Source organism: Monodelphis domestica, chromosome 2, assembly GCF_027887165.1.
Source record: "Monodelphis domestica isolate mMonDom1 chromosome 2, mMonDom1.pri, whole genome shotgun sequence".
In the NCBI taxonomy this organism is placed as follows: Eukaryota; Metazoa; Chordata; class Mammalia; order Didelphimorphia; family Didelphidae; genus Monodelphis; species Monodelphis domestica.
The window spans coordinates 381,747,044-381,891,222 of NC_077228.1; positions in this window are offsets into that span (position 1 = coordinate 381,747,044).

Genomic DNA, 144,179 nt, shown 5'->3' on the forward strand with positions numbered 1-144,179 from the left:
GTTTTGCTTGGGATCATAGTCTTTAGGAAAACAGATTCAAATTACACAATTCCCCTGATATCCTTTGGAAGACTAGTCTCCCCAATGGATCTTATAAACATAACCAACTTATACATTACAATAATTTGGGGATAAAAGAGAAAGAGAACGAAACCAATGATTACTTGGCACATTGACACAAAAAACAATTAGGGGGTAGTTTCCTTTGAGATAAGAGTATACATACAAAATTAATGTGTTATCATCCCCCACAGTTCAATTTCACTAAAACCCAAAGTTCATCCTGGATCTTGGTGCAGTGTGAGGTTTCTGTAGGCATCTCCATGGCACCTTCTCTAAGCAGTTCACTTCCCGGATTCTGGGAGGTAGAAAAATTTTTAACTTTTATAAAACTAGAATTATATGACAATTATACAATCTCCCCTGAGGACAGTATTGACAAACACATGGGTCAACTCAGGATACATTATTTTTCACTAATAAAATAGTTTCATAAAAACAGTCATATAGCAGCTAATTCAAGAAAACTTTTTGGGTCTAAAATGTCACCAAGAATCTAGATCACTCTGGTGGAGATAGATTAACCTGAAGAGTTAAAAATCATCCAGAAGCTACTTAGGCTTCATGGAAAATGCTCCCTCTTAGGAGCCATGCAGAGGTACCATGCCCTAGGAAAATCTTCCCAGCTCCTCTGGTATGAGACTGCAACAGCTCTAAAAGGCATGTCTTTATATGTCTCATCCATTACAGTTTTACAAATGCTGAGGTGGGGATTAAGTGTTATAACACTTCACTTCAGCTACTAAATGGACCCTTACCTCTTGTTACAAACAACTCAAAGGTACTTTTATAATGGTATCTTCTCCAGTCCAGTCATATGGGGAGATACAAATAAAGACAATATAACAGTACAGATAACTAATTGTCAAAACACAGTAACTTAAAGTGACATAGTGTAACAGAACTTAACAAACAAAATAAAATCTTGAAACAAGTAATTAACAAATACAATATGTGACAGGATACAGGCACTGAATTCAAAATCTTTCTTTTCCAATTCTGATACAGAGATTTTTCATAAAACAATGGAGAAAACAACAAACTGGGAGAACATTTTTTATAATTAAACTCTATGACAAAGTTTTAATTTCCCAAATATATAAGGAACTAAGTAAAATTTACAAAAAAGAAGTCATTCCTCGATCAACAAATGGTCAAGAGACATGAATAGGCAGTTCCCACAGGATGAAATCAAAAGTATCAATAAGCACATGAAAAATTGTTCTAAATTGCTCTTGATTAGAGAAATGTAAATTAAAACAATTCTGAGGTACCACCTTATACCTAGCAGACTGGCCGATAGGGCAGCAAAAGAAAGTGATAAATGTTGGAAGGGGTATGGCAAAATTGGAACACTAATACATTGCTGGTGGAGTTGTGAATTGGTTCAACCATTCTGGAGGTGTGAATTTTAAATTTACTCCACCTTGCTTAGTCTTTAGAATTCTAGTAACCAGGAATGTATATATCACCACTTAAAGATTAACTGTAGGGGAGGATGGTCTATGACCTGCTTGTGCTAGCAAGTGACAAATAAGAAACAACTGATTGATCCCCTGGGCTGTCCTAAGCCAAGTTTAAGCCACCACTGGTACATGTGAAACACAGGAAGTGATGTAAAGAACTGCCTTTATATTTTGCGTCACTTCCTGTGAGGAGGACTTTTAAGGTGTTTGCAGCTTTTGTGGATTTCGTTGATGGAATTTGACTTGAAGGAGCTCTGAAGCATGGTCTAGGTGAGATGGCTTCCCTGAACAGCCACATGGTGAGTGATAAGGCTTACTCCCCTTTCCCTGGACCTTTATGAAAATTCCAGATTCCAAGGAGGTCCCTCATCTTGAAGGAGGCCTCCTAGATGGAAGCTGAGTTAGATTTAATCTTCTGGGAAGGTCCCTTGGCTAAGGCCTCTGAATTGGCCTGAACAGATTTTCTACCCATTACCCTCTTCCTCCTTCTTCTTAATTTCTTCCTTCTATTGTAAATAAACCATCATAAAATCCCATTCTAACTTGAGTATTTAATTGGGATTTAGAATTTAAATCCTTGGCAACCACTTAATAATATATTCAGGCTTAATCCTACTTTTACCCTTAACAAAGAGCAATTTGGAACTATGCCCAAAGCACTTTAGAAGAATTTCTACACTTTTATGCAGCCATATCACTGCTGAGTTTGTATCCCAATGAGATAGTAAGGAAAAAAATACTTGTACAAAAATATTTATAACTATACTCTTTGTGGTAGCAAAAAATTTGAAAACGAGGAGGTATCCATTGATTGGGGAATGGTTGAATAAACTGTCATATCTGTTGGTGATGGAACACTATTGTGCTAAAAGGAATAATGAACTAGAGGAATTCCATGTGAACTCGAATGACCTCTAAGAATTGATGCAGAGTGAAAGGAGCAGAATCAGGAGAAAATTGTACAGAGAGACTGATACATTATGGCACAATTGAATGTAACACACTGTATACTAGCAGCAATGTAATAACCCGGGATAATTAAGAGGAACTTGTGAGAAAGAATGCTGTACACAACCAGAGAAAGAACTGTGGAAAGGGAAAATCATTAGAAAAATATATGATTGATCACATAATGTGATAGGGATATGATTGGGATTTTGATGTTAAAGGATCACACAAATAACACGTGTGAATTGCAAAACTATTCCACCCTAATCAGACCATTCTTTAGAAGATGTGATTTAGCTATTTCCTGATCAGTAACAATGGAGATACTTGGAATAACAGAATGAGGTCTTGGAAACTCTATATTCTCCACCCTACTCAGTTTAACAAGATTTTTAAGATCTGCATCAAACTCAAGATTTAATGATCTGAGGAGATGGCCTTCAACAACCATGTGGGAAAAAAAAAAAGGACAGACCTCTGGGCTGTCCTAAGTCAAGCTAACTCCTCATTGGTACAGATGAGATGCCAAAAAGTGATGTAAAAATATCCATATAAGGCATGTCACTTCCTGCCTCTTTCTCTTTCCCTGGAGAGACGACTCTGGCTGGCAGTGTGCTAAGCATTCTGACATCTTGGAGTGTTGAGTGGTGAGTTTTGCCCTGGAGCTGATTTCAGGTTCAGGCATCTTAGCTGAGCTCCTTTGGAGGTCAGGCTGATTTCTTCCTCCTTCATACTCTAAACCCTTACTCCCTCATCTTCTGATCTCCCAGCCTGATACTAATCAGGCAGGGGAGAGGGAGAGAAAAAACCTACTCCTTCTTTTTATTCCTTCTTCTTAATCTTCTCCACTATCAATTAAATCACCATAAAATTTGGCAGCTGAATTGGATATTTTATTATTTGGGATTTCCCTTGGCGACCACTTAAATTTAGATTTTTTCAGACTCAACCATAATTTCACCCTTTACACATGGAAATAGGTTTTAAGCAATGATACATGTATAACCTAGTGGAAGTGCTTGTTGGATTCAAAAGGGGGGAGGAATTAGTTGAGGACAGAGGTCATGAGTCATGTAACTATGGAAAATATTCTAAATTAAAATAATTTTTAAAATATATTTTATTTTACCACTTGCATGAAATAACAAATTTCCAAATAAGTTTTCAGAAGTTGTATGATCCAAATTATCTCCCTCTTTCCCTTCCCTTCCCTTCCCACTTCTAGAGCTGGCAAACAATTTGATTAGGGTTATTCATGTATTATCATGCAAAACATTTCTAAACTGATCATTTTTGTAAGATAATAAACCAAAACCCCAAAACAAAACTCCAAATAAACCAATGTGAAAAATTGCAAGCTTTGATCTGCATTCTGACTCTAGAAATGGATAGCATTTTTTTGTCATAAGACCCTCAATTGTACTGCATCATTGTATTACTGAGAGTAGCTGAGTTTTTTACAATTGATGATTCCATAATATTGCTATTAGAATATGCAGGGTTCTTATGGTTCTGGTAGTTCATGTAGGTCTTTCCAGCTCTTTCTGAAATAATTTTATTCATTATTTCTTTCAACATAATTATTGTCCATTACCATTATATACCACTATTTGTTCATACATTTTCCAATTGAGAGACATCCCGTCATTTTCCAATTCTTTGCTACCACAAAATAGCAGCTATGAATATTTTTGGATAAGAATATCCTTTCTCATTCTGAAAAATAATCTCTTTGGGATACAGACGACTTAGTAGTCATATTATTGGATCAAAGGGTATACATTGTTTTATAGCCCGTTATGCATAGTTTCAAGTTGCCCTCCAGAATGGTTGGCTCAGTTCACAACTCCACCATTCTTTTACCAATTTTGCCACATCCCCTCCAACACTTATCACTTTCCTTTACTCTTATATTGGCCAATTTGATAGGTGTGAGATGGTGCATCAGAGCTGTTTTAATTTGCATTTCTCTAATCAAGAAGAATGTAGAACATTTTTCATATGATTATTGATAGCTTTGATTTATTCATCTGGAAACTGCTTACTCATATTCTCTAGCCATTTGTCCATTGGGGTAAGCCTTGTAGTCTTTTATATTTGACTTAGTTCTCTATAGCTTTGAGAAATGAGAGCTTTATCAGAGAAATACATTTTTTATAATGTTTTCTCTCAGTTTGTTGTTTCCCTTCTAACCTTGGTTACATAGGTTTTCTTTGTACATAACCTTTTTAATTTAATATAGTCAAATGTATCCCTTTTATATCTTATAATTTTCTCTTTCTCTTCTTTGGTCATACATTCTTCCCTTTTTTATAGATATGACAGGTAAACTATTGTATGTAAGCTATTCTCTATGTCACCCTTTATTTCTAAACCTTTTATTTATTTTGACCACATATTATTATAGGATATGAGATACTAGTTTATATCTAATTTTTGCCATATTCTTTTCCAGTTTTCCCAGCAGTTTTTTTTTGTTAAATAGTGAGTTTTTCTCCAAAAAGCTGGGATCTCTGAGTTTATCAAATACTAGATTGCTAAGGTCATTTACCCCTAATATATATTCTGTTGATCTACCATTCTATTTCTTAGCCACTAATAAATTGTTTTGATGGTTATTGCTTTTTAGTTCATTTTAGGAGCTAGTAATTTTAAGTCACTGTATAAATGGAGATTTTGAGTCTTTGGACTCCATCCCCCAGAAGTCCCTTAATATTTCCCCAAATTCCCTTTTTCTGGATCCCATGTTTTGTGTGATTGTATTTAAGTGGCTGTAACTCCTCCTTTCCTCTCTTGGACCTGTGACCTGGATGAATCCAGGCAGTTCTTTTGTTTTAGTAATTATAAATAAAACTTTATAAAATGTAATATTTATTTATTGATTATTAATTTTAAAACCCACACCACCAACCTTTACTTAATTTTTATTAATTGATATTCTTGATTTTTTGTTCTTCCAAAGGAAATTTTTATTATTATTATTATTTTAGTTTTTGGAAGTTTGGTTGGTTTGGCATGGAATAAGTAAATTGATTTAGATAAGGTTGTCATTTTTATTGTATTACCTTGTTCTACCCATGTGAAATTATTGATTTTCCAATTGTTTAGATCTGATTTAGTGTGAAAAGTGTTTTGCAATTGTGTTCATGTAATTCTTGTGTTTGTCTTTGCAAATAGATTCCCAAGTACTTTATATTGTATCAAGTGATTTTAAATAACATTTCTCTCTTTTAAAAAATTAATTATTTATTTAGAACATTTTCCCATGGTTATATGATTTATGTTCTTTCCCTCTCCTCTTCTTTCCCCCTTCCTGAGCTGACAAGCAATTCCACTGGTTTATACATATATCATTGTTAAAAACCTATTTCCATATTATTCATATTTGCAATAGAGTGGTATTTTAACGCCAAAATCTTTAATCATATACCCACCAAACCATTTGATCAATCTTAGGTTTTTCTTCTGTGTTTCTATTCCCACAGTTCTTTCTCTGGATGTGGATAGCATTCTTTCTCATAAGTTCTTCAGGATTGTCCTGAATCATTACATTGCTACTAGTAGAAGAGTCCGTTACATTTGATTATGCCACATCATATCAATCTCTGTGTATAATGTTGTCCTGGTTCTGCTCCTCTCACTCTGCATCAATTCCTGGAGTTCTATCCAATTCACATAAAAATCTTCCAGCTCATCATTCCTTTTGGCACAATAGTATTCCATCACCCACATTTGTTCATCCATTCCCCAATCGATGGAGACCACCTCATTTTCCAATTCTTTGCCACTACAAAGAGCACAGCTATAAATATTTTTGTACACACTTTTTCCTTATTTCTTGGTGTACAAACCCAGTAGTGGTATTGATGAATCAAAAGGCAGTCAAACTTTTAAAGCCGTTTGGGTATAGTTGCAAATTGCCCTCCAGAATGGTTGGATCAATTCACAATTCCATCAGCAGTGTATGTCTCCCAATTTTCCCACAACCCCTCCAACATTTATTATTTTCCTTTACTATCATATTGGCCAATCTGCTCAGTGTGAGGTGGTATCTCAAAGTTGTTTTTATTTGGATTTCTCTAATTACAAGAGACTTAAGACACTATTTTCATGTGTTGGTTGATAATTTTGATTTCTTTACCTGAAAACTTCCTTTTCATGTCCCTTGACCATTTATTAATTGGGGAATGACTTGATATTTGGACAATTGAATTAGCTCTTTATACATTTGAGAAATTAGTCCTTTGTTAGAGGTTTTCATTATAAAGATTTTTTCCCAATTTTTTGCTTTCCTCCTAATTTTGTTTGCAATGGTATTGTTTGTACAAAACCTCTTTAATTTAATGTAATCAAAATTCTTCATTTTATATTTTGCAATATTCTCTATGTCTTGTTAAATTATTTCCTTTCACATAGATATGACTAGTAGACTATTCTAAGTTCACCTAATTTACTGATAATTTCCCTCTTTATATTTAAGTCATTAACCCATTCTGAATTTATCTTGTTATAGGGTATGAGATGCTAATCTAAGCCTAATCTCTCCCATACTGTTTTCCAATTTTCCCTGCAGTTTTTTGTCAAATAGTGGGTTATTGTCCCAAAGTCTAGGATCTTTGGGTTTATTGTACACTATCTTTCTGAGGTCATTTACCCCAAGTCTATTCTATTGATCCACCTTTCTGAATCTTAGATTGTACCATATTGTTTTGGTCATAGTGAATAATACTTTCTTTGATAATATTTTATTTAATATTTTTGAACCAATGTTCATTTAGGAAATTTGATCTATAATTTTCTTTTGGTTTGTTCTTCCTAGCTTAGGTATAAGTACCACATTTGTGTCATAAAAATAATTTGGTAGGACTCCTTCTTTGCTTATTTTGTCAACTACTTTTTATAGTATTTGGATGTACTTGTGAATCCAACTGGCCTTGGGGAATTTTTCTTGGGGAGTTAATTGATGATATTCAATTTCCTTTTCTGAGATGGGATTATTTAGGTATTCTATTTATTCTTTTATTAATCTAGTCAATTTATATTTTTGTACATATTCATCCATTTAAACTAGATGATCAGATTTATTATATTGTAATTGGGCAAAATTAATCCTAATAAATGCTTCAATTTCTTCTTTGTTAATGGTAAAATCACCCTTTTCATTTTTGATACTGCAATTTGATTCTCTTTTTTTAAAAATCAAATTAACCACAGCATTTATCTCTTGTTGCTGTTTTTTTGTTTAGAGCCAGCTTTTAGTTTTATTTATTAGTTCAATAATTCTTTTACTTTCAAATTTATTGATTTATCCTTTGATTCATATGATTTTTAATTTAGTCTTTGATTGAGGTTTTTTGATTTGCTCTTTTTCTAATTTTTTGTGTTTGAATGCCCAATTCATTGATCTACTTTTCCCCTATTTTAATTGATATAAGGATTCAGAGATATAAATTTACCACTGAGTAATGCTTTGGCTGTATCCAATAAATTTTGATATGTTATCTCTTCATTGTCATTCTTTTCAATGAAATCAGTGATTATTTCTATGATTTGTTCAACACATCCATTTTGAAGAACTAGATTATTTGGTTTTCAATTATTTTATTTTTATTTTTATGGACTCTTTTAATGATATTTTTATTGTATTATGATCTAAAAAGTTGCATTTATTATTTCTGCTTTTCTGTATTTGGCTGTAAAGTTTTTGTCTTTGTAAATGGTCAGTTTTTGTGTATGTACCATGTGCTACTGATCAGAAGTTATATTCATTGTTATACCTATTCAATTTTTCTTCAGATATCTACTAAATCTAACTTTTCTAAAATTTCATTCACTACCCTTATTTCTTTATTTTTTTTTGGTTCAATTTATCTAGTTCTGACAGGAGTAGGTTGAATTCCCCCAGTATTATAGTTTTATTTTCTATTTTCTCTTTAAACTCCTTAGTTTCTCATTTAAAAGTACTGATATTACTTTCTTGTCTATTCTACCTTTTATAAAGATATAATTACCTTCCTTATCTCTTTTAATCAGATCTATTTTTGTTTTAGCTTTGTCTGAGATCATGATTTCTACTTCTACTTTTTTTGTCTGTTAAAATTCAATAAATTCTGCTCCAGCCTCTTACCTTTATATCTACCTGCCTCAAATGTGTTTCTTGTAAACAATATGTGGTAGGATCCTGATTTTTAATCCACTATGTTATCTCCTTCCATTTTATAGGTGAGTCCATCCATTTACATTCATAGTTATGATTGCCACCTTTGTATTTCCCTCCACCTTGATTTCCTCTTTTAATCCTGCCCTTTCTCCTTTCATTATTTCCCTCCACACCAGTGTTTTGCTTTTACTCATTCTTCCTATATTCTCCCTCATATATTACTCCCCTTCCTGCTGCCACCCTCCTTATTTCTTTTCTAATTACCTATAGGCTCTTTTAATAACTCTTCTATAACTTCTCCCTTTCAATATTACTCCTCTCTTCACCATCCCCTTCTTTATTCCCCTTCTACTTCTCTATAGGGTATGATAGGATTCTATACTCCAATGAATCTGGATGTCCTTCTCTCCCTGAGCCAATTTCAATGAGAATAAAGTTCCCATATTACCAATTACCACTCTGATACTCCACTTCACTGTAATAGTTTTTCCTCATGAGCCTCCATATGAGAAATAACTTTCTCATTTTGCTTCTCTCATCCCATTTCTCTTAGTACAATCCCCTTTCACCCCTACATTTTTTTACACATCATCCTTGATAGCCAAGTACCACACCCTCTGTCTATGTATACTTCTAATAAATATGATGATGATAACAATTAAGTATCAGAGATATCATAGATATGATCTTTCTACATAGTAATGTAAACAATTTCACCTTATTTAAGCCCTTAATTTTTTTTTCTCTTTCTTATTTACCTTTTTATGCTTTTCTTGAATTTTGTTTTTGCATATTGAATTTTCTGTTTCTCTTGTCTTTCCTTCAGGAATTCTTGGAAATATTTTTTATTAAATGATCATACATTTCATTGAAAGAATATAGTCATTTTTGATGGGTAAATGATTCTTGGTTGTGAATCCAATTCCCTTGCCTTGTAGAATATCTTATCCCGAGTCTACTGGTCCTTTAGTGTGAAAGCTGCCAAATCCTACATATATTTTATTGGAGCTCCATGATATTTGAATTGTTTCCCTCTAGCTGTTTGTAGTATTTTCTCCTTTGCCTTACAGCTCTTGAACTGGGATATAATATTCCTGGGAATTGTCATTTGGACATTTATTGTAGGAGGCATTTTATGGTTTCTTTCAATTTCTATTTTGCCCTTTTGAATATCAAGGTAGTTTTATTGGATGGTTTATTATCATATGATGTCTAGGTTTTTTTTTTCTTTTTTGGTCAGGACTTTTAGGTAGTCCAATAATTCTTAAATTGTCTCTTCTTGAACTTTTTTTTTCTAGATTGGTTGCTTTTTTAATGAAATATTTCATTTTTTTCTATTTTTTAAATTCTTCTGATTTTGTTTTATTGTTTGTTGATTTCTCATAAAGTCATCAGTGTAGAGTTACTTAGGACAAACCATACCCACTGAAAAAAGCAGCTATGTTTGCCTGACATTGCTGGCAGGGTCCCATTATCTCACCCAAAGGCACTGTTGCTCTTGGCTAAAGGTCATCATTAAACCCTGAATCCCCCCTCACTCTGAAGAGCAAAGAAGTCATTGTAATATCATGACTGAAAGTATTAACCCTTATTTCCTCTAAATTATGTATAATAGATTAGCTCAATTTGCTTATATCTGTAATACAAACACTTATAACATACTTTTACGAAGTCATCTTTACAAACATTATCCTATGGGAAAGTGACACCTTCCAAGAATATTGTAATGCTTAGTATTCTACTTTATATAAAATATTTCATTTTGTCTCAATAAATGAAGATCATAGCCTTTAGTCTTGGTGCTGTGGTTAATCTGTTCCATCCTTCTCAGACATGCTGGCCCTCACCTTTCCTTCATTCTTCTCATATCACTTTATCTTTAGCTTCTAGTCTCACTTGAAGGCTAACTCTCACTCTCCACTGATACAAGGGTCCTTAGCCTTAGTCATTCATTACCAGGCATTAGCTTCTATTTACCCAATTCTTATGTTTAAATACTGAATTTCTTCCATGACCTTTTCGATTTGATCCATTCTGCTTTTTCATGGAAGTCTTTTCTTCATTGGATTTTTGTGCCTCTTTCCCCAGTTGACCAATTTTTCTTTTAAAGATGTTGTTTTACTTTTATATTACTTTCATTTCTTTTTCTCATTTTTCTTTGACCTGTGTCATTTGATTTTTGAATTCCTTTTTCAGTTCTTCCATCCTTGAGACCTATTTCCATTTTTCTTTAGGTTTTGTTTGCTCTTGCTTGGATTTCATGTTCTCTTTTCAGTTTCTCTTTTTGTCTCCATAGAAATTTTCTAAGGGTAAGTGTTTTGTTTAGTGGTTACTCATTTCCGTAGCCTTTTTTATTTTAGCCTATGGACTTGGAATTCTGAAAGGTACTAGTTTTGTGTCCTCTGCTGCTGACTTGTAGGGCTTGTCACTATGAGCTACTTTGCCCTGAGGCTAGGTCTTCACCACAGAGCAGGTTTCAAAAGGCCAAGTACTCTGGACTTCCACGATTCATGTCATGCTAGTGCCATGGCCTGGGACTTCAAGGGTTTGGGTCTGAGGTGTAGAGTCCTATGTTTTTCATCAAACCAGCATCCCAGAATCCCAAAGTTAGCCTATGCCCAGTCTTAGAACCTGAACTAGTATGGGCGAGGTTGGTTGGCCAACATTCCTCTGTGTGCATTTTTGCTTATAGTTCCCCCATATCCAGTAAAAATCACCTCTCTCTGCATAACTTTCAAGTTTTATTCAGTGGAAGAGGCCTTTAACTCTGTTGTGCTACTGGTTTTTGATTCATGTCATTTGGAGACACTTTTTAAAGATTGGTATGAAAGGAATTTCAGAGTGGTTTCAGCTTTAGTTACTACTCCTCCCCTCAAAATCCTACTTTTTAAAGATGTTTTCTTCAGTGGATTTTTATGCTTCTTTTCTTTTTATTACTACTTGGCCTATGCTTATTTTTTTTTAATTTTATAGTATTTTATTTGATCATTTCCATGCATTATTCATTAAAGACAAAGATCATTTTCTTTAAATCCCTCCCACCCCCCGTAGCCGACGCATGATTCCACTGGGTATCACATGTGTTCTTGATTCAAACCCATTGCCATGTTGTTAATATTTGCATTAGAGTGTTCTTTTAGAATCTCTCCTCTGTCATGTCCCCTCAGCCACTGTAGTCAGGCAGTTGCTTTTCCTCGGTGTTTCTACTCCCACAGTTTGTCCTCTGCTTATGGATAGTGTTTTTTCTCATAGATCTCTGCAGATTGTTCAGGGACATTACACTGCCACTAATGGAGAAGTCCATTACGTTCGATTATAAGACAGTGTGTTTGTCTCTGTGTACAATGTTCTCCTGGTTCTGCTCCTCTCGCTCTGCATCACTTCCTGGAGATCGTTCCAGTCTCCATGGAATTCCTCCACTTTATTATTCCTTTTTGCACAATAATAGTCCATCACCAACATATACAACAATTTGTTCAGCCATTCCCCAATTGATGGACATCCCCTCGTTTTCCAATTTTTGGCCACCCAAAGAGCAGAGCTATGAATATTTTTGTACAAGTCTTTTTGTCCATTATCTCTTTGGGGTACAGACCCAGCAGTGCTATGGCTGGATCAAAGGGTAGACATTCTTTTATCGCCCTTTGTGCATAGTTCCAAATTGCCCTCCAGAATGGTTAGATCAATTCACAACTCCACCAGCAATGAATTAATGTTCCTACTTTGCCACATCCCCTCCAGCATTCATTACTTTCTGTTGCTGTCATGTTAGCCAATCTGCTAGGTGTGAGGTGATACCTCAGAGTTGTTTTGATTTGCATCTCTCTGCTTATAAGAGATTTAGAACACTTCTTCATGTGCTTATTAATAGTTTTGATTTCTTTATCTGAAAACTGCCTATCTATGTGCCTTGCCCACTTATCAATTGGAGAATGGCTTGATTTTTTGTACAATTGATTTAGCTCTTTATAAATTTGAGTAATTAAACCTTTGTCAGAGGTTTCTATGAAGATTTTTTCCCAATTTGTTGTTTCCCTTCTGATTTTAGTTAAATTGGTTTTGTTTGCACGAAAGCCTTTTAATTTGATGTAGTCGAAATTATTTATTTTACATTTTGTGATTCTTTCTATGTCTTGCTTGGTTTTAAAGCCTTTCCCCTCCCAAAGGTCTGACATGTATACTATTCTGTGTTTACCCAATTTACTTATGGTTTCCTTCTTTATGTTTAAGTCTTTCACCCATTTTGAATTTATCTTGGTGTAGGGTGTCAGGCGTTGATCAATTCCTAATCTCTCCCACACTGTCTTCCAATTTTCCCAGCAGTTTTTATCGATTAGTGGATTTTTGTCCCAAAACCTGGGATCTTTGGGTTTATCATATACTGTCTGGCTAAGGTCACTTGCCCCCAATCTATTCCACTGATCATCCTTTCTGTCTCTTAGCCAGTACCAAACTGTTTTGATGACTGCTGCTTTGTAATATAGTTTGAGGTCTGGGACTGCAAGGCCCCCCTCATTTGTGTTTTTTTTTTCATTATTTCCCTGGATATTCTTGATCTTTTCTTATTCCAAATGAACTTTGTTATGGTTTTTTCCAAATCAGTAAAGAAATATTTTGGGAGTTCCATGGGTATGGCACTAAATAGATAAATAAGTTTGGGTAGGATGGTCATTTTTATTATATTGGCTCATCCTACCCATGAGCAGTTAATGTTTTTCCAATTGCTCAAGTCTAGTTTTAGTTGTATGGAGAGTGTTTTGTAGTTATGTTCATATAGTTCCTGTGTTTGTCTCGGGAGATAGATTCCTAGGTATTTTATTTTGTCTAAGGTGATTTTGAATGGGATTTCTCTTTCTAGTTTTTGCTGCTGAGCTGTGTTGGAGATATATAGAAATGCTGATGACTTATGTGGGTTTATTTTGTATCCTGCAACTTTGCTAAAGTTGTTGATTATTTCAATTAGCTTTTTGGTTGAATCTCTAGAATTCTTTAAGTAGACCATCATGTCATCTGCAAAGAGTGATAACTTGGTCTCCCCCTTGCCTATTTTGATGCCTTCAATTTCTTTTTCTTCTCTAATTGCTACTGCTAGTGTTTCTAGTACAATGTCAAATAGTAGAGGTGATAATGGGCATCCTTGTTTCACTCCTGATCTTATTGGGAATGCATCTAGTTTATCCCCATTGCAGATGATATTAGCTGATGGTTTTAGATATATACTGTTTATTATTTTTAGGAATGACCCTTCTATTCCTATTCTTTCTAGTGTTTTTAATAGGAATGGGTGTTGTATTTTATCAAAGGCTTTTTTTGCATCTATTGAGATAATCATGTGGTTCTTGTTGGTTTGCTTGTTGATGTGATCAATTATGTGGATGGTTTTCCTAATATTGAACCAGCCCTGCATCCCTGGTATAAATCCTACTTGATCATGGTGGATGGCCCTTCTGATCACTTGCTGGAGTCTTTTTGCAAGCATCCTATTTAAGATTTTTGCATCTATATTCATTAGGGATATTGGTCTATAGTTTTCTTTCTCTGTTTTTGACCTGCCTGGTTTTGGAATCAGTAACCTTGTTTGTGTCATAAAAGAAGTTTGGTAGAACTCCTTCTTTGCTTATTATGTCAAATAGTTTGTATAGTATTGGGATTAACTGTTCTCTGAATGTTTGATAGAATTCACTGGTGAATCCATCAGGCCCTGGGGAGTTTTTCTTAGGAAATTCTTTGATGCCCTGTTGGATTTCATTTTCTCATCTGGGATTATTTAAGAATTCTATTTCTTCTTCTGTTAGTCTAAGCAGTTTGTATTTTTGTATATATTCACCCATATCACTTAAATTGGTATATTTATTGCCATATAATTGAGCAAAGTAATTTTTAATGATTGCCTTAATTTCCTCTTCATCAGAGGTGATGTCCCCCTTTTCATCTTTGATGCTGTTAATTTGCTTTTCTTCCTTCCTTTTTTAAATTAGATTGACCAGTACTTTGTCTATTTTGTTTGTTTTTTCAAAGTACCAGCTTCTTGTCTTATTTATTAAATCAAAAGTTCTATCACTTTTGATTTTATTAATTTCTCCCTTACTTTTTATGATATTTAGTTTGGTTTTCTGCTGGGGGGTTTTAATTTGATCACTTTCGAGTTTTTTTATTTGCATTTCCAATTGATTGATCTCTGCTCTCCCTAGTTTGTTAATATATGCACTCAGGGATATGAATTTACCTCTGATTACCGCTTTGGCTGCATCCCAAAAGGTTTGAAAGGATGTCTCGCCATTGTCATTTTCCTCGATGAAATTATTAATTGTTTCTATGATTTCTTCTCTAACTAAATGATTTTGGAGTATCATATTGTTCAGTTTCCAATTAGTTTTTGATTTGGTTTTCCATGTACCATTACTAATCATTATTTTTATTGCCTTGTGATCTGAGAAGGCTGCATTCATTATTTCTGCTTTTCTGCATTTGTGTGCTATGTTTCTGTGACCTAATGTATGGTCAATCTTTGTGAATGTTCCATGTGGTGCTGAGAAGAAGGTGTATTCCTTTTTATCCCTATTTATTTTTCTCCATATGTCTATTAATTCTAATTTTTCTAAGATTTCATTCACTTCTTTTACCTCTTTCTTATTTATTTTTTGATTTGATTTATCTAAATTTGATAATGTTGGTTCAAGTCTCCCACTAATATGGTTTTACCCTATGCTTATTTTTAAGGTATTAATTTCTTCTCCTTTTTGTGCTTCCTTTACTAATCTATTGACTCCCCATGATTTTTTTCTGTATCATTCCAATTTCCCCATTTTTCCCTTCTACCTCTTTTACTTGATTTAAAAAATCCCCTTTATTAACTCTATTTGGTCTTGAGGCCAATTTATATTTTTCTTGTAGACTTTGGAGGCAGAAGTTTTGCCTTTATCATGTTCTTTTCCATCTATTGTTTGGTCTTCCCTGTCACCAAAATAACTTTCTATGTTGAGTTTCTTTATTGTTTGCTAATTTTCTAGGTGTTTCCTTTTCTTTTAACTAAAAAAGACTCTCAAAATTGGAATGTATTCCTGTTGTAGAGAGAGAACTGTTCTAAGCTTCATGTTCTCTATGTAGCTGCTTTCAGAGGTAGGTTTGGGGAGTCTACAAGTTTTCAATTCTTTCAATGTGGTTTGATCTAAGAAGGACTGTGCTTAACATACTTCTGTCCTGTGCTCCTATATGTGAGTAACTACATGCACTTTTTTATGCCTTGGAACCAAGTAGAATCCCCTGTGGTTGCAAGAGCATGTGTGTGATAGTGCTTCTCCTCTCCTTGACACTGAACCCCTGGAATATGACCTAGATCTCTATAGGAACAATGCAACAAGATTCTTACATCCATTACTAGAAAAGGGCCTCCTTCAATCTCCTCACTTCATCCACTCCCCTTCCTGTGGTTGAGAACTAAAGAAGTCTTTGCTATTGATTCAGTCACCCTCAAGGATTGTTCCCACCCTAAGGGTGGGAACCTGCCTTGGCATGCTGCTTTGTACTCCACTTCCGTTCCTAAGCCATAAATCTTTTGTGCTAGCCATCTAAGTTATTTGGGTCTGAAAAATTATTTCATCCCTTATTTTTGTGGGTTATACTGCCCCAGAATTCATTTTGAGCTGTTACATCATAGTTGTTTGGATGGTAATTTGGTAGAGATCAAGTAATCGGTATACCTTCTCCATCTTGGCTTCATCCCTTACTGTATGTATATTTTAAAAGTGCTTGTTGGAAAGAAAGATGTCACTATGTCACATGTCACTATGTTCAAAGTAGTACAATTTTTTTAAGCAAAGGACTAGAAACAAATTAGATGGTCATTCAGTGAGAAATAGCTAAAATAAGTTGTGATTTATGAGTGTAATAGAATATTTTTATGCCATAAGAAATAACTATGATTTGAAGCATATGAACTCATGCAGTATAAAGAATAAAGAACAAAGAAAAAAATATACAATGATTACAACATTGTAAATAGAAAAAAGAAACAAAATAAAAATATACTTCCTTATGGTATACCTATAATGACTAAGCTTTGTTTTAGGAAATAAGCAAATATAAGCCCTTCATTTCTGTGAAGAGATGGAGAATCGTGGCAAAAAAAATAATGCTTCTGCTATAGATCAATCGATTTCTTTTTGTTAATTGTTTAATAACCTATGAGAGTCTTATTTAACTTCATTATCAATTATGAAGTACCAGGAAATTAGCCTGAGCTAGCTCCAAGCCAAACACTATCAGTAGTTTATGGATTGATAGATTTTTATCAAACTGCTTAAAACTATTTATAGAATAATAGATTGTAGTTACACATATCTTGAAAGTCATTGAATCTATGTGGAAACTGAGGATCACAGAAGTTAAGCAATTTACACAAGGTCGCAAAGTATCTGAAGCAGAATTTGAATTTGTTCCTTTTTAAATTCCAGGTTTATGACTATCTTCTATAGTAAATGGTGTGAAACTTAAGTAAAAATGGAGATCACTAAAAAGATATACGATATATTGCCTAGAAAAAACATGTTATTTTCTAAGTTCTATTATGTATCATTCATTTTGTTAAATATTTCTTAATGATATTTTAGTCTAGTTTGGGGGGGTGTCTTCATATTTAACACATCTTTATTACATCATGCTTTCTCCAGTTTTTATACATTTTTGTCATGAATATCTTGCTAAAGAAAAGAACATATCCATAAATTTAATTTGTATAAAAATAGATATTAATAAGAAATTTAAAAGCTATCTGTTCTTTCTTTTGACTCATTTTGCATTACAGAGTGTGCTTAAAGTTCTGTAGACCCACTTATGAGACTAGGAGCAGACACGGGCCCTGACAAATACATAATCTTATATATACTTTTGGTCTGAGGCTGGTAGAAGGCAAAACCATCACACCAGGTTATAAATATGATCATTTCTGATGTGATTATATAATTCGTAACCACATGAAAATGAATTTCCATTACTCTCATTTATATTAAGACTTATTTTTACCATTACCAATGTGTGACTTCCAAGGACAATCTTAAAATGAGGTTGTTATGAGGAATGGCCACATCAATCCTGGGCAGATTCTGTTATTAGAGCTTGCCTACTGCTCACATAATGTGAGCTGAATATCTTAACTAAAAAAGTATTCACTCCATGTTCTCCATTCCCCTCCCTATTTTACTATTCTACCAAAAGTCAATATTTTGGGAAAATTCTCTTTAGTTTAGGAAGATTTAAGTTATTCCATCTACATATAACTATTAGCTTCTAAGTTCAATGTGAATGATTTTTTTCTTCCCTCAAATATGAACAGTGGGATCGTGGAGCCACCTACCAGAACAATGGAAAGAAAGAATGATGTGCAAAATTGCTGTGCATGGATTATGCAGAAGGTCAGGGGCAACAGACATATTTGAGTTCTTCACGCAAAAAGGCACTGGCGGGGTTAGATAGCAAGGATGATGGACAGTGGATAGATTCTCCAGCTAATAGACTGGTACCTTAGAGAGGATAAAGGACTGATGGGGAAGCTCCGAACTCAAAGGGAGAAGCCAAGTGATCTGTTTGGACAAAATTGGAAATAGTGAGGGTGGAATAATTGATTATATAATTCAAAGGATCTGTACCTACATTGATATGCAATGATGGAATAGAATATGTATGAATACATATGAAAAATGTAACCAAGATTAAGATATAGTAACACTTCACTTATCTGGCATGATTAGGGAATGAGATATTTCATACAAGTAATTTTTCAGATAACTGAAGTTATAAGAGCTGGAGCTTAAAATAACCACCATTTTGATTAAAATATTTCTAAACTATGTTAAATACTTCTTAGCTTTTAAAAACTATGTCCATACTAAAATAACAGCTATTTATTGATGTCTGGAGTACTGCACTATGAAAATTGATTGTCTTACTCTGTTTTAAAATGTCAGCAGGGTCTATTGATGTGTTTTGAGTTATTCATAAGTAACTGCTATGCTTTTAGTGTGCTTACCTGCTTTTTGTAGATTTTTTGTATTTGTTATATATATATATATATATATGCATATATATGTATGTGTGTGTATGTCTGTGCTTCCTTTCAGCTGTCAGAGATTCTACTTCTCTATATTTCAAATCTTTTAACTTATTTTATATAAAATCATTCGGGTGACTCTCTACATTATGAAACAATGTGCATGAAATTTGTGACAGCTATTTCCTCCCTAATCAGAAATTTTTCTTTCATATTTCTTCTATGTGACAGATATTTAACTTGTTAGGGGTCTTGTCTCTCATGAAGTCATATGCTACTTCATTCATTCATCCATTTAACACAAGTTGATTCAGAATTCTGGGATGAAAGGAGTTGTGAAAAGTGATTTAATTGGCAATTCTAACCTTACCCTTGCTGGACAGAATGAAAATTAAACTACCCTAGGCAGATGAGGTTTTAAAAAGAAATTAGACCCCCAGAAGGGACCTACTTATACAAAAATATTTATAGCATCTCTTTTTGTATTGGCAAAAAATTGGAAACTGAGGAGATATGCATTAACTGGGGAATGACTAAACACATTGTGGTATATGATGATGATGGAATATTATTTTGTTATAGGAAATTATATGCAGGATGATTTCAGAAAAAGCTGGAAATAGCTACATGAACTGCTACAGAGCAAAATAAGCAGAACCAAGAAAACATTGTATACCATAAAAGCAATGTTGTGCCATTATCAACTGTGAATGACTTAGCTACTCTCTGCAATAAAATGTTTTGGGGCAATTCTGAAGGACTTGGGACAAAGAATGCTTTCCACCTCCAGAGAAAGAACTGTTGGAGTCAGATGCAAATCAAAAGAGACTATATTTCATATTGCTTTATTTACAATTTTGTTTGGGGATTTTGGATTTATGTGAGTACTCTTTAAACAATTATAAATACAGAAATATGTTTTGCATGATAATAAATGTGTAATCCAGGTCAAATTACTTACCATCTCTGAAAGGGGAAGTGAAAGGTGGGGGGAAGGAGACAATTTGGATTTTATTATTTTGGAATACATGTTGAAAATTGTTATTACATGTAATTGGGAAAATAAAATACATCTTAATAACAATCACCTCCTTCTCATTGAAGGGGATCCTATAGTTTGGTATCTCACTTTTGAATTTCAACAAATTTGTATCAGGAAACTTTCTCTTGAACCAAAGGTTTCCTATTTCCATTTAGCTTATAAAACCAGTCTCCATTTATATTAAATTGATAACTATAGTTGCAGAAAGTTATTTTGGAAATGGAGACAATTAGTTTGGAAGTTACTTTTATGAAAATTTCTCCAAAGAAAATAATTCATGATGGTGTATATCTCTATATGTGAGGGAGAAACAGAGACAGAGAGACACAGAGATATAGACAGACACAGAAAGATATAGAGACAGAGAATTTGTGCTAAATCAGACACCCTTTCTCAACTGTGACATTATTGCACATTTTCTGTAAGGATAGGGATATCATTTCTTGCTATGAAATCATTGTAGAAAAGGCAAAAAATTAAAAACAATACTAGTGATTTATTAAGACTTAACAAGACCATAGATCTTGCCCTACTTCTTCCAGTTTGAGATGTCAACGAGTTAAGCATTTAGTAAACATTGTGCTATTTAACATGTCTGAAACTAATATTTTTCATTTGTAAAACAAGAATAATAAAAGCTATTTCACAGGGGTGCTCTTTTATTATGAAATTTTGATCTCTTCAGACATGGACATATGAGTACAAGAAAAGGTAACCTGCTGTTAATTATACACATTTATGTATAAATTTCAGATCTTTTCTTAAGGAGAGTTTTGATAAAGAGTGGAGGGGACTGATTAAAAGAGCAAGGCAGCATGCTATATCCCTTGAGAGGGTGAAAGTTCCAAAGACAAATCACCTTTTTCATAATTTTGCTAAGGGTTGATCTTAAGTGCCATTCTTCCTCCTTTTATGAAAACCACAGCAAGTTTCCTAATTTGTTACAAAAATGTTCTTATTGCAAGGCAATCCTTGTTAAGTATAAGGGTAAGTAAATTGAAAGCAATCTGAAAGTATTACTCTAAAGGTTTATTATCTAGGTACCAAAAGACATGACAATCTTCTTGTTTCAAGCTGTATTCTTTTAAAAATATCGTCAATCTAGAGAATAGCAACTAAATTAATATAAGGATTTATCAGATTCTTTTTCATGGGAGGTCCTGTTACAGTCTTGAGTATAAGTTGATATGGAGGATGTGTTCTGAATAATTTGGATAGAAAATCACCACTATGCTTTTATAGTAGAGAAAGAATAAGTGGAGGGCAAGAGAATTTGAGGGATAAGTTCTAAAGAAAAAAAGGAATTGGTTTCTTTTAATTTTCCCCAGATCTGGTGGTATTGTCAAAGGATTTTAAGTATAGTGTAGTGGAAATAATTGATTATAGTCATAAGACTTTGGTTCAAATACTCATTTTTCTATTTACTACTAATATTACCCTGGATAAATCATTTAATATCTCTGGGCTTCTATTTCCTCCTCAGTAAAATGAGAAGGTGGGCCAAAGTAAGTCCTAATATTCCTTGTATGTTCTATCTGGGCACTGCTACTACATATGTTGAAGTGATAACATTAGGTGTGGTCTTGAATGAAGCCTGATTTCATATATGACATGTATACAAAAATTTCCCTCTTGAACTTAGAGACTTTTATAATTTAAGAGTTGAGAAGCATTATAATAAAAGTATTCACTCTGCAGACAAATCTAAAATAAATGTTATGATAAGCAAAACAAACAAGGAAATCAGGTCATTTTTGTCTCATTTGTTTTTAGGTGCAAGTTATTTTCACCCCAAATAATTTTACCTGTTTGTTAAGTCCTATTTAACTATTCATCCAGTGTCTCTGCATTTCTCAATTTCCCCCTGATCAGTACTCTTTTTGCTTTAGTATTTATCATATTTGCCTGCTGTATATGCAAAAGGAAACTTGAGGAGGGTGAGAGGTAATTCTAGTACAGTATTTCTCTCTCAGTACGTGGTATATGTTTTGATCTTCCATTCACATTTGAGCTTATAGTTATAATAAGGTAAGCTATCAGTCTTATAGAATACTAAGTGTTTTTGGTGAGAGAAGTAAATGAGGGTCAATGAAGCCCCAAATTCCAATGGAGTACTAAACAACAAGTAATTTGCATATTCACTAGACAGAACTTGAACTTGCTATCCAGTCATGTTCAACTATTCATCAACTGTCTCTTCGTTTCCAATGCACTCATTTTCTCCTGTTCAGCACGTCATCACTTCACATTAATCGTGATTGCTGGCTATCAACTAAATGGGAAACTTTGGAGAGTCTCTGGTACATATTTTAAGGACTTGAAGCAACTGCTTAAGTGGAAACAGAGCATATTGGTAGTCAGAAGACTTAAGTCTAGTTCAACCACTTCCATTAATTAGAAATGCGACCTTGGATACATCACTTTGTCTTCTGTACTTAATTTTCCTCAGCTTCAAAATGAGAGAATTAAACTATGTAATTTTTGAGCTAGTTTGCGAAAGTAAGATAGTTAGATAAGGTTTCATTAGGTGAAATTTACAGGTGAGAAAATCAACACTCAATGACTGGGGCAGGTCACAAAGTAACTGGCGCAGCTATACATCAAATTCAGGTCCTTGAGAGTCAAAACCTATGGTGCTCTCCATAATCATAATGCCTCAAAATCCCTTCTAGCTCTAAGTTTATATCCTATATTGTATGAGGATGCAAGTCCTTTATGGAATTGCTTTATTCTCTTTCTCTTCTCTTCCTCCCCCCTTCCCCAAATCCATAAACTAATAGTTCCTACTTCCATTTCTCATATCAATATTATTTTAATATGATTCTTTCCTCTTAATTTAGAATTATATTTTTTATTTCCCAATCTATTTAATGTCTTCAAACTCTATCACAAGATCTAAAAACTATTAAAGTTCCTGCTGAATTGTTATCCCTTATTTCCTTCCTGTATCTCTCATACAAGCAAATGTTGGCATTTAGTTTGGAAAGGGTAAAGGGAAGAGAGATCATGCAACACTGAAGCTACACATGCAAATACACCTTTATGTTCTTATTGATGTCACCTTGTGACTGTTTATTAGAAAGGCTAATTTTTTTTCTCTCCTCCACCACTTAATTTCACTTCAACCTAAGAAGGCATTATATCTTGCTAACTTTACAGATTCTTTTGGATTCACTGATTGCCATGAAATAGATGCTTAAGGCAGTTTCAGAACTTTTTCTCCTTCCTCATACTCAACAACAAAAAAGCTGAATATAACTTTTTGGACATTTAAGTGTGTGTAGAATACCAACATATGGATGACTATCTAATGAAAAATTTGTTTTCAAACTGAGTATGGATTTTTCAATGGAATTAAGAGGAAATGTAATAATAAAAAGCTACAAAGCAATGGCAATATAATCAATCCCCATTCCTTGCTTTCTGTAGGCTTTAAAAATGATATAGAAAACATATTAGATGTTATAATCCCAGTTAAAAATGGAATTCAAATTCAGAAAGGTAATGTTAACATCTTAGAAAAGAAGCAAATCATGTGATTTCTTTTTTAATCCATAATTGTAAATATTGTTCATGTACAAAGGTTACTGATATTTGGAAAATGCAAGATTCATTGGGTTTACTCTTTCCTGACACTGTGATTTATTTAGAATCTCATTTTTGGACTTTAGGTCATAGGTGGGCAAATTATATCGATGTTATATAAAAGAGGGCCCTAGGAAAGGACTTTGCAGTAGTGAATTTATGAGAAATACTTATATGACTATTCTTTTTTAATATAAGAGTTTGTTAGAAGCCAAGAGATGCTGGAAATCTCTAGGTTCCTTCTGTATCATTATTCACTGTACTCAACATGGTCTGTACTCTTCTGCTTCTATGTTATTATTTATATTGTCCCCTAATTCTGGAAAGCTCTGCCTCTCTCTTTTCATATGTTCAATTCTATCATTCCTCTGCTCAAGAACTTTGAGAGACCCTTTATTGTATTTAGGAAAAATCATAATTTTATGCATCATTTGTATGGCTTTTAAAGCTATTCACAATTTTATTTCCACCTATCTTTCTAATTTATTTTAACAACGTACCCTTTTATGCATTATGTGTTCCAGATAAACTGGTCTATTAACAATTTGCAATATGTATCATTTTTTCATTTTCATGCTCTCCCCTTCCTCCCACCATTTGCACTTTAGAATTCTTTACTTACAATTCCTAGCTCCATTCAGGGTCAGGCTAAAATTTCACCTCTTGTAAGAAGCCTTTCCTGATCCCTCTAGTAGTTTATGCATCTACCAAAAATTACTTCGAATTTACTTAGTAAACATTTTGAATTTGCTCATCTCAGTAGATTGTAAGCTTCTTGAAGGCAGGGATTGTTCTGATTTTTTTCTTTGTATTCTTAGTGCTCTGGTACTTGGAAGGTAGTTAATAAATACTTGGTTGATTCACTGATATAAAAGAATTTTTAAATGGTCCTTATTCATTAAACTTACAGTATATATTTGGGGAGAAAATAGGACACAAGAGGCAAAGTGAATAAGTGCTGAACTACATCACACTGACTCCAAGTATAGTAGGAGCTCAGAGAAAAAAAGCAAAATTCATTGTATGCTAGAAGGCTAAATATAGAAGATGAGAATTTACTAGAAACTCAACAAAGATAGAGGATAATGGTAGATGGCAGAAAGGAGAACATTCTCTTCTTTGAGGTGAGGGCAATGCTATGAGCAAAAAGCCCAGAGGTAGAACTGAGCATATTAGGAATAAAGACATTAAAGAAGAGAACTATGTGAATATGCAGAGATCACATCTTTGTGTCTCATTTATTGTTTGATGGTTCTGTAATATCATCAATGTGGATTCTCCCTTGAATAATGCAGATTTAATCACTCTGCCCCTTTTCATCCTGTGTGATTCTTGTCTATGTCCTCCAGTAAATTCTCCATGAAGGACCTACCCACAGAGCTGTAAGATTTCTTCTAGCTAATTCAGTTACTGAAACAATAAACATTTATTAAGTGCCTACTGTGTACCAAGAGGTGGGCTAAATGTTGGGAATACAAAAAGAGGCAAAAATAGTCCCTGCCCTCAAGGAACTTTCAATTGAATGGAGACAACATGCAAATGACACACAGAGAGAAAGGAAGCTATAGATAGGATATATAGGAAATAATTAATGAAAGGAAGACACTATCATCAAGAAGGGATTTTCATTGGAACTTAAATGAAGCTGGGATAATCATTAGTCTGAGTAGCGGAATGCAATATCCTAGGCATGGGGGACAGGCAGAGAAAAATGTAGCTGAGAGAGCAGAAAATGGAATTGTTCATGAAACATCCAGGAAGTCACTAGGTTGATGAGAACATATTTGGGACTGAGGTGTAAGGAGAATGGAAAGGTAGGAAGTAGTTAGTTTATAATAGGTTTTGAATACCAAACAGAACTGTTTTTAACAATACATGGGAAGATGAAAATAAAAGGCCCTTTAAGACAATAGTTATAGGGTCATTTTTGATAGTAATAACAGATTGTAAATAAATAATTTCAATGGTAGAATGGTTAAATAAATTGTGGTATCAGCATATAATGAAATATTACTTTGCTCTAAGATAAATTGAATATAAAGAATACAGATAACTATTGAAAGACTTATAGGAACTGACATAAAGTAAGCAAAAATATGAAAACACTATATGGAATTACTGCAAAAATGTAAATTAGCCAAACAACAAATCAAAGTAAATGCTAAGTAATTATAATGAGTAAGCTTGGTTACAGGAAAGAAATGTCATGATAGTCCTTCCTTTCTTTAACGGGGGACTAGGGTGTAGAACATTGCAAAGACTGTCAGACTTGGCTGATATGTTTGATTTGCATTACTTATTTAAAAGGAATAGTACATCCTTAATAAATCCTTGTTGACTATAGACTAGGTAGAGAAGGTAGAAGGAATATGTTTACAAACTAATTTAAAAATGAAATATATCAATATCAATATAATATATATCAAATATATCAATATCAAAATGAAATATATCAATAAAAATATACAGTAATTATTTTTGTCTTTGATATTTGGTACATGACCAACCCATCTTCCTTTTCATCTATTTCCTTGATTTTTTGGGTTTTTTTTTATAGACTAGTAATTTTTATAGGTATTTGAAACTTGCTGTGAATTAACCTAATCTACAAATGGAACTTAGTGAATGTTCTGAAGCTTAATTACTTGTCCAGGTTCTTATAGAAGGCATTATATATCAGAAGCAGATCTTTCTAACTCTGAGGTCAGAAAGTTTCTCTACTGTGTAATATTGCTTCTCATTTTCTAGATTATATATTTCATACTACTTCTTACTTGTAAGACATAACTTAATATGGTCGAATCTTTTTTCTTTTCATGTGTGCCTCAAAATGCATTTTCTTTTGCTATATGCTGACAATCCAATACAAGTATAATTGAGCAATCTGTTCCTATTCTGTTCCTGTTCCTATTCCTGTTCCTCAGGATATCCCATTCCTGTCCTCAAGGATCTTACATTTCACTGTGGTGAGATAACACATAAAGGAGAACAAGAAACTGAAAGGTTTCTTGTGATGGGGAAGGCTGGCAATCATAGGAAAATAAGGGGAGTTGAGAGTTAGTGTGGAGCTTTTCCAGGTCACCTTCTCATATAGGGGTCTAGACAAGTAATCACCAAGTAGGAGATCCTTTGGGAGTATGTACCAAGTCAGTTGAGTTGGTTGAAATATTGATCATCGGTGACTGGAAAGATGGTGCCAGCATTGTCTGACTGATGATTTTTATTACTATTTCTCTCTGTCTTCATTCTTTGCAGATATGGACATGTATGTTATAATAACCTTCAAGGGAATAATTTTACTTATGCTCATAGTGAGCCCTGAAAGTCAAGATGACTGAGCAACTGATGACATTATGTTTCACATTGCCTTTGGATATACAATGAAACCAAGTTCCAACTCCTTCATTATGTTCTCTGAAGAAAATCTATGAGTTGCTTTTCAGTTTGATTTCATTTCGTCATGTCTTCTCATTTAATCTAGAGAGACTGCCAAAATAATTAGCTTTAGTTCTTCCTGAAATATATCATATCATATCATTCAGTATTGGACAATGGACATACGTACTACTACTTATTAAATTAATATCTGTAGATGGTCTATAAACTGTATGATTTCATATATATGTATGTATGCATATATGTATATTTATCCTCTCCATTACTATCAGTAGGAAAATAAAGGAATCTCTATAGGGTTGAAGTATATATTGTACTTTTTTGTTTATTTTAATGGGTTGATGTGATTCAATAATTCATTATCTAATAGCCAAACTACTTCTAATAACTTAAATACACTGGACCTCAGACAACCTAAATAGTCTATCATTAAGACCATACTTGAAGCCTTTCCAATTTTGTTGATCCTGCTAGTACTTGTGCTTTATTTATAAAGTCTTCAAGAACTCAGTCATCTCCATTTCATGATGAGGCATAAATGTAGGGTTTTTGTGGATGTTTTATGGAATTCTAGTAGAAAATAAGACTTAACCAATTGACTATATTTCTGATTTTGATTGGGTGCAAGAAGAATTGAATTATTTTACATTTCACTTGGGGCTTGTAGGAAGAAGAGAACCTTTTTGAATTCCTTTTCCTTATTAATATTTTCTTCTTTCTAACTTGTCTTTGTTCTCTCTTTTAACTCTCCATCTCCTAGATTTCTGGTAGATTTAGGAATTAGTTATTTTTAGGACTGAAGACTGTGTCAAGCACAATTAAGTTATAGCTAAAACTATTTTTGTAAGAACATACTCTATGGCAAGCATGGGACTAGGTACCACTAATGCAAATATAACAAAGCTATAATTCAGTCAGAATTTGAACTGGAAAAGGAGTTTCATTATATGTAGTCAACATATTTTTCTTTCCTTCCTGAATCAACTACCGCTATTTTACTTGAAAATACACAGAAGGAATTGACACTTTGGACAAGCTAAAACAGTTCTGAGGACATGTATCAGATGTGATGTTTATTGGTAATAAATTATATGAACTGATTTTGCATGGGCTATTGTCCCTGTGGCTGATGTATCCAATCTAGGCAAAGAGCATGCTATATAAAACAATAAATTCCATGAAACCACAAATACTTAGGACAAAGTGAAATAAAGGAAAACTAGTCATTAACAGAATATTGGGAGCAACATGGGAAAAACTGTGACAGAAGGATAATGGGAAAACTAATGGAATGATGAAATAAACAAAAAAAGGGAGAAAGACAGATCCTGAAAGGAACCTCAGATATTCAGGTAACTAATCATAAGTGTTTATGAAACACTTTGTATTGTGAACTGAGGAAATCAGAATTCCTCATTCTGCACAAAATGGAAATGCTTCAAGATGTAGTGGGGTAATAAGAATATTCTCCCAAACATAACAAATGTAAGTGGCTCAAATACCATACCTCTCCACTGTGAAGATTAAATTAGCTCTCCCCTGATTGTGAAAATGAAATTAATTCTTCCCTGATCATGAAGTTTAAATTAACTCTCCCCTGCCCATTTTTAGATTTAATCACCAAAACCATATACAACCTACTTACTTGAGTGCCGGAGGTCTGTGAACCACAGGTGCAATAGTGGATGATGAATCAGAATCAACTGATTGCTCCCTCGATAGTCCTAAACTAAGCTTTAGTTGTAATTGGTGCATGTGTAGTGGAGGAAGGCACAGAAAGTGACTCAAGAGAAGGGTCTTTAAAAAGGAGTTACAACTTCCTATAAGAGGTCTTCTGGAGTTAGGAGTTCGAGTTGGAGGCTGGTGAAGAATCTGCTTACTGGACCTGAGACCTTGGACTTGGTGTGACTGTTTTTAAATCTCCTCTTTTGGACTGACACATGGTCAGTGAAAGATTGACTCTCATTCTGCACAAAATGGAAATGTTTCAAGATGTAATGGGGTAATAAGAATATTCTCCTAAACAAAACAAATGTAAATAGTACAAACACCATACCTCTCCATCAAAGATGACTCAAATCACAACATAATTCCTGATAACAAAACCTAAATTATAAAAGTAGCAAACTACTGTATAGAACATTCTCTTTTGTTAGTACAATATTGTGAAAACTACCTTGTATTTGGAATCAAAGAATCTATATTCAAATGTTGCTTTTGTTCCTTATAGTGCCTATGAGACTATGGGTAAGTTACTCAACTCTTCTGGGTTTCAGTTTTCTCATTGTTAAAATGTTGGGAATGAATAACTGTTCTCTTTCAATTCTTTTTTTTTTCAGCCCTTACTTTCCACCTTAGAATCAATAGTAGTATTGGTTCTGAAGCAAAAAAAAAGTTACAAAGGCTAGGCAACGGAAATTAAGTGACTTGCCCCGGGTCACACAATTTGGAAGTGTTTGAGGTGAGAGTTGAAACCAGGGCCTCTGGTCTTTAGGCTTGGCTCCTTTATTTACTAAGTTATCTAGTTGCCTCCCTCTTTCAATTCTTGATCTAAGATCCTATGATTTTGCCTTATATTATTTTTGTATATGGTATCTAAGAATGATTGCTTTAGATTTTACCATGAAAAGATAGCATAGTTCCTAGCATATAATAAATGTTTAATTAATATTCTAGTCTCTCTCTGTCTCTATTTCTCTTTCTATCTATTCATGAATCTGTCTTCAATTTATCATCAATTTCATCTGTCTCTCTGTCTTCATGTATCTATCTGTCCTCAATTTATCATCTATCTACTTATCTGTGAGTAGAGAATATTTACAATGTATTATAATTTCAACAATATTTATACTTCATATACTTCATATGCATGCTCATGTTTCATTTTGAGGAAAAATAACAAAGCTGAAACTATCTTCATTCACTGTGAATGTCATTCCAATGAAGAAATGGGGAAAAGGGCTTTCATTTCTGTCCTTCTGGTCTAAATGGAACAGATCATCAAGCAGTAAATTTTTACTCACAATAAAAAGAAGCCCCCAGAATTCTGAGTTCCTTCAATAAATCAATTACATCCCTTGGCAAAAATATTTCAATCAATCTCTGGAGCAATTTTCCATTTGAGTAAGAAATAGAAAATGGATATGCTTTGAAATAAAAACTAAACTGCAATGATAAATAAAATGAGTCAGATAAATTAGTTGGGCAAATTGTGGAATTCCTATGAAGAAAAGAGCCTGATCTAAGCTCACCTGATCATTTGCTTTTTACTTATGTTTTAATGCTATTTCATATGATTGGTATTTTTATTTTTTTCTTCCTGATTCCAAATTCTCTGCATTTTGTCTTTTCTTTTCAGATTTGGGAATCATAGATTTTTATAGCACTAAAGGGACCTTCTAAGTTATCTTACCCAACCCATTCTTTTCTTAAGTGAAGAAACTGAGGACAATGGAGCTTAAGTGATTCATCCAAAGACACACTGATAATGAGTAGAGCCAGAATGTGTGCTTAACTAACTCTAGGTCCTCTGAATTTCAATATTTACTTTTGTTATCATATATTTTATTTTTAATATATGATATAGCATAACATAAATAACCTAACCTAGAATGTCATGACATTGATATAATATGACATGACATATAAAATATAATATAATGCATTATAATATATAACATAATCTATATGATTTGTTATAAGAATATAATGAATATACTTATCCAAGAGAAACAGATTCTCACATGCTATGTCCAAAAATTTCTATATCTTTTTTCCCTTCTTCCCCCTATCCCAGGAATGCAGGTAATATGATATAGATTGTATATGTATATATATATATATATACATACATATTATATAATACATATTTCCCATTTGTTATGTTGTCAAACAAGATACATATTGGTCACACTAGTGAAAAATTCATGGAGGAAATAAAGAATGGTATGTTTCAATTTGCATTCAGACGGTTCCTTCTTCTATGGTGGTAGATACCTTTTTTGTCCCTTGTAGTTGTCTTGGATTCTTGTTGATCTTATTGATGAGTTGTCATACATAGTTGATTATTATACATTACTGTTTTTACTGGGTACAATAATTTCCTACTTCTGCTCCTGGTTCACTTTGCATCACATTGTATGTCTTTCCAGGTTTTTTGGTGGTCATCTTGTTTGTCATTTCTTATTGCACAATAGTATCCCATTAAAAAAAAAACACATACTTGTTCAGTCATTCCTCAATTGAGACACTTCCCTTAATAGCATTCTAAGGTGAACTGTCATACTCATAATCAATAGAAATATGTATACATTCAGAATACGTACTCTCCATGTAGACTTCATTCTTTTAATGTGGACTGTGGTTCAGGGATCCTGGGTCACAAATTTACATCTATTTCAACAAGTCAACAAGAGTTATGAAGTGCTTACTATGTTCCAGGTATTGTATTAAGTTTTTAGAATACCAATACAAGCAGAAATAAAGAGAATCCCTGATTTTGAGGAGCTGGCATTCTAATAGAAGAAAAAAAACATAAAAAGGAGCTAGAAATGGTCAAGGAAGGTATTCTGATGAAAATATGACTTGCCCAGGGTAACCCAGCTAGGAAGTGTCTGAGGGGAAAATTTGAACCTAGAACCTCCCCTCTATAGGCCTGCCTCTCAATACATTAGGCCACCCAGCTGCCCCATATAAATCTTAATGTGTTACACAAATATGTTATTATTATTACACAAATGTGTTATTATTATTATCATCCATCTATTGTTTCCATTGTGAAGATATGACCAAAAGGTAGCTCAAAGTATATGATAAATTGAAATACTAAAATATCTCCTGTAATTTATAAAATTATTTTATATGTCAAAAAGAAAGCAATGATACCAGAGTGGCATTTTCTATGTGTCATAAAGAGAATTAATCAATCAGAATTTACTGCCTGTAAGAATCATCTTGCCAAAATTTGATTAGTGTTTGTCAGAGATATCTATATCAAAATTAGAAATAAGAAAAAATCATTAAAAATAACACTTTCCTAGAAATGTAATGATATGTACAATCATCATGGGTTGCTGGAAAATATTCAGGCTTCACAGATGGGGAAAAATAAGACCTCAATAAAACAGAAGTTGGAATATATAATCAATAAGTGATATAAAAGAATAGCACAGGCCTATAAGAAAGTAAAGGATTGATAAGATCTAGGATTAGCTAAAACTTGTGAAAAAGATCAAGGACAAAAAAAGTAATGCTATTATTACTATTGTCATTTCCTCCTATACAAAGTGGCCCCCTTTACTCTAGGCTCACACTGGTGGTTGTATTGGGTTCAATCCTGAGGAAGCAGATCTTCAGCTAATGAGAGGTAGAGGAGCTAGCTTTCTCCTACTTTGGCTAATTATACCCTCATACCTGTATCCTGTCATGGGCTCATCAAACTCTTACCTAGTGTTCGGTATAGCTTAGATTATATTCAGTGGTCTGGAATTTCCCCAAAAGAGAGAATTTGAAAGGTATTCAATGTACAATGCTAATAATGTATGGAAAATAAATTTGTTTTTCTATACACAAGAAATGCTAAATTCAAGACTGTCTAGTATTAAAACTTAAACCAAACTACCAAATTGTCCAATGTCACACAGCCAGTATGTGTTAAGCCAATTCTCTCTCTATACTACACTAGGCTACCTCTAGCTTGATATGCTATTGTTTTGACACCCGTACCAAGGAATGTTCATTAATGAAGCCATGTCTACCCAGTAGAAGATCTATAGTTCAATATAGACAGGCTCAGCCCTTGGACCTTCAACAATTTTTTCAATGACTTGAATGAAAATACAGATGGCATACTTATCAAATATGTGAATAACACAAAGAAGGAAGGGATAGATAATATTTTGCATGACAATCAGCATTCACAAGAGCTTTAACTTGCTGGATCAATGGATAAATATAGCAAAATTAAATTTAATAGAGATGTGCAAAGTCATATGCTTATGTTAAATATATACACACAACATACAGGACAGAGAAAATCAGACCCCAACAGTTCTAAGGAAAAAAAAAAACTTTTAAAGGTTTTAGGGGACTATAAGCTCAATATGAATCAACACTGATATTTTGTAGACAAAAATGAATTAAATCTTCAAGTCCTTGAGAAAAGAATCCATTTGATTCTCACAACAACCCTAAGAAGTAACAGCTTTTACTATCCACATTTTGCATTTGAAGAAACTGGGGCAAACTGGTTAAATGACTTATTCAAAGTCACACAACTAGTAAATGTCTGAGGCTGAGATTGAAATCAAGTGTTTCTGACTCCAGGAATTCTATACACTGTTTCATCTAACAGCCTAAATATTTTTAGTGTGCAGAATACAGATATAATAATACCATTGTGCCCAGAAATAGTCAGGTCATATACGGAGTGCTGTTTAGTTTTTTGGTACCTCATTGTCAGAGGACAATTATAAACTACATCAAATCCACTGGGATGTTATAAGGTTATCATGTAAATATTCTAGAAGGAACTAGAAATGTTTGTTCTGGAAAAGAAAAAATAGGAATTTGTTGAGGAGGAACAAAATTGTTATCTTTATGTATTTTAAGGGCTCTCCTTTGGAAAAGGTATTGGAGCTTATCCCCTGCAAGAGGAAATAGGACCAATAGGTAGAAGTTGGAAGAGAGGCAGTTTTCAGTTCACAACAAACAAAAAATTCCAGGTATTAGAACTGTCTCAAAATGTAATAAACTACTTTTTAGGTGGTAGATTTCCCAGGGACAATGCAGTAGGTGTTTCTGTACTGGTGTAGAAAGTTCATCTGGACAATTTAAACCATGTAAACTCTTAAGGACAAAGTTTCCTTATCTTAAAATGAAGAAGTTGGATTAAATCACTCCTCAGGTCCCATCTAGTTTTAATGATTATGAATGAGGAAATGAATGAAAAAGCATTTATTAAGTATTTTATAACATGCTAAGTACCAAGAATATACCTTAAAAAAAACTGAGATAGACCCTGCTCTCAAAGAACTCATTTTTTAATCAAAGGAAACAGTGTATAAAAGAGTTCAGCTCAAAGGGAAGACCAAAGGCCCAGGAGTTCACAGAATCTTAAATGCATAGAGATTGGGCAGATGTTTAGGCCTAATATACTTTGGGAGATAGTGGCAGATCAGATGGTAAGGACTGGTGGTCTTTGTTCTTATGGAAATCTTGAAACCTTTCTCATCCTAGTTGTGTGAGCAAACATTTTACTCTTTTCTACTGTTCACATTGATGAGGTCATGACAGTCAAATAGTTGCTTAAAAGTCAAAAGAGGACAGTCACAGTTTTTCTTGCCATCTCTGCTTAGGATGAAGTCCTCTGATATACAAGGACCATTTAAATAAAAAATTAATGATTTTAACAAATGTATGTCCTATGACAGTGATGGGGAACCTTTTAAAGAAGGAGTGCCATGTCCTGCCCCCACCCCAGACCAAGTGCCATGCCCCTCCTCCCATCCAGTGTTAAGCACACCCCACCCCACCTTTACCCCACACAGGAGAAGGAGAAAGACCCATTAGGATGCTGAGCAGAGTGAGGACAAAGTGAGGAATGTCCTCAGTGAGTGTAGAGTGGCCTGAGCACTCCATTCCCCTCCAGCTCTGCCACCTCTGAGCCACCCACTTTATCTCTTGTGCACTCTCATTTGGTTGCTAGGTAGAGGGATGGATGATGTGAAAAAATTTAGTCAGATATGGTGGAGAGGGGGAAGGGAGCAGCTGTGCCAGAGTCCCTCTGCCTTTCTAGTAAGGATCTCTGAGGAAGGGGTGGAGGGGTTGTCCCAGCCATAAGCCCATGGAAAGGGCTTTGCCTGCCATCTTTGGCACCTGTGCCATAGGTTTGCTATCACTTCCCTATGACATGAGCTCAAGTAAGAGGTCCCTTTTTTTCCCATACTGGGGCAGGTCTTTTAAGTTAATTCTCAATTCCAAAAGATAGGAATAAATTAAAGGGAATTTAAAAAGTCAAAACACAAAGAATAAAGGACAGAGGAAGACATACAAAATTGAATGCTAAAAAAAAGACATAGGAAGAACAATTTAGACAAGAACCTATATTAACTTGATCAGATAATGACCTTGGGAAGAGTATCATTGTCTTGGCAATGTGTCTGATTAAAATCTAAAATCATCCTCCACATCCTGTGTAGAAACATTGCTCTCAAAACCCAACCACTCTAACTTAGATTCTCATCACCTCTTTTTGGAATTATTGTAATAATTTCCCCACTGTTGTCTCTCCTCTTCAGGTCATTCTTTACAAACATAGTTACAAAAATAGTCTTTGTAAACTCTCAGGCTATTCCCATCAGTTCCCTGTTCAAACACCTTGAGTAGCACCTTATTGTATAAAGAATAAAATGTAAACTTAGCTTGGCATTGAAGTTTCTTAGCAATAAAGCACCAACCTCCCTTCATCTATTATTTCTCAGGCTCTATCTTACTATCTCATGTGCATTTATTTATTCAGGCTATTATAAATCCTACCCCTAGCCAGATTCACCCCACCACACACATACCACTGCCTTGCCTGAAAAATACTTTCTCTTCAACCCTACTGGTTAGAATCCTGAATTGACTTAAAGCCTAAGCTTTAAGTATAACTTCTTCCATGAAATTTTCTGTAACAATTCTCTTAAAATATTGTTTTTCTTGGATTTCTTTTTAGTATTTTACATATATACCTCTCCTTTAGTTATTCCTAATATACTTATATTTTGCACATTTACAACATATACTCCCAGCAAATTTTAAGTTATTTGAGTAAAAGGACTCTGGCTCCATCTTTCTTGGTCTCTTTATCTCTTGCTCTCTGTTTCTCTGACTCCTTTTTTTTTCAATTCGGTGTCCTCAAAACCTAGTAAATTACATTGTATATAACAATTAATAAGTTCAATTCAAGCAGCATTTATTAAGTACTTATTGTATTAAAGCACCCTGAAGTATTAGAGATATAAAAAACAAAACAGAAAATAGTCCTTGCCCTATAGGAGTTTACATTCTATTAAGAAGACATTTAATATTTGTTCAGAAAAATCTCGAGTCAGAGCTTTTACCAACCATCCTCCACACAACTGTCAAAGCAATATCCCTAAAGGACAGCTTTGGGCACATCAAGGACCTACTAAAAAACTAATAGTGGTTATTGCCAAGAGAATAAATACAAACTCTTTTGTTTGGCATTTAAAACATTTCGTGATATGGCCCTTGCCCCTACATTTCCAGTTTTCTATATATTACTGTATACCATGCACTACTATATAGTCAAACCACATTCAAAAATCTATCCTTATTTCTTTGATTTTGCACAAGCTGTCTTCATGCCTGGGAGACCCTTCCTCCTCAAAAATTCCTGGCTAGCTTTAAAGCTCAGTTTAAGCATGACAAACGAAATGAAATCTTTTTTCCTGATCCTTCCACATATTTTATATATGTTTCATATATACATGTGTTTATTTACTCATCCATTTAATTATACATTCTATCTATCCATCCTTCTCTCTCTATCTATCTCTGAATTTATTTTTTCTTCACATAGACTATAAATTCCTAGAAGGGAAGGTTGGGTCCATTTTTTTTTCTCGCAGGCCCAGTTCAATTCCTGACACTTGGAAGATGCTTGATGAATTATTTGTGATTGATAAGCAAATGAATTCCATTATGAAGTGTGTGGGAGCAATAACAGACAAGAATATTAGGAAAATATCTTGCTAAATAGATACTTGGAAAAAAAGGTCAGCAGTTGATGTTGAATTGAAGTATATGGAAGTAATAGTCTGTTTCTAGTAATAAAAATGCACTGTGCTATCCAGAAGATAATATCAAAACAAATCCAGCAAATCACTTTAGCTATTGTTATTTTTCAGTCAACTGTAAAAATCTGACTCTTCTTGACTCCATTTAGGGTTTTTCTTAACAAAAATATTGTAGTGGATTTCCATTTTCCTCTACAGCTCATTTCACAAATGAGGAACTGAGGAAAACATAGCTAAGTGACTTACTTGTCCAAGGTGACACATCAACTAAGTGTGAAATGTCAAATTTGAACTCAGGATTCCTGACCAGCCCAGCTTTTGATCCATTATGGCTCCTACCTGCCCCCAATGACTTCAGTATAATGTGCCAAATCATCCCACATCTTAAGTCATTAGAGACAGTATATGGCAGAGGAAAGAACACTGATTTGTGAGGTAGAGGAGCTAAGTTCCTACTTCTATCACTTTCTAAAAAAGTAAAGTCACTTAAACTCTATAGGCCTCAGATTCCTTGTCTGTAAAATGAGCATTCATTTTGGTCCAGGAATTGCCTTTAAGATACATTCCAGTTCTAAATCTATGTTCCTATGGTCCTATGACTTCCTTTTCTGTTTGAAATAGTTATTTTCACTTAAGTGAAAATATTTGATATACTCACATATCACAAATGTAGACACATGCATTGACAATGGTAGTACACATTTTTCAGTCTTATAAAACATAGATTATTGCCTTAAATCAGTAGGGTCAGGTTTTACTCATTACTGACCTGAGCCTGCATATGTTAGTTCCAAAGGTTTGCCTTGAACCAGAAGGAAAATATTTGGGGACAATAAATATGATAATAGCTTCTAATCAATCAATGTGAATTCTTCCATGACGTGATGAATCAACACTATGTCGCAGTGATGAGTAATGTGGTAAAAACAATTACGGCTGCCAACTTATCATTTCATTATCAAGTGGAGAATGAAAAATGGACCCTGTATTCCCAGCTGGTTTCTATATGAGCAGAATAACAAGTTAAACAGGGCCATGATTCTTCCGTAAAATGAGAGACAGTCCAAGATAAGGATAAATAAAGGTGTCTTTTCAGGCATTTAATAGTATTGCATGAGAGCAGCTGCCTTCAGCACCCATTATACCTCAAGATGAGCTCCTGACCAGAACATTGATATTTTCCTTGAAAAAAAAATGTGATCACTGTATATTTCCCTCCATGAGCTTCAAGCATTAGAGCCAAGGTTATATTCTAAAGTTATTTTGGAAATTAAAATATTTATCTATGAAATGAGTCTGATTTCTATTGAATTCAGGCTAAATCAAGCTAAAAAATGTGTGCTAGAATTCCTAGGGAGTGATTTCACAGAACCAAGTGTGGGTAGCCCTATTTACTCATCTCTCACTTTCTTTCTCCTAGGAATGTGACCAATGTGGTCTGTGTAACTGTGTGACATTTGTATAGTTGGACAGGTAGCCTGAAGGAGGAAAGAAAAGGAAGAAAGAAAAGGTTGGAATGAACAAGCACCCTCCTAAAATGATAGGTACTCTTATTCACTTCATGTGCTTCTTGAGGGTGTTAGCAGGGAACACACACTTTAAGTGATTACAGCTGCTTTCTGTCTATAGAGAATTATATGAGTAAGCTTGGTTGAACTGATGGTCCTGTGATTCCATGGTACAATAGACTCAGAGAATACAAGTGACATCCCAAATGCATTTCTTCTATATAGTAAGCAATATGTCCCCAGGGAAGTGCGGCTGACTCTTTCCCCCAAAAAAGCCTTTCATTTGGTAGTGGACCTAAATTCTTCTTGAGTCTACTACTTAAGATGTGTGTACCATTTTTCAAGACATTGGCTCTCTGAGTCACAGTTTCCTTATCTGTAAAATGGGAGGTAATAACATTTATGGTAGTAATATGTTACTTTGGTAAGAACATTATTTATGACCATTAGTATTACCAACCACTTTAGAGTGTATTTCAACACTTTGACATAAGGGAATAGAAGGAAGGCTTTGGAGTCAGGAAGATTTGGGTTCATTTCCTGGCTTTAACACATGCCACTTGCATGCCTATTGCCAGCAAAGACTTGGTGCTGAGGACTGAGAAGGCTGTAACCTATGTGTCAAAGACCCTGTGAACTGTCCAGGGAATACAGATCCCAATTGAATGCAAGAATTTCTGTTCAAGAGTCTCAGAAAATTGCCTCTCCTTTCCAAGGAAATAAATAGAGAGTAATGAACTAATAGTTTGATTTATGCTTCTTATATTTATTCTTTAAATATTTTGCATCTTGTACATTTTTATGTTATTTCCTGTACCTGAGCTACCCATTATGCATTACATTTTCTAGGGGGTGTCCCTTTACTCACATGTTGGGGACACCTAAGTTGTTATTTTATAGATTTTCCTAGATTTTCTGTGGGGTCAGAGTATAACCAGAAAGTGATCCATCCTCACCACCATTTTGAACAACCTCATGGCCTTCCCTCTCTGGATACATCAGCATCTGTGTGAACTGCAAGTGTCTTCCCTTCAGGGAATCCTCCTGGTCACTGGTATATTCAAGGGCTATGACTACTTCACTTTTGTCTATGTACAATCAGCACTTATTTATAACAATGTATAGCACATAGTAGGTGTTTAATATTTTAAAAGCTTGTCAATTGGTTGGCAATTAGCAATTTTAAAGTGCCATCTGTCAACTCTTTGAATTATAAATTCCATATGGTTTGAAGAGCTGCATTAGTGGAGGGCATTTTCCATAATGGAAGTCTAAATGGTAAGGGAATTCCAGATGTAGACTAAGCCTTCCCACTTCCCCTGCTCCATGGGTGAAAAAGAAATATTCCTCATAGCACTATTTTGAGAATCAAATGAGATAAAGTATGTAAAAAACCTTGTAAACTGTGAGCTCTAAGTCATCAAGGAAAGTTCCCCAGAGTTACTTCAGACTCAAGTTCTGACAAACTTTGGTAATTGGTATCTCTCTCAAGGAGAGATTTTATTTCAGGTTTTTTTTTTTTTTCAGCTGTATTCAGTACAGATGCACCAAGTGTCACTACCAGAAAATTGGTCTTGCTGGTATTTGCCATCTGATCCCCATTACTTATTCTACCACTCCTGGAAATCTGATGCAGTTTTCTGATTTGCATCAGGCTCTTATCATTGTCATGATTCACCATGCTAGTCTAGTTTAGAGCTCCCCTTTTTCCATCATAAACTTTGACCAAGACCTCCATTAATCATATATTCTCAGCACAAAAATTAAAATACAATAAAATAAAATAAATTTTGTCCTTTGCCTGACATTTCATCAAAGAATACTAGTAAATAGCAAATTTTCTTAAATAGACAGGAAAAAGGTTTTATGCTTTTATGTATAATACATATGTAGTTTTATATGTAGTATATATAGTTTATATGTAGTTATATATATATATATATATGTATATAGTAATATAATTATACTCTCTTCTTTGCAAAGGAGTATGTATGTGTATGGGAGAAATTGTACAAAGGATCAAGCATTATAGGAGGACCATATGATGGAGGTAAAGTAGAAAGTTGGTAACACAGGGCAGCTAGGTGGCTTAGTGGAAAGAATGCCAGTCCTGGAGTCCAGAGAACTTGGATTCAAATCAGTCTTCAGAAACTTCTTAACTATGTGACCTTGCAGAAGTCACTTAAATCCCATTTGACTAAAAAAAGAAAATAAAAAGAATTTAGCTAACAGGTCAAAATGGTAATAGTTTTTTAGCTTGCAAACAGTTTTACTGTCTCTTATCCACCTTCATTTAGCTTGATCTTGACCTTGCTTAATCTTGAGTTTATTTTAATTGTCTTGCCCTGAATTTTACTGTCCTGCACTGCTAGTTCAATGTATTTATTTTATATATCTTAATTTAAAGATTCAGGAAATTAAGACTTATTTATTTATTTATTTATTAAGTTGAGGAAGTTCTTTCTAGTTCTTGTATCAGTGTTGTTTATCTAAGCATTGGTTCCATGAACTTGACCCTAAACCCCATCTCTTTACCTCCCTCTTAGGAATCTGTTCCTTATTTTTATTTTTATTTTTATTTTTATTTTTATTTCTATTTCTATTTATTTTATTAAACAAATTTCCACATAAGTTTTCCAAAGTTATATGATCCAAATTGTCTCCCTCTAATTCAATCTGGATTATATGTACATTATCAAGCAAACCATATTTCCATATTAATCCATTTTTGTAAGTTAATAACCTTACAAAACCCAAACCAAAACATATACCCTACAAACAAGTGATAAATCATATGCTTTCATCTTCATTCATATTCCAGTATTTTTTTCTCTGGAGATGGATAGCATTCTTTGTCATACACCCCTCAGAATTATTCTGGATCATTGTACTGCTTTTAGTAGGTAATTCTATCACATTTGATAGCCTCATGGTATTGCTGTTACTATGTACAGTGTTTTCCTGTTTTGTTTGGTTTTTTATTTCACTGCATCAGTTTATGTAGGTCGTTCCAGCTCTTTATGATATCATCTATTCATCATTTTTTATATACAGCCCTGGGGCTTGTTTAAACAAAATTTTCTGATTTTTTTTGTTTTTAGTTTTAAAAATTTAGTGCATTAGATTGCTGAATGTCTATAGTCCTTCTTACTATAATTAGATGATTTTATTGATTGTAATACTCAAAAGCATAAGACTATACAAGGATATCAACATATTCTTCTTATGTTCCATTTCTTCTCTAAAAATAAAGCACAGACATTTTACTATAATTTGGGAGTGTACTGAACTGAGACTCAGGAAACATAATTTTAGGTCCATATTCTGCTACTGTATGACCTTGAGCAAATCATTTTACTTTTCATCTATAAAATTAGTTTTCTCATCTCTCAACTTTGACCAGAAAATCTCCAAGGCTGTACCACTTATAAAATTCTTTGTCACTCTCTTCTCAGTCAATACTTAAAAAGGGATATAAATGGCTCTAAAGATTAAGGACTTTCTTGGTGTTTTGAAGTTGAAGAGTCTAAGTTTGGCACCTAATTAGTGTTGTACTTACAGTTAGAAAGACAAGTTTAAATTCACCTGACAAATCATGTAATTTTTAAGCCTCAGTTTCCGTAATTGAAAAATGGGGATAAAATAGTATCTGTCTCTCAGAGTTGTTATGAGGATCAAATGAAATATTACATAGAAACAACCTTGCAAATCTTAAAATGATATGTTAGTTATTAATTTTTATCATCATTTTTATTATGATTTCTTTTAATTATTTAGAAGAACTGTGGGGGCCAGTAGGTAAGTCTGTGGATTAAGAGCAAGGCCTAGAGAGTGGAGGTCCTAGGTTCAGATCTGGCCTCAGACACTTTCTAGTGTGTGACTCTGGATAAGTCATTTAATCTTTATGGCCTGGCTCTTACCACTCTTTTGATTTGAAACCAATATATGGTATTGTCTTGGATAAGGGTTAAAAAAAAAGAATTCCTTATTCTCCCTGTGAACATTTCATAATCAAATAAATAGAGTTATCTGTTAGTGATATTTTAATCATGAAAACATTGGTAATTAATTTTTAAATGACTAATTAGAGCACTTTGAGAGAAAAAGAACATTACAAATATATTCTTTTCATTTAAGATGGGTAAAAAAGTAGAAAGAATACCGATTTCAGAAACAAATTATTTGAACTTGAACTCTATTCCTGATCTTTAGAACCTCTGTGATATAGTGAAAATCATTTCAACCAACTGGGCTTCATTTTCTTCATATTTAGTTTAGTTGGACTCTGGTCCTTTTTGTATATTAACATATCATCCCATGATAATAATAATACATGGTCTTTTTTGTCAAATTCTTACTTTACATTTTATAATAAATTCTGTTTATCAGTTCCAAAGAAGAAGAGCAGTAAGGGCTAGGCAATGGGAGTTAAGTGAGTTGCCAATAGTCCAACAGTGAGGAAGTATGTGAGGTCAAATTTGACCCAAGGACCTGCCATCTCTAAGTCTGGCTTTCAATCCACTAAGCCACCTAGCTGCTCCCTACATGGTCTCCCCTAGCCCCCCAATCCTTTACCTTTCATCTTAGAATCAACACCGTGTATTGGTTCCAAAACAGAAGAATAGTAAGGGGAAGGCACTAGCGGTTAAGTTATTTGCCCAGGATCACACAGCCAGGAAATGTCTGAGGCCAGATTTGAACCTTGGACCTCTCATCCTTAGGCATGAATCTCAATCCTGATTCACCCAGCTGACCCTTACATGCTCTTGATTATATCAAAACATCAAATATTACATGACTACTTGATACTAGGTCCATGAAATAAATTTGGAGAGGATGGTGAAGGGGATAGAAAACTGAAATGCAATTAGAAACACCTTGCTTCAAATGCCATGTGAGACAACTATTATTACTATGACCCTGGGCAAGTATATTCTTCTTTGTATTTCAGTTTCCTCATTTGTGAAAAAGGGATCTGGGACTAGATGATCTTTAATGATGTTCCCAACTCTAAATTTTTAATCTTATAAAAGGAAATTGAGAGCATGCCCTTCAATTGGGGAATGGCTAAACAAGATTTGGTTAAGGTTGTGACTATGGAACAATATAGTTCCATTAGAAATGATGAAAAAGGGGGCAGCTGGGTGGTTAATTGAATTGAGAGTCAGACCTAGAGATGGGAGGTCCTAGGTTCAAATCTGACCTCAGACACTTCCCAGCTTTGTGACCCTGGGCAAGTCACTTAACCCCCATTACCTAGCCCTTACCACTCTTCTGCCTTAGAGCCAATACACAGTATTGATTCCAAGATGGAAGGTAAGGGTTTAAAAAAAAGGAATGATGAGAAAGTTAATTTAAAAGATGGGAAGACCTACATGAAATTTTGAAGAGTGAAATGAACAAAACCAAAATAACATTATATACAGTGACAGAAATATTGTATGAAGAATCACTTGTACATATCCATTTCTATTGAAAGAACTGATAAATGGAAACAAATGAGGCATAATTTTATATATAAATATGTCTTTTTTCTCAAATGATTCCTTCTGTAGTTCAGGGAGGGAAGGGAGAATGGGAGAGAGATACCTGGGAATTTAAATGTAATAAAGAAACAAATAAATAAATTATAGAAAAAAATAGCATTTCTCCTGCCTTGCGTTCTAAAGTTGTGTGGGCTTGTGCCTGGTGATAGAAGCCAGTGATGTTCATTCAATGGATGTTTAGAGTCAACTTGCAGTTGTTCCCACATTTTTGAAGTAATGGAATGCATAGACAGCATTCATGGGCTAAGAATCATTGAAAGTGATATGAATTGTGGGGATCGTATTGCTCTGTTGTGAGAACACTGAGTGCCAATCAGACTCCAGAGCAGAAAATTATTTGGAAGCTAAGGAGAAACTTAATTCCTAGAGCTTTTGTGCTCCCTAACCCCAAACTGGGGCACCATGCAATTATGTTAATGAAATGAATTCTCCTACAGCAGACACTTATAATGCCTGGAAACTTCAGGCCTACCTAAGCTAGAGTTGCTGAAACTGAGGACTGAAGGCAATAGGAAAATCAATGAAAGCCTAAACAGACACATATCTTGGCTCGAATACCACATGCCAGATCTAATTGTGAACCAGTTACCCTGTGAAGGAATAATGTGACTGGCATCTGCACAAAGTAGGAGTTCAATTAACTGATTTTCCCCAATACACTGTGTGCTTTGGTGTCTGTCACTGTTTAATTGAGTTTGCACCACAGCAAGGGAATCTTGGGCTGCTTTTCCCATGCCTTGGCATTATTAGAGGCAAAGTCATTTAACAATGAAAGGAGACAAAGAGCTCTCTTCAACTGCCTTTGAAGTGTGGAAAAATGTCTTTTCTCCATGCTGAACCCCCCAACCCCCCAGCACCTTCGAATATCAGATTCATAGTAAATTTTCTGAAAACAAAGTCATCCAGACCACACTGGGTCCTTTTTTGTGAAACCCAATCAATTGAACACATGAAAAATTGTCCCTCAAGTAGGTTTTCACAGAGTTAGGCTAATGCAATTGTAGAGGGGATCACTGAGAAAACAATATATTATGACTTGTAAAAAATTTTGACTTTCATTTCTCTGGCATAATGGCATGACCATGCTATTTATTCAGCGAATGCTAAGATTTGACCATCAAGATAACTATTTCTTAGGATAGAACAGCATTAAGTCTCTTCAATAATCTGAAAAAGTGATTATGAACACCCATGTGAATTTAGTGTAAAGTATTTTGTCCATTCCAAAAATTATATCACTGCAAGTCAATTTATCTTTAGGCAATTATTTTGTGTTTTTCTTTTTCAGGGGGAGAAAAATTAAATTGATGTATAAAATCAAGTCAGAATTTCTATTTTTAAAGTTTTATTGATCTTGTCAGCAAATATCACAGTCATTTCCTAATATCAGTTATCACTCCCACTCTGAATTCTCCCTTCTGAAGAAAAATAGCCATGCACAATTGGTTTGCAAAATGACTATATTAGATAGCTCATATAATATTCCCTACCCAAATCCCTGATCTCTCTACTAGAAGCAGGGACATGTATTCCATCATTCAAACTCCAGAACCAAAGTGCTCTACTCTCAGTTCTATATTGAAGTTGATAAATTAGAATTTTGTAATGTTCAAAAACAATTGGTCCCCTTGCAGAAGAGCTTAAGTGCCTTGGTCTGGCCTTGGTTTCATCATTCCCCATCAACACACCTGTCATAAGGTATTCCACCTGCACTGAAGACCTTTCAGATATTCTCAGATCTAAAGTGGAAACTGCACCTGTTAGCCAAAGAGACACCCCCAGGCATTACTTGCTGGTAGAATACAAACCAAATGGATGATCTCCAAGCTCAGATTTTTGGAGGTCTAGAACACCTTACAAAAAGGATATTTTCAAACTGGAAGTCTTTAATCCTGATAGATACCCATTTGAATCTCCTGAATTCCCCCTTTGAGTTAAGAAAAACAACCTTATTTTTTTTGTTTTCTTTGTTATTTGTTCTTCATTTCTGAAGAAGACCATTGAAATTATGGTGCAACATTTTTCCTTATGCATAAATTGGACTTGTTTTTTGAGAGTTTCCCTTAACTTTTTTTTCTAGATTACATATTTATACAATTTTTAATATTCATTTTCTAACATTTTCCCGTCTTTATTCTTTTCTTCCTTGCTACCACTCCTCAAGAAGATGGCCAATATGATATAGGTTATATATATATATATATATATATATATATATATACTACATATATACATATATACATAACTATATTATCATATAATACATTTTCCAGGTACATCACGTAGTAAAACAAGTCATATATTGGTTGTATTAGGGAAAAAATCATGGAGAAAATAAAAAATGGTATATTTGGGTTTTTTTAATCCTTACCTTCTGTCTTAGAGTCAATGCTCTATTGGTTTCCAGACAGAAGAGTGGTAAGAGGCAGGCAATGTGTGTGAGTTGCTTAGGGTAATACAGATAGGAAGAGTCTAAGGTCGGACTTGAACCCCAAATATCCCATCTTTAGGCGCGGTTCTTAATCCACTGAGCCATCCAGCTGCCCCAAAATGGTACATTTCAGTCTGCATTTAGACTCTCTTTTTTTGTGTGGCAATGTACATCCCTTTTCATCATGAGTCCTTTGGAGTTATTCCTGAATCATGCCTTCTTGATAATAGTTAAGTCATTCATGACTAACCATCACACCTTACTATTGGTTTTGTGTATAATGTTCTTATGCTTCTTCTGATTTCATTTTGTATCACTTTATATGAGTCTTTCCTAGTTTGTTTGGGGTTTTTTGGTAATTTTTATGGCACAATAATATTACATTATAAAGATATTATAGTTTGTTCAGCAGTTCCTGTAGTTTCCAGTTCTTTGCCAACCCCCCCCCCCCCCGCCACCAAAGGAACAATAAACATTTTTGTATAAGTAGGTTCTTAAGTCTCTTTGGGATACAGACCTAGTAGGTGTATTGTGGAAATTAATGGGTATACATGTTTTTTAAGTCTCCTTAGTCATTGTTCCAGATTGCTTGCCAGAATGGTTGTATTAGTTAATAGTTCCACCAACAGTGTAATAGTGTCCCAATTTTTCTACATCCCCTCCAACAAAAGTTAATGTTTTCTTTTTCTCTTTCTACATAATATTAGGCCATCTGGTGGTTGTGAGGTAGTACCTCCGAGTTGTTATAATTTGCATTCTCTAACCACCAGTGATTTGCAGAATTTTTTATATGACTAAAATAATTTTAATTTCTTCATCTAAGAATGCTCTGTGTGTGTCCCTGTTTTAAATTAGTTTCTTGCAGATTTCATATTGTGAGATTCTCTGTTTAATCTCTTCTATCCTCTTAAAATTTTTATGGGTGAGTTCATTCCCTTTACATTCAGCTTTGTTTATTAAATGTTGGTTTCCTTCCATTTTATTTTCCTGCTGTTTATCCTTCTCCTTTCCTCTTGCAGAGCTATTAACATTGTTGTCTTCTTCCAAGTTTGTGTTTTTGTGTTCCCTGTTACAAAAATAACCTATTTTGAATTTCTTTTGTTGTTGTTGTTTACCCTTTTCCTTTCTTTTAATGAAAAGAATATTGTTAAAGTTGGGCTCTGTTCCTATGGAGAAAGGGTCACTGTTCCAAGATTTATTTTCTCTGGAAGCCTTTGCTGCTGATTCTGCTATATCCAAAGCCAATTGCCATCATGGAATCTGCCTTTGTTTGCTGCTTTGCACTCTACTGCCACCTTAGTGCACTAGTTCTTTTATGCCAGCCTTTTAAGTTGTTTAGGGCTGGCTTTCTGTGAGTTATGCTGCTCCAGAATTCATTATGAGGTGTTATGTCATAGTTTTTTCAGGTAATTTGGTAGAGATTAGGTGGGTCTGTGTACATTTTCCACCATCTTGGCTCTAGCTCCAACCAGTTTCTCTCTCCCTCTTTCTTTTTTTACTATGACTTTCAGGCAATTCAGTGATTCTTAGATTATTTCTCCTGAATCAATTTTCCACATCAGGTGTTTTTGATATTTCAGATTTTTTTCTATTTTATTTCATTCTTTTGAATTTATTTTATTGTTTCTTATTTTCTTGTAAAGTCATTGGCTTCCATTCATCCAACATTAGTTTTTAGGGGGTTTTGAGGTATTGTATTTCCTTTTTTATGAAACTGTTTTCTTCACTAAGTTTTTGTTTTAAAGTGTTGAGTTTTTAATCAGTTTATTTTCTAAAATTATTCTAAATCTCTTATTATTCATAGTTCTTTCCCTTTTTGGAACTCTTCCAGGAGTTCTTTTTGGTCTTGATATCTTTTCACATCTTTTTTTGAGACTTCATGTGCTTTCATTTTGAACTGCTGACTTCTCATATTGGTTATTGTAAGATTTAAACTAATATCAATAACTCCAAGTGTTAATTTTATGAAGTTTATTAATAATCACATGAAGTAGAAGAAATAAAAAAAAGAAATAGAAATGCAAAGCCTAATTTTGTAACTAAAGTAAGACCACATGTGTAAATTCTCCTGCCTGGCTGAAAACCAATTTTAGCTGGTACATTAAGGGAAAGAGAAAGAGAGACAGGGATTGCGGGTGGGTCTAACCAAAACTTATCCTCCCTGCCTTTTCAGGTAGAGTAAACATGCAAATGGGATACTGGGTAAGAGTCCGAGGATACAAATTCTATCCACACACCATCTCTCTTATTGAAATATTTTTCTAGCATTGGACTTTTGCTCTGTCTTTTGTCCATGTGGGATTTACTTTTTCATCTTTTTTTCCTCTATAACTGAAGTTAACCTTTATTCTAGGAGTGGAGGAAGTATTGTTCTATGCTTGTATTGTTCTTGGTGTTGACTCAGACATCTCTGTCCCAGTTTGAGCACTCTGCAGAGGTGGCCTTGTTGGCCTGATATGTGGAGGTTTGCACCTGTTTAATTCAGCTAGCTTGAGTTGGGTTCTTCCCAATCTTACTGAGGCTAGACTCTGGTTGTTCCCACTGCTTCCTGAGTGGAGTCATGTCTGGCCTCTTATCTGGCTTGACAATGTGGGGTTACTTTTCCCTCACTGCTGACTGTTCTGTATTGTGTTGGTTTTTGCTTTTCCCTTGATGAGGCTGGACTGAGTTGACTGTGCTCTTTGCCCTACCACATGGTCTCTATCACATCTGAGTTCCACTGAGGTTTGTTCAACTCTCTCTCTCTCCTCATATCCAGTGAGAGCAATCCCTCTGCTGTCTCTCCACATTTTTCTGGGCTAAGAGCACTGCTCGTGTTGTTTCTATTACTCTAGGATTTGTTTCAAGGTGTTTCTGTTCTGCCTTCATTTGGAGAATGTTTGGTGGGCTCACAGTATTTGTATTCTTCCATTTTGTTAAAGAGAAGGCCCCTGAATTTTATTCAAGTGAGGCAGAGTTTCACCCATCAGCTTCAGTCCCTCTTCCAGTAATCAAAGTCCAGTGGCAAGACAAGAGTCAGAACAATAGGTGAAAGCATGGGATACATTGGATAACCTTGGCTTCTTTGATGTCTGACCAAGCTCTCAGCACATGTTTTAGCTACTTTCATGACTTTTGGAGCAATTTTTCCCATTTGTCTCTTCTTCCAGGGGAATTCTTCACATACATCAGGTAAATACCTCCATAATTCATCAATGGATTTGTGGCTAATAAGTTACCCTCAACCTGGTTTAGACCATCTGCTGAGATGGTTTACTAGGGTGTCTCTCATGTGTATATTCCATTGCTTTTTGGAGCCACAGGTGAGAGTTGAGTGCCAGGTGGACACAGAAGGTGGGTGAGTAGTCCTGAGAAGATCTTGGCAACAGGCCCTCACACCAGAGGTGCCAGTCCTCTTTGAATACCCATATAACTCAATTAGTTTTGTAAATTACTACTGAATGATAATTGGAGAGTTTTTCAATTATTTTAATGAGTTTGGCTACTTTCCCCTAATACTCAGCTTAAATGCTAAAGGTACTAAATCATACCAATGTCCAAAAAAATTTAGTAATAGTTATTTTAGAAAAAAATCAAGTACCTTCATGAAATAAATTGGATTTATTTAAAAAGACAATTTTCTATGAAACTAGACACTTGATAATTATAATGGCCAAAGTTGGCCAAAGAAGATAAATGATAAAATATCATTTTTTGGTGAAGGAGTGATGGGGAGGCATATTTCGTACCATCGTTCTTACTATATCATCTCAGTAAATATCCCTTTTGAAAAGCTAATTAAATCTGACAAACTAATTGATAACAACTGATAATCTTGGGGGAGGGCAAAGAAGGGAATTACAATAAAACTTATGAGTTATAGCTTTAGAAAAATCACCCCCAACCCTTCAGGATTAACCTTGGAACCAGGAGGGGAAAATGTAGCCATACTCTAGGGATCTAACTTGTTATTGAGAATGTGATTTTTAGATAGTCTCCCAAGAGTAGAGTGTTCAACAAATATCTTTTTTAATTTTCTGCTCTGTGCAAGGAACTATGCTAGCTATAAGAATGACAGCTAAAAAAAAAGTTTCTCACATGGACAAAAGGAAGAGTATAAGAAGCTAATGAGGAAAGCAGCAAACTGATTCTACATTTGGAGGAGAGGGAAGTATATTGCTTTATCTCCATGCACCTGGCATTGCCAGTATAAGTGCTGTTACTATTATTATCCTAGAAAAGGTAATGAATCAGTATTAATGCTAGAGCTTCCTGAGAGAGGAGTTCCTTTTTGAGAAAACATGTCTCTCTAGATCAGAAATATAAAAATATACAACTTCATGTCTAGTTTTAAACCTATTGCCCAATGGGAATAATAAAAAAAAAAGAACGACCCTCTCGCCTGAAACATATGCAGCCAATTTCCAATGCTGGTTCAATTATCTTAAAAGAGGATAACTCCCAGCTCACCTACACTCATCAACACAACTTGTGATTAGGTTTACTGTGTTTATGGTAACTTGGCAATACCTTCTTAATGTCAAGGGTAAATGAACAACTATTTCCTAATTAGCAAATTGCAAATTTACTCAGAAAAATAAACCAGTATTTAGGATGAAATTGAGGGTGAATCCCAATTTCAGTGTTTTTCCAATGAGACATTTTTTGACATGGAAAAATTGCAAGAAAGTAATGTCTATGCAGTAAAATGGCTAAAACATTATTTCTTCATAAAGTAATTATTATCACCATAATGCATGTTGCATAACCAAACATCTTATAGATGTCTAGGCCAGGTGTGAGTTTGAAAAGATAGCTAGATACTATTATTCTATCAGTTTTGAGTTTGTGTATTTTTTCAAAAGTTTGACATTAAGATAAAGGATATCTATATCCAATCTATATCTAAATATCTATAGGTACTTGGATAATATATTGATAAGTAAATTATCAAGTGCTTAATATGGGTGTGGCACCATACTAAGTGTTAGGGCTGGGAAAAACAAAAACCAAAACACAAAAACCCTATCACCAAGAAATAAATATGGCCTCTAACCTCAAGGCGTTTATACTCTAAAAAAGGCAAGAGAAAATACCAATGAGAATGTTCAGGAGCCCATTAGAGGAGGTGAGGGGAGAGTATCAATGGGTAAGGCAATTGGTATATAAATGGAGAGGTCAGGAAAGAGAATCAGAAAGGATGTGAGCAGTATGGCAGATTAAAATGGTATGGCTGTTCTTGACAAGGACTTACCAATCAATGATTTGACTTCAGGGTAGAATCAGCCTCCCTCAAAGGAGACTGAAGTGCTGGAAATGTGTATGCTGAATAAGAGAGGACAATATTTTTAACAGTTTATTTACTTTTGTGATCATGTTCCCTTTATTCAAAATATGATTATAGTTATGATAGCATTAGTACTATAAAGAAAGTCACAGTGATTATTTCTTAAATTTATTTAGCCATCATGCATTGCAAAGGAACCAAAACTTAGTTTACTCATTCATAAAAGGGGTACGTTTTTGTCTGAAACTGTGATTTCATTGATGAATATATAATCTCCCCATCAAAATAACTATAATTCATAGATTCATGTACATATCTCTGTAAATGGAGAGAGAAACACAGAGAGACACAGAGACACACAGAGAGGTTAGTAATTAGTAAAAAAAAAACTTATTTCAGTAGATATTTTTTAATTTGGAAAATTTTAATTACTTAATTTAGAATATTTTCCCATGGTTACAAAAGATTTACATAACCACCCTATCATCCCCCCATCCCCTCCCATAGCCAACGCACAATTCCACTTTTACATGTGTCTTTGTTTTACATGTGTCTTTGATCTAGACCTCAATATGTATATGTTCTGAATACTTCTCCAGTTTAAATGAATTTGCAAACTGATGTTCTAAACTTACTTTTTGAAAATCAGTTATATTTTGTTTGATTTTTGGACAGAGATTCTAGAAGCAAACATTGTGCTAAGTGCTAGGGAAAGAAAGAAAAAAGAAAACAGTTACAACTGTCATATACAAACTATATGTGCATGGTTTTATGCACATATATACAAGATAGATAGACAGACAGACAGATAGACAGATAGATAGATAGATAGATAGATAGATAGATAGATAGATAGATAGATAGATAGATAGATATACAGATAGGAGATAATCTCAGAGGGAAGACACTAAGTTTAAGGAGAAATGGAAAAGAGCTCCTTGCAAAAGATAGTCCTTCAGTGAAGGTGAAGAAATCCAGGTGGCACCATTAAGTAGAGAGAGAGGGAAAAATTCCATCTATAAAGTACAGTTAGTGAAAATAGAAGATGGAGTATGTTGAACAACAGCAAGGAGACTGACATTGCTGAATCACCTAGTACATAGATGGGTCCCAGTTTTGCTTTAAAAGATCAATAGAGGATTTTATATTTGGCCTTAGAAGTAGTAGATGCCTGTGGAAGATATTGAATGGATATGTAGTTAGGCCACTGCATAAGAAATTTCAATTTGACATTTGAGTGGATGATGAATTGGAATGGGTAGAGATTTGAGAGAAGAGAAAATCCAGCAGGGTGTTGCAGTAGTCCTGGAATGAGATAATGAAGGTCTACACCAAGGTTGGTGACATAGTCAGAAGAGAGAAGGATTGAGAGATGTTTCAAAACAAGGAACATGACTTGGCAACTGAGTGGATATGGAGTTAGTGAGAGAAAGTGAAGATTAGAGAATGACACCAAAATCAAGAGTTTGGGTGATTGGCAAATGATGGTATCCTCTATCTTACTTGGGAATTTAGGAAAAGGAGATTATTTCAAGGGACAAATAACAAATTCTTCTTTGGACATATTGAGTTTAAGATATCTACAGGAAATCCTGTAGATGTCTAATAAGTAATTAGAGGGATGAGTCTAGAAACCAAAAAGTTAGGCTTTAAAAGTCAAGGAGAATATTTAATATTTGACTAAGTAGAATATAAATCAATCTGAGAATGACCAGCAGAGAGAAAATAGTTGAATCCATTGGAGTCGAGTAGCCAAAGAGTATCGAGAAGAAGGCCTACAAACAAAGCCTTGGGGAACACACATAGATTGGTTCTGCCATTAATTAAAAAAAATTAGATGTCCAGTCAGGAGATCCTGGGCAGAATGCCTCTTGATTTGTCTCCTGGGAAGTACACTAGGCATATACCTGATCCTAGTATGAGTTGGACATTACTTTATTATCATTTCTGGAGTTCAGAAAATTAATCAAACACTGGATTTCACCACTTTACTCAGGGTCATTCCCCTTAGACAGTCAAGCATAATTTAGGCTGAAGAACCAGTCTAAGAAAAGAGACTAAGAAAAATATAGATCACATCATAAATTTCCCAGTTGTGCTTTCAGCCATGCAAACACTTCCTTAGAGTTCTTCATATCATTTTTAGTGTAATCCAGAAATAACAATTCTCTCCTGAAAGTCTGACTGAAGAAACTAGAGGGTAAGAGGGTGGGGAGAAAGGATTTCATCTGGAAAGTTCATGGTAAGAGTTATAAAAGTAGAATTTACAATACACAACCTTTCCTTTCTGGCCCATTAGCTTATTTGGTGACCATTATCTAAATCATTAATAGGATAGGAACTAGACCTATGGTTTTACTTCTATGGAGAACTCCCAGATGAGGAAATACTCTTATCATTATATATCTATGCTTTATTTAAAACAAGTCTTACAGAGGTATATGAAGCAATGAGAACTTGAGTGACTTTCCTTAGATCATACAGAAAGCATTTGTCTGGATTTCAATTCAAGACTTGAATGGAGAATCCAGGCTTTGAGGTTAGTTCTATATCCACTATAAATACTAGTTCTGGGATCAATAAAAAAATCCTAAAGAGGTCCAGGCAGGAATTCCTGGGGGAAATACCTTTTGATTTCTCCTCTGAGCTGGACATTAAACATTGTATAAGTTCCTGATCCTAGTATGAGTTGAACACTCATTCTAATTTCTGGAGCTCAGAACCTCAAACAGCAATGAATTTTGTCTCCCTACTTGGGGTCATTCCACTTAGACAATCAGGCTGATTATATCTATTGATTTTCTAAGCATGCCACTCTGTCATAGAAAGAAATTAGATCAGTTCAATGTGGTTTATTTCTTCTAGAAGATGTGCATTTTTGCTTTTTAAAAATTCAATCTTTTAAATGCTTATACACTAATATTCTGAATATTAGGTTCAATATTTTCTGAGTTCTAATGTTGGTAGGGTTATACCCTTTTCCCTTTTCAAAGCACAATATATTTTCATATATATGTACACACAAATATACACACCCACACACATATATATGCAGATGCTAAGATACATGTAAATTAAAATCATAAATCTCTCCTACTTTTTCTCCTCCTCTCCTAGATCTATACCGCTATACTTACTCCATTGAATTAATTTGTTTTTCATGTTAATTTTTCTCCTGGTACTATGGGTGTTACCCAGGAGAGAGCACAGAGCATGCTGCAGTTACACACACACACAGAGACTGGTTAGTTTCTTTTAAAAGGCCTTTCTTCTCCCCTAGGGGGCAAGAGCAGGGAGCTGGCTGGATGGTACTATACAAAGAAAAGCCCCCCAACCTTTTTTTTCTTGGATGAACAGGGTGAGCACCTGCCTATGGAAGCCATAATTAATGATACACCTCTCTGAATCTAGCTCTTTTCCTTAGGCTAAATCCCCTATGTGAGTGTCTCCAGTGGATTCCTTCTCTTGCAATAGTAAATTCCAATTTGCAACACATTTCTTTAGCAGACAAGAAGCACACAAGCTAGAGTTTGTCTTCCATAAGGCTCCTATTGTGAAGAAGCGAGAAGACTGATATTTTGGTCTCAATATGGGGCATTAGGGAACCTCAGGCAGGATCTATTTGGCTCCCTTCCACTTGTAGGGAAGTACATAAATGGGCCTCAGTCAATCAGAACAAATGGGCATCTTGGTAACATCCAATTCAACCACATGCATGTGGAAAAGACAATGGCAACAGGCCAGTGCTACAGACATTTGGCCCCAGTTGAATCTCATCTCTATGTTCTCTGTCTACATGAAGTTAGAGAAAATAATAAAGAAATAGGAGGATGATAATTATGGGACTTTTTGATGGAGAAATGGAACTTTTTAAGTGTCCAAAAATTTCTCCCCAAAGGGAGGAAACATTGAACAAGAAGCCTAAAACAAAAGGGAAAAATATATGCTTTGTTTAGGCATTAAGGTCTATTGGTCTATCCATTTACATACAAATACATTTTGGTCAACATGTTTGTAAGCCTTCATGTCAATCTGTGCTTAAAGAACTGATGTTAGTTTGTTCCTGGACAAATTAATAAAAGAATTCATAGGCATGGCCCATCCCTACTGATTTTTTATCTTCATGCTACTGTAATAAAGAATAAACTGAGGAGAAACTACTACTGATTGAATAGAGAAGGTAAACTGAGGGGAACCTGTTTCTGCAGCAGAAACTAGGGCAGAAATTTTTATTACACCTCTTATAGATGGGTAAAGTGAGGAACAGAAATAATTTGTTCAGACATGACAAATAGTTCCTAAAATATTAATGCTACATTAGAGGTCATCTAGTTCAGAGGTATCTAATTCATGACCAACAAAACTCCTGACTGTGCTGTGAATCAGATTAATATATGATTAAAGAATGCTTAACAAAAAAGTAGAAAACATCATAAATAACATTAAGTTGTGGTTTTCTAAGTCAATGTACCATAGCAGAAATCTATTTTCATTTGAGTTTAATACCACTGAACTAGTATAACTCCCCAGATAAAGAAATTGAGACTCACAGAATTTAATTGCTTTTTCCAAGATCATAGAGGTAATAAACAGCAGACAGAATCTGAACCAAGGTCCTCTGACTCCAAACCCAGCATTTTCTTTACTGTACTCTTTTGCCTTCTGCTATGAACTTGATAGGTCATCTATTTCAATTCCCTTATTTTACAGATGAGAAAAATGGCCCCCAAATGGCCACAGGTCACATAGGAAATAAGTAGCATAGCTAGTTCTTTTGCTTAGAACTGAGATTGTACAATCCCATTTTTTGACTACTAAGTCAAGGAATTCCACTAGAATTGACTATTTTTCCATGCTTGTTTGTGTACAGTATAATGTTATTTTCTTCTACAATCAGGACAAAGAGGAATGTTCTGGAGTAAGCTTCAGTAGCCTATGTCTTTGAGAAAACTTCCTGAAAGTAGTTGCCAAAGAAGAGGAGGAGATATGCCACATTCCCCCTAAGGGAGATCAGGTTGTCATCAATCACTAGACCTAACACCACTGCCATCATCCATACTTTTCAAGTTCATACTTTTTGTAAGACATTGTGCCAAGCATTGGTGATGCCAACAGAAGGACTGCTATCATCCTGTTAGCTGGCTACCCTTTCACCCTGAAATGCCTCCGGCCCCATCCATTTTCAAAGCTTCTCCAGTGCCAATAGATGTAAATCTTTCACCTCCTTGTGTTCTCTTATAGCCTGGGTTTCTACATTTTCTTTAAAAAAATAACAGTGGGAAGTTCCCAAGCTGTGTTCAATATTTTATGTGCCAGAAAGGTTAGTGGGCTAAGGCCAAAGCCTCATGTCTGGGCAGCATCTTCTCTTTTGTGGTGTTCCCGCTGATCCTGTTATTCAGTGATGGATGTTTATGATATTTCCTAGTGCCTTCTGTGACAGGGTGATATTGGATAGGCAGGAATCCATTGCTATAAACGTAGTTAGCATTGCATAATCTGTCGGCATCAGCCCCAGAGAGATCAAATCATAACCCATGGGCCTTCCAGATTAGAGGGGCTCTGATTGGCAAGCAAATCACAGTGACAGGTGATAGAATTTGCATAGCAGAGTACATGCTGCAGTCTCAGGTACACCAGTGAATGGCAATGCTGGAACACAAATGACACTTGAACATATGCTGGGACCATGAAGAATTTTATATTGGAAAAAGTATTCCCTGCACCTGGAAAAAAGGAAAGAACAGAATGGATATGAATCATGGTTTTCTTATTTTTTTCACCTGGAATGTGATTTTGAATTTCTTTTCCTTATTGTTTTACATTTGTATCATATACTGAGAGTTAGGATGGAACCCAAGGATCATCTCATCCAAAACTTTCATTGTTTATAGATAAAGAAGATTCCCAGGGAAGAGATTTGCCCAGGGTTACATAAATAGTGTCTGAGTTAGTGATCAAACTTCCTGACTATAGATGTATAAATGAATGTTGCGAAACCTAGTCATTGATGTAAGTTATACACAATATTATGCCATGACTAGGGAGTGTCTAAAGGGAGATAACTTTAGTTCTGTGAGTTGAGTGCTCTTTTACCTGAAATGCCTTAGGCAGGCCCCACCTACTTTTAAAAAGCTCAGCAGGACCACCACCCATAAATTCTTTACCCTTTCCTATTAATAAAATGTAAAATGAATGTATGAATGAATGAATGAATGAATGAATGAATGAATGAGTGAATGCTATGATGGGCACTCGAATTGGAGCACAAAATGAGTTCTTATTCTAAGTTATTCTGTTTATTCAGAAACTAGTAGTAATATTAAGAGAGTATTCCTATCCTGCTACCATTTTACAAGAACCTTAATAGGCCTCAGAGAGGCATCTTCTTTTGAGGGAATCTACCTTAGGAGACACATAGTACTAATATTTGATTACTTGGCACTTTTCCCTTCCTTCCTTCTTTTTTCCTTCCTTCCTTCCTTCTTTCTTTCCTTCCTTCCTTCCTTCCTTCCTTCCTTCCTTCCTTCCTTCCTTCCTTCCTTCCTTCCTTCCTTCCTTCCTTCCTTCCTTCCTTCTATTCTCTCTCTCTCTCTCTCTTTCTCTCTCTCTCACTCTCATATTTAATATTGTGAAGACTCATCTGGATAGGTGTGCCAATTGGGTTCAGGTTTCAGGGTGCCTCAGTTATAAAAAGAGGGATTTTACTTCTTTTTCTCATATTCTTTGGCTTCTTAACTAACTGTCCCAAAATGTTGTGGGAAGTTTTACTTATAGTTTAGATTATATTGTATTTCCATCATTTCCTCAAATTAGGTTCTATGCCCACTCTTACAGATAATGATATTGATCCAATGATTTACCCAAAGTAGAGAAGTAGAAAGATACTAAATATACTTCATCAATTAAGTATGGAGCTGATATTTTATTCTACAGAAATTAATTAATATATGTAAAGTTCTTAGTACTGTTTCTGGAACTTGGTGGGTATTGTATAAAAGTTTATTTGTTCCCCTAGAGTGCATTAATTCAATGACTAAAAATAAGACTTAGTAACTAAACCTTCTTGGGGGTGATTCTTTTGTATTTATCTTTTTATTTCTCCCCATCCTCTGCCAAATTCTCCACCTATACCTAGGGAGTGAATTTTCCTTTGTCTGTCCATCCCTCTATCTTTCACCTCCATAATCATAAGCCAGATTACCTGAAGCACTGCAATTATAATAATAACATGGTTAGATTGAATTGATGCTATCATTACTTGTTTTAAGCTAGAAGATGTTTTGATTCAATTCAATAAACATTTTAAAGTTCCTACTATCTATCAGGCTCTGTGCTAAGCAAAAAGATGTATGGTTGTAGTCCTTCAACAAAGAGGACAAAAGTTACATCACTGATGTCTTTTGACTTGCACAAAAATTGGGTTTAAGTGAGGCAGAGTTGCAAAAAAGTGTCAGTTTCATTGTTTCTTTCAGTTATTTAAGTTCAGTAACAAGGCAAAAGTGAGGATGACTAGAGATGGCCTGGAATTTAGTGGATGAAACCTGGTGTCTTCAATGCCTAATCAAGGTCTAAGTTCTTCACAGTGCCTGCTTCTGCTATCTTTATTGTCTTTGGGACAAATTGTTCTTATCTGCCCCCTTTTCAGGGTGACATCTTTATGTTTCTTGGGTAGACACTAGTAACTCATTCATGGGTTTGAGGTGTATTTGTTTAACCTGCCTATTAAAATGATTTCTTGTGGTGGGGCCACAGCATATACCTCAGCTTCTTAGAGGCACAAGTGAAAGTTGGTTGGCAGGTAGTTAGCAAAGGGGGAAAGCAGAAATGAAAAGGGCCCAGCAAGTCCTCACAAAAGAAGCGTTGGTCTTTCCTGATGACCTGTTATGTGTACTCTGTACTTACGAGGATACTTATGAGAAAAACAAGACAGTCCATACCCTCAAGTTAATTATAAACTAATGAGAGAAAACAATACACAAAAGTAACTGGAAAGAGAGAGGAGGAGGACCATCAGGGATTAAAGAGAACAGGGATGATCTTCCACAGACTCAGCAATGATGGTGAAAAATGGAAAGTTATTTGGAAAGTTCAGAGGCCAGCCCTCCATAAAGGAGACTTTATAGGATAGAAAACAATCTGAGGTGAGAGAATGTTATCTATGCCTTTCTGGTGTTATGGGAAGAAAACCACCAAGTGCTGCTTCTCTCAAAATCTCTCACTCAACAAACTTGCCATTCTTCCTTCATTTTCCAACATGGGAATAGTTCAAGAATAACATCTCTGAAATTAGAAAATTTGGATTCAAATCCTATCTTTGATATTATTTGTGTTACTTCAGATAAGTCATTCTACTTCCTTTGGTCAGAGATTCCTCATTGATAAAACAATGGAGATTTGTGCCATGGCTTCTAATGTCCCTTTAAGCTTTGATTCTATGATCTAGTTGCATTTGTTCTATAACTTATAGCCTTAGAAAGTTAACTATTATATCAAAAAATTAATTGACTTGTCCATAGTCACACAGTTGACATGACTATACCTTTATTTACTTCTCATATAAGAAAAACAGATGAGAGGAATTGTTAGATTAAGTTTTATAAGTGATATCCAGTTCCTTTAGGCATCAGAATTTGATTCTGCATTTCAGATATAATGTAGCTGCTGGAAAAAAAAGATGATATCGTCTATAGAGCGCAGGTAGCATAATCCACCCTCTACCAACTTTCCATGGGGACTTGGTGAACTTGTTTCACCAAGTCATGCTATATTGGTAGGATATTTTCCCTGCTACCTGTTTCTTGACATCTTGCTACAAGATCATTTTTATTTAGTCACATCATCCAACTTTTCATGTCTCCATTTGGATACTGGAAAGTTTGTACTTCCTTCTCATTTTTTTTTTCACAGATGAGGACACTCAGGCAAAAAGGATTAAATTATTTTCCCAGTGTCACACAGCCAGTAAGTGTCTAAGACCTGATTTGCACTCAAGAAGATAAGTCTTCCTGACTCCAAGCTTAGTACTCCATACACAGCACCACTGAACTGACCTTACATGATCCACCCATTCATCTAAAGCCTTTTCTTTGAATGCTAAATCTGAACTATATGCCTACAAAACACATGAAAAAAATGAAAACTTTCCATTTCTTGGTGGTAAGGCATGCAGGAACTGTAGTTAACCTCTAGGTGGGGAGAGAGGCAGCAGTGGCCAATGCAGCAGCAGCCTGGTGTTCACTATCTGCTGATTTTTTCTGTGTCCACATTATGACAATATTTCTTTTTGTCTCCATTATGTTTATTCTTTGATGATCTTAGGTGAAGGAGAATCAGAGACATATGAACAAAACTCCATGAGTTTTAATGGATCAAAGGAGTCATCAAAGAGAGTTTCAGTAAATGGAGCTCCAAACAAAGGTTCTTATAGAAAATAAAACAGTCAAGTCTTATGAGATGCCAGCAATGAAAAGTGACTTGTTCAACTCAACTTTGCTTTAGATGGATCTTTTATCCTAAAATGGATCCTTTTATCCTAGATGGATCCTTTTATCCATGTCCTTCAAGCAAGGGAATGACTTGTCCTGAGGCTATTCTATGCACAGAAGAAAATTCAGGGAAGGGAATATTTGGTTGCAATCACTTTAAATATGAGGTCACTTTCCTTAGGAATAAAAATCATGGTGAACAGTGTATTCTCAATTTGAAGGATTTGTATACTTTGGTTCTTGATTTATTTTCTTAGTTAATACTCATTTGTAAAAAAAAAATTGATTAATGCTCATTGATACTGTTAAGAGATAATTGGTCAAAATGATTTGAGATTGAGAGTCACTGAAGAGATAATATTCAGGAGATGATTAATATTGATGGTAATTCACCAGACTGAAGATTGCAAGTGAAAATATTAGAACATATTTCAATCACTAGGTTAACCTAGAACCTTTGGGGGAAGAATAGCCTAAACACTGAGATTCACATCTCTAGTCAAATTCTGAGTAGGGAGAGTAAGTCTAGAGTCTATTTTTATTACATATGCAATCTGAGACCTACTCACCCAAACAAGGTTTCAAGTATCACTAAATCCAACTATTAAAAAAAAAAAAACTCCTCCAAAATCCTGTCTAACTTACAAAGTCCTTTTTGGACAAGAAAATCCAAAGTCCAAACTTCAGTGCAAGTGGCCTGTTTTGTTTCTATACTCAAATTTGGTGGTATAATGGAAAGAATGCTAGATTTGGAGATTAGGGAGCCAAGGTTCAAAAACCACCTCTGCCCCTTCTTATCTTTGAGATTTGGGTAAGTCATTAAGCTTTCTAGTCTCATATTTACCACTGTTTTCCTTTCATTGATTTAGGTGTCAACATACTGCCATGCTTGTTCTGTAAAGAGCTTTGTTTTTCCTAAGGGCTAATGTCCCTTCTATCTCTATATCTAGGACCTTGTGGAGGTTTAGTATTTATTTTTATTGATCAAAAGATCAGGCCAAATAAGAGAATTAAACTATCTTCTTGAAAGACATATTTATTCCAACCAATGAATATTCATAGGCTTAATATGTGCTAAAATTAATATATAGAACATGAATCAAATAGTTACAAACCCATGATACAAACTATCATATTTTATTTTGTATATAAGGCATTTAAATACACACATTTCCTCACATCCATCAATATATGTGTGTATTTCTCTCTTTCTCATCCCCTCCACTATTTCTTTTTTTTTTACCTGAATAGTTCCAGAGGTGAAGAGAAAACATTCTTGTCCTTATGCACAGGTCTCATCATAAAGAAGCATAATCTTTTTGAACTCATTCAATAAAATGAAATTTAGATGTAATCTGTGTGTCATGTACCCAGGCAGTGAAATGAAATGTCAGAAATACAGTGAACAGAGAACACACAGGAGCAATGCTCAGAACTCTTACAGACTTTTCATAGAAGATATGCACTGTAGATGAAACCCAAAGTTATCCCCAGAAGAAGAGCATTAATTGTAAGTGGTTGTATTTACCTGTTTGAGTTTGAAAAGCAGGGAGGAGGAAAAGGGAATAAGCAGGTGAAGGATTATATTTTTAAGATGGTGGCTAATGAAACATTTTGGATGGCCTGGATCTTAGATGGTGAATCTCTGCCATATTAACAAAGTAACTGTCAGATGAGGGAATTTCATGATTATGTTGCAAAAAAAGGAGAACAAAACACAGTAATGTTCCTGTAATGTCTGCTTTTGAAGACAGCTTTAAATGAACAATATTTTGAACCTGTCTAAATAAATTAGCTACTAAAGGATTTAATCATATGGTGGTCTCATCTACAGATGCTATGGAATATAATTCTAGGATAGCATCTTAGCAAAGCTTTGATGTCTGTAATTTGTGCATAGTTGGCAGCTTAAGTGGGAGCAGAGGGCAATTAGTTGAACACTGTTGCCCACTTTACAAAGCTAGATAATGACAAACTTTCATGGATATCATTACCTAAGGGATTCTTCATAGATGACAGGAATGTGGACTACAAGGACCCTTATGAGATTCACATAAAAAAATGAATATAAGAAAGATTAAATGACTTGACCATGGTCATACTGGTAAAAGTGGCTAAGTCAATTCTATTCTCTTTAAATTCAGAATATTTGTCACAACTGTATGCTTCTATCCTACCTTAGAATATTAAAGGATATTATGTTAAGGTTAAAGGACCAATGAAGGAAGTAATAAAGAATATATAAAGAAAAAAATCTTCAAACAAAGCCAAAAAATATGAAACAATATCTCTTGTATATAAGAACCAATTATCTGATTACTAAACAGAATTCTCTAAAATATAAATAAATTTACTGTTTGAATGAAAAAGGAGGATAATACCAAAAGAACAGTATGGCAAAATGAAAAAAGCACTGACTTTGGAGTCAGAGGACCTAGGTTCAAATTCTGTCTCTGATATTGTCGTATGACTTTGCACAAATTACTTAGCCTTCTTGGGACTCTGTTTCCTGATCTATAAAATGAGAGGTTTGAACCAGAATGTCTCTGAAGAGCCTTGTTGCTCAAGATCTGTGATACTATATTATTATATATCTATATATTTAAAAAATCCCAAACTCAGAAACAGATTGTACTCCAAAAATGTATTTGTAAGTGATTTTTTGGAACTCATAATTTCCTATAGAGAAAAAATATTTTAAGAAGTAATAAGTTCATAATGTATTCAGAAAATGCTCTCTTTAACTCATAATGTAGCATTATAGTATCAATAGCAAAAGTTTAAGAGAACAAATGACCATAGGAGTAAAACAAGGAACAAGATCAGGAAGAGTATCTGATCTCCTGCAAAATTTGTCAACAGATGAGATTCGTCTTGCATCTTCCCAACTCTTTTTGTCATTTTCCCTTTCTCATGTCCCAGGGCTACTCTCCTCAGATTCTTAGTTCCTAAAGCCATACTACCCTACTTCATACTATAAATTCAATCCTCTTCATTCAGGCCTCCTATTTCTCAGTGTATATTCCACAGCTAGATGTCAGAAAGAAAACCAGAAGACTGAACTCACATAAATATGTCAATATGTATCTTGGACAAAGTATAATGAAATAAGTCCATAAATGAGTAGGAGGAGGACAACAGACTGGTATGGATATGGGAAACTGAGCAGTCTTTTCAGTGTTCCTAATCTGATCACCAATACAAAAATCCATCTCTCTCTCTCTCTCTCTCTCTCTCTCTCTCTCTCTCTCTCTCTCTCTCTCTCTCTCTCTTTCTCTCTCTCTCTTTCTTTCTCTCTCTCTCTCTCACACACACACACTCTCTCTCTCTGTCTCTGTCTCGCTCTGTGTCTCTCTGTGTCTCTCTCTCTCTCTCTGTCTCTCTGTCTCTCTCCTCTCTTAAACCCTTACCTGTACCTTCTGAATTAGAATCAATAGTGTATTGGTTCCAAGGCAGAAGAGTGGTAATAGGTAACGGGGTTAAGTGACTTGCCCAGGGTCACACAGCTAGGAATTGTCTGAGGTCAGATTTGAAACCAGGATCTCTCATCTCTTGACCTGGCTCTCAATCCACTGAGCCACCCATCTTCCTCCCAAAATCCATTTCTTTAATAACATCTCTCTCCTGTTATACTATATGGATGTTAACCATGTAATCATACATATAAGAATAAGCTAAAATGAGAAACAATAAATCCACAGTGCCAGACTCTGTGCTAAATTCTGGAATTAAAATGACCAAAACAAATTCCTGTCCACAAGAAGCTGTCATTCTTTTAGGTGAGGCAATAGATACATACATATATAAATACATATGAAAGAGCAATGCATTTTTAGATTTGTGATGCACTTTCTCTAACATATATGGATATGTATATATACACACACATGAATGTATCACAAAATACTACAGAATATGTAAATATCTATCTATCAGACTATTAGTGTTCAGGGGAGAGTTTGTAGGTCTGGACTCCTCTAAACTATTACTTGCAAGTCCTTACTGACATACATAATAGACACGATTAGCTCAAAATAAAGGCATTACTTCAATGGCTTAGTGAAAGAAAAAAATTGCCTCATAAAACTTAGGCATCTATCTATCTGTCTTTCACAAATGCATACATTGTACTAGGGATGAGTAGGCAAAAACTTTAGAGTGTAAGTAGTGAGAAACTTCAATGGGGAATACATATAGCCAAGACAAGTTTTATGCTTGATACTTTAGGGTCCTGGTGTCCTTTTCTCCTCTTATGTAATCCTTAGACTATTTCTTATTAGGTACTGTGTGTTTTTCAATGGGTTGCCCTGCTGGGCTCCCTACCTTAAATTTACTTCTTTCTGCAACACAAATGCCAATTCCCAGATTCAATTCTTTCTTAGTTATTTCTCTTCTCTACTTGCAGGGGGCATCATCCTTGAAGCAACTTTCTCAGAATTCCCAAAGATCCACATTTCAAACAGAGTAAATAGTTGTTCAGTTATATCTGGCCTTTTGTGACCCCGTTTAGAGTTTTCTTGGCAAAGGTACTGGGGTGGTTTGCCATTTCCTTCTCCAGCTCATTTTACAGATGACAAAATCCAGGCAAACAGGATTAAGTAACTCATCCAGCATAATGTAGCTAGTAAGGGACTGAAGTCACATTTGGACTAAGGAATATGTCTTCCTAACTTCAGGACTGACACTATCTTATAGAATAAGGAGATCAACAAAAAGTGTCTTTACTGATGGGGGAAGTTAGAGAAAAATCCCATCTCTAAGTCCTCACTGTCTTCTAGTAAGGTTACAGGGTTCATTCTCCACAAAGCTTCTCTATTGCTCCAACTCCCAAACATAGGTTTTTGGCAATTTCCAAATCTTGGCAGACTTAACTTTTTAAAATCTGTTTGTATGACGAGTCTTCAATCAATAAAAGGACAACTTGTATTCCAGATGAAACAGAGAACTGCTTGGTTCTTCAAAAAGTTATAAATGTGTTTACATCTTCTTTGCACACTAATATCTGGACAGTATTTTCTTCTCCCATCTGAATTCTGGGTCTGTCTTCTTTAATCCCATTTCTATTTCTTTTTTGTAACCTACTGGGAATGATGATTTTTGAGTACAGATTTGACACTCAATTGACATTGATGGATTGATTAGTCACTCAACAAGCATTTATTATTAAGCATTTATTAAGCCCTTATTATGTACCAGGTTGTCTTGAGTTTACCTGAGAAAAGAAAGATGTAGAGCAATAGCTAGTACAGTTGGTCAGATATGGGAACATTGTGAGACTTTATCTCTGCTAGCTAGTTGACATAATCATTTACTTGCATTTAAACATTATCATAACTTTTTCAAATACTTCAATAAATCATTTTCCATACACCAGGTTCTTCAGGAAACCTTTCTGGTTATCCTACTTCCCATTCCAATATCTTTCCTCTGAGATTATCTTCTATTTTATACTTTGTATATCTTTCACTTTCTAATATTCTTTTAAAACAACGTTGAGCACCAAATTCTCTCCTTTCTTTCCCCCCTACACCCCTCTCTCCTAACCCTTTATACTCCCTGAGACATTAAGCAATCTGATATAGATATTATGTGTGCAATTATATAAAGCATTTTTTTCATATTAGCCATTTTGTAGAAGAGATCTCAAGCATAAACAAAGAAGAGAAAAGAAAAGGAAATATAGTGTGTTTTGGTCTGCATTCAGTCTTCCTCAGTTCTTTCTCTGGAGGCAGATGGCATTTTTTGCCATGAATCGCTGGGTTTGTCTCGGATCATTGTATTGTTGAGAATTACCCTGATCAATAACTGTTCATCAATAATATTGATATTACTGTGCACAATGTTCTTCTGGTTTTAATCATACTTTGCAACAGTTCATGTAAGTCTTTTAAGGTTTTTCCAAAATCATCCTCTTGGTCACTTCTTATAGCATAATAGTGTATCATAAAATTCATACACCACAACTTGTTCATCCATTCACCAATTGATGGGCATCTGATCAGTTTCTATTTCTTTGCCACCACAAAAAGAGTTGCAATAAATATTTTTCAATAAATAGGTCCTTTTCCTCATCCCTTTTCTAAATTCTCTGTGATACAGACCTGTAAATACTCTATATATCTTATATACATACAATTATTTTTATATTCTCTCCCCCATTAAAATGTGAATTACCAGTAGAGGTTATATTTTAACCTGTCTTTGTATGTCTAACAGCATTGTGCCTGGCATATAATAAATGTTTGATAAATGCTTATTGACTGATTAATCTCTATATCAATGTCAATTGGTTGTGACGTTTGTACTCTAATAACTGTAGACGAGAGAGGTACAGGATGCACTGCAAGGACTTGATTTATATGGAAACCTCATGCAGGAAGGAAATAGAACTTTGGCTGACAATGGGGGATGATACTGGAAACCCCAGTCAAGAAAAGCAGATGGACAGTTGCAAAGGAGTTCTTATTCCCTTCTGAACTGAAAGGGGAAAGATCATCTCACTGAGCTTAACCTGCTATAATCCCTTTTGGATCTGAAAAATTTAGATTAGCCACCTTTCCTCAATAGTGGTGAATAGAGACATTTTCCCTTTGGGGAAGGCAAGAGACTATCTACCCAGAAGATTTTTCACTGATATCTTCCAAAGTTGTATCTCTCTAAATTAGGAAATTACACCTTCCTGACTCCACAATGGTCCTCAGGGACTCAGGTCTCCAGTCCTGAGCCCTCAACTCCTCAAGGGAATTTAGGTTGATATAGAAATAGGGACTTCCTATTTTTCCCTCTTCCCTAAACCTACCAATCCTGAATCTCCAAACAATAAAGAGATCTTATAAAATACAGAAGAACTAAACATCTTAGTCTTCAAAATGTACTAAAAGGGATCAAGATAATATCTGTACAGGGAAGAGAACAGAAACCAGAGACTGAATGGGATTTCCTCTTTACCTTTCAGCTCTGGACACTGATCCAATTTCATCTTCTCTGGGACAGATATGTCTGGGAGAGGAAGTGGTGCTTTTCTTTATTTGTTCCCTCCCTCTCTGAGACCTGTCAAGCTTTGGTTCCTGATCCCCCACTAGTACACAACTCAGTTCCCAGTGGGTTACAAAAATAAATAGAAATGAAACTAAAGAAAATAGACTAAGAAAGTAGATTGAGTAGGTCAAGTATATACAAAGGGAAAAAATCTGGAGTAGGCAAAGTCTTGGAGGTATCAAATGATAAATTCTTTAAGGAGGTACAGAAAAAAAAACAACTCAAGGATGTTTAAATGATTGAGATAATATCAATGATTATTGATTAACATATTTGTCCTCCCTTATCTACAAAATCTTAATGAAAAAATGTATTGAAGATATTCTTGTTGATAGAATGTGAACAAAACAGATATTTTTCCAAATGATAGTTTACAGAGAACACATGTATATATTTACAAAATTGACTGAAAGGTACACAGAAACAATATCACAAATTAATATTTTAAAAACAGGAAAACAGTTTAATAGAATACAATATTGCTTTAAAGACTGTCTATTAGCAAGGTCCTCACATGTTAAAATAATACAAGATTCCTGGAAAAAATAATTGGAAAGTGTTTTGTCTTTAATTTTTCTTTGAAATTGTTTTTTCTAATATATTTTTATTTAATTTAATATTTCCCAATTACATTTTTAAAAATTTAACATTTATTTTTAAATTTTTGAATTCTAAATTTTCTTTTCTTCATACCTTTCACCCCACCTTAAAAAAACAACGATCAAAGACACTTCCAAAGGACCAGTAGAGGGAAAAGGTATTCAACTCCAGAGAGAAATAGTAAACTCTGAATGAATGTTCAAACAAAATTTTTTAAAAATTTATTTTTTTGGTCTGTGTTTTCTTTTGCAACATGGTTAGACTGAAAATGTTTTGTATAACTTCATGTGTATAACTGATATTTAATTGCTTGTTTTTTTTAAGGTGGGGTGAAAGGTATGAAGAAAAGAAACTTTAGAATTCCAATCATCATTGGATCATCATGCAATATTGCTATTACTCTGTCCCATGTTTTCCTATAATTCTGCTCACTATACTTTGCATGATCTCATAAATATGTTCCCAGGTTTTTCTTAAACTATCCTGTTAATCATTTCTTATACTACAATAGTTCTCCATTTTTTGCAATAATATAACACAACTTCTTCAGCTATTCCCTGATTGATGAGAATTATCTAAACTTCTATTTCTTTGCTACCACAAAAGAGCTAATATATATATATATGTATGTATGTATGTATGTATGTATGTATGTATGTAGATATGTATGTATGTGTGTATATACATACATATATTTACAAATACATATTTTCCCATTTTCTATTATCTCTTTGGGTTGCAGACCTTGTAGAGGTATTGCTGGCTCAAAGACTGTGTATGGTTTTATAGCTCTTTGGGCACAGTTCCAAATTGTTCTGCAGAATGGTTGGACTACTTCAAAACTACACCAACAATGCATTATTGTCTCAATTTTTCCATGTCCCTTCCAGCCCTTGTCATTTTCCCTTTAAATCTTGTTACCTAATCTGATAGGTATGAGGCTGTTGCAATGTTTATTTCTCAGGGTTTAATTTTTTTCTCAGATTTTAGTGTTTATTAATCTTAGGGTTGTTGTGATGTTTATTTCTCTATTTAGTAGTGATTCACAGCATTTTTAAATGTGACTATTAAAAATTTTGGGGTTTTTTTTCTTATGAATACTGCCTGTTCATATTCTTTGACCGTTTATCAACCACAGAATGACTTATTTTTTTAAATTTGGCTCAGTTTGCTATATATTTCAGAAATGAAGCTTTTATCAGAGAAATCTGCCATAAACTTTCCCCAATCTCCTCCCATGTTTTTTAAAGCCCTAACCTTCAGTTTTATTATCAATTCTAAACTAGAAGAATTGCAAAAAGTTAAGACAATTGGGATTAAGTGGCTTGCCCAGCATCACACAACTTGAAAGTATCTGAGGTCAGACTTGAATGCAGAACCTGGTGCTCTAATCCACTCCCCTCAATTTCCTTCTAATTTTGACTACATTAATTTTGTTTATGCAAAAGTTTTAAAATGTAATGTAATTATTTCCATGTATAATCAGTTGCATTTACAAGTAATCAAAATTATCCATTTCCCATGATCCTCTCCATCTCTTGTTTGGTCATAAACTCTTCCTCTGTCCATAGATCTATCTGACAGGTACATTTTTCCCATGCTCCCCTAATTTGCTTGTGATATCACTCTATATGTCTAAGACATTTGTCCATGTTGATCTTATCTTGTTATACTATATGAGATTTTGGCCTTTCCTACTTTCTCTAAACTACTTTCCAATTTCCTCAGACATTTTTTTGGTATCTTTTAGAAATTCTTAACTTTGTAAACATGGAAAATAAATATACCTTTATATAAAAGTAGAAAAAAAAGAGATATGTGAGACCTTGAATTTTGATTACAGTTTACTTAAAAAAAATAACAAATACAATATTTTACTTTTAAAACTGTCCTTATTTTTGTTTCCTTCTGAGCTTTCCTTTATTCTCTTATGTAGAAAAGTTTTCAGTGACTATTTTTCCTTTTTATTTTTGGTAACACTACCAATTTCTTGCTCCCCATCAAATCACCCCCAATTATAAAGAAGAAAAAGGAAAATCCTTCTCATTGATAAAAATAACCAAGCAAAACAAATCTGCACAGTGGCCATTTCAGAAAATGTATATCTCATTCTAAGTATCTTTAGATAAGTGGTAATTTTGATGGTATTAAAATATACATAACTTTATAGTCCTTTGGACATAGGTCTTAATTGTCATCCAGGACTTTTGGACAACTTTACAACTATACCAACAGTACAGTAATGTATTTCCCTACCCCGCCCACATCTCCTCCAACATTTTTCCTTTTCCTTTTCTGTCATGTTAGTCAGTCTGAGAGGTATGAGGCAGTATCTTAGAGCTGTTTTAATTGCATTTTTCTAACCAATAGTGATTCATAATTTTTATATGAGTATTTGTAGCTTTGAATTCTTTTTATGAAACTGCCTGTTCAAATCCTTTGACCATTTATAGCATGTGAGACATAAAAGAGAAAGACAAATTTCATTAAGTGGTATTTTTAATTAAAAGGTAAAAAAGTTATGGAAAATGTCCAGTGAAGAGTTAAAGCTTATAGGCACTCTCCTATAGTTGCTGAGATACTCTGGATCTCCCTGTTTTGGGGTGTTGTATTATTAAATTGAAAATATGAACTATGTAAAGCTTCCAAAATTATGTCCATAATCATATAAAAAGGATTTACCATAGCTACATATGAAAAAAATACATTAGAGTGAAGAATATTATCTAAACTAGGACACCCAGTTAGATGAACTGGGCACAGATCTGATATCAACATGGATCTTTTATAAAGACATGAAAAATGTATTATTTTTAAAATGGTTTGGGGGAAATTTGAAGTTCTTTTTAGGACTTTGTTTCCATTTTTACATCAATATTAATATGGCAAAAATACTTATATGGCCATGAAACATGGAATTCTTCTGTTTCTAAAGAAAATAAAGTTGTTGGCTGCCCAAATGGCAATGGAGAGATGTGTGGTGGGAATGAATAGATTGAAAAGGAAAAGGGAATAAAAGATATGATCAGGTTCATGTGCTAACAACAAAGAAGGTTTCTGGGAAATGTAGTAAGAGTGAGGAATAAATTGGCATGATGTTAATATACAAAAAGGATGTCTCCCAGTATGTAGGGTGTACCTCTATCATGGAGTTGAGAGCACTTGGAAAAAAGTCACACAGAATGAGAAGATGTGAATGAGTCATGATATGTGATTTTGGATAAAGTTCTTTGCATTGATGAGATAACAAATGAAATCAGCATAATAGCAAGAATTATAGCCAACATTTATGTAGTTCTTAATAAGTGCCAAGAGCTGTGTTAAGTGCTTTACAAGTATTATTTCATTTGATTCTTACAACAATCCTGGGAAGTAGTTAGTATTGCCACTGATAGACAAACAGGCAACTTTTTGAAAAAGCCATTTGTATGTAAGGATCATTTCTAAGTCAAAAGTTTGAAAGAGAGAAATTGTATCTATAATATGCATCAGTCAGTGGATGTGAGAGGAAACAAGAAGAAACAGCAGTCTTTCTCTAGATACCTGGCAAACTAAAATTGCAGACTGGCTCTTAGTCAATCAGCCTTATTTCAAGTTCTATTCCCTTAGGGATCTCATGAAGCCCTCTAGATTTCCCTTTGCTCAGCCTCAGGAGAACTTCAGTCTACTAATTTATAAATCAGTTTTATATAATCCCTTTATGACTTTTCAGTTATTCTCCTAATACTATAACTGAAGGCTTAATACTTTTACAATCATGTTAATGAACTCAACTAAGCACTAAACCTCTGTTAGTAAGTCCATTTTTAACAGGCAGAGACAGAAACTAAGAAAATATCTGACCTACTAAGTTGATATCAGAACCAGGACAGGGAGCATTTAGAATCTTCTGATGAACAGTTCTTTTTGTCTTTGTAGAGCAAAAATGACTAGATTAGATTGATTTAGCTTCAGTAACATATTACAATTTTATATCATTAACTTAAAAAATGAAATTATGTTCCATTTGTCATTGTACTGATGTTTAAAAATAGGAATAGGGCAATCCTGTCTTGCAAAAATTCTGAAACAAAATATTTTAAGGCAAAAGATAGACTATATGGTTTCTACTTGGGGAGTCCGAGCTCCCAAGCTGAGTCTGAAAGTCATTAGAAAGCTAACAATTTGAAGAAATAGCATCCTTAGATCATCACAGAAGCTTTAGGAAGCAGGCATGCTGAAATTCAAAGTAAATTAAAAATAGTATTCATTCAAACCAATTTCACTGATCCTCTTAGCAGTAGCAGTCTCCTACCACACACAGCTTTTCTCAGAAGAGAGTCCAAAAGTTGGTTTTCACTAACCTAAAAAAAGAAAGCAAAACAACCTCTATAAAAACTTTTCAGTTTTCTAAAATGTACCTAAAAGTTTTAGAATCCAATTTGAATATAACTTTTACCAGGATCCAAAAAAAGAGTAAAACTATAAGAACTTCCATAGTATGTCAGACATGGGATTTACTCGATTGGATAATTTCTGATAGAGGTTCCAATGGAAGTAATGTGGGAAGCTAAGGATGCTATTGATTGATACTAACAATGCTGATACTGCTGATAATGGCAACAACACAAACAGTGAAGAGGATGATGGGGAAATCCAGCAAAACAGATAATATATGTGTTATTGGTATCTGTTTTATTAGGAAAACTGAACCCTTGGGAAGCTAAGTAATTTTACCTGAGTAGTACAACCACTTAGCATATCAGGAAATGTGTGAGATTAGGCCTCCTAACTTCTAGTCCAATGATCTTTTCTACTATACTCATGGTACTGTTGACTTTGAATATGCTCCAAGCATTCAATTTTGCATTTTTACATTTCTAAACCAAAATGTAATGGAAATATCATGGACTCTGGAAATCAGGAAGACATATTCTTTGATGATTACTTCTGTTTTGGTCTCAGATTCTTCCTGTATTAAATGAGGGGCAAGTAATCTATAAGCCTCTTCATCTATAGCAGTATACATTCCATTTTTAGAAAAAAAATACTTCTTTAGTAAAAAGTTCCTTAAGTTTATTTTGTGAAGTAGTACCATCATACAATTTAATTGTCCTAAATGTGCCTTTTTCAAATTTCAAAGGGGGTAGACTTTATTTTAGCATTTTGGGAATGGACAAATAAATCCATTTTTGCCATTTCTATAATTACTTTCATGATATATTACCTTGGTTTTCATTGCTTTTAGCTATAGGAATCTTCATCTTTTTAGTCTTTCCTCATCTGACAACTTTTCCATACTCTTCATCATTTTAGTTACCTTAAAGGATGAAACCTATAAACGACTGAACAAATCATTATATCACTTCTGGTAAGAGCACTGATTTTAGTAACAGCAAATGCAATTCAATCCAGCAAACATTTATGGGTCAGGTAGGTCACTTAGTGGGTAGAGCCAGGCCTAAAGATGAGAAGTCATGGGTTCAAATCTAGTGGTAGACACTTTGTAGCTGTGTCTCCCTGGACAAATCACTTAACTCCAATTGCCTGATTTTTACCACTCTTCTGCCTTAGAAGTGATGCTTAATATTTATTCTAAAATGGAAGATAAGATTTTTTTCTGGTGAACACTTAAGATATGCCTACTTTTTACAATACAGTATTCTCAAATTTAAGTTTACAAAAACAAAAATGAAACTCTCCCTATTCTCAAAGATCCTTGCTCTAATATACATTTGGTCTGTTCCTAATTATTTATACTTCATGTCCCCTTTTGTAGTGTATTTTTCTTGAAGGCTGGCAACAAAGCAAGGTAATGAATATTTGTTAAGTGATTACTATGTCCTGGGCATTATACTAGATGAGGATACAAATAAAAATAAAAAGAAAGACTGTCCCTGGCCTCAAGTAACTTCTAATTATGAGAGACAATACATAAATGGGAGTTGAAATATTGGGTGACACATAATGGTAAAGGGGGCACAGTGGCAAAATCAAGAGAATCAGAAGTGCAGACTAGATAAGAATGAAGTCTGCTAAGCCTGAAAACCTCCCCAAAATGAAGGCCTTAGAAGGAAATTGGCAATACTAGAAAGGGGACTGCTTGTAATGGGGAATTTGGGGGGTAGTGAGGTAAGGCAGACACAGTACTAAAGTTTAGAGATTGAGAAGCATGTCTGAGTGGGTAATATTTTGGGACAGGTACTATTTTTACCTTTCTTTGCATTCCCATACCTTAGGACAATGCCTAGAAGAGTTACTGATAAATCAATACTTGTAAGAAATAGCTAGGTGGCACAGTGGATGGAGCACCATGCTGGGAGTTAGGAGGATCTGGATTCAATCTGGTCCCTGATCCTTGAGTAAATCACTTAACATTGTTTGCCTAGTCCTTGCCACTCTTCTGTCTTAGAGTTGTTGCTAAGACAGAATGTAAGGATTAAAAAAGGTAAATGGTTTTAGACTGTACGATCTTGTATAAGTCATAGACTCTTCTATTAGTCTTCAGCTTCCTTATTTGTGAAATAAAGATACAGGATACTTTTGTAAAAAACATGGAAAGACCTACATGAAATTAGGAAGAATGAAATGAGCAGAACCATATATTGAACATTAGATACTGCAACAGAAATATTGTTTGAAGAATCACTTGTATATGTTCACCTCCAGAAAAAGAAGTGAAAAAGAAGTTATATATATAAATATATATGTCTACATAATGCATATAATCTCTTAATCTCTCTCTCTCTCTCTCTGTCAAATAGTGCCTTTGGTTGGGAGGAGAGGAGGGAAGGAAGGAGTCAAGTGAATATTTAAATGTAACAAATGAATAAAAATAAAGACTAGATAGACTCCAAGTCCATATTGTATATGTCTATATGTTGTAATGAGTGGCATACCAATATAAGACTACAAATTACATAAAAGAAGGGATAGTATCAGCTTGCAATTACTGACATGATCACACTTAGAACTGATATAATAATGAGTATTAATTAGAAATGGAAGCAAGAGTGAAGCATTGAAATTGAAAGTTAAAAATTGCTGGTCAACCACTTGAAAATGTTTTTTCTTCTTTTAAATTTGTTTTAATTTGTTATTGTACATGTATATATTTTTCAAGATATTTCTCATCAAGAGAAAGAAGAAAAGAACTATGCTTTCTCAGTTAGTGTGTTTACTTAGATATAAGCAAAGGAATCAATAATTTTATACTATGACAGGGCTAGAACCCACGATTACCCATAGAATCCAGAGGGAAGTAATGTGGGAAGCCAACGAGGCTTTCTTGGAGTTAATATGGCTACCTAACAATGTATGAGCTAATCCAATTGAAAATTCTTTAAATTCAAGCTTTGCTTTCTACAAAAAAAAAAAGAAGAATTCATGCCCTAATTTATAAATTTACATGGCCAAGCTAATTCCCTCTGGTCTGAATTCTCTAGGACCTTGCTCCTTCAACTTAGCTATGTTGAGCCCTTTTGCTGTTGTTGCTGTTGCTGCTTTGACCTCTAAATGGACTCTACAAATGTCATTTTCAGCAGATACTAAGTTTTAAGAAAATCAGGACTTCCAGAATTGCTTTTATTTTCATTTCTTCTACTAACAATTTTAATAAATCAATCGTTTCACTCACTATCTTGTAACTTCCCAGAATGGAAAACCCTTCCTTGGTCACAACTTTTCTCCTAAATGTGCTGTCTCCTTGATTAAATTGTAAAGTTCTTGAGAGAAAGGAAAATCATACATTTGTATTTGTATTCCCAATACCTAACACAGTGATTAGCACATAATTAACACATAATAAATATTTTTATCCATTCATTGAAGAGAAATGTGTCAATAATAAGCAAAGGCAACATAGAGGCTGTGGAAGAAGGCAGCCAAGGCTCCACAATTCTGTACCTCTTCATTCACATAATTTAGAGGAAGAGAAAAACTATAATGATGATAATAAAATAATTATACAATAATTGCTAGCATTCATTTATAGTGCTTGAGTTTTGCTCAGTACTTTGCCCAAGTTTTCTCATTGTATTTACACTAATGCAAAGAAAGAAATGCATGTCAAACTGTGTTAGTATGTTTGTGAAGTGCCTTGGAAAGTGTGGAAATGAATGGCAGTTGTAAGCTTTTGAGAACTGCAGAAGTAACTTGTCTGTGTGAGTTTAGTGATCTTTCACATTTTCCTTACTTATGCATATGACATCTGGCTTCTGATTCTACTCCAATCTCCACCCATTTGGTCCCCAGAGGCAATCAGGAGTCTGTGTGTCATGTCTACTTTCCCCCAGGTATCTTGTATGTGGGCTTGTGGCTAGGTCCTTTGCTTCTCCAGAGCCCAGGCTCTTAGTACATCAAAAAAGATATCTGAGTGATGGTGACATGCATCATAGACTCAGCCTAGAGCTGCACATCTGAGCTCAATCCTTTATCCCTAGAGACAAAATGTATAATATTCCACACTGGGATGTAACAGAGAGGACCTTGGCCAGATTTATTCTTAGGCAATTTGGGAGTCCTTTGCCCAAGTCATTTTACCTCTTTAAGAATATTAGTTCTAGCTTTAAAAAAAAGTCTATGTGTGGGTAGAGGGGAGAAAGGTGATGGGAATGCTGTTTATCATCTACCTTATGAGGAGGTAAGGATTTGTTCAATAATGAAATCTGCCCTGTGTTTGCTTCTCACACAAACAAAAATCCATAATGCTTCCTGTGGAGAAGCAGACCACTGTCAATATCACAGGAATGTTTTTTGATGATGATTGCGAACATAAAAAAAAATAGCTCAGAATTCTTTAAGGAAGAAATTCCATGCAAATCCAAACTAACTATGTTGTTTTGTTACAAGATTCTCTAATGTGCTCTCAAAGGGGTAATCTTACCAGAATGGAAAATGGTAATCTTCTGAGTCAGCTAGGTTGGGGTTCTCCTACAAATCGATCCTTAATTCAAAAACAAAGTGTACTTCTGAAGATGTCCTCTCCTTACTTTAACTCTGTGCCTGGGGCAAGGCCAATGAGGTTTGAAAGCTCTTACTTAGCCATTTGCCAGTTTTTATCCCCCTCCTCTTTAAAGAGAGTCATTTATACCTAGAAACCTGATGTAGCTGAATTATAGTGTGCTGAAAATGAAGATTTATAAATGCACAGTAAAGATGTAATGCCATAATAGGAATCATAAAATAGCATTATGAAGAATGGTCGGTGGGTATGCTTGGAAGTGATTTTTCAAGTATTAAATACTGCCTTTTAGTTATTTCAAAATCAAAACATGCTTTAAAAATAGCCATGTTCCAGAGGTCACATTGTGAGCCATCTATAAATTATAATCTTTATGAGATTCTTTTACCTGAGAGCAGGATAAGAAAGGAAGGTTTAATAAGAGTTGCAAAAAAAAAAGGCACTTTAGACACATAAACCTTTTTTAAAAATGTTTGGATAAAGTCACAGCTCCTTTGAAAGTATTTTTGTAAACTTAGTATTTGAATCTTTTTAAAAGAATGTGTGTTTACATTTCATTTTCCCCAAGCACTTCCTCTAAGATGCTTGTTGTAGAGACATGGTAATTCCCTGAACATCTAGGGCAGTGTTGACAGATTTCAGACTGTACGGAACTGCTTACTTCTCTAAAATGTCTATAAGCTATTAGTTAATGCACCATCAAAAAAAGCCAGCTCTTTGCTTTTAAATGGCCAAGTAGTCAAGAAATCACTGCCCCTCACGTTGTCTATTATCATTGTCTAAGATATAAAGACCGATATAGTCCATGTGCTTATTGTGAAGGGAGGACTAACTGTTACTTCTTAGCTCTATCTGCCCCTCACTCCCTCTAAAGTTTTGTCTTCTAACAATTATCTCTGACCCATTCTTTGAATGATATAAACTTTTCTTTATTGTTTATAGAGAACGTCGGGTTTACCCTTTGGGCTTGTCATGATGGGAAAGCGGTAAAGTAGAGTAATGCTCTAAGACCATTTGTTCTTAATGAAAGCGATTTGTTATGAGCCAAGGGAAAGTGTCCTTTGTCCTTCTGCCAAAACTGCCTTGCTCTGTCGTCTGCATTTGCTGAGGTTGTACAGATTAATGGGAGCCCTGCAAGATGCATTAAGACAAACAGCATTAGTAGAAGGACACAAAACCTTCTTCTAAAACAATGCCAAATACCGGTGAACTAGTGTCTTGTTTAGAGACATCAATTATGGAACCTGCCTACAATTAAGTTCATTATTCCTAATTGCCTTCCTCAAAATGATGCCTATCTTGCCCTGTTATCCATTCCATGATAAAATATTCTGCGTTTTGATTTAATTGAGTTGGGAGGCAGAGGGCACTGAATAAGGAGAGTAGCGTGCACAACGACCACACAGTTTTAAAATCACAACCAGTTTATATTATATAGGATTAAGCCTAGAACATATCATTTCATTTTAAATTTGATTATCCCTTTGAGATTAGCATTAAAACCACTTGGGGGAAAAATACACAGCAACCTTACGCATCCTTTAAGAGTAGCAGGTGTTACAAAAAATGAACACTGAAACTATAAAAGAAGGTAATAAACATTCTCAAGGTCATAAGAGATACACATATAGGAAAGTCATACACTTGCCAGATAATCTGAGAAACTGGCTTTTAGAGAATGTTGGCATTTAGTTGACAGTATATAGTTTTTTGAGATTCCTATATTTCTAAATGATAAGCAAGGGACATTTAGATTCAGAGATATCAAAGAGAATATCTTCCTCTTCCTTCTTTTCATTATATTGGTTGCTAATTTAAATACCTTTCCTTCCATTTTTAAAAATTTTGCATGTTGATTCTTGTTCCTTTCCCTTCCCTTAATCCTTTTTAGGAATACTCCATGAAAATGATTCTTGTATTCAGAGAAACAGAGGGAATGGCAAATTTGAATTTGGGGTTTTGACAAAGAAAACTCTGTTACCTTTGCTTGTCTTTTCCCTCCAACAGTATGGTTTCATGTGGTGATGGCTGTGCATGCTAAAGGGAATATTAGTCTTGGAAAATAAATGACAAAATGATTTCTGCCTAAGGGAAAGTTGTGGGCTTCAGTGTAGTCTCTGAGTGAACCACTGAGGGCAGGGATATCCCAGGTTTTCAACCACTATCTTCATCATCTCATTTCAAGCGAAGGCTTTTTTATTTTATTTTCAAGGCAGCAGTGATTCATCTAACTCTCTTAAGTTCTGACTGGTTTTGGCCTTGATATTTATAGCCCCATTATCAGATCATGGATGTAAAGGAGGAGTTCATAACTTTGTACTAGACATATTGCTTTAGGTTAAACTACTATATTGTGGAAATTGCTAAGAAGTTGAAAGACAAATTTTCTAAAATACCAGAATAATCCATAGATGTGATTGGCAGGAGTCCACACTGGTGTTTTAGTGACCTTTTTGTTTATATCTTCACCAAAGATTTGTTGACTAAAATATTTCCTTTGGTGTTTTACAGCAGGGATAATAACTAATTTGATGCTTTCTGTCAGAAGACATAATAGTGGTTAAAAGTCTTGGTTTATCAGGGCCAGAGGAAGAATAGTCTTCTCATCATGGGATCATTGTCTTGCTGCCATAATATATATGGCTTATTGAAATCCCATCCTAGAAGGAGTACCACTGGAGGTAAAAAGGGAATTCATCATTTTCAGTCATGTGCCCCTTTAATTATAGGCCTCTTTGCTGAGGCTATTCACTTGGGTGCCAATTAGTATCACTTGTGATGGTGCATTAGCTGCCTGGACACATGTCAATGAAGTATAGAACAGTGGCTGCCAACTCTTCAAATTGCTATCTGAAGCAAGGATATTTGGTAACTCTTCACTGGATAAAACATGGATAGAATGTGATAGGCTGAAGTCTTATTTATGGTGATTCAGTAGATTACCAAACAATTTGCTTTCAATGTCTTCATTTGTGACATGTCAGATAAATAAATACCTACACAGGGCTTCTCTGAGAATTTATAGACATTATTAAAAAGAGGGGAAGGGGACCTACATGTCTTTGCTCAGTCTTATTAAGTTATTTATATTAGTTGCCCAGAAGCAACTAGGTGGGGTGGTAGATAAAACACTGGAGTCTGAGTCAAAACCTGAGTTCAAATCCAACCTCAAAAACTCACTAGGTTTAAGACCCTGAGCAAGTCATGAAAACTATGTCTGCCTTAATATCTTCAAATCAAAAATCAGAATAATAATAGCATCTACCTCATAGGATATTTATAAAGATCAAATGAAATACTATTTGTAAATAACTTCCCATACTGCTTAGCATGTAATTAGCACTTACTAAATGCTGATTCCCTCCCCTTTATTTTCCTCTCCTCCCTTTCCATTTCTTTGACTTCCTCCTTTTTTGACTTCTCTTTTCCTCTTACTAATAACTCAAATCATAACAATAGAAGCCAGTGAACATTTAGAAAATGTACTTCCTCAGCATCTGTGTTTATTACAAATAGAATAATCTTATGGAGACTTCATATCAACATCAAATATCAATAAGTATATAAATATTAATCTTAGTTTTCTTAAAAATACTGGAAATCAGAAATTAATTATAACATATATACAGACCAAATAGCAACAATTACCATATGAGTTAGAGTTCATATTTTCGAAGTCTCACACTTTGTAATGTGCTCGGCCAGTATTAGGATTATTCACTTTATACATGGAGGAGCTGACATTCAGAAAGACTGGCTGATTTGCCTCACTCAACCAGTTAGTATCAATTTCCAGACTAGAACCCAGATTTCCTAATATTATGTTCAGTCTTCTCCCAGTTCTTATACTGGACTTCCTTTCTGTAACAACAGATGAAAAAAAGTGGTGTCTAACCGTTAAACTTATTGATAAATAGTTGAGATTATTGTTGCTGCTGCACTAAAAGTTGAAATATATCATAAATAGAAAGGATGAAAAATGATCAAATTCTAGCAAGCTGACTGAAGTCATTGGAGTTTCTAGAGAAACCCTTGCAAATCTATTTTGGAAACATTAACTTGATTATATATTTTGGACAGTGAAAACCCTCAATTGTTGGATATTCACCATGCCAAATATCTATGATCATAGTTAGGGCCAAGAGAGGTCTTAATGATAATATACTCCAGGCATTTTAAATCTTTTTGTATATCTTGTATCCCTCAGGCAGTCTGGAAAGGCCTGTTCTTAGATTAATATTTTTAAATCCATGAAATAAAATATATAAGGCTACAAAGGAAACCAATTACATTGCTATAAAGATGATTTTTTCCCCTATAGAAATTCATGGATCCCCTGGAATCTTTCCATTGATTTTCAGCTAAGAACTGCTTATCTAGTCCAACTCCCTTATTTTAAAAATGAGAGACAAGAGATGACACACCTAATTTTAGTAGAAGTAGGATTCAAATTGAGGCCCACTTACTCCAAACCTGATTCTTTTCCCAATGTACTGCTCTGAGCATCATAACTTTAAAAAAATATATACCTTAGTTTTGCTTCATCAAATGAGATATTTGTAAAATGCTTAGATTAGTGTCTAGAACATAGTAGGTATTAATGAATGCTCAATAAATTGATTTGTTGGTATAATATGACCAATAAACCTTGCTTGATTCCTCATGGTTCAACATGCTGCTCTATATTCAGCAATAAGTATGGATCATACATAATTCTTAATGGAATATTCTCCTTCCCCCCTTAATTGCTTTCTTGCTTTATGCTGTATAAAGGGAGCCTTTTTGACATAAAATGCCAAGAGTTGATGAATTCAATAGATTGAAATATATATTTTAATTTGGTCAATTAAAAGCTGAGACAAATTTAACAAACTAATTCAAATGTGGCCTCTGACTAAATTTTATTTTTTCCATTATATTTTATTTTGTTGTTTTTATCTCCAATGTGTATTTTCAAGTACAGAGCCTCAGGTGGGCTCTAGATGGACCTATGAGCAGGAACAGGGATTGGCAGAAGTCCAAAGAACCTTAGAGTAGAAACAAAGTCTCATAGTATCACAGGATTTCATAGTTGTGAGGACCTCAGAAGCTACTTAGCATAACCTTCATTCAAAGCGTAACCTCCATCTAGTTAATTGAACATTTGCTTAGCAGCCATTGGGGTCACCTGCAGTTTCTCAATAATTCCAAGGTGGCCTTCAGGGTTTTATAACTCTGGAAACTTTAATAAGAAACTTAGTAAGTACAAAAGCCCCTACACCAATTAGTTACTTAACAAATGCTTATTGAATAGAATTGGTGCCCAGAAAGTATGAGGGAAAGGTAAGTGAATAAGCACATAATATCAAGTATGTGCGAGTCACTATGCTAAGTGCTTTGAAAATATTATCTCATTTTATCCCCATGACAACTCTGAGAGGTAGATGTTATCAGCTCATTCTGTAATTTGGAAAACTCAGGCAAACAGCAGGTAAGTGATTTGTCCACAGTAACATAGTTAATGAGTAACGGAATTTAGATTTGAATTCAGATCTTTGTTCCAGGTCTAGGATTCTATACACTAGGTCCCTTAGCTGCTAGTATATGTGCTCAGTTTTGTGGAGGTTAGTCAAACTTGGCAAAATCAGATGTAATGGGCATCAAGTGGGAAGGTTCATCAAAGGAGGCAAAGCTATCAGTGCCCCTCAGTCTTTATGGTGAACTTAACCTACACTAGCTCCTTTTACTGTCTTCTCTTCCCTGTGTGTTTTCTGGACCCCAATTCTATAGTTAATTTCTCTTTCATTTTCAGTCTTCTTCTTCCACCCTTCTTCCTGGCACTCATAGAAACTTCATTTTATTTTGAATCCACTATCTTCCTTTGTTTTTTGGAATCCTCCAGACCTAGTTGTTTCTTATACTTCTGATATCTTTTTCCTGTCAGGGTAGTAGGCATAATTATTGTTGCTCATAACCACTTTTGGCAGCGAGGTGGTGCAATAAATAGAGTGCAGGGCCTAGAGTCAAGAAGCCATCTAATTGCGTTCAAATCTGGCTTCAAATACTTACCAGCTATATGATCCTGGACAAATCATTTAACTCTGTTTATCTTGGTTTCTTTATCTGTATTTATTTGTCTGGATAAGGGAATGGCAAACTATTCTAATATCTTTGCTAAGAAAATCCTCAAATGGGGTTACAAAGAGCTGCACATGACTGAAAACCGACTAAACCACAACAACCATAGTCAGTTTCAGATATTTTATCTGGTAGGACCACTTAGTAGACACTTTGCCTACTTTGAAGTTCATTCTGTCATTTTCATATTCTTATTATTGTCACCTGTCATGGTATAAATGCTTTTAATTCATTCATCCCTGCCCACATGGATCACTAGGTCATCCTCTCCTCAGCAATCACCGCTGCTTCCTGCCCCATGCCCAATTGTGAATTTACTCCATTTGGTAAAATTCTTAATCAGGTTCGGAAACTTGGAAAAGAGAAGAGATAATCATAGCATTTGTTTAAGTGTGTCCATTTCTCTTCAAGAATGGGCATTTCATTTTGTCTCTCTGTACCTAATACAATGGTTGACACATAGTAGGGACTTAAGACATGGCAATCACACAGATTAATTGCAAGCAGGAAGGTTGCTATTTGGACTGCTTCCATAAGCAGAAACATAATAAAGGACAGGCTTTCAAATAGTGACCAATTCATTCTCTGGTTGTTACTTATTAGTTTGACCATGAGCAGAGAAGATAAAGAAAATCTAGGTGGGAAATATCAGTGCCAGGGTGTCTGAAGGCTTTCTAAAGAGCAGGAAAATTCTTATCTCAGAGAGTCTGAGGTAACACACACACATACACATACACACACACATACTGAAGCATAAGAAATCAAGACTATATTAGGATTTCATTTATATCTAGTTATCGTAGAGGCTGCTAGGTAGCACAGTAGATACACAACTCAACCTGATATCTAGAAGGCCTAAGTTCAAATTCAGCCCCATGATACTTAATTCTTATGTGACCCTGTTAATCTCAACTTTATTATATATAAAAGTGGGAACCTACTTCCTAGGCTTGTTCTCAGGATTAAATGAGATATTTGTAAACTTCTTTGCAAACCTTGAGGAATCACAAACATATGGTAATTATAATTACAGAAAAATATTAAAGATCATTACAGGTCTATTTACATTAAGGTCTTACAATCTTAAATTATCGGTGGATTTCATCTTGTCCTTTACATTCAACTGCTTTCACACATTTTGATGTTTTAAATTGTCTTTACTGAACTGTACAAAGATATGTAGCAATCTCTCTCTCTCTCTCTCTCTCTCTCTCTCTCTCTCTCAATCTCTCTCTATATATATATATATATATATATATATATATATATACATATATACCTTTATATATAGGTTTAAAAATCATCCCTGAAGTTAATTGATGCATCATAAACTTGTTCCTGAGATTTTATTCATTTGAGCAAGGAATAAGTCAACATATTATGCATAATTCTGTTTGATCTTCTTTCTTAATAATCAGATTTGTTCTGTTATTTTAAATCACACTTATTCCCAAGTGGAATATCAGCAGAAATAGAGCCTAATCATTTCCAAATCCCATAAGAGTTGAAAAGCAAAAGCAATAGCTATACCTTTTTGCTAGTACTGTAATATTTTCTAATAAGAGTTACAATTTCCCGAGGTTATTACATGAAACCTTGTGATTGACGAGCCCTTTTGAGATATTCACATGTTACAGTTTTGAACTGCAGGAAAGCTCATCAACATTCATGCGTTGAATGATAAATGAAATGCTAAAACTATGAGACACTTTCCAAAAGATAACTTAATCTAAATAAATTAAGTTGGTTATGGAGGTAGGAATGCAGGTTTGGGAATCCTAGTTTCTAGGTTATAGATTCATTTTTAGAATTAGCAAGAAATTTATATGATGATCTAGTTATTCTAAAATGCAGTATTCAGACTGTTACTTAAAGTTTAATTGCAAGATCATATCATGAACAAACACAGGGTTTTAAATTTTTTTAAATGAAAACTATTCTATATAGTATCTGGAATTCATATGTAAGTCATTTTAATGTGACTGATATACTTGCAACTTCTTTTGTATTAAGAAGTATATTCATAAAAATTAAAAAAAGCAATAATGTCTTTTTATATTTAAAATGTTAACTTCTTAATTAGACTTCAAAAATTTGGGCCTGAATATTGTACCTTCACTTTTTGAATGAGAACAAAACAATTAGGGAATTACCAAGATTTCTCTTACATTTTCTGTGATGAAACATGATGGATGTTTTCTTACCATCAAATTTTCTTTTGAAATTTTTTTGATGAAAAATGTGGAGATTTATTTTGATATTTCAGTGTACACATCTATCTACATTATCTTTTTATTTTATTAGTTTAGAAAATCTAGGAAGTTGCTGTTTTAAAGTTATTGTCTTCATATTTCTTCACAACTTGAGAAAATTATCTGTTTTTCTCTAACAATGAGGGTCTAAAAATAGATCACAAAGATAAAATCCATCCTAATTGCCAAATAAGATCAGTTTTTTATCACCCAATGGCTTTGGAGAAATTCTCTAGTTCTTGGACCTTCTTGTTCCAATATAGTAAGGGAATTAAATTTTAATCTTATAATGAAAAATGTTATACTGAAATTATTTATCATTAAAACCTTTGTCAAATTAGTTATCTATATTGTCCAGGAAATTCCTATTTCAGCGATCAAAATGTGATCAGCAAAATTCATATTTTTTTCTTTAGGTGTTTTTGTATTGACATTTAATATCACCTTCCTTTTTCTGAATATGTCTCCTCCCTCTTCTGCTGAGCCAGCTATCTCTTGAAAAAATAATTTATAAAAGAAAAAGCATTTGAGCAAAACCAATCAGAATATCCACCATATCAGACAGTGTATTTAAAATTCCACACTTGTAGTTCCATCATCATATCTGCAAAGATGAGAAGGTGGTCCAATTTTCTTTCTTTTTAACTTTGACACATTTTATTTTTAACATACTTAATTTGTTCATTAAAAAATGTTTTATATTCTCTCCCCTTCCCTCTCACCCCTACCACACCAATTGAGAAGATAATCATCATGATATCAATTATACCTGTGAAGTGATACAAAACTTATTTCCATATTAGCCATGTAGCAAAAGAAATGCAAAAATGAAGAAAATAACAAAAATATACTTTAATTTGCATTCAGAGGTCATCAGTTCTCTCACCAGATGGATAACTTTTTTCATCATTAGTCCATTGGAATTATCTTGCTCAGAGTAGCTAAGTCTTCCACAGTTGATCATCATTACAATACAGTTGTTACTGTGGGGAGTACTTTTTTCAACTCATCTTCATGGCTAATCTGTTTCGTTTTTATAATACATACTGTTTAGGTTGTTATTGTTGTGGTTCTCTTCATTTACATTGCTGTAAATTGCTGTAGTGATTGACTAAATAGTTTTCCTGGTTCTTCCTACTTCACTTTATAGCACTTCATTTAAGTTTTCTCAGACTTTTCTCAATTTTTCAGACTAATAATTTCTTTTGGTATAGTAACATGTCATCATTTTAATGCACCAGCATTGGTTTTAGCCATTCTTTATGTGGTAAGTAGTCTTTTTGTTTCTAGTTCTTTACTGCCAGAAAAAGTAGTGCTAAGAAAATTTTGGTATATATGTAACCTTTCTTTAATTCTTTCACCTTCATGAGTTCAATGCTTATTTAGTGGGAGCTCTGATTTGAAGTGAACATTTAATTACTTTTAAAAGCATAAGTCCATTTTCCCCAGAATCTATTAATTCATAGATATACCAAAAACCAATTATTTTATTTTCACATTTCCACAACCCCTCTAATATTAGTTATTTCCATTTTTTGTACCTTTGCAAATTTTATGCATGCAAGGTAACAGTTTATGAATTGAAGATATTTTTTTCTCCAATTATAGGTGAATGACAAAAACAATGTAAATTTACAAAATGAGGACCAGTGGAATTTGTGAAGAATGATTATTGGAAAGAACAGTGATTCTGGAGTCTCAAGATATATGCTCAGGTAAATTCCTCTTCAGATACTACTTATGTGACCTTGGGGAAATTATTTAAATTCCTTAGGCCTCAGTTTACTTGCCTTTAAATTGGAGGGTTGAACTAAGTATTTTCTGATGTGTCTTTCAGCTATAGAATCCAATGAACTGGACTAAAGTCAGAAGTCCTATTAAATTTGGAGGGGAAAAGGTCCATAGCCACTATCAAATCCTTGTTTCAGGCATGAGGAAACACCCAGAAAAATAACTGGATTCATCCAAAGTCAGATAAACAGAAAGTAGCAGATTTGGAATGTTCAAATACTACCAAAATGTGTTCTACCCTCTACTTCCTTCTATATCCCTATAGAAATAAGAGTAAAAGAAGGAAGAACCTATGAGATATTTCAAAGAAAAAGTATGCAGAAATTGATGTCAGACTAGATTTAAGGAATTGAGGAAAGGGAAACTGAGTACTGCTTATAAAGTACCTCATAAATTGTTTCCAAAATCTAAAGAGATACTATATATGGCACTTAATCATATATGGCTGTAAGGGCTATAAGAATAGAGAATTGTGGTAGTGTTACTAAGGAGATAGAATGATGGACTTGAAATATAGCCTGGGCTGAGTGTCAAGAATTCTTTGGTTTTAGTTCTAAATTTGGCACCAACTAGCTTTTCAACCTTAAAAATCATAGAACCCTCTGGGCCTCAGTTTCCTTTTCTCTGCAATGAATGGATGGGACTAGATGATTTCCAATTTCTACTCCTATTTGAAAATTGTATTACTCTATGATAATTGTCACTATCGATCCCACAGCAATTAGCAAGACAGACTAAACAATAGATCAATCCAAAACTATTTACTGAGTGCCTACTCAGCACTCTCCTAGGATAAAAAAGATGTAGAAGACAGGTTCAGGAAGTAATCTCATTTGGTTGTTATGGCAGCTAAAATAGCAGCAAAAAGAAATAGAAATGCCACAAATCTTCTTCTATTAATAATCCTTCTCTTACATTCTTATTTCAGATCTGGGGTGACTGCTTTGGTCCTTCATGCCTCAGTTACTATCTTAGTATCTACTGGACAGGAGTCATGTCTTCTTCCACCTTATTCCTAATCCTCTGAAGGAATGGAATTGTGTACTGAACTTAAATCTGGGAGCTAAGGCTTGCTATCTCACCAGAAGTTTTTCAAATATCCCTGCCTTCGTTCCATTCTATTACATTTCACATATTCATTGTCTTTACTTTATTTAAGCATAAAATACTGTGCTAGCTTTTGAGCATACCACACTGAAATGGAATAGTTCCTGGCCTCAAGGAGTTTACATTCTTCCAAAAGGAAAAAAAAGGTGTGGAGATGAATAAGTCCAATATATTTTCATAATGAGTTTAAAAGAAATTTGGGGATACAGGTATGGATATCTAAGAGAATCAGACAAACTTTTAAAATATAAATGTTGATCTAACCCTTGGTGGAAATTAGAGATTTTAAGAGGCAGGCATGAGGAGGAGGAGTATTCCAGGACAGCCTGAGCTAAGGTATTGATGTGGGAAGTAGAGTATCACAAATAAGGAATATAAATTAGGATAAATTGACTGGAATAGAAATTGACATCAAGTCAATGTGAAATCAATCAGAAACAAATGGATTGAATCTGTATTTCTAAGGTTTTTAATCCTCAAATAGAGGAATTTGTTTTTTTCCTATAGGCAGTAGGGAGGTACTGATGGTTCCTATGTACAATATTGACATGGTCAGACCTATGCTTAAGAAATATCAATGCCTATTGGTTTCTCTGATACTGAGATCATTTTTTATGATCCCTCACTCTGACATCATTCCCCTTCCATTTATCTAGGTTTCTACATAATACTTGTTGCTAAGACTACATGATGTTGACTGCATATCTGTCTACACATCTTCCTTTTATTTAGAACACCCTTGACCATCTACACCATACATGAGATTCTATCTAGTCTCCAAATTCCCATCATGTCAAGTCTGGTTTATTTCTCCCTTGACAAAACCTGATTATGACTTATTTTTCTTTGATCATGGAAACTATTGTGTGGCAGATTCTTTTTTTGGGAATTCTGTAAAGAAATGTGACTATTCAATGTCAGTAAAGGCAATTCTAGATCAGAATACAAATAAACAATATTTTTTTTCTGGAACAAGTTTCTTAGTTTATGTATTGTAATTGGTTTCCAACTTATGAACTTTCAGTATAGTTCACAAATATGAATGGTAATAATAAATGATGATTGCTGCTTCTGGTCCTAGTTTTTGTCTTTCTAGGGTCAGGAATAGCACAGAGAAAACATGGGATTATTTCAGAGCTCCACTGGCTGACATGATTCCACTTGCAGCTTCAGAGAGAAGGCTTGCTGTGTACTACATGAGTAAAAATGTCTTTTTCTCAAAAAAATAGTTTTATTTTCACTAGGGTTCATCCCTTTTGCCCTTCACTGTTATTCTTTCATCTAGCATTCTTCTCTTACTCTTCCCCAAACATCCACAAACAAGGTTCAGAAAATACAAGCTCTAGAGTTATTTAACTTCATCATATCACTGCCATAGCCCTGCACATTCCCAGTCCCACGTGTGTAGAGTAGAGTCCTTTGCAGAGGTCTAAGGAAAAATGGCTGTGGCTTTGTCCTTGGATATGGAAATTCAAAGGAATGCACTTTGTCCCATGGGGGAGAAGGATTTTCAGCCTCTCAACTGGGGTTCAGAGGCTGCAATCCTCATAATTCTCCATCTTCTTTTAGTCTCAATATGTGTTTTGACCCAACTCCCTTACCAGGCCTTGGGCCACTATAACCAGGATTGCATTTTTTTTAGCAGACCTCTACCAGAGCTCACTTTCTCTCTCATCCTTTATGGGGTGTGGATCAGACTTATAGTAGGGAGGATAGGTTGACCCTCTACTACATCCCATCTCAAACTATTCTTTATTATCAACCTCTTACTGTAATGTTCTATTTTTCATTAGAGGAAGAATTTCTGTTAACTTAGGTGCCCTCTTGTTCTGATTTTTTTTTTCACTGAGCTTTCAGAAAATCTTGAGGGAACTATTTTGACTATCTCCAAATAATTTGAGATAGAACCACCTCCTACTATCAAATGTCAAGATGGTTACATCTACATCTTCTGTCAAGGCTTCATTCTCATTATCACCTCATTTTTTAGATTAAATACTTTTAAAACTTAATAAGGCTAGAGAAGTCTAATGATAAACCATAACTATCAAGGTCAAATTTTCACTGTAGACACCCTGAGCCCTGCACGAGATGCTGTTAAAGGAATTCCTTCTATTTCTGATCTTAACACTTGAATATATATTTCAAATTTCTTAATTAATTAATTAATTTAAAATATTTTCCATGGTTACATGATTCATGATTTTACCCCTTCCCCCCCTTGCCTGAGATGACAAGCAATTTCAAAGGACTATACATGAGTCACTATTCAAAACCTATTTTCATGTTATTCATCTTTGCAATGGAGTGATCTTTTAATGCCAAAACCCCAATTATATCCCCATCAAACCATGTGATCAATCATATGTTTTTCTTCTGCATTTTACTCCCACAGTTCTTTCTCTGGACATAGATAGCATTGTTTTGCATAATTTCCTTGATTATTTCCTGGATCATTGCATTGCAACTCATAGAAAAGTCTGTTACATTTGATTGTGCCACAATGTTTCACTTTTTGTGAAACATTTTCTTAAACCCCTTGGGGAGCATAACATTATTCATCATGATCCTCATTATAGACAGTGGGCAAGAGTAAGTCTAGAAATCTTCTTGGGGCAATTGCTTTTGATGTTACAATTCAGAGCAACAAAGATTTAATTATTATTGTTCCATTGTTTTTTCAGGCATATACAACTTTGTAACCCCATTTGGGTTTTCTTGAGAAAGAGGTCTATCTTTCCAACCTCATCTAACTCCATATTCTTTTCTGAATAATACAACCTCCCTTTGGTTCCAGTCAAATTTAATTAGCCTATTCTGACCAACAATAAAATTAGTTCACATATATGATTTCTCCAGTTAATATAGTTTCTTACAATGTTTCCATCAGCCAGTTATTCAACCTCAGTATTAAGGTCTGTGTATCATGGTCTATTCAAATTAGAGTATATTTCTGTTTGTTAACTCTTCATATGTCATATAATAAGAGACAAAGGAGATTTTACATTTTTCCTTCAGTTATTAAAATAATTCACTATTATTGAATTAAATAAGAAATATCTCTCCTTTACTTTTCTCTAAGGTAATTGTTGTTCCCAAACTATTTGGCTATATATCTTGTCTTGTATTATTACAAAGAAGACTCATCTTTGAGTAACAATATCATTGTACTCTCCTCTCATCAGACCTCATCTGAACTGTTTTGCTCATTTCTTTTTTTTATTTATATATTTTATTTGATCATTTCCAAGCATTATTCGTTAAAGACATAGATCATTTTCTTTTCCTCCTCCCCACCCCCCATAACCGACGCGTAAGTCCACTGGGCATTAGATGTTTTCTTGATTTGAACCCATTGCTTTGTTGATAGTATTTGCATTAGAGTGTTCATTTAGAGTCTCTCCTCTGTCATGTCCCCTCAACCGCTGTATTCAGGCAGTTGCTTTTCCTCTGTGTTTCGGTTTCCTCGGTTATGGGAGTGGAAACTCCCATAGTTTATCCTTTGCTTATGAATAGTGTTTTTTTTTCCTCCTGGATCCCTGCAAATTGTTCAGGGACATTACACCACCATTTATGGAGAAGTCCATTACGTTCGATTATACCACAGTGTATTAGTCTCTGTGTACAATGTTCTCCTGGTTCTGCTCCTCTCACTCTGAATCACTTCCTGGAGCTTGTTCCAGTCTCCATGGAACTCCTCCACTTTATTATTCCTTTTAGCACAATAGTATTCCATCACCAACATATACCACAGCTTGTTCAGCCATTCCCCAATTGATGGGCATCCCCTCGTTTTCCAGTTTTTGGCCACCACAAAGAGCGCAGCTATGAATATATTTGTACAAGTCTTTTTGTCCATTATCTCTTTGGGGTACAGACCCATCAGTGCTATGGCTGGGTCAAAGGGTAGATATTCTTTTGTCGCCCTTTGGGCATAGTTCCAAATTGCCCTCCAGAATGGTTGGATCAGTTCACAACTCCACCAGCAATGAATTAATGTCCCCACTTTGCCACATCCCCTCCAGCATTCATTACTTTCCTTTGCTGTTATGTTAGCCAATCTGCTAGGTGTGAGGTGATACCTCAGAGTTGTTTTGATTTGCATCTCTCTGATTATAAGAGATTTAGAACACTTCTTCATGTGCTTGTTAATAGTTTTGATGTTTTGCTCATTTCTGAGAAACACTGTTTAAGAAAGAGATAAACCAGAAGAGACAAGATAGGAGAGTGAAGGTATTGAATTCATGTCATATAGAGATGTATTTGAGAAAGATGGAACATTTTATCTGAAAAAGATAAGGCTCAGGGATAATATAATTGTGCTCAAGAATTCAGAAGGCCATCTTATGGTGGAGAGACTAGAATTCTTGTTAGCTCTTAGAGGATAGAACCAAGACTGGTGAGTAGAAATTGTCTTTTTAAAAGTATATTTAGGCTACTAGATATAAGGAAAAACTGGAAATTATTTAGATGTATGAGTTGAACTAATAAGCCTCTTAAGACCCTTCCAACTCTCAAATTTTATATATTTCTGTGACTTAGGAAGATAAAAATAAAACCTAGAATAGAAGCCCTAGCACACATTGTCATATTTTATTACAGGTATTCTCCTAAGACCTCCAATTTCTTATTAATAAGTCTTCTTTCTCACTCTAGCTCTATATCATCCATCAGCATGCTGATAGATACCCAAGGGTTTAGCTGGACAAATTATCAGGGCCCTGCTCTACTCTAATCCTAGAACCATAATCTCCTTTGAATCAGTCATTGGTTGGGGACATTGCCACTTATACTACTTAGATGACCATAGTGTCTCTCTACTATAACCTGTCAAGTGGTTGACCACTGGGCTTAACCATCTACCCAGCAATTGCTTTCTATTATTTTTTGGATTTTTCTGTCTGACATTATGTCTTCAAGGTCTCTGGGCTATGTTTTTTATCATGTTATTGCACCTAAAGGATCACTAAGTTTTCTATCTGCTCTGCATCTCTACTCATATATGTTTTCCCCCTTAATTAGAGATCTCCTTGAAAGCAGACACTCTCTTTTTTCTATCACTTTTGTATTTGTATCTCTATCACTTAGCACAAATTTTGGTACACAGTAAGCACTTATTAACTACTTTTTATTTTTTGCATTCCATAGAAACATAGAATCTTAGAATTTCAGATTTAGAAGGGACTTTAGATGAAGCAAGAAATTATTATCCAATATTCCTAAGAAGTGGTCATCATACTACTACTGAAATGTCTCCAGCAAATGGCATTGATATTTTATGGGGCACATTGAATTATTGGCCAGCTTTAATTATTAGGAAGCTCTGCCTTCTAGTAAGTTGGAGTTTCTCTCCTTACAATTTCTACTCATCCCAAATTGTTGTATTTTCTAAGGACATGGTGAACAAGTCTAATCTAAATTATACAAGTGAAATTAAAACAATTTTGCATAAAGAAAAGTTGTACTGAATTTACAAAATTAGATAGAAAAGGTAGATATTGAGTCATTTTAGTTGTGTCTGACTCTTTGTGACTCCATTTGGAGTTTTATTATCAAAGATACTATAATGGCTTGCCATTACTTTCTAATTTTATAGATGAGGAACTAAAGCAAACAATATTAATTGATTTTCCCAGGGTCATTTAGCTAAGATTTGAACTTATGATGATGAATCTTCCTAATGCCAAGCCTACAGATAGATACCATGCCACCTAGCTGCTTGGAAAGGATGGGATATTCTAGTAAAAAAATTGGAATTAGTTTCTCAAAGATTGCTTGGTGAATTTTAACTCTTCTCTACATAGAAGACCATTAAACATAAGAATCTAAACATTTTGCATTTAACTATTATATACATGCTATGTAAATAAGTCATGTAAATTTCATTATGTGTAAATATAAAGTAAACGTGTATTTAAACACTCAAAAATTCCCAAGTATCTATCCAACCAGCTCTTAATTTTAGGCCACAATTGCTACCTCTAAAGGTATTTGAGTTGCATAGTAGGGATGGAGAAATACATTGACTTGCTCTCTATTTCTACAGCTAGAATTTGTAGATCTTGTAATTACGTGTTTCTTGTGCTTTTGACTAATTTGTCACTGACTTATCGCTCTTGACAAAATCATCTGAACAGGAAAAGCTGTAGCATACTAGGAACTGAAATTGAACCCAAACTCCATGGAAGGGAAAAATCAGAATTTTTTCATCTTTGGAAGTGGGTAATATAATAAATATATTTTATTACCTCCCCACTCCTTGTACAAGAAGTATGTTGGGGGCTTGACTTGGGAATGAGTTCAGTTCTTGATCTGAGTGATAAATTATACAATCTTCTTGAAAGCATATATGGAAAGGGGACATTTTGCATATATTTCATCTTGAGTGAGGGATTATACAGAAATCCAGGAGCAAAGTCAGATGGGATTTAACTGATCTACCAATAAATTAAAACTGATATTACTCCAATACTGTAATGAATCTATGATCTGGTTGATGTAGATATTTCCTATAGTAATATAGGTTGCAAACCATCCATGGTTGCCCATCTAGTAGAACTATCATATTTACTTATATCTTTCACAAAATTTGCTAGAGGAGGTTACCTCAAAATGTTAGTAGCCTTCCTTTTAGCCTTACCACACTATATAGATTCTACTGAACCACTGGTCCTCCATTATTCTTATATGTGACTCTCTCATTCTTTTTTTTTTTTTCATTTTTTCTGGATATATGTCAATTTGATAGCATCCTGAAAACCACTTTTGCATAATTATTCATTTATATGTTTCAAATATCTCACATCTAAAATTCACCTATCTCCCTATTGTCTCTTAGGTAATTTTCAGGAAGATTGAACTATTCTAATAACTGCAGCCATATCATATTATTAGAATTATATTGTGTTAAAAAGACGTATTTTTGTTTTAGGGAAAGATTTGGGGATCATTAAAATTAATAGCCAATTTTCTAATGGCAATCCAATGGGCTCTTCTTCTCTTGTTTAATTGTTGATGTAGTTCATTGGATGGTGCTTTTGATATATAAGATTACATTTATTTGCAAGTTCCATAAACTATCCATCCAACTACAAGTCATAGTCCAGACAATAATCCAACTTAACCATTATTTTTTTCTGTGTATAAATAAGCCAGCCTTCTAAGAGTAATTATGGATTTGATTAGTTGGTCACATTGTTCTAGGGTGTGAGAAAATCAGTATAATATCATCTCCACACAGGAACATTGATACCTCACCATCCATCAAGTATCTCCCTTTAACTTGCACTCTCCATTGGTCCACCTCAAGCATTGTCGTGACCACCTCCAGTATCATTGATCTATTGTGTGACTAATTTGATATTAATAACCTTTCCTCATTCCCCAAACTTTGAGATTGGTACTATAGACTTAAGGATTAAGAATTAAGTTGCTGTGATGAGATATTACATCACTTTCTATGTATATAGAATACTTAATGCCTTAGTTGTACCTTTCCTTCTCAAGACACTTGTTCTAGAGGACACAGAAAATGGACAGATACTCAGAATTCTTAAAGCCACTTACTAGACATTGATTCCAAACACATTTCCTAGGGTGGAGCTAAGATGGAAGAATAACTAGAGCAGTGAGCATGAGCTCCATATCACCATGAGAATCTTCTTGACCAAAATTAAAATATTGCTACAAAATGAATAAAGGATTGAAAAAAAAACCAACTAGACAGAGTGAAACAACTTTCAAAAAAAGAAAAACCCAAAAGGTAGGCAGATAACATCTAGGACATTGGGGTGGGAGAACAGAGCCAGCAGAAGACTGTAGCAAGCAGTGAAGAGTAAGCCAAGAGCAAACCACAACACCCCTCCACCACACATCTGCTGTCACAGTTAAGCCCAAGCTGACTTTCGGACCCTGAGATCTTGCCTAGGAAAATAATGGTTGAAGGCAACCCACAACTCTTAAAATATCAAACCTGTGGAGAAGTCCAGAGTCCCAGCCCAGGGCAATTTGGACTGAAGGGAGCTGATCCATGTGGGCCCAGAGCAAAGCCAGGAATCACAGTCTGGGCTTGGGATAAGGACACAGTTCACAGGGGGAGCCCCCCACCCCAATCATTTTCCCCCAAATCAAGGACAGGTCAATCATGGGTGTGACTGACTGAATCAAGAACACCTTGAGAACAAAAACTTGAACCTAAGCTTAGATTTGATAAGCCCCTGAGTTGATCAAGTTCAGAGATCAAAAGCTAATACCTAAGCCGAAGGAAAGTCTTTAAGCTCTTCAAGGATCAATTAAATCAGAAGGGAAGAGGACTTTTAGAGCTTTAGTAACAATCCAGAAAATAGGTTGAAAATAACATAAAGGAAAGACTGAAGTTTAAGAGGGTATCCCAACTTCCCAGAAAAAAAAGAGCCTACCTATAATTAGATAGGAAAAATGAGCAAAAAACCAAAAAAAAACCACCTAACTAACAAATTTTATGGAGACAAAGAGAAAGGTACAGACACAGAAGAGGACAGCAAAAGCAAAGGAAACCCATGGAAAATCCTAAAGAAAAATATGGATTGGACACAGAGTCTGGCAGAGCTCAAAAATTCTTCAAAAACCGATTAAGAAAGGGAGAGGAAAAGTGGGGAAGAGAAACAAAAGTGATGCATGAAGAAATGGATGAATAGAAAAAGGAGAACAAAATCTGTCAGAGGAAAATTGGGTCTTAAAAATCAGAATTGACCATCTAGAAACTAATGATTTCATGAAAAATTAAGAAATAATAAAGCAGAATCAAAGGAATCAAACACCAGAGAAAACCATGAAGTATCTTATTTAAAAAAAAACTGTCCTAGAAAATAGATGTAAGAAAGACAATTTGAGAATTATTAGACTACCTGAAAACCATGATCAAGAAACAACCATAGACATCGTGTTAAAAAAAACTATCAATGATAACTGCCCAGACATCCTTGAACAAGAAAATAAAATTCAAACGGAGAGAATTCACTGATCACTTCCAGAAAGAAATCTTAAAATGACAATTTCCAGAAATTTAATAGCTGAATTCAAGAGCCATCAAGTCAAGGAGAAAATACCTTAAACAGCCAGAAAGAAACTATTCAAATACCATGGAGCTACCATCTGGATCACAAAGGACCTAACTATTTCTCCATTAAAGGATTGAAAGGCATAGAATATAATATTCAGGAAGGCAAAAGATTTGGGTTTACAACCTGGAATCATCTATCCAGCAAAGCTGAGTATCTTTCAGTGGTAAAAAGGACATTCAATAAGACAGAAGGTTTCTAAGCATTCCTCAGGAATAAGCCAAACACACCAAAATTTTGAAGTCTAAACATGAGATACAAGAGAAGCCCAAAAAGGTAAATAAGAAAATGAAAATTTACGGGACTCATTAAAATCAAAATGTTTATATTTCTATATTAATGTGATTTTTGAAACTAATCTAAAATCATTTCATGTACATCTATCAGATATATAGGTGGCCAAGAAGGGAGAGATACATGCAATGGGAAAAAAATTAGGTACTTTCATCCCTGGGATCCACTGAATCTAGAAGGTGCACAGAAACAAATGGAAAAACACAACTTCTATGAGGGAGAGATGAAAAGCTTTTAGATATTGCTTACTTTCTAAAGGGTTAAACTTGTTTGATTTGGTGATATTACCCCTTTCTTGCTCTATTATATATTTTGCCTTGAGCTTGGTCCTCTCAAAAGCATGTATATTTCTTTTTCTACTTCCCTTAAAAATGAAAACTTGTAAGGCCTCATAAACAAAAAAGAAAGGAATCAGCTTCAGAGTGCTTGAATCACAAATAAATTGGGTGAAGGTGACTTTGTTCCTCAGAACTATCATGTGCTATGGTGGATTTCCTTCTAGGGTTTAAAAGGGAATTCTTCCCTTCCATAAACAGTATGTCCTAAATACTTCACTTAATAGATCTCTGGTAACATGACACCCAAAGATTTCCATGTCATGACATTCTTTGCCATTGCCTGCTATAGTTCTTCTACCTGCAAATTCCATGTATGGATTTCTCTCTGAGGGATGGTTTCTTTTTTCAGAGGCTTTCACACTTTATATGTGTGTAAGGTCTATCCTTTATTTAATCACACCACTATCCTTTCCCAGGTAAACTAGATTTGTCCCAGGCACAGTTATACCCAGTTGTGGCTCTGCATGGTACTATTATAGTAAAAGATGACTGATATTTCTGTAATGCTTACAACTACCATGGAGGCATGGTGTGCTGGAAATGTTACTGGGACTTGAATCAGAAAACTTGTGTTTGAGTCCTGGTTTTATTATTTTCTCTTTCTATAACCTCAAGTAAAATATTTCACCTTTGTACCCTCTAGTTTTCATAAATCTATAAAGTGAAGGAGGTAGATTACATTTGAGTTTTCAAAATCCCTTGCACCCTTCATATATAATTCTGCCTAGACATTTTTACTGATAGATGCCATAGGAGGGAAATAGATGTCATGATCCATCAATTTCCATTGAAATAAGTACAATTCACATGTTGTCACATATAGTTATGGTTCTTTTATTTGTCAAAGATAAAAAGTGAAATGATAGTCTATTTTAGTTAGAGTAAGCTAACAAGAAACCAGAGAATTTGAAATTATATAACTATTCTTTATTCCTCATTTATTGGAGGAGTCAATTTTTTCAGGTCACCTGAGTCTCATTAAATATCTTATAAGATGGCAATTTGTAAAATGAATCCTTGCAACTTGATGGACATAATGCTTCTCTTAAAAGTGAGCAATTTATTTCTTCTTCTGCAAGGGTCATGAGCCAATAAGATCTTGGATTTCCTTATTCATTTTAATTATAAATAATTTTAAAAAGTAATTTCTACATTTTAAAATGATGAATTAGCATTTTTCATGAAGGAAAAGTAGACTTTATTATTTCCATCAGTAATATTAAAGACAGTAATATATTTTATTGAAATACTAAACCAATTTGGAGTCACTAGATAGAAGCAAGTCAGAAGAAACAATGGAAAGAAAATATAAATGTTTTATGTGACATTTGTGTTATTATATGCAAATGAGGATAAAAACTGATTTTTACAAGAATCATGTAGCTTAGAATTACACAAACAATTTTCCCCCTCAAACTCTCCATAGATTTGGACTTCCATTATACAAAATCCTGCAAATGTGGTTTTAAAATATATTACACAAAAACAAAGGAAACCAATTAAAATGGGTAACACTGTTACCACAAAATTTATATATTTTAATTTCTGCTGATTCTAATAATACCACCAATTATCAACACTGAAAGACTTTTAGAAATCCAATTTATACTTTATCATTTATGGGCATGATTTCCTTTTTTTTTTTTGCATTCTTTTCAGCTTGGGTCCTGTATGAAGGCAAGTTGCTTTTTTGACTTTAATCCTCTTTTTTCTAGTGCTCATGCATAATAGTGGTTTTACTGGCAAAACTGAAAAAAGCCAAAAAATGAAAACATTTTTCCATGTAATGTTTTTTAAATGCTAAATGATTGTTTCTGGATTCTTGCTACTTTCTGCCTTAATTTCCTTTACAAACATAGCAAGATACCTTGGCCAAATGAATAATATTATTTATGATAATAGGCTAACAGGGATTTTGAATCTTCATCCAGAGAGCTGGAGATTTGGGTCACATAGGAGATTATCATTTCTATAATAGAGAAACCACAATTTTGACATTTTAATAATTACTTTTTTATTTTATCTTAGAATTTTCCTATTACGCCCTCTCCCCTTTAAGCTTGGTACAAAGGAAATCGTCATTTTGATGATTTTGTTAAGGAAATTCATTATTTATGCTGAGATATACTTCTTAGCTATAAAGGTAAAATAAAAAAGTGGCAATCAATGGAAGGAAGTCTGTTTCTACAAAAGTGTTTTTCTCCTCACTAAAATCTTAGGTCAGGAAAGAAACTTCCTTCAAGTTAAAGATATCTTGTAAGAGAGTAGGTGTGATATAACAGAAATAGCATGAACCATGAGTCCAGATAGTTTTCCTTATATTTTGTCATTCACTTTTTGGGGCAAATCACTAAACTTTTAAAATCAATATCCCTCCTTAAAATGAGAATATTAGATTAGAATAGTCCCTAATAACCTTCTCAACACTAGTATTAGATGCTGTTTTTGCCTTAGTTTAATTGCAACAAGTCTTAGTGAAATATGTTTTCATAAATGACAATAAATATGATCCTGACATATTTCTGTATATTAAGGAATTATGAGTGAATATATAGCTGGAAGGAAATAAAGGCACTTTTGAATGTCTGAAAATGTTAGAACAGAAGTTATTCAAATAAAAATTAAAAGTATTAAATAATCAAAGTCTCCCAAGAGCTATGATTAGTTTTATACAAGGTACCCAGTTTACTGATATATAAAAAAATTGGTCAAAGTAACATGATTTTGAGCATTATAGATGTGCATATTCTCATTCATTCTTACCTGTAATTTTACTCATTAATAGTTACTCATTTATTTGTTATCCCTTTGTTCCCCTTTAAAATGCAAATTTTCTGAGGAAGAGAATGTTAAATTCATAATAATAAAAATTATGACTCCTTGATTTACCTGGACATTAGGGGTTATAAAGTATTTTATAGAAATTATTATATTTTATAATCTCCCCAGTATAGAATGCATTTCTTACATTTTTTCCAGACCATGATTAAAAACATGGATTGAAATAAAATGTCTAGACAGATTGATAGATAAACATACAGCTAGATAGATATGGAGAGGTCATAGGTGACAAGGTTGGTGCTAAGTGCAAGTAATACAATTACAAATGAGTAAGATAGTCCTTGTTCTCAAAGACCATTTATATTTTAATGAGAGAAGTCAGAATATAAAGAATTACTGGAGACCCTGGATAAGTCACATAACCCCCATTTTTGTCTAGCTCTTACTGCTCTTCTGCCTTAAAACCAATACACAGCAGTGATTCTAAGAAGGAAGATAAGGGTTGTAAAAATGGATATTTGAACCCCAGACTTCAATCCCCAGAAGTTCTTGGTACTTCCCAGAATTCCCTATAATCTCACTTGAGTCCCCACCTGGGCGAGAACACAAATTGTATTTAAACTGGCAGCAACACCTACTTCGGCCTCTCTCTTCCTCTACTCAGAAATTGCAACAAGATGTAAGTGAATTGTGAATGGCTAATCAGCCCTAGGCACTTGCTTTTCTTATTTTGTATTTTCTTATTTCCTTGATTTCTAATAATCTTAATAAACATTATAAAATATAATATTTTATCAGTTGAGACTAAATTTAACTTTTACAGGGTTTAAAACACACACACACACAAACAAATAAAGAAGTACTGGTAAGGAGTGGGATGAATGGGAGGAAATGAGGGATATTCCTTTTCAATGGGAAATAGTGAAGAAATATCAAAGAAGTATCATGGGAACCTTACTTTCCTCTGAGAAATTGGAGACAAAAGACAGCAGTCCAAGTTTCCAAGGGAGGGGTGAAGGTGGTCTGTCAGCAGAGCTATGGGGAGAAGATGTATGGGAAATGGAAATGAAAGTGATGAAAATAAAAACTTTCCTCCTAAATTTTACAAATATTTCTATAGCAAAGCCTTGTGATAAAATGATTAGAAGTATGTATTAAGCAACTATTAAGCACTAAATATAAGCTAGGTACTGTTAGCTGCCAGGGAGAGAAAGATATGAGTAAAATAATACTTGCCATTGTGTCCAAAAGAAGGTGTAAACAAAATACATCAAAATAAATTAAAATATGGCTTTATAGAAGGTACTAGTAATTGTTAGGAAAGACTTCATATACAAAATATCCCATAGAATAAAGAGTGAAACAAACAAACAAACAAAAAATAAGAGTAGTAAAAGATGGAGTCATCCCAAGGAATAGGAAATGCCATGAACATTGGGAAGTAGAAAGCCAAATATAAGGAATAAATAGGAATAAAGATTATTGGACTGAAGACTAAATGAAGGTGTAGGGGTAATGTATAATAAGCCTGGAAAGATAGGTTGGGTTCAGGTTGTGAAGATTTTTAAATGACAAATGGTTTTGAATTTGTCCCTACAGCTAATAGGGGACCACTCAAGTATGTTGAGATGGAAAATGTAAGAAAAATCATGTTAGCATTCAATTGGAGAATGGGTTGAAATTTGAAGAAGCCTGAGATATTAAAATTTTATAGAGGATTTTAAAAAACTTTTACCTTCTTCCTGTATTGGTTCCAAGGCAGAAGAGTGGTAAGGAATAAGCAATGGGGAATCACACAGCCAGAAAGAATATGAGGCCAGATTTGAACCTAGGACTTCCCATCTCTAGTCCTGGCTCTCAAACCACTGAGTTGCCCAGCTGTCTCTGTTAGGCTTTTGAAATAACTCTAATGAAAGAAATTAAGCATTTGAAATAGAGGAATTGAGGGCCTGAATAAGAGAGTTGTCTCAGTAAATGGAAGGAAAAAAGTAGAAGAGATTAAAATGACCTGATCAGTCAACTGATTGGATGAAAACAATAAAAAAGAACTGTTGTAATATTCACATCCAAAACCTAGGAAAGGGGAAGGCTTGGAAGCATGATTTCTTGACAAAAATTGAAAAATTCAGAAGAGGTGTGGGTTTTAGTGGAAAGACAGTGATACCTAAAGGACATCTAATTCATATTTCCAGTATGCACTTGGCAATGAATGACTGGAATGCAGGAAATAATACAAGGTAGGATATAGCTCTAGGAATTGTGTACATCAACATGATCATTGCACCGAGGGAAGTTGATGAAGATACCAAATAAATTATATAAGAGAGATTAGAAAGCCCACATCTTGCAATTTGTGTTTTCTTCTTAATCTTTACCTATTGGAATATAACTTTATATGTTCTAAACAAGATTAGGAGGGTTGACATAAATAATGATCTAGACAAGAAAACTGAAAATGAGAGATTAAACAAATAAGAAAACCAAGAGGGAAAGAAAGAATAACATTTTTTAAACACATAGAAGAAAGTATTGTGGAAGAAGAGGTGGGCAATAGAGTCAAATGCAGCAGAAGAGGCTAGAAAGAAGAAAACTAAGAAAATAACATTAGATTTAACAACTAATTGATCATTAGCAAATTTGAAGAATATTTTAGTTGGCTAGTAAGAAAAGGTCAGATTTAAAAAAAATCTGAAAGAAGGAAAAGTAGCAATTAAAAGACTTTTTTTTTAAAGAAGTTTTATCTGATTTAAAAAAGAATGCATGCCCTTTAATACAGTCATACCAGTGCTGGGTTTGTAACCCACAGAAATAATAAGGAAAAATACTTCTACAAAAATATGTATAACCATGCTTTTTGTCATGTCAAAAAATTGGAAAATGAGGGAGTGTCCATCAATTGTGGAATGACTGAACAAATTGTTGTATGTGATGGTTATGGAATGACCAACTGGACTATTTCTACGTGAACTGGAAGAGACTTCCAAGAATTAATGCAGAGCAAAATGAGCAGAACCAGGAGAATATTTTACACAAAAACTGAAACATTGTGGCACAATCAAATGTAAAAGACTTTTCTACTAGTAGCAATGCAATGATCCAGGACAACATGGAGGAAGTTGTGAGAAAGAACATTATCCACTTCCAGAGAATGAACTGTGGGAGTAGAAATGCAGAAGAAAAACACAATGGATCATGTTGTTCCATGGGAATATGACTGGGGTTTTGGCATTAAAAAATCACTCTATTGCAAAATGAATGATATGGAAATAAGTTTTGTGCAATGATACATGTATAACCCAGTGGAACTGCTTGTCAGCTCAGGGAGGAAGGAGGGAAGAGGGATGGGAAAAATCATGAATTGTGTAACCATGAAAAATAAATGATTTTTTTAAGTAAAAAAAAAGTTTTTCCTCAGAAAGAGAAGAGAGATATAATGTGGTAGCATAAAGGACTGGTAGGGTCTAGTGAAATTTTACTCTTTTTTTCTTTTTATTAGGATGAGTAAGACTTGAAACTGTTTCTCAAGAACAGAGAAGAAATGGTAAAATAGAGATTAAAAGTTAGAGGAGGGGGAATGATTATGAAGACAGCCTAATGATAATAATTTTCCTTCATACATACATGAAGATGAACATGATATCACTATGTCTAGGTTTACTTACATCTGAGTATAACTGATCAGAACAATATGAGAAGAGAAGACTCTAGAATCTATGCAAACATGCCATTATAAAGCTATACAATATTGATGAACTTACTGAAGCAACCAAATTTTGACATGATCTTTCACTAACCCTCATGACTAAAAGTATCAAGGGCCTCAGTCAGATTGATAAATGTTGTGTATAGATATTTTTTCTGTTTCTGGTATTTCTCCTGGACCATTTCCTTGGTTATTTATGAAACCACACTGGCTCTTGTGAAAGGTGTCCATCTTTCAGGTAGACTGATAAGAATCTTGCCCACAATGACTGAGACACTCCCTCTGTGATTGTCACAGAACAACCTATTTCTTTTTTCTTTATAGAGGCAGACCATGGAGATAACCTTGATCTTCTGGGGGAAGAACTTCCTTTTGTCATATAATCTAGAAGATTCATTCATTTTTTTGAATAAGCAGTTGGCACCCTACCTTATGAATTTCTGCTGGAACGCAATCATCACTAGACATTTTGTCACATAAGTTCAAAGTACATTTAGAGAGGATTGACTTCAACCTAAGGTATATTGTCTATATTTTCAGTATTGACTAATGAAATCAATTGAGAAAATTATGAAACTTCATCCCATCTCTTCTCATCATTGATCAGTGTGGTGCTATCAGTAATGAGTATCTGAGATCCACCATATGTTTTTGGTCCATAAATAGCTTTATGGGCATCATAGAATCACAAAAGGTTCTAGAAAAGATAGAATACTTTCAAAAGTACATATAGAGGGAATGGACTGGGACAAGTGAAGAGTCACCTGTTCATTGGAAATTTTTTCCTCTGAGTTATGCAAATATAATCATGCAAAATTTATTTTCACATAGGTCACTTTTATTTTTTATTATTTTATTACTATATTTTTTTATTTGAATAAGTTTATATAGTCAATTTAGAACATTATGCCTTAGTTACAATAACCACATTATTTCCCTCCACTACCACCCACCCACCCTTCCCACAGCCCATGTGCAATTACATTGGGCATTACTTGTATCCTTGATCAGAACCTATTTCCATGTTGTTGATGTTTGCACTAGGATGTTAATTTAGTCTACATGCCCAACCACATCCCTTCAATCCATGTATTCAAGCAGTTGTTTCTCTTTGGTGTTTTTACTCCCCATAGTGTTTCCTCTGAATGTGGATAGTGGTTTTTCTCATAGAATCCTCCTAGTTGTTCAGGATCACTGCATTGCCACTAATGGAGAAATCCATTACATTCAATTGTACCACAGTGTATCAGTTTCTGTGTACAATGTTTTCCTAGTCCTGCTCCTCTCACTCTGCATCAATTCCTACAGGTTGTTCCAGTACACATGGAATTCCTCCACTTTATTATTTCTTTGAGCACAATAGTATTTCATTGCCAACATATACCACAATTTGTTCAGCCATTCTCCAATTGAAGGGCATCCCCTCAGTTTCCAATTTTTGGCCACCACAAAGAACACAGCCATGAACATTTTTGTACATGTCTTTTTCCTTATTATCTCTTTGGGGTACAAACCAAGCAGTGCAATCAATGGATCAAAGGGCAGACAGTCTTTTATCGTCCTTTGGGCATAGTTACAAATTGCCCTACAGAATGATTGGATCAATTCACAACTCCACCAGCAATGAATTAATGCCCGGACTTTGCCACATCCCCTCCAACATTCATTACTTTCCTTTGAGGTCATGTCAGCCAATCTGCTAGGTGTGAGGTGATACCTCAGAGTTGTTTTGATTTGCATTTCTCTGATTATAAGAGATTTAGAGCACTTTTTATGTGCTTTTTAATAGCTTTGATTTCTTTAACTGGAAATTGCCTATTCATGTCCCTTGCCCATTTGTCAATTGGAGAATATCTTGATTTTTTTGTACAATTGGTTTAGCTCTTTATAAAGTTGAGTAATTAGACCTTTGTCAGAGGTTTTTGTTATAAAGATGGTTTCCCAATTTGTTGCTTCCCTTATAATTTTGGATGCATTAATTTTGTTTGTACAAAAAATTTTAATTTGATGTAATCAAAATTATTGATTTTACATTTTGTGATTTTTTTCTAGCTCTTGCTTGGTTTTAAAGTCTTTCCTTTCCCATAGATCTTATAAGTATACTATTCTGTGTTTGCTTAATTTGCTTATAGTTTCCTTCCTTATATTCAGGTCATTCACCCATTCTGAGTTTATCTTGGTGTAGGGTGTGAGATATTGATCGAAACCTAATCTCTCCCATACTGCCTTCCAATTTTCCCAGCACTTTTTTTTTTTATCAAATAGCGGGTTTTGGTCCCCAAAACTGGGATCTTTGGACTGTCTTGCTGAGGCCATTTACCCCAAGTCTATTCCACTGATCCTCCTTTCTATCTCTTAGCCAGTACCAAATTGTTTTGATGACCGCTGCTTTATAGTATAGTTTGAGATCTGGAACTACAAGTCCTCCTTCCTTTGCATTTTTTTCATGATTTCTTTGGATATCCTTGATCTTTTGTTCTTCCAAATGAACTTTGTTATGTTTTTTTTTCTAATTCTGTAAACAAGTTTTTTGGTAGGTCAATGGGTATGGAACTAAATTAGTAAATTAATTTGGATAGGATTGTCACTTTAATTATGTTAGCTCATCCAACCCATGAGCAATCAAGGTTTTTCCAATTGTTTAGATCTAGTTTTATTTGGGTGGAGAGTGTTTTGTAGTTGTGTTCATATAGTTCCTGTGTTTGTCTTGGGAGATAGATTCCTAAGTATTTTATATTGTCTTGGGTAACTTTCAATGGAATTTCTCTTTCTAACTCTTGCTGCTGAAATGGGTTGGAGATATATAGAAATTCTGATGACTTATGCGGGTTTATTTTGTATCCTGCAACTTTGCTAAAGTTGTTGATTATTTTGACTAGCTTTTTGGTTTATTCTCTAGGATTCTTTAAGTAGACCATCATATCATCTTCAAAGAGTGATAGCTTGGTCTTCTCATTGACAATCTTAATACCTTCAATTTTTTTTCTTCTCTAATTGCTACTGCTAGTGTTTCTAGTACAATGTTAAATAATAGAGATGATAATGGGCATCCTTGTTTCACTCCTGATATTATTGGGAAGGCTTCTGTTTATCCCCATTGCAGATGATGTTAGCTGATGGTTTTAGATATATATTGTTTATTATTTTTAGGACAGGCCCTCCTATTCCTATACTTTCTAGTGTTTTCAATAGGAATGGATTTGTATTTTATCAAAGGCTTTTTTCTGCATCTATTGAGATAATCATGCGATTTTTTGTCAGTTTGCTTATTAATATGGTCAATTATGTGGATGGTTTTCTGAATATTGAACCATCCTTGCATTCCTGGTATGAATCCTACATGTTTATAATGAATAACCCTTGTGATGACTTGCTGGAGTCTTTTTTGCTAATATCCTATTTAACTGTTTTGCATCTATATTCATTAAGGAGATTGATCTATAGTTTTCTTTCTCTGTTTTTGACCTGCCTGGCTTTGAGATCAGTACTATGTTTGTGTCATAAAATGAATTTGGTAGAACTCCTTCTTGGCTTATTCTGTCAAATAGTTTGTATAATATTGGGATTAGTTGTTCTTTGAATATTTGATAGAATTCATTTGTGAATCCATCAGGACTTGGGGATTTTTTCTTAGGGAGTTTTTTATGGCTTGTTCAATTTCTTTTTCTGATATGGGGTTGTTTAGGTAATCTGTCTCTTCCTCTGTTACTCTAGGTAATTTATATATATATATATATATTATATTTATATATAAATTTATATAAATTTATATATATATTTATATATATTATATATATATATATATATTAAGTATTCCTCCATATCACCTAGATTGCCATATTTTGTTACCATATAATTGGGCATAATAGTTTTTAATGATTGCCTTAATTTCCTTTTCATTAGAGGGGAGGTCTCCCTTTTCATCTTGGATACTGTTGATTTGGTTTTCTTATTTCCTTTTTTTTTTAATTAGACTTATCAGTACTTTGTCTATTTTATTTGTTTTTTCAAAGTAGCAACTTCTAGTCTTATTTATTTTACATCTACAAATCTCAATCAACTTTCCACTCCAGGACTGCCCACTCTTTCATACATTGGCCCCAGACCTCCCACCTAGTTTATGAAATAGGTGTTAATATCTTTTTGTGGTTAAAATCCAAAATGGGTAGATCTCCATATTCAACTTTAAGTACTTTGCTTTGCACTTGAGGGATTAAAATCTAAAAATAGACTGGGGATTACAGTTTATTATTCACAATCAAGGAAGAGCTAAGTACCTTCAGAAATTAATGAAATTGAAAGTCAAAGAACTATTGTTTCCCTAATTTACTAATTGCATTGCTCTTTATGTCTAAATCATATAACAATTTTTAATTTATCTTGGTATATGTGAAGATTGGATTTGGCTCTCTCCTAATTGTAAAATTTAGGCGAAGGTGCACAAGAGGAAAAGGTCTTTAAAAGTGGAAACAGAGACACCCAGAGGACAGGCATCTGGACTTAGAGTAAAGATATACTTGAAGGGAGTCACATGGAGTAAAGACACTTGGAGCAAAGAGAGACACTTGGAGTGAAGAGACACACTTCGAGTTTGAGGCTGATGAAAAAATTTTCTCATTGAACTGTCAACATGGTGAGTGAAAAGGATGACTTCCTTCCTTGTCCTTTCTGGAGGCATCAGCCTCTGGGAAAGGCCAATTGTATTTAGACTCCTTTCACCCAGCTGGGGCCTTTGAATTCATATCTGGCTCAAAGGAAGCCAAAGCCCCTTAATATCTTCCCTCTTTTGTAAATAAACTACCATAAATTCAATTTTCTTTAGTAATTCATTTTTGGGATTTAGAAATTAAATATCTGGTAACCAATTAAATATTCAGTCCAACCATAAATTTAATATATAGGATGTGAGATATTTTTCTATTCCTGCTTTCTTTCATCCTATTTTCCAGTTTTCCAAATAGCTTTTGTGAAATAATGACTTCTTACTCTAAAATCTAGGATGTTTGGGTTTATAAAACACTAGATTGCTAAGGTCAATTACCTGAGGATATTGTGCATATAATATATATATATATATTTTTTTTCTGGGTCTCTCATTGTATTTCTTTGCCAGTAACAGATTGTTTTTATGGTAGTGCTAATTTAGAGTAAAGTTTGAGACCTGGTACTGTTAGGCCACCTTTTTTTTTTTGGTTATAATTTTTTATCAATTTCCTCCATTTTCTTTATCTTTTGTTGTTGCAGATGAATTATTTTATTATTTTTGCTAGTTCCATAAAATAATTTTTGGTAGTTGGATTGGTATGGTGGTAAAAAAAGTCAATTAATTTGGGTAGAATTTTCATTTTTATTGATACCTGTAACAAGGGAATCACTTTAAAAGACTGATATACAAGAAAACATCTAATGCCCAGTGGACTTACGCGTTGGCTATGGGGGGTGGGGGGGGAGGAAAAGAAAATTATCTATGTCTTTAACGAATAATGCTTGGAAATGATCAAATAAAATATATTTTAAAAAATAAAATAAAATAAAAGACTGATATATATTAATTTAAGGTCGCCAAGGAATCAGCTATGTAATTCCTAAATGAAAAACTCAAGTCAGCCGTCAGCCTTTTTTGGAGTTTAATTACAATAGGAGTAAGAAAGGAATTAGAGATAGAGAGGGAGAGAGAAAGGGGAGAGAAGGGAATAGGGCTTAAATACCCCTTCTGTTTAGGCTGGGCCAAAAGGCCCAAGCCCTTAGATAGCTGGGGCAAAGAAAAGAGATCAGTCCCTATTACTCACGTGTCCAAAATGGAGAAACAGTCTCAGAGGCCCCCACCTTCAGCTTCCTTCAGAGCAAGCTTCTCAGAGCCCAGGAACCACACTGACCAAAAACTCCTCAACCACCTCCTCCCAGTCTCCAGACCCTCCTATCTTTAAGGACACCATCCAAGTTGCCTCCCCTCAGTCCTCACATCTACCAATCACTCTTCATCAATTTCCCTGTCAATGGAGGCTCTCGCTTAACCCAGGACCGCCCAGAGGTTTCTGGCTTTTGCACATGTCTGTTGAAGGTCATATTTTCAAATGATTAAATCTATACTCCTTTGCTACAGCCCTTTCTAAATCCTAAAAAACTTGAGTATGGTAGAGATTGGAATAATTAAATTTTGATCTAGGCTGCAGCCCTTACTCAATCCTATTAGGACTGAATAGGGTGGAGTATACCTTGGTCTACGCATTAGTGATTGATATGTTTCCAGTTTTCTAGATCTTACTTTATGTCTGTGAAAGATGTGTTGTAATTGTGTTCACATAATTCCCATGTTTGTCTTGATACTTAGATTCCCAGGTGTTTTTATAATATATAATTATTTTAAATGGAATTTCTCTTTCTAGTTTTTTGTTGCTGGATTTTGTTGGTTATATGTAGAAATGGGGTTAAGTTATGAATTCAAATAGATTTTTAGTTGATTCTCTGGGATTTGCTAAGTATGCCATTATATCATCTGAAAAGGGTAATAATTTAATGCCCTTATTTCCTACTTTAATTCATTCAATTACTTTCTCTTCTCTTATTGCTAAAGTTAGACTATTTAGTCTAATATTAAATGATAGTGGTGAAAATTGGAATCTTTGCGTTACTCCTGATCTTATTGTGAAGGCTTCCAACTTCTCTCCATTGCAGATTATATTTTTAAGGTAGAAAGATACTAATTCTAGTTTTAAGCAAAGATCAATTGATTTACATGCTTTCTAGTGTTGTAATAGGAAATGGATGTTGTATTTTGTTAAAAGCTTTCTCTATATCTATTGAGATAATAGTGTGATTTCTGTAAGTTTTCTTACTGATGTGAGCATTTATGGTAAGAGTTTTCCCAAGATTTTAAGCAGCCCTGAATTTCAGTATGAATCCCACTTGGTCACGGTGGATGATCCTTGTTATATATTGCTATAGTGTGTTTCATAGTATTTTATTTAAAAATTTAGAATATATGTTCTTTAAGGAAATTGGACTAAAATTTCCTATCTCTGTTTTTGTTCTTCCTGGTCTAAGTAACAACATTATATTTGTGTCATAAAAAGAATTTTATAGGACTCCTTCTTTGCCAATTTTTCCAAATAGTTTATATAGTGTTGGGATTAATTAATCTTTAAATATTTAATAGAATTTACTTGTTTATCAATCTGATTTTGGGGATATTTTCTTAAGGCATTAATTGATGGGTTGTTCCATTTGGTTTTCTGAGATGGGATTATTCAAATATTCTATTTCCTTTCTTGTTACTCTGGGAAATTTATATTATCGTGAATATTTATCCATTTCCCCTAGATTTCCAAATTTATTGGCAATTAATTTCATGCAATAGCACCTTGTGAGGACTTTATTTTCCTCTTCATTGGTGGTGAATTCACCCTTCCATTTTTGATACTGGAAATTTATTTTTTTCCTTTTCTAATTAAATTAACCAATGATCTATTTTACTTATTTTCTTTTTTCTTCCATATAAACAAGTCCTCATCTCATTTATTAGTTCAATGGCTTCCTTTTCTTCAATTTTATTAATTTTTCCTTGATTTTTAGGATTTCTAATTTGGTCTTTATTTGAGGATTTGTATTTTTTCTTTTTCTGTTTTTTTAATTGCATGCTCATTTTATTGAACTGCTTTTTCTCTACTTTTTTTAACTTTTAATTTGTCTTTCCATGGACTCTTATTGATTATATTTTTATTTAATTAATATCTGAAAAGGATGCAATTATTATTTCTGTATATGATTTTGAAATTTTTATGTCCTAATGTATGGCCAGCTATTGTGTTGGTGTCATTTACTGCTGAGAACGTGGTTCAAGCAGAAAGAAAAGTGATGCAAGAAGAAATGGGCCAACTGAAAAAGGCAAACCAAAAACTGACAAAAGAAAATCAGGCCTTAGAAATCAGAATTGACCATCTAAAACTAATGATTTCATAAGAAATCAAGAAACAATAAATCAGAATGAAAAGAATGAAAAAAAATAGGAAAACCTAAAATTTCTTATTGAAAAAACAACTGACCTAGAAAATAAATCTAGGAGAGACAATTTGACTACCTGAAAGCCAGGATCAGGGAAAAAACTTGGATATCATATTACAAGAAATTATCAAAGATAAAAGCCCAGAGATCCTTGAACAAGAGAATAAAATTGAAATTAAAAGAATTCACTGATAGCCTCTAGAAAGAAATCCTCAAATGACCCCTTCCAGGAATGTGATAGCTAAATTCAAGAGCCACCAAGCCAAGTTAAAAATACTTCAAACAGCCAGAAATAAACCATTCAAATACCATGGACCTATAATCAGAATCACATAGGACCTAGCTATTTCTCCATTGAAGGATCAAAAGGCATGGATATTCAAGAAGGCAAAAGATTTGGGTTTATACACCAGAATCACCTATTCTTCAAAATTGAGTATATTTTTTGGGGGGGAGAAATGGCCATTTATTTAGATAGAAGAATTCCAAGCATTCCTGGGGAATAAGCCAGACCTAAACAAAAAATTTGGTGTCCAAATATGAAACACAAGAAAAATACAAAAAGGTAAATAAGAAAAGGTGAATTTAAGGGACTCCTTAAGGTCAAAATGTTTATATGACTACATGGAAAGAGAATTTTTGTAATTCTCAAAAATTACTCAGTAATAGAGGAGATAGAAGGAATTTATTCAGAAAGAGGGTAGAGAATTAACCTGATCATGATGATATGATATATATGAAAATGTGATTATATGTAACAATATGTATGTATGATATTATATGTATACATATGAATGATAGGTAAAAAAAATCAATCAAGGGTCAACGAACATTTCACTGAGAAAAAAGGAAAAGGAAAGATAAAATTAGGTAAATTATATGTAACATAAAGAGGCATGAAAAATCATTAAATGGAGAGGAGGATAAGGGTGGTCATGGACAATGCTTAAACTTTACTCTCATCATAAAGGGTTCAGAGAGGGTAAAACAAGTATACTCAGTGGGGTACAGAATTCTATCTTACCCTACTCAGTAGGTTATAGAATTCTATCTAACCCCACATAGAAGTAGAAGGGGAATAAAAAAAAGGGAAGAGGGAATTAATTTGAGGGAGGAGTAAGTGGATGGGGGTGACAAAAAGCAAAACACTGGTGAGGAGGAACAGATAGAAAGGTAAGAGGGCAGGATTTAATAGGGATAATATGATAGAGGGCAGTACACAGTTAGTAATCATAATGCTGAATGTGAATGAGATGAACTCACCCATTAAATGGAAGTGGATAGAAGAATGGATTAAATACCAGAATCCTACTATATGTTGATCACAAGAAACACATTTGAGATAGGGTGATAACTAGTCAAGATAAGAGGCTAGAGCAGAAATTATTATGTGTCATCTAAAATATAAGAAGGAGTAGTAGCAATTATTAAACTGATCTGATTAAAAGAGATAAGGAAGGAAATTACATTATGTTAAAGGGTATTAGAAACAATGAAATGATATAATTATTAAACATTTATGCACTAAATGGCATAGTGTTTAGATTTCTCAAGGAAAAATTGAAGGAACTCAAGGAGGAAATAGATAGTAAGACCATATTATTGGGGGATCTCAACCTTTCCCTTTCAGAACTAGAAAAATTGAACCAATAATTAACTCTTTATTAGAGGTGAAATTACCCTTCTCATTTTTTATATTGGTAATTTGAATCTCTTCTTTTTTTAAAAAAATCAGATTAACCATTACTCTAGTTCATATGCATTTTTTCATAGAACAAGCTCTGATTTTTATTTATTAATTCAATAGTTCTTTTATTTTCAATTTTACTAATTTCTCTTTTGATTTTTAGGATTTCCAATTTGGTCTTTAACTGGGGAATTTTAATTTGGCATTTTTCTAGGTTTTTTAGTTACATGCCCAATTCATTGATGTGCCTTTTCTCTATTTTATTGTTATAAGCATTCAGGGATATGAATTTTCCCCTTAGTCTTGCTTTGACTATATCCCATAAATTTTGATATTGTCTCCTATTGTCATTCTCTTCACTGAAATTAATGACTCTTTCTATAATTTTTTCTTTGACCTTACCATTTTGAAGAATTAGATTATTTATTTTCCAATTAATTTTTAATTTCCCTCTCCATGAATACTTTTTATTGTAATTTAATGCATTGTAATAAAAAAGTTCATGACATTTTTATGCACTAGTATATGGTCAATCTTTGTACATGTAATATGTGCTGCTGAAAATAAGTTATGTTCCTTTTTATTCCTATTCATTTTTTTCCAGATATTTTAAAAATCTATCTTTTCTAAAATCTCATACACTTCCCTTACTTCTTTCTTATTTATTTCTGGTTCAATTTATCTACTTTGGATAGGGGAAGTTTGAGATCCCACACACATAAACATTTTTAAAAATTTATTTCCTCCTTAAGGTCCTTTAGTTTCTCCTGTAAAAATTTGGATGCTATACCATATGGTGCACATAACTGATATTTTTTCATTTTCTATATGGCCTTTTATCAAAATGTAATTACCCACCTTATCTTTTTTAAGCAGATCTATATTTGTTTTAGCTTTGAGATTTCTATTCTTGCTTTTTTAAATTGTTTCCATTAAAGCCCAATAGAATCTTCTATAAACAACTGCATTTACTCTGTGTGTGTGTATACATGACTCAAATGTGTTTCTTGTTAGCAATATATGGTTGGATTCTGGATTTAATCCACTCTGCTATCTGCTACTGTTTTATGGGTGAGTTCATCCCATTTATATTCACAGTTATTATGGCTGTCAGTGTATTCTCTTCCATCTTGATTTCCTCTTTTAATACTACCTTTTCCCCTTGTAATCTTTCCCTCCACAAAAGTGTTTTGTTTTTAATCATCTTCCACTTCTCCCTCCCTTCCATTATTCTCCAACTCCTTCTTATTCCTCTTCTAATTTTCCATAGTGTAAAACAGGATTCTATACCCCAATGAATCTCGCTGTTCTTCCCTTTCTGGGCCAATTTCAATTAGAATAAGTTTTAAGTGCCCATCATCACCCTTATCCTCCCCTTCATTGTAATATTATCTTGCACCTATTTAAGTTATATAATTTATCCCATTTTACTTCTCTTGGATAAATTCTTATAGTATGATGTCTAGGCTTTTCTTGAGGGTGGGGGGTCATGACTTTTAGGTAGTCCAATAATTCTTAAATGCTCTCTCCTGAAAATTTTGTATTTTCCAGGTCAGTTGTTTTTTCAATGAGATGCTTCATATTTTCTCCTATTTTATCATTCTTTTGATTTTGTTTTATTGTTTTGCCTAATTCTAGTTATTTTCTTTTTTGCATTATTTTAATTTTTCCCATTTTTATTTGACCTGTCCCATTTGACTTTTTAAATTTCTATTTGAGTTTTTCCAGAGCATGAGACCAATAGCTATTTTTTTTCTTTTTAAGTTTTGCATGTGGTTGCTTGGATCTCACTATCCTTTGTTGGTTCTGTGCTTTGTTCCTTGTCCCAATAGAAATGTGCAATGAGTAAGTGTTTCTTTTGTTGTTTGTTCATTTTCCCAGCCTGTTTTGCCCATAGACTGGCTTGTGATATTTCTTCCTTGGCATAGGAACTCATGATTTTGGTTACAATATTCCTGGGAGTTGTCATTTTGTTATTAATATTAGGAGGTGATCAATGAAGTCTCTCGATTTATTTTATACCTTATTCAAGAATATTAGGGCAATTTTCTTTGATAATTTCTTATAATCTGATGTTTAGGTCTTTTTTTCTGATCATGGCTTTCAAGTAATCCAATTATTATTAAAGTGTCTCTTCTGTATTTATTTTCCAGAACACTTATTTTTACAATGAGATTTTTCATGTTTCATCTATTTTTCAATTCTTTTAATTTTGTTTTATTTTTTCTTGATATTTCATGAAATCATTAGCTTTTAGTTTCCCAATGCTAATTTCTAAAGAATTGTTTTTGTTCTATGAGCTTTGGAATTTCCCTTTCTATTTGGCTAATTTTTCTTTTTAAAAATCTCTGGATACTTCCAGGTAATCATGGCTGCAATCTAGACGCCACACGCTTCCTCTCCCCAGCACCAAATGAAATAGACTACATCAAAGGAGCATAAAAATCACCTTTGGAGGAAGAGAAGGACTCCCCAGTACTCCCCAGTACACCACAGAGGCGAAGGTATGTGGGGTTTGAACATTTCCGCACGATAATAAAAAGGAGTTAAAGCTTGCACAGAAATGTGAACTGAGCCATCCTCCCCCCCTCCCACCTCACCCACCAAACCAGAGTGAGCTACCAGAGCTCTCACAGGGACAGCGAGCGAGTGGGGAACATCTCTGTCTGAGGGGGGGGCACTCCAGGGTCCTTGGGATTTGGGGACTGCCAGGAAAAAAACAACGCAGAGTGGTTTCACAGGAGAATCCTGCACTGAGCTGGGCTGCAGGGCCTTACTCGGGGTGGTTGCACTGAGCATCAGGGCAGAGCTAGGAGCTAAACACCAGGGGCGGACCATGTGCTGATTATCTGGGTGGAGCTGAACACCTGGGCACTTTGGCTGTGATCAGGTGTCCAGCTCTCTAAGAAACCTAGGAGGCTGGGAAGAACTAGTCTGAGGTAACCTAAATACACAGAAAACCTGCCCATATCACCCAGACCCCAGACCAAAAAGGAAAGGGGAATAAAACCACCAAAGGGATGGCTCACATGGCCCAAAATCAAGCCTCCAGGAAGAAAGGGAAAAAGGTGACTATTGAAAACTTTTATGGTGGAAGTACCCAAGGAAAAGAAGAGAAAGAGGGTGAAATCCCCCCCCCAAAAAAAATCAGAACATACCTCCCAAAATGGAAACTATCAACAAGCTCTGGAAGATCTCAAACTGGAACTTAACCAAAAGATGGAAACCTGGAAAGAAAAATGGGAGAAAGAGATCAGCAGTCTGACAGATAAGACTGTTCAATTGGAAAAAGAGATTGAAGCATCCAATAGAAGGGCAGACAAAGCTGAAAAAGCAAAACCAGTCCCTAACAACCAGAATTAAGCAACTCAAAGAAAGTGAGATCATAAAACAGCAAAAATCAATAAAGCAAACCTAAAAAATTAATGAATTAGAAGAAAACATAAAATATCTCACTGAAAAGGTCACAGACTTGGAAAACAAGGAAGAAGAGACAACCTCCAAATTTTTGGTCTCCCAGAAAAACCAGAGATAAACAATAAACTTGATATTATTCTACAGGAAATTATAAAAGAAAATTGCCCACATGTTCTGGAGCAAGGGGGCAAAATAGAAATAAAAAGGGTTCATAGAACACCCTCTATACTAAATCAACAAAATACAACCCCTAGGAATGTAATTGCCAAATTCAAGAGCTTCCAAGAAAAGGAGAAAATCCTACAAGAAGCCAAGAAGAGGAGCTTCAGATATAGGGGGGCTCCTATAAGGATCACAAAGGACTTAGCGGGTAACACACTAAGAGACCGCTAAGCATGGAACACGATATTTAGAAAGGGAAGAGAGCTGGGTCTCCAACCAAGAATCAACTACCCAGCAAAACTGAGTATACTTCCAGGGGAAAGTATGGGCATTCAACAAATAGAATATTTCCAAGCATTTGCAAAGAAAAGACCAGAACTTAGTGGAAAATTTGATATCCAAGCACAGAAAGCAAGAGAAACATGAAAAGGTAAATATGAAAGAAAGGGAAAAGGAGATGAATCTTATCTTTTTCTTTAAGTCAAACTCTCTTCTATAAGGACTACATTCACATCAAATTATATATATGAATATGTGGTTAAAATGTTTTGTGTAACTCTCAAAAATTGTATGCATCATAAGAGTAGTTAGAAGAAACATGCATAGGGAAAGATTGGGGCATTAAGAAGATTTGGGGAAAGTGGGGGCAAAGAAAGGAAAAGGGAGGGAGGAACCATCGATAACACTAAGATTTACTTCAAGAAAAAGGGGGGACTCAATAGAATAATCTTTCCCATATAAAGATACACATGGGAAGGGGAGGGGAAAAACTCTCATATGAGAAGGAGAGGATGAGAGCGTGAAGTGGAATTACTTAAACCTTACTCTCAGTGAAATCAAATCTGAGAGGGAAGAACATCTAGATCCAGTGGGATCCTGAATTCTATCTTATCCATTAGGGCAAGAAAGAAAGGAAAATTCAGGAGGGGGATAGGGGAGGGAGTATAAAAAGAAGGGAGGGAAGGAGAGGGGGGAGGGGAAGGGAGCATAAAATAGGAGGGGCTAGATAGGTAATTATCTCAAGGGAGTGGACGAGTGGGACTGACGTAGAGTAAATCACTGGTTCAAAAAGAGATAGCTAAAGAAGAAAGGTCAGAACTAGGGGAAGATATGAAAATGCCAGCGAATCCACAAATGACAATCATAACTTTGTATGTGAATGGGATGAACTCACCCATAAAACACAGACAAATAACAGATTGCATTAGAACCGAAAACACTACCATTTGTTGTCTTCAAAAAAAAAACATATGAGGCAGGTTGATACTCACAAGGTTAGTATTAAAGATTGGAGTAAGACCTTTTGGTCCTCAACTGATAGAGAGAAGTCAGGAGTTGCAATCATGATATCAGACAAAGCCAAAGCAAAAATAGACCTGATCAAAATGGATAGGGAATGTAAATATATTCTGTTAAAAGGGAGTATAGACAATGAGGAAATATCACTAATCAACATGTATGCACCAAATGGTATAGCATCCGAATTTTTAATAGAGAAACTAGGAGAATTGAAGGAGAAACTAGACAGTAAAACCATATTAGTGGGAGACTTGAAACAACCACTATCAAATTTAGATAAATCAAACCAAAAAATAAACAAGAAAGAGGTAAAAGAGGTGAATGAAATCTTAGAAAAATTAGAGTTAATAGACATATGGAGAAAAATAAATAGGGACAAAAAGGAATATACCTTCTTTTCAGCACCACATGGCACATTCACAAAAATAGATCATACACTAGGTCACAGAAACATGGTACTCAAATGCAGAAAAGGAGAAATAATAAATGCATCCTTTTCAGATCACAAGGCAATAAAAATATTGATTGGTAAGGGTACATGGAGAGCCAAATCAAAAATTAATTGGAAATTAAATAATATGATACTCTAAAATCGGATAGTTAGAGAAGATATCATAGAAACAATTAATAATTTCATTGAAGAAAATGACAACAGCAAGACAGCCTTTCAAACATCATGGGATGCAGCCAAGGCAGTACTTAGAGGAAAATTCATATCCCTGAGTGCATATATTAACAAATTAGGGAGGACAGAGATAAAAGAATTGGAAATGCAAATCAAAGAACTTGAGAATGAACAAATTAAAAAACCCCAGAAGAAAACCAAACTAGAGATCCTAAAAATTAAGGGAGAAATTAATAAAATAGAAAGTGACAGAACTATTGAGTTAATAAACAAGACTAGAAGCTGGTACTTTGAAAAAACAGACAAAATAGACAAAGTACTGGTCAATCTAATTAAAAAAAGGAAAGAAGAAAGGCAAATTAACAGCATCAAGGATGAAAAGGGGGATCTCACCTCCAATGAAGAGGAAATTAAGGCAATCATTAAAAACTACTTTGCCCAACTATATGGCAATAAATATACTAACCTAGGTGATATGGATGAATATTTACAAAAATATAAATTGCCTAGATTAACAGAAGAAGAAATAGATTTCTTAAATAATCCCATATCAGAAAAAGAAATCCAACAAGCCATCAAAGAACTTCCTAAGAAAAAATCCCCAGGGCCTGATGGATTCACCAGTGAATTCTATCAAACATTCAGAGAACAGTTAATCCCAATACTATACAAACTATTTGACATAATAAGCAAAGAGGGAGTTCTACCCAACTCCTTGTATGATACAAACATGGTACTAATTCCATAGCCAGGCAGGCCAAAAACAGAGAAAGAAAATTATAGACCAATCTCCCTAATGAATATAGATGCAAAAATCTTAAATAGGATACTAGCAAAAAGACTCCAGCAAGTGATCAGAAGTGTCATCCACCATGATCAAGTAGGATTTATACCAGGGATGCAGGGCTGGTTCAATATTAGGAAAACTATCCACATAATTGACCACATCAACAAGCAAACCAACAAGAACCACATGATTATCTCAATAGATGCAGGAAAAGCCTTTGATAAAATACAACACCCATTCCTACTAAAAACACCAGAAAGCATAGGAACAGAAGGGTCTTTCCTAAAAATAATAAACAGTATATATCTAAAACCATCAACTAATATCATCTGCAATGTGGATAAACTAAATCCATTCCCATTAAGATCAGGAGTGAAACAAGGATGCCCATTATCACCTCTATTATTTGACATTGTATTAGAAACACTAGCAGTAGCAATTAGAGAAGAAAAAGAAATTGAAGGCATTAAAATAGGCAAGGAGGAGACCAAATTATAGCTCTTTGCAGATGACATGATGGTCTACTTAATGAATCCTAGAGATTCAACCAAAAAGCTAATTGAAATAATCAACAACTTTAGCAAATTTGCAGGATACAAAATAAACCCACATAAGTCATCAACATTTCTATATAATTCCAACACAGCTCAGCAGCAAGAATTAGAAAGAGAAACCCCATTCAAAATTACCTTAGACAAAATAAAATACTTAGGAATCTATCTCCCGAGACAAACACAGGAACTATATGAACACAACTACAAAACACTTTCCACACAACTAAAACTAGACTTGAACAATTGGAAGAACATTAACTGCTCATGGGTAGGATGAGCCAATATAATAAAAATGACCATCCTACCCAAACTCATCTATCTATTTAGTGCCATACCCATTGAACTTCCAAAAAATGTTTTACTGATTTAGAAAAAACCATAACAAAGTTCATTTGGAAGAACAAAAGATCAAGGATATCCAGGGAAATAATGAAAAAAAAATACAAAGAAGGGGGCCTTGCAGTCCCAGATCTCAGACTATATTATAAAGCAGAGGTCATCAAAACAATTTGGTACTGGCTAAGAGACAGAAAGGAGGATCAGTTGAATAGACTGGGGGCAAGTGACCTCAGCAAGATAGTATATGACAAACCCAAAGGTCCCAGCTTTTGGGACAAAAATCCACTATTTCATAAAAACTGCTGGGAAAATTGGAGGACAGTGTGGGAAAGATTAGGTTTAGATCAACACCTCACACCCTACACCAAGATAAATTCAAAATGGGTAAATGACTTGAACATAAAGAAGGAAACTATAAGAAAATTGGGTGAACACAGAATAGCATGCATGTCAGAACTTTGGGAAGGGAAATACTTCAAAACCAAGCAAGACTTAGAAAGAGTTACAAAATGCAAAATAAATAATCTGGAATACATCAAATTAAAAAGTTTTTGTACAAACAAAACCAATGTAACCAAAATCAGAATGGTAGCAAGAAATTGGGAAACAATCTTCATAAAAACCTATGACAAAGTTTTAATTACTCAAATTTACAAAGAACTAAATCAATTGTATAAAAAATCAAGCCATTTTCCAGTTGATAAATGGGCAAGGGACATGAACAGACAGTTCTCAGCCAAAGAAATCAAAACTATTAATAAACACATGAAAAAGTGCTCTACATCTCTTATAATCAAAGAGATTCAAAGCAAAACAACTCTGAGGTATCACCTCACACCTAGCAGATTGGCTAACATGATAGCAAAGGAAAGTAATGAATGCTGGAGGGGATGTGGCAAAGTGGGGACTCTAATTCATTGCTTGTGGAGTTGTGAATTGATCCAGCCATTCTGGAGGGCAATTTGGAACTATGCTGAAAGGGTGATAAAAGACTGTCTGCCCTTTGATCCAGGTATAGCACTGCTGGGTTTGTACCCCAAAGAGATAATAAGGAAAAAGACTTGTACAAGAATATTCATAGCTGCACTCTTTGTGGTGGCCAAAAATTGGAAACTGAGGGGATGCCCAACAATTGGGGAATGGCTGAACAAATTGTGGTATATGTTGGTGATGGAATACTATTATGCTAAAAGGAGTAATAAAGTAGAGGAATTCCATGGAGTCTGGAACAACCTCCAGGAAGTGATGCAGAGGGAAAGGAGCAGAACCAGGAAAACATTGTACACAGAGACTGATACATTGTGGTACAATCGAAGGTGATGGACTTCTGCATTAGTGTCTATGCAATGTCCCTGAACAACTTGCAGGGATCTAAAAAACACTATCCACAAGCAGAGGATAAACTGTGGGAGTAAAAACACCGATGAAAAGCAACTGCTTGACTACAGGGGTTGAGGGGATATGACTGAGGAGAGACTCTAAATGAACACTCTAATGCAAATACCAACAATAGGGAAATGGGTTCAAGTCAAGAACACATGTGATAACCAGTGGAATCATGCATCGGCTATGGGAGAGGGAAAGGTGGTGGGAGGGGGGGGGCAGGGAGGAAAAGAAAATGATCTTTGTTTCCAGTGAATAATGTTTGGATATGACCAAATAAAATAATGTTTAAAATTAAAAAAAAAAAACTGTTCTCCATTGGATTATTTTACCTCTTTTTCCATTTAGCCAAATCTGATTTTTAATGTGTTATTTTCTTTTTGCATCACTTTCATGCTTATTCCCCATTTTTCTTTTGCCTCTTCTGTTATATTTTTGTAATTGTTTTAGAGCAGTTCCAGAGGCTGATACCAATTCACATTTTCCTCTAAAGTTTTGCATATAGCTGATTTGATCCTACTGTCCCTTTCTGATTTTGTGCCTTGGTCTTTATCTCCATAAAATTGTTCTATTGTTGTGCTTTTTTTTTCATTTTACCAATCTTTTTTTTTTTTTTACTTTTATCTTAAAGGTAAGCTCTGCTCTCAGAGTGGAGTGGAGACAGTCTCTTAAACTTCAATTTTTCCTTGTTGCTACCCTTACGTCTAATTTCTAATTTTTGGAAGTTTTAGTTTTTCCAAGGTTGTATGATTGCCTGTGGGCTGCAAGCACTGAAAGCTACTTCTCACTGCTGGTTAAATCTCTCCCATGGCCTACTGATGGCTTGAGGGCATAGAACAATGTAAGTTACCTTGTTCTGGGGCTTGAGACCTCACTTAATGCTTCAGCAGGATCCAGGCCTCATTCTGGTTTTATACAAAATAGGTACATTAAGCATTGCCTAAAACTGGGGTTCAGGGACTTAACATGGGCTTGAGGTAGAGTAATGGACCTCCCCTTGGGCTTGTACCAGCTAGGAGGTCTGTGGACTATTTTCTGTTGGGGATTGGGGTCTCACTGTAGGCTAGCAACAGGACTTGGAACTTTAATGGATAGTTGTGGAGTACTCTGCTGTTTGCTTAATCAGGTTCTTGGAGTCTCAAAGTTGGCTTTGGACCAGGTTCAGAACCAGGAACAGTTGGGAGAAGGGAGGGCTTGCTTTGATTTGCACATGCATTCCTTGGTGTGGCATTGCTGCAAGCTGTGCAGCCTGGTTCCCTCTCACTTTGGTGAGACAGACCCCCTCTGCCTACCTTTCAAGTTGTTTTCTGCAGAAAAAATTATTTCAATCTATCTACTTGTTTGTTCTTTCACTCCAATATTCATTTTGAAGTGATTTTTAAGGTAGGTTAGGCCTTTTTTTTAAGTTTACTCATTCATTTATTTATTACCCTTAATTTCTGTCCTAGTATCAATTTTAAGACAGAAGAGTGACAAGAGACAGACAGGGGCTAAGTGGATTGGCCAAAGTCACACAATTAGGAAGGCCAGATTTGAATCTACATCCTCCAAACTTCTGGTTTGATTTTTTTATACCACTATACTATGTAGCTGCTCCCATTGAAAGTTTTAAGGGGAAAAAGATTAAATGATTTTTATTTCATTTATAGATAATCTCAGACATATACAAGTAACCCACAAAAATGTTTTCAGTTTATAAAGGCTATTTCCTACCTTCATTGTTATTATCTTCTTTCTAAACTCTGTTTCAGACTAAATAAGGAAATTATATTGTAACCTCTGCAATAAACTATGCATCTAGATACTATAGCCCAAATCAATGAGGAAAGTAGGGAATGCTGTCAAAGGGTTGTGCCCTGTAAGGTAGGGAAGAACAAGGAACTTAAGGTGAAAGGCCTCTCTTTTCTCAGTTAAGGGCTGAGAACCTCTTCTGAGAAAGAGGTGCATTATATGGAAGCAATTATAGAGAAGTAAAAGGATTTTCTTGCTTCATAGAGAACCCAGCTGAGTTTTGATAATATACATTTGTAGTAGATCTGATCAGCCTGCCTATTTGATTTCCATTTAGCTGCATGTTGAAAAGGAGTGAAAGGAGGTGGATGATGAGATTAATCCAGGTCTGAGGTTTCATTTGATTGAATCCTATCTGCTCTCCAGGTGATTCTACCTTCCACAATCCTTATAATTTGGTATTGAGTTTGTTTGGATGGAAGTATTTATATTTTCCTAGGCAAAGTAGGTTATGCTTTCTAACTCTTCAAAACCTAATTGTTCCAAATAACTAATGGTATCTCCTCCAGCTGCTTCTTGTCCCTTAGGGAGGACTAACACCTCTGGTGTGAGGGCTTGGCAATCCTTTTAAATATTATTCATCCATCTTTCAGGTCTACCTTTCACCCAATGTCTACCACTTTCACATGTGACTCTAAGAAGCTAAAATATGGCCACATCCAGTAAAACCATCTCAGTAGGCAGGATAACACAGGTTTAGGGTAATTTGCAGGCCTCCAACCTCTCAGTTACTAGAGGGATGTCTACTCCAAACATGTGAAGACTTCCCCTGGGGGAAAATGCAGAAAAGAACAATTTGGTCACAAAGGTGGCTGAAATGGTTGCTGTGATGCACTTACTGATTGGATAGACATCAAAAAAGCCATATTCATCTACTGCATCCCAAGACATCTCCACTCAACCTGAATTTTGCTTTGCCATTTGATGTCTATCACTCTGGAAAAGAGAGTAAGACTGATGACTTTGAGCAATTATGACTCAATTAAATATAATTCACAGACAAGTCAAGACATCAACCTATGATGCAATTGGTCCTTCTTGGAATGAAGGGTGAACAATATATTCCTTACTAGGTACACAATTTTTGCTAGATTTTGAGTGAGATATAATACTTAGAAAGGCATGACCCACCCTCACAGAAATAACAGAATAGGCATAATGTATAGTCAAAGTGGAAACTTTTTTTAAAAAATGATTTAATTAGGAAGGGAAGAAATCTTGATTTATTTTTGAAATTAATTGTAGTTCAAACTGTAGGTTCTTTTTAGGGATTTATGAGTTCAGAGCTTCTTATATATCATAGAATGGGATTCTTTTTATTATTTGGAATCCACCCAAATTTTCTGAGAAAGAGGTTAGAAATGGATAGCTTAGTAGAGAGTTAGAAATTATTTGAGGCAATGGCTCCTACTCTGAGGAAACATATGCAAATTATATATTTGCTTTATATATAAAGGATGCGTTAGGCTGGATAACATGTTTTTTTTTTAATTTGTGGAAGATTTAAACCATTCCACAGGACAAGTGAAGGTTTCCACTACAGATGTAACGGTTACTTACTCTATTATACCCTTTCCCCTACATCATTGGCACCCATACACCCAAGAAAGAAATTCACATAAATTTCACATTTATTTTAAGGAGAATAGAAATCAGGAGAGGTTTTTATTTTCTTTCTAGACCAACAATGATGAGTTCTTTTGCCTAATGCCTTTCATACATGGTCATCATCTACCTTTGCCTTTTGTCCTCCAGTCACTTCTAACCAGGGCAGCTAAACAGCTTGTTGAATACAGTGCTAGCCCTTGAATCAGGAAGACACATCTTTCAAGTCTGGCTATAGACACTTACTGGTTGTGTGATGCTGAGCAAATCACTTAACCCTGTTTGTCTCAGTTCTTCATCTGTCAAATGAATTGGAGAAGAAAATTGTAAACCACTCTAGTATCTGCCAAGAAAACCCAAAAAGGAGTTACAAAGTTGGTCATGGCTGAAACATGACAGAAAAGTTTCATCTTTGGTCTATTTTGCCAATTTTGTTAATATTTTATTAGAAAATAGAGGTAATTTGCAGGAAATTCTAGAACTTTGGCATACCTCTGTAAAAATGGGCACTGAACCTTTACTTTTTATTTTAGGGGAAAAAAGATGTTAAGTCCTCTGTTTCACCACCAGAAAGACAATCTCAACTACCTAGAAGTAAGCCACAAAACGTTTCTGTCATATTATGAATAATGTTTTTACCTATGCTGTTTTTCATCTTTCCATGCTCCATTCCAGAACTAATATGCAAACAGTATCATAACCTTTGTAATAGGAAATCTGTCTCCAGGTACTGCTGCAGTGCTGTCAGAGTCATCCAACTAAGTGATATTGATGGGACTTTAATGATGGAAATTAATTACAGGGTTGAGCTATTTCGCCACCATGATCCACCATGTTGTCACATTGCTTTCAGCTTCAGTGCATCCTGTCACTTGTCCCTCAAGAAAGTTTTGCTTGTAATTGAAGTGTGTGCATGTTTATCTTGCCATAAATATGTGTGTGCATGTGTGCATGAACATGTTTTTGTGTTTGTTTGTAGAAAAGTTCTATTTTGCTAATCAGAGCTTATAATATTCAGTTGATGATAATTAAAGCATTTTGATGAAATTTAATTTCATAAGGCCCATTGATCTCTTTAATGATAAATGACCTGTATAATGCTTTCAGTTCAAGGCTTGTGAGGTTTGTTCTTTGCATTGGCTTTACAAAATAAAAACAACTGTAATCATTTTAAACTCATATATAGTGAAAACTGTGAGATTTGCTCTAATGTCTATATATTTAGATGAAGCTGCTTTGTAAATACAAAATACTATTTTTTGGCTAATTACTGGTGGGTTTTTTTATTAAGAAATAATAGCATTTATGGACAAAAAGGGATCTTGCAGTATATATCATCAGTGAATAAGAAACAAAGTATAAAGGAGTATAAGGAAGTGAAGTAGATTTTACCGAGAGCACGAGAACAAGTTTTTTCCAAGTCAGTGACCCTCAATTGAGAATTATATGGCATTTAAATGGAAACCTAAATTTCATTTGTAAGCTACAGTGTTTCATATACTCAAATAATTTTAGGACAGTGAGATGCCTTAAGCTGAGTTATTGGAAGGTTTAAATTAGATGAAGGATGTAAAGCCATTTTCAAACCTTAAAACTCTCTATTACTACCAGATATTGTGATTATGATTAAGACTTATTATTAGCCTCTAGTTACCATGCCTCTAGTTTGATGATGACTTCATTTCCTGTGTCCTCTACTGTATTCCTACTGAACTCAGGTAATATCTATAGAACAATGCAAACATGTTAAGTAAAAGTTTATCAACTGGGGCTCTCTGGGAAAAAACAAAGATGCATTAGCCTTTAAGTTTAATCTGCATTATTAATGCTTTCTTAAGTCTAGAAATCAACAAAAGAAAAAATCAAACTTTGTGTTGGATCAGTTTCTGAAGAATAAATGTTCACACTGAAATTTAGTTAGAACTAACTTTAGCAGACCTCTAGTCTAGAGATCAACTCCTCATAGAATCACATGATCCAGAGATGAAAGGGAAGGGAATACAAGCTCAGAGGGACAAATGAGCTTTCCCATGTTATATACATAATAAAATCACAGTTTTAGGATTTTAACTGGCTCCAAATGCACTTTCTTTTTATTATGTCTTCTGTCATATTCTCACCCTCATGGCAGCCCATCATAATCTCTCCTTAATTCTATTCACATTTTATGTTCTTTCCCTTTTCTTCATTTCTCTTCTCTTGTGATCCACTTCTTCCCACCTCCTACACTTGTCCCTCTTGACTACCACAGCCTATGAATCTGCCTGGGCCCGTGACTGTGGTCATCTTGGCCTCATTTCTCATCTGGCTACAAATTTCTGACAACACAAAGAGTATTAGAGAGTTAGAATGATAGAGTGGGGAAAAGATTTCAACCAATACACTGTAGCTCTGGGTCTTTATCTGTGTCAGATTGCAAATGCTTAGTCCCAAAGGAGATCATTCACAATAGCTTCTATCTCTATTCCATTGGATGGAATGCCCTGATGCAGCTGCTCATCTGTTCCCACTTCCATCCAGCACCTTGTAGTATACATCCTCTCATACTATCACACAAATCTCCACCTGTCTCACACAAACACTTATACATACATGCATGCATACACATGCACATATACATATCCCTAATTGTGGGGAATCTCCCAGATTACTTTATGACTTTCTTCTCTGGATTTACTGCCGATTTTATTATTTCCCTGATGAGAAAACTGAGGCCCAGAGAGTTTCCATTACTTATTCAGGGTTACATATCTAATTAGTGGCTACGGTGTGCTAGGAAAAATACATTGCTTGGAATAATAGGATCTGGATTTGAATCTTGTCTGTTTCACTTATTATCTTAATGATCCTTAGGCACTTTAAGTTCTCTAGCCTCTGCTTCTTCTTCTGCCAAGTTAGAACATTCCAATAGAATTTGGGGCCTTGATTTAAAATATAAGAATCATATATTCCTAGAGAGGAGTGAAGGAATATTCAACAATTTCTGAAAAGAATATATCTTCCTAGTATCTTATAAATATAATCAAACCTTGGAGAAGGGATACAACTACTAATACATAATCTTTTTTCTATTTGTTACATATATATGCATATATTATGGAGAATAGCTAAAATTTAGGAGTAAGAAAATGAGAAGAAAGCCCAAAATTTTATAGAAGACAAAAATTAATAAAGGATACAGCTCTAAAAGGCCTTATTTTACTATATACAAATACACACATAATAGGTACAAGAGAAATAATGAGTCTAACACAAGGAAACAAATTTTACTGAAGGTACAAAACAATGATGGGAAGAGGTCATGGCTGGAAATAAAACTCTTAAAGTATATACTTTATTTTAAAAGAACAGAATGAGTAAAGGAATAGTGAAGTGACATTGTACATTACAGAGTTATACTGAGAAAATCTTGGAGTCCAAGGAAGGAAACATTAGAGAGTTTGAATGGAGATTAATGGAGGAAGAAACCAAAATCTACAGAATATATGATAAACCTTTTGGATAGAAAAGGGAAATAGATAAAGAGTTTAGTTAACTGGATCACAGTGCTAGCATGGAAATATGATTGATTAGTGATGGGAGAGGAAGGAAAGGAATGTAATTCTCTGAGAATCTATTAGAGGACTCACTATCCAGAAACAGAACCATTGGTCTTCCTTCCTCCTTTAAGAATCAGGTCAGCAATAGAACTCAAAGACTGGTTATAGAGGATATAACAGAAATTTCTTCTCTCTCTTGTTCATCAGATTTCCATGATTAGGGTTTTTGCTTTGCTTTCTTTTGGGTTCCTGTTTTCTGGAACTTTCTATGCTCCCCATGGTACTTTGAGATCTATCTTGGTTTGAATTTCTCAACTATATAATGGTCTCTTTTGACACTGAGATTCCAAATTACCAACTTTTTGGTATAGTCCTTTGCCTGGTACCAATATTGTGTCAAATCTACTTAAGATTTGAAGGTCGGGTTTCCTCCCTGGGAAGCACATTGATGTGGCTGATTGTTATGGCTGAATTTTGCAATCTAAACTCAATTTTCCTACTTTAAATATCTTTCCATTTTCCATTTTACCATTCCACTTCTCTAATTTTTTTTCACTAAGTCAGAAATCCATTATCTAACCAGAAATGTGTTTGAAACCAACACAACCAGGGTCAGAGATAATTCTAGGCTTAGGAATCTATTAGTTATCCCTACATTGGCCATAAACATAACCACTGGATGTCATGCCAGCTAATTCAGAGAAATTATATAAAATTAAGCCAATATCTGTGCAAAGCCCCTTATATAAAAGAGGTAAAATATTTTTTAAAATCCTTTCTATTCTCTTCTTCTCTAACATATATTTAGATATCATCTCACCCATATGTTTGAAGTGCTGATGGGAGGGCAGAGGGATTGTATATATAAGGGCTGAATGGGTGTTCCTGGCTCAGTTCCAAATAACTGGTAATCCCTAGAATGTTGTTTCATTCCCTGTCAATGGTGGTCTGGGAACAATAATCACAATAACAATAATTACTATTTTATAGTACTTTTAGGCTTGTGTAACACTTTGCATATGTTAGCACATTTGAATTCATTTGGGGGAATACAGAAGCATTTCTCAGAGTTTCCCTTCAGGCACCAAATGAGTTATCAGCCTTTATGTCCCTGGACTTGAGCTCTTTCTTACCCTGTTCTTTATTATTCATATCATCTCCTAGTTGATTTAACCCTCTGCCACTATGGTACTTTGAATGTAACTTTATTGGTATGTTCTTAATTAACAGTTCTATCAGTAATTTAATGAAGCAGAACATACTTAAGGGCTATTGTCCTCCCCCTAACCCCCATATATATATGAAGGCTTACTGACATGGGTTAGCTGATTTCTAGGACTCAGAAGAATTTTCCATATCTAACGTAAACAACTCCTTCAATAATTTTACCTCACAATTGCTACAACTTAGTCCTGTTGCCTATGCCCACTTTCTTGGTGATGATTACCACTCTGACTATTCCTGTCACTAGCATTTGATGGAGAAAAAATGTTTTTGCCCAGGCTATACATCACTCTACTGCCAACTTTATATATAATTAATAAAATATTATACAACTAGTAAGCTTAAATGATGGAAATGTCGTTTCAGTTGTTAGCTGCTTAGTAGCCTTTTCAACTGAGATGCAGTGAATATGAATCACCCAGAAATGAATTACCAAAAAAGTTTATCAAGTTATCATTGTTGCTGTTCAAGTTGTGTCCAACTCTTCATGGCTCCATTTGGGGGTTTTCTTAACAAAGATACTTGAATGGTGTGCCATTTATTTTCTTCTCTGGCTCATTTTACATATCAGGAACCTAAAGAAAACAGAGTTAGGTGACTTGCCCAGTGTCACATAGCTATTAAGTGTCTGGGGTTAGTTTTGAACTCAGGTTTTCTGACTCTAGGCTCACTGTTCCAGATAAAGTGATACTTAGGTGACCAAGTTATCAAGACAGCTGATCAAACACACAGGGTTGTTCTCAATGTATACACTACTCTTTCAACCAATAATTTATACTGAGCCTTCCTTGAATCCACTCTTACTTCCTTAGCATTGATATCTTTAAAGAATCTAGGAGCTTTAAAAGGAAAGAGGAGAAATTATGAAAAAGAGGAGGAGCTATTGAATAAATTGACTACAACCTCCTTTTTCCTAGAAGAAAAAAGCTCCCTTCCTGCTAGATTTCAAATAAAACCAGTTTTCCCTAAAACCACTTGATTTTTTTCACATCAATTTATTATACTCTTTGAAATTCCATCATTAGGTTTTTGGAGGAAAATATGTTCCTGAAAATATATTCTGGGACCCCTGAAGGTTTAGAATTTAATCACTCCTTTCCTGGACTATTGAAATGGCTGCCTAATTGGATTTTCTATATTAAGTCTCTCTCCAGTCTAATTCATTCTACAAACAACCACAAAAGTGATTTTCTCTAAGTGCAGATCTGGTCACTTCATAACCTTACTCAATAAGTTCCAGTGGCTACCTATTGCTTCTAGGATAAAATATAGCCTCCTCTGTTTGGCTTTCAATTTTCTTCAAAACGAGGCCTCCACCTGTCTTTCCATTGCTATACAACGGCCAAACTGCCATTCTCTCTGTTCTTTTCTCATCACTGCTTTTCTAGGGCTTGTTTTCATATCCAGAATTCACTTCCTCCTCACCTCTATTTCACAACATCCATCACTTTACTTTAGATCCAATTAGGGTATCACCTTTTAGCTAAAAGCTTTCTTTATTTCCTCAACTATTATGATTCCTTCCCCACCTGTTGTTTAGTCATTTTTCATGAATTTCTTACTCATCTTTATTCCTTTTGGGGTTTTCCTGGCAGAGATACTAGAGTGATTTGCCATTTGATTCTCAAAGCTAATTTTTACAGATGAGGGACTAAGGCAAACAGAGTGAAGTGACTCCTCCAGGGTTATATAGCTATTATGTACTTGACGTCAGATTTACACTCAAAAAGACAAGTTTTCCAGATTCCAGATGTGGATTTTTGTGTACACATTATCTAGCTGGCCTCTTCCCTACCTACCATATGTTTATTTTACACACACACACACACACACACACACACACACACACACACACACTTTATTTGTTCCCCTATTAATGTGTGAATTACTTGAGAGCAACTAATATTTCATTTTATCTTAGTTTCCTCATTACTTTGGACATGGTAGACAATAAATGTTTGTTGATTGATTGATTTAAAAGGTTTTCAGTCATTTGTTCCTCAGTGAGAATTAGTTTAATCAAGTTACTTTTCTTGCTGATCTGGGCTGGACCTGACTTGGGCATGTATCCTGTGGTTTAGATTTGATATTGACCCAAAATGATTCAACAGTTGTCAAAAGGAGATTTACTTAACCATCACAGGAGAAGGATATTTAACAAGCATAGGCACTAAGGACCCTTCTAGTTGATCCATCTGGGTGAAACACCTTTGCCTACATTTTGTAATGGGATCCATCAGACAAATTTTTAAGACTATACTGTCAGGGTCCCCAGCCCACCCCAGCTCACTCCATCCCCACAAACTGACATTGCTGAGGTAATAAGAAAGAACTTGTCAATTAACTGAGCCCTTAATTCTATGTGTCAATCAAATCCAGAGAAATATACTGGTACCTTTTAAGGAAAAATTAATCTAACCTATATAGAGGAGATAGGTTAAGCTATGTTTTCTACCATATCCTCTCAAAATTATTTTGTGGCGAAATGCACTGAGAGAAAGGAATCAGTGATAAGTGAAATGGAGAAGTAAAGCATTGAGCAAGAAATACTGGAAGTTATGCTTGCCTTTCCTCTAAAGTAGAAATTCTTTAGTGAACAGCTTGAAAGTAGATGAAGATAATGGGAACTGGAGATAAGGGGCAGGAGGTATGGAAAGGAAAGTGGAAGTGTTCCAAAGGTTAATGTCTAGGTGGAATTTTTGCTTAAAGCTAGCCAGGAAAGAATTGAGATAGACAATGAACCTGTGGCTTCACTGATTTAAGGAACTCAGAGATGAGAAGACTCCTACCAATGCAAATCAGTACCATCTGTGTGGCTCATAGTCTTAGTTCCTTTAGAGTAAGGGAGTCAAACTCAAATAGAAACTGTGCTACTAAAGAGTACATAGGAATCACTCCTGGAAGCATATTGACTTACAAAAACCCTTATGACTGTTACCTATGTTCTATTTTATTTATTTTAATTAATTTTCCCAATTATATTTTATTATAGTTTACTTTTGGCCTAAAGCACTGAGAAATCCAAAGACATAACCAGAGAAACATGACCAGGATATGTTAGGAGATAGTTCTTTAATGTAGGTTATCGTGACTCTGAGGCATGCCCTCTATTTTCCAATATGCCAAATTGTGCTATGAAAGTGATGGGGCTTATTATCTCATTAATTTTTTTTAATTCTCTGTTTTAGTTCCTCTTCTTCCTTCCTATGCCACATTATCTCCTGCTCTGAGGACCCAGACCTCCAAGTTAATTCTATTGATAAACTGTACGCAGCATTATAGATTAAATAGGCTTTTGGCAACTATCTTGTGACCATTGTGAGCAGTGATCTCTTTGAAAACATGTGCTCTGTATTCCAAGTAACCACCTAACAAATCAATCCTAAAGTACAATTAAATTTGAAGTTGGTGACCATCTCTCCTGATAGGTACATGCAAATGCATACATACCTACAGATCTAAAAATAAAGTTTCAGAAATTAATATTCAGAAATTTGGACACTGTGTTTGGAGATTAGATTTCATTTTGGATAAATCTAAGCACTAAAATTTCTATCTGAGAAGAGTAAAAAACAAAGGAAGAACATGAAAACATACTTGGTGATCATAAATTATAGGAGCCAACAAAAAATGAATCATTTCTTGGTATGCAAGATCAAACAGTTGCCATTTCGTTTCTTTTTTTTCCTTCATCTATTTGTTTGCAACTGACCATAGAAATGACAGTCTGATTTCTGTCTGTAGCCCCAAGAACTGTATTTTTCATGGAAATTTCTGTGTGCCCATCTGTACATCACAGAATATACCAGAATTTTTCTTTTTTTCTCCTTCCCTCTTTCCTTCTTTCCTTCCTCCTTTCCTTCTTTTCTCTCTCCCACAACAAATAATCCTTGACTCCTCAGGTGAAGATTAATTTCATTTTGCTGAAGAGATACTGATAGTTATTATGAAGAAAAATGCTTGTGACAATGGAAAGCAAAAGCATTAATTTGGGACTATATTACAAAGACTAACTTTCCCTTTCTGGGTCAAGATTGCAGCAGAAACATTTGTAATAGCAGGAAAAAAATGTCACAAAACTCAGTGAAGTTTAAATTTAGTGATACATTTAATCAAATTGCTAAACAATAGTTGTTTTCAGCCATGGCAGACTCTTTATCATCCCATTTGGTGTTTCCTTGGCAAAGATACTGGAGTGGTTTGCCATTTCTTTCTCAAGCTGAAGAAAAGGAAGAGACTGTTCCTTCTTTTTAAATGGAGAGGGGCTTGAAAGGTTTGTCTCACTAGAAAGATGTAAGCTCCAGTGAAACTGTTAAAGGGAAATGTGGTAAGGGAAATGTGGATGCTGAGGTGTAATCTGAAGGATGGAGGGAAAGATGGCAAGATCTCTTCTTCCCTGGGGTTAGCTAACTCCAGAGCTTAAAGCAACCTTAGAGAGACAGAAACTTTTCTATCTATCTTTTCCCATTACAAACTATATCACTGGAGTCCTAATGTGGGCACAACTGCAGGGAAAGATCTTTATATCCCAGACAGCTGTTTAAGAGCAAAGGGTTTGAAGTCAAGCCATTTTCTATGAGGGGTTATGGCAGACCAGGGCTAGTTTGCCACAAATGGGACAGAAGTCACTCTTTGGATTCTGTCCCCTATCACTCAACTCCCCTTCATCTTTGAAGAGAGACCAAACCCAGATCTAACTTAAATTAAGATTTATTTTGGAAAAGGGAAATGAAGGTATTGGTGGGAAAGAGGAAAAGGATGTCCTGACAAGCTAAAACCCCCAACAGCGAGATCTTGAGGTTAGAGTCTGAGTCCTAGAGGACTTTGCCTCCCTTCCAACTGTCAGTCTTCTTTATTTCTAATCTAATATCTCTATTCTCTAAATCCAAGTCAAAACCAAAGAAAGCAAAGGGAGACCCAGAAAGAAGTAGGAAGGTTGGCTCAGATGAGAGAGTCCAAACAAAACTTCTGAGTCAAGGAATCTTGTATATAGATGGAGGAAAAGTAGTTGAAAATTCATTGCTGGAAACAGGTTCACAGATAGGCAGTTAAATCTGGCTCCTCCTGGCTTCTGTTCCCCTCAGCCACCCAGGAAAAGTCCTCCCTGCATCCCTTCCAGAGTTGGAAGTTGTGGGGCTGGCCAGAATTCCCCCCAGTTCATAGATCTCTATCCACAATCCTTTGCTGTTTCTCAACTGCCACCAATCTGTTTGTCCATCAAACATGTAGGATTCTATCCAGATCCTTTTGCCATTCTTAAAAAGTTCATTTTACAGATGAAGAACTGAAGCAAACAAAATTTAAGTGACTTCCTCAGGGTCATATGGCTACTATGTCTGAAATCATATTTGAACTCAGGTCTTCCTGGTTCTAGGCCCAGTGCCCTATCCACTATACCATCTAGATGCTTATTGCCTCAATTTCCTGCCCTCTGTTATTCCTAAGAGCTTTGTTAGATTGTTTCCCACTAATGAGCTTCCAGGAAGCTAAATTCCTTGCTTCTCAATTGCCTTGCTATTTCATATAAAACCGACATAGAATGATTAAGTATCTTTGACCAATAAAAATATACTTCCTAAGCGATGTCACTATACTTAATGCATTTACTTTCAATGGCTTCTAAATTGATCAATGACTTTTCAAACCTAGCATAAAGCCCTTAATGATTGATTGATTTAAAAAAATAGCTAGGACTTGTTCATACCTAGTTCACACATTTGATTGACCTATACATTCAAAATCTGTTCTGTAATTATACAATTCATAGAGGCTAAGTAGGGTAGGGTGATTGATTCTTTGGTTTAATAAACTTCCAACTTTATGTAGGGACACAATTGGAATACTCTGGCTAGGCACTGGCCTTACTCTAGTTCATGTTTTTTTCTAGTAATATATTTCTTTGATGATATCATTAGGTAACTTCTTCTACCTGATATATATCATTTGTCATTTGTTATAATTTGTTTATGTCTTCTACAATCTTTTCATTGTTTTGGGGTTGATGATGTATTGTGATCTGCAAAATTCTAGGGAATATTGCATATGAATAAGATCATAGATCATTGGATTACTGGAGTACAGTTTTTAAAACACCTCCTTCACAACAACTAGGTAGTTGTATAAGGATTATTTCCATTGTACTGATGAGGAAATTAAGAGTCTAAGAAATTATATCATAGGAAGATTTAGAGCTGGAAATGACCTTTGAGGTCATCAAGTCTAAGATCCTAATTTTAAATTAACTCTGGCACAGAGTCAGCATTTCAACTTGGGCTTCTTGACTTAAAATAATTTTTTTATCCATTGTCATTATTGTTATTTCAAATGCATCAGCTTCTTCATAGCCTCCTGTGGGGTTTTCTTGTCAAAAATACTGAAGTGGTTTGCCATTTCCTTCTTGAACTCATTGTACAGATGAGGAAACTGAGGCAGAGTTAAGTGACTTGCCCCAAGTAACACAACCAGCAAGTGTAAGTCCACATTTGAACTCAACTCTTCCTGACTTTAGCCCTGGAATTCTATCCCCTGTACCAAATAGTTTATCTCAAGTTCATCAGGCTTATAAATAGGAGATTTCCATCTCTTAACCTCTAGTTTAATGTGCTTGGCACCTCATCTTCACAACCTCTCAATAATAATGAAGTGATGAGTAAAACAGTAATTTAAAGCTATCATTTTTCTAGGAAACCAAAAGAGCTTTCTGGAAGCTCAGGTAATAGGAAAGTTTCATCTTTAGTGTTAACCTGGTATCTCTAAGGTTGAAGCTATGTCAAGTCAGTGTCACAGATATTTTTATAAAAAGTTTTGATAGGCACAGAAACATTTTCCAGGTCAAAGTAGTGTGCTGGTGGGTGGACCCTTTGCCATACTGAAAATGTCTGCTCTGGTGACCCAGCACTTCAAGGCACTGATTAAGTTGTGGTTCTTGCTGGAAGTAGCCTGAGGGAGTATCAGCTTAAGTTATTAGTGCTTAACTAAAGCACTTAGTAAATTACTATATTGACATAATCATCAATTTCCTTTATAAAGAGTTGCTTTGGTGGGTTTGTTTCCCCTGTCAATCAGTGCTAGCCACCAGACAATTAGGTAACAAGCAAAAGAGCCTAGATGAGAGGGAGCACAATAGTGAAATCCAATCAGTGAATGGAACTGTATTCTCTTTGGAATAGGAAGCTTTTTAGGTGACTAAATCACTCATTTCACCATTTGTCCTCCTTAAACATTTTAAGGGGCAGTCATATTGAAAAAGATGTCCACACACCTACACAAAACACATATTCAGAGATTGTGCCTTGTTGGCTGCTGTGAAAGAGCCCATTCACTGTGATCATATAAAAGATAACCTTAACTAGAAACCAAGCTAAATGGACAATTTCTGTTCCTGTGTATCTATTCCAACCCCTGCCCCCAACTTTCAAAGTCAATAGGTAATTTAGACTTTTAGTAAAACCATAAATATCTGGAAATCAGATCTCTATTAACTTCAGGTGTCAGGATCATGAAAAGTCAGAAATATTAATAATGATAAAAAAGAGGTCTTTGTTAGGGAATAAACTGAGATGTTAACAGAAATGACAACATCCAAGAAGAGCCTCAAACTTCAATTTTATACTTGGCTTAATACTGATTGTTTGATGAGGTCCCCTGTTTTATCTCAAAGAGAAGAGTTAGCCTTTGCATGTAAAAGCAATAGGGCACAGAGGGAAGATAAAGGAGAAATGAGTAGCAAAGGAATTCAATTTAATTCAATTCAAAAGTCATTGAGAAAGTACTATGACTCTGCTAGGCACTGGTGATACAAAAGCAAAAAAAAAAAACAAAACCCAAAACTGTTCTGACCCTCCAAAGAAGGGACCTTTATATTTGCCTACAAACTAGATACAAAACACATAAAAAGTGTATAGAAAATTAAAAACAGAATGCAATTTCTAAATGAAAGGAAACTAGTTAGAACAATGTGTTGTTCAATTGTTTCAGTTGTGTCCTGCTCTTTATGATTCTAAACAGGGTTTTTGTGGCAAAGATGTTGGAGTAGAAATGGAGGCCATTTCCTTCCACAGTTCATTTCACAGATAAGGACTGAGGCAAACAGAGTCACACAGCTACTAAGGGTCTGAGGTCATATTTTAACTCAGTAAAATGAAACTCCCTGCCTTCAGGGAGACAGTTTATCCACTCAATCTTCTAGAAAGAAGTACATAAGCAGAAATTTATGGTATATTGGTGAGATATGGTTAACCAACAACTATGGAAAGAGGAGCAAATGATAACCAGAGTTTGGGGCTTTAGTTTAAGCCAACTAATGAATCAGAATCATAGAAATCCTGAATTGGGTCATGTAGCACTGAGTTTTCAAATCATTCACCATCGCCCTGGAACACTGGGTCATTTATTTCATTTTCAATCTTTGAGAAATAGGTAGGAAACAAGACATGCAAGCAAATGAAGAGTCCCTGCTTTCACCAAATGGTATAAAGGTAGGAGTTTCTGGAAAATTGGGAATTGTCCTCTGATTCTCAGCCACATCTCTTCTCTAGGCTTCATTATAATATCTCTCATAGGGTGATCTCAGAGGATCTTTGTTCCTGTGTTGGTGGCTGGTGTGGGTGAGATGTCAAACAGATGAAGAATCCTTAGTCCTACATAAGAATTAGAAGGCAAGAAGAGATATTTAAATTGGTAGCAGTAGCTGTAGAAGTCAGCAACAAGGATTAGAATGAGTGACAAAAGTGACAAAGATTACAAATAACTAGAGTGATGATGAGCAGTTGACATTTTGATGGTAGAGGAGGAGAATGAGTGAGTGAAAGATCAGAGATAGAACAACAATGCATCATTTTAAAAAAAGAGAGAGTAGTTAACTTATTGATGCCAATACCTTACTAGTCCTTGAAGTGACAACACTTAAACGTTAAATACTTGGTTATTTGAAAACTTATTTTCATCCAGAAAATCATTCAGCCCCTAGAATTTTCAATTAAATGAAGCCTTCCTATTTATCTTTGCATTTCTCCCCTTGATCATAGCTGATGTAATTATTAATCTCTTAAAACATACATACACATGAAGCAGAAATTTAATCTTTTATTATTTCTCTTGGTATTCCCTACTCCTTCTTTGTGCAAATCAAGGGATCATATACTTAACAGAAGATTTTTTTCCACCCAAATTAGGTACAGTGAATCCCACTTGCCTAATTTGCATCATTACTTTTGTCTTACCTACACAGAGTGACAGCTATCGAAATCAAAGTCAACTTCTGAAGGTAATCACTAAACTCTAATGATGGGTTATAGTTTTAATAGAATGAAATTTTATGGAAAGAGAGAATTTAATTGGCAGTTTCCTGGTACTGGCAATCACTCCTTTCTGTCTACTTGCTCTGATTATTTATTTATCAAGTGCTACTACCCAAGTCATCTAATTTGTTTTGACATTTCAGTTTCTAAGGTTTTCAATAGTACTGGTGGCTATGGAGGTCATGCTTCCCACACTTAAAAAATTCTTTGGACTCCTTGTAGCATTTCTGAGAGGTAGACAGATGCTTATCATATCCAGCCCACAAGGGAAAGCAGTAATAATTGCTATTGAAGAGATTTGTTCAGTGACACATTGTAAATCAGTGATAGAAATGATGGTTGAACTCAATATGATAATATCTCACTTAGGGCTTCCTATAAATTCTGTGTGTGTGTTCTAATTTGACTTGGTGGTCTTGGAACTATTCTAATAATTCAATGGAGCTTCAGTCTCTCCAATGTAAGCAATTTTTCTAATGATATAGATTGTAGGCCACCCATCCTCTACAGTGGTGACAATCCTGTATAGATTATTTCCTCCCATAAATTCACCACAGATGGATGTGGGGTGGGGGAGCAGGATTGTTCCTTGAATTTTCCTCCAAATCATGTATAGAGATTGAAGTTCCATTCATATTTTGTCCATTGAGTCATGTATGTGGCTGGTCCATCACTTTGGTCACACATTTCTCTGATTGCATCCTTTACACTGTTATGTAACTTAATAACAATGTTTAGGGATTCTTTCTTATAAGAGAACTATGAGGTGCTAAGTTTTATAAAATGAGATAATTGCTTTAATCTAAAGAGTTCTCTTAGTAACATAATATTCTGAAATTATTTCACCTCTACTCATGTAGTTCACATGGACTATCATTTATTGAGTCATATCCAACTCTTTATGATCCAAGTTTGAGTTTTCTTGGAGAAAATACCAAAGTGTTTTGCCATTTTCTTCTTCACACTTTAAAAGACAACAGGAATTAAAAAATAAAAACAGTGAAAAGGGGCTATGGGTGTATCCACTCTCTAAACATTTTTTGACAATATAATATTGCTGTAGTAAAAAAAGCATACCATGAAGAGTAAGCAAATGAACGCCCAAATAAAACAAAACAAAACAAAACACCTGGGCTCTAGCTATGCTGTGCCACATAATAGTGACATTTACATCTCCTTAGTGATCTGATTGAGGGCTCTGATAAGAGTCTCTCTAATGATTATACTTTGGATCTGGTCATTCAGCATTTTCCTGAAGCTACTGAATTGTGTAATTATCTGGCCCAGGTGGCTCTCTTTTGTAGAGAAGGATAACACGGCTGATTTCATCACGTACTTTACAGAAATATGGGTAAATGATTCCTATGATCTACTAGTCTAGTAATGCTGTAAAAAAAAGGAAAAGGAGATGACCTCTTCTTGTTAAGGCCACACTGGCTCTCAATGATCACTACATCCCTTTCTTAAAGCTCACCAACCATTCTTTTAATAAGTACAATTGACTAGAATGACTTGAGTCATTATGAAAAATTGGACTTCTTTGTGTGCTCTCTAGTGCAACAAGACAGAATGCTTAGAAGCTACTTGAAGGTTTAATGCTTATTGCCTGAGGACAGAAATTCATTTACAATGAATTTCAGATTAGGAAGTTTAAGTGTCTTACTCCAGTGTCCATGAATTTATTATGTTTTTGAAAGCATTTGGTTATAATAAATAGGTAAAAAGGATAAAGATATAGGTTTAGGAATTTTAAAAATAAGCATTTAACTTACAGAAGTTATTTGTATGACACGGTGTCTGCTTTAGAAGGATATTAAAAAGGATATAAAAAAGTAATTATTAAGACAATAACATTCTTTCTGAAAAATGGGGAGGGGAACCAATGCTCTACGTGGTAAACATTGACCTGTAGACAATGGGAATTCACTTCAAAGGGGAATGTATATAAGAAATATCCCTTTTAAAATATTTTTGTCATTAATATACAATTTAAAGGATGGAATTAAGTAGGGCATTATAGACTGGAGAAGTGCAAATTTTGGAGAAGTAAAAATATAGTGAGAAAAATAAATCTGAAGCTTAGAAATAAAATAAAGCATTAGCCCTTTTTGATAGAGAACAATGGAAATAGATAACACATGCCCAAAAAATTTTAATTGCTTGATATTTTTATTTAAATCAATGTAAGCAATATTTCTTGATTATTCACTCTTGGCCCAAAATTGTGTATGGTTCTATGAAGGGTATGTAAAGGTATGTGAAGTGTCCATTTCCCACTTAGAATTTATAATTTAGTTCAAGAGATAAGACCAATACATGTGAAGAAATTGGATAATATAAATGAATTTTAAAATATAAAAAAACATGGTAACTTTATAAGTATCAATATATTATCAGTAAATTTTAATATATTTCCAATCAGAAGGAAGAGAGACATATAATTTACTTATATAGTACCATCTTGGTGCTAGAGTGTTGGAGGACCTCCTCCCACTTGAGAGTAAGGGCAGATATTCTCTAACTGCTTTTGGTTGACCATGAAGCCTGCTGTAATTGGTTGCTAAGCTTGACTTCTGTATATAACAATCTCCATTCATGATAATTCCTCTTCCTGTAAGTCTATCATGTTTCAGTGAAATCTCTCTTTTTTCCAAACTAAATATGTGAAGATGATTCTCTAACTTGCAGAGGATCAGTAGGGGGATGCTTTTCCTTTCTTTGGTCCATAAGCAAAGACTCACATATCTTAAGCATGCCCAGGTCTATGATGAAACTAACTCTTCTAGCCTTTATTATAGGACCTTCCAAAATTTTAAAAGGCAGCTGGCATATTCTCTTTTCCTGGGTGTTTGAGCAGCAGAGTACTGGAACAGTTGTGACATAAAGAATGATAGAGGGACTTCCAGGTAAACATGGCTGCAATCTAGATGCGAATCTCTTCCTCTTCCAGGCACCAAACGAAATAGACTACCTCAAAAGAGCATAAAAATCATCTTTGGAAGAATGGAGGGACTCTCCAGTACCCCACAGAAATGAAGGTACATAGGATTTGAACATTGCCACAATATAAGAAAGAGGAAAAGCTTGCACAAAAACATGAACTGAGCTGCCCTTCCCCCTCCTCCCTCACATAACCAGAGAAGGGGCTCAGAATGCTCACCGGGACAGCAAGTGAGTGAGGAACATCTCTGGGGGGGTCACACCAGTGTCCTTGGGATCTAAAAACTGCTAGGGAACTACCTCTCAGGGCAGTTTCACTGGAGAATCCTGCACACTGGAGAGCACACAGACCATGGGACCCCTGCAAACTGTGAACAGTGTGGAGCCTCGAGAAACTGTAGAAACTGCCTAAGGCCAAAGCTCTGCTCCTTGCTGTAGTGGGGGGAGAGGCACACCAGGATCCCCAAAAACCAGACAGGGACTACCAGAGATCTACCCCTCAGAGTGCTTTTATAGGAGATTCCTGGGCACAGGTGAGAAGAGACCACAGAGCATGGGGGCGGGTTTGCTAACAAACTGCAGAGGCTGGGAAGAACTAGTCTGAGGCAACTTAAATCCACAGAAAACCTGCATATATCACCCAGATCTCTGACCAAAAAGGAAAGGGGAAAAAAATCACTAAAGGGATGGCTGACCCTACCCAAGAGCAATCCTCCAAGAAGAAAG